Source organism: Pongo pygmaeus, chromosome 1 (genome assembly GCF_028885625.2).
Source record: "Pongo pygmaeus isolate AG05252 chromosome 1, NHGRI_mPonPyg2-v2.0_pri, whole genome shotgun sequence".
In the NCBI taxonomy this organism is placed as follows: Eukaryota; Metazoa; Chordata; class Mammalia; order Primates; family Hominidae; genus Pongo; species Pongo pygmaeus.
Genome location: NC_072373.2, coordinates 130,092,861 through 130,237,039, shown reverse-complemented (window position 1 = coordinate 130,237,039; position 144,179 = coordinate 130,092,861). Strand labels below are relative to the sequence as shown.

The following is a 144,179-nucleotide window of genomic DNA, read 5'->3' as shown; positions in this document are numbered from 1 at the left end:
CAGTAGGAGATACATATTAAGAAATTGATTGCAAGGAATTGGCTTACATGATTGTGGGGGCTAGCTGGGCGAGTCTGAAATCCACAGGGTAGGCTGTTAAGAAGCATAGGCTGAAACTCTTATGTGCAGGCTGAAGCTGCTGTCCAGAGCTGGAATTTCCTGTTCTTCAGGGAAGCCTCAGCTTTGCTCTTAACTGATTGAATCAGGCCCACAGATTACCTAGGATGATTTCCCTTTCTTGGTGCCACCTGATTATGGTCTTTGATTACCTCAACAAAATATCTTCATAGCAACACCTAGATTAGTGTCTGATTGAATAACAGGACTATAGCCCAGAGAAGTTGACAGATACAACTGACCATCACAGTATTATATTTAAAAAAGAGCTCCTTACCTTGCTTTATTTTCTTCACAGAATTTATCACTTCCTGACATCATTTTTATATGTTTATTTCTTTATTTATGTATTAGCTACCTCACCTACTATAATGTAAGATTCACCAGGAAAAGAATTTTGTCTTTTGATTGATTTAACTAATATTTGTTCTGATAATCTACTTTTGGACATAGCATTTACTTCTGCTGTTTTATTATTATGACCAACGTTAATATGAAGATCTTCACGCATACACACACATGTATCTCGGGTCACTTTTCCAATTTTTAACTTTTAAAAGTAATTTTAATTTTTCCAATCTAGTTTTTCTGTTAGATTTTGATGTCAGGCTTATAGAGATATAATTCTATGTTGAGTAAAATGTGCCCTTTTTAATGTACAGCTCTATGAATTCTGAGAGCACATGCAGACCTGTAACCACCATGATCAAGACAAAGAGCATTTCCACCTCCCTAAATATTTCCTTCGTGCCCCTTTGTAGTCAACCCTTGCTTCACCGCGTCTCTAGAAACCACTTGTATTTAGTTGGCTAGAACTGCCATAACCAAATAACACAGACTGAGTGGTTTACCTGACAGAAATTTATTGCCTCACAATTCTGATGTCTAGAAGTCCAAAATCAAGGTCTTGGCAGGGTTGGTTCCTGGTTACATACTCTGAGGAGTATGAGGGAAAGATCTTTTCCAGGCCTCTCCCCTTGCCTTGCAGATGGCTGTCTTCTTCCTATGTCTCTTTGCACCATCTTCCCTCTACGCATATCTCTGTCCAAATTTTCCTCTTTTATAAGGACATCAATCATGATGAATTACGGCCCACCCTAGTGAACTCATGTTAACCTGATTAGCTCTGTAAAGACCCTATACCCAAATAAGGTCACATTCTGAGGTACCATATGTTGAGTTAGGACTTCAACATATGAATTTTAGAGCAACACAATTTAATCCATAACACCACTGATCTGTTTTTCTCCATGTAGATGTATCCTTTCCAGACTATCCCATGAACTGAATCATTTATGTGGCCTTTTGCATCTATCTTCTTTCACTTTGCATAATGCCTAAGAGATTCATCCAAGATGCCTGTGTCAGAAGTTCATTCCTTGTTATTGCTGAGTAATATTCCATTGTAGGTATTGTAGTTTGTTTACCCATTCACCAGCTGAAGGACATTTGGGTTGTTTCCAGTTTAGAGCAGTTATGAATAAAGCCACTATAAACTTCACATACTGGTTTTGTGTGCACATATGTTTTCATTCTTTTTAAGTAAATACCTAGGAATGTGATTATAAGTTATATTTAAAATTTTAACAAACTACCAAATTATTTTCCAAAGTGCATCATTGCTCATTCCAACCAGCAATGTGTGAGGACTTAAATAGTTATGAAAATTACACTTTATGACATCATTCAATAACTTAAGGATATTACTTCCGTACTGCAGAAACAATGGAGGCAGGAGGTATGGTTTTAACAAAGAGCTTATCTCTTTAACAAAGAGCTTATCTGCCTATGCTACCTCCCAAGAAAAGCTCTTGGTAAATACACTATTCTAAGAGAAAGACAGAGACTCTTCTAACTGAAACAAGTTGTTTTTAAAATCAAATAATAAAAAAGGATATGTAATAAAAAGTAATTGTTCTGTGTTCCTCTGTCCTCTACCACCAGTCCGTGAACCTGGAGGCGAATCTTTTACATATGTCTGTTTTAGTTCTTCTGGTGGCTACTTCCATTTCTTTTAATAATATACCCTTCCTACTACTTTTTTGTATAATATCTTCAGGTATTTTTTATTAATTTCCTGCTATTCTCCCCTGCTCATCTCCACTCTTTGTATGTTCATGTCACTATTTTTAGTTCCTGAATTGGCTACTTTTTTAACTTAATATAATACTCACACTTCTTTCTTTCTGTCTTTCTTTCTTTCTTTCTTTCTTTCTTTCTTGAAACAGAGTCCTACTCTGTTGCCCAGGCTGGAGTGTAGTGGCACGATCACAGCTCACTACAGCCTTCACCTCCTGGACTCCCACCTATGCCTCCTGAGTAGCTGGGACTACAGGCGTGCACCACCACACCCAGCTAATTTTTGTATTTTTTGTAGAATTTGGGTTCGCCATATTGCCCAGGTTGGTCTCAAACTCCTTAGCTCAAGCAATCTGCTGGCCTCGGCCTCCTAGAGTGCTGGGACTACAGGCATGAGCCACCATGCCCAGCTCCAAACTTCTTTCTATTAATAATTGTCTCAAATATATATGTTATCCTTTGAATTTTTCCTATACAAGATTAGGATAATAAGACTGGTCCAAGTGCAGTGATGTTTACAATTAATTAATCACAGATTTCTTTGTCCCTTCTCCACTCCCACTGGCTCACTTGAGTAGCCTTTAAAAAATAATGAAAAAAATAATAAAATAAAGTTTAAAATAAATAAAAAGATTAGGATAATAGGACCTCCAACATTCCATTTACATTCCCTTTTTATCTTCTGTCAATAACTCCCACATGGTCCAGGTGGATAACATTTATATTCTATTCTGTAACCATAACTATATCATCTATGTTTTGCCTATAAATTGATTTCAAAGTTGAAACTACAAACAGGATTTATATTATGATTATTGACTATTTTAATATTGTTCAGTGAAGACTGCTAAGAAGACTACTAAAGGCTTGCCTGTTAAGGAATGTTTGAAGTACAAAAATAAGGAAGATATCTGCTTAAAAGAGGCAGGTGGTAAATTAAAAGATGGCAGTGGAAAATAGAACTTCTCAACACCTGTTTTCTTCTCTCTTGAACAGAATGATTTTGAAAGTGAAGAGATTAAAACAAACATGATCAGGAGAGAATAAAGGAACAAGAAAGAGGGTGAGGAGCAACCTCTGTATCCCTGGTCCCAGTTTCTTCTAGCCACTGGTGTCCTTCACCTGAAGCCTTGGTCTTCCTCAGTTTATAAAGCAGCTCTCAACGGAGACGGTGTCAAATGATAGATTCAAACAGAGGTGCCCTAAAAAGACTTTCAAAAATATGTCCTTAAAGGTAGAGAGCAAGGCCTTCGAAAGCTGTACAGAACAAATGGTGTGGTTCATTAAAATTACTTGGATTTAAACTCATTTCATTTTTTTTATGTTTATTTGTTCTTTGACTCGGTCTCCCTTACACACTATGCACCATGCCTCTATTTAAATGTGAGCTTCAGAAGAGCAGAGGCCTTGTTAGTCTTGTTTTCACTGTGCCCAGAATAGTGATCCACTAAGAGAAGTGCTTCCTTCACTTTCTCTGGCTCATTTCTATTGGCATACAAACTGCTGTTTATCTCCACAAAATTTTCCTTGATTCTATTTCCTGTACCTGCAACTGCCCCACCACCATGACTTTTTTTTCCTCTTTGTTGTGGCAAAATATAAAAATTGCTTATATTCCTGGCCAGGCGCAGTGGCTTACGCCTATAATCCCAGCACTTTGGGAGGCTGAGGCAGGTGGATCACTTGAGGTCAGGAGTTCAAAACTAGCCTGTCCAACATGGTGAAACCCTGTCTCTACTAAAAATACAAACACTAGCTGGGCATGGTGGCGCATGCCTATAATCCCAGCTACTTGTGAGGCTGAGGCAAGAGAATTGCTTGAACCGAGGAGGCGGAAGTTGCAGTGAGCCGAGATCGCACCATTGCACTCCAGCCTGGGTGACACAGAGAGACTCCATCTCAAATTAAAAAAAAAAAAGAAAGAAAAAAAGGCAAAGAATTGCTTATATTCCTTGTATTAGTCTGCTCTAGCTGCCATAACAAAAATACTATAGACTGGGTGGCTAAAACAACAGGAATTTGTTTCTCACAATACTGAAGTCTGAGAAGTCCAAGATGAAGGTGTTAATTTGATTTCTGGTGAGGTTTCTCTCTCCTGGCTTGCAGATGGCCACCTTCTTGCTGTGTCTTCATATGGCCTTTCCTCAGTGTGTGCCCTAGGAGAGATCTTTCTCTCTTTCTGTTCTTAAAAGGCCGCTAATCCCATCATGAGGACCCACACTTATGGCCAAATCTAACTCTAATTGCCTCCCAAAGTCCCCATTTCCAAATAACATCACAGAGAAGGTTAGGGCTTCAACATATGAAAGTGGGGGAGACACAAACATTCAGCCTATAACATTCCACCACTGGCCCCCCAAAATGCATGTCCTTATTTGAAGGGGTGGCCTGCCCCTCCACACCTGTGGGTATTTCTCGTCAGGTGGGACGAGAGACAGAAAAGAAATAAGACACAGAGACAAAGTATAGAGAAAGAACAGTGGGCCCAGGAGACCAGCGCTCAGCATACGGAGGACCTGCACTGGCACCGCTCTCTGAGTTCCCTCAGTATTTATTGATTGCTATTTCCACTATCTCAGCAAGGGGAATGCGGCAGGAGAACGGGGTGATAGTGGGGAGAAGGTCAGCAAGAAAACATGTGAGCAAAGGAATCTGTGTCACAAGTAAGTTCAAGAGAAGGTACTATGCCTGGATGTGCAGGTAGGCCAGATTTATGCTTCTCTCCACCCAAACATCTCAGTGCAGTAAAGAGTAACAGAGCGGCATTGCCACCAGCATATCTTGCCTCCAGCCACAGGGCAGTTTTCTCCTACCTTAGAATAGAACGAACGTACGATCGGGTTTTATACCAAGATGTTATGTTCCCAGGGGCATGCAGGAGACAGAGGCCTTCCTCTTATATCAACCGCAAGATGCCTTCCTCTTTTACTAATCCTCCTCAGCACAGACCCTTTACGGGTGTCGGGCTGGGGGATGGTCAGGTCTTTCCCTTCCCACGAGGCCATATCTCAGGCGGTCTCAGTGGGGAGAAACCTTGGACAACCCAGGCTTTCTTGGGCAGAGGTCCCTGCGGCTTTCCGCAGTGCATTGTGCCCCTGGTTAATCGAGAATGGAGAATGGCGATGACTTTTACCAAGCATACTGCCTGTAAACATATTGTTAACAAGGCACATCCTGCACAGCCCTAGATCCCTTAAACCTTGATTCCATACAACACATGTTTCTGTGAACACAAGGTTGGGGCTAAAGTTACAGATTAACAGCATCTCAAGGCAAAACAATTGTTCAGGGTACAGATCAAAATGGAGTTTCTTATGTCTTTCTTTTCTACGTAGACACAGTAACAGTCTGATCTCTCTTTCTTCTCCCTACACTTATTGTATGCAAAATAAGTCATTCTGATAGCCCCTAAAGTATTTTTATTATTATTATTATACTTTAAGTTCTGGATTACATGTGCAGAATGTGCAGTTTTGTTACATAGGTATACATGCACCATGGTGGCTTGCTGCACCCATCAACCCATCACCTACATTAGGTATTTCTCCTAATGTTATCCCTCCCCTAGCCCCCACAACCCCCACAGGCCCTGGTGTGTGATGTTCCCTTCCCTGTGTCCATGTGTTCTCATTGTTCAACTCCCACTTATGAGTAAGAACATGCAGTGTTTGGTTTTCTGATCTTGTGATAGTTTGCTGAGAATGATGGTTTCCAGTTCATCCATGTCCCTACAAAGGACATGAACTCATCCTTTTTTATGGCTGCATAGTATTCCATGGTGTATATGTGCCACATTTTCTTAATCCAGTCTATCATTGATGGACATTTGGGTTGGTTCCAAGTCTTTGCTATTGTGAATAGTGCCACAATAAACACACATGTGCATGTGTCTTTATCATAGAATGATTTATAATACTTTGGGTATATGCCCAGTAATGAGATAACTGAGTCAACTGGTATTTCTAGTTCTAGGTCCCTGAGGAATTGCCACGCTGTCTTCCATAATGGTTGAACTAATTTACACTCCCACCAACAGTGTAAAAGCGTTCCTATTTCTCCACAACCTCTCCAGCATCTGCTGTTTCCTGACTTTTTATGATCACCATTCTAACTGTCATGAGATGGTATCTCATTGTGGTTTTGATTTGCATTTCTCTAATGACCAGTGATGATAAGCATTTTTTCATGTCTGTTGGCTGTATAAATGTCTTCTTTTGAGAAGTGTCTGTTCATATCCTTTGCCCATTCTTTGATGGGGCTGTTTGCTTTTTTCTTGTAAATTTAAGTTCTTTGTAGATTCTGGATATTAGCCCTTTGTCAAAAGGATAGATTGCAAAAATTTTCTCCCATTCTGTAGGTTGCTTGTTCACTCTGATGAGAGTTTCTTTTGTTGTGCAGAAGCTCTTTAGTTTAATTAGATCCCACTTGTCAATTTTAGTTTTTGTTGCCGTTCCTTTTGGTGTTTTAGACATGAAGTCTTTGCCCATGCCTATGTCCTGAATGGTAGTGCCCAGGATTTCTTCTAGGATTTTTATGGTCCTAGGTCTTACATTTAAGTTTTTGATCCATCGTGAGTTGATTTTCGTACAAGGTATAAGGAAGGGGTCCAGTTTCAATTTTTTGCATATGGCTAGCCAGTTTTCCCAACGTCATTTATTAAATAGGGAATCTTTTCCCCATTGCTTGTGTATGTTAGGTTTGTCAAATATCAGATGGTGGTAGATGTGTGGTGTTATTTCTGAGGCCTCCGTTCTGTTCTATTCGTCTATATATATATATGTCTGTTTTAGTACCAGTACCATGCTGTTTTGGTTACTGTAGCCTTGTAGTAAAGTTTGAAGTTAGGTAGTGTGATACCTCCAGCTTTGTTCTTTTTGCCCAGGGTTTTTTTTGGTTCCATATGAAGTTTAAAGTAGTTTTTTCCAATTCTGTGAAGAAAGTCAGTGGTAGCTTGATGGGGATAGCATTGAATCTATGAATTATTTTGGGCAGTATGGACATTTTCACTATATTGATTCTTCCTATCCATGAGCATGAAATGTTTTTCCATTTGTTTGTGTCCCCTCTTATTTCCTTGAGCAGTGGTTTGTAGTTCTTCTTGAAGAGGTCCTTCACATCCCTTGTAAGTTGGATTCCTAGGTATTTTATTATCTTAGCAGCAACTGTGAATGGGAGTTCACTCATGATTTGGCTCTATTTGTCTGTTATTGGTGTATAGGAATGCTTGTGATTTTTGCACATTGATTTTGTATCCTGAGACTTTGCTGAAGTTGCTTATCAGCTTAAGATTTGGGGCTGAAACGATTGGGTTTTCTAAATATATAATCATGTCATCTGCAAACAGAAACAATTTGACTTCCTCTCTTTCTATTCAAATACTCTTTATTGCTTTCTCTTGCCTGATTGCCCTGGCCAGAACTTCCAATACTATGTTGAATAGGAGTGGTGAGAGAGGGCATCCTTGTCTTGTGCCAGTTTTCAAAGGGAATGCTTTGCCCTTTGAAAAACTTCCAGTTTTTGCCCATTCAGTATGATATTGGCTGTGGGTTTGTCATAAATAGCTCTAATTATTTTGAGATATGTTCCATCAGTACCTAGTTCATTGAGACTTTTTAGCATGAAAGGCTGTTGAATTTTGTCAAAGGCCTTTTCTGCATCGATTGAGATAATCATGTGTTTTTTGTCATTGGTTCTGTTTATGTGATGGATTACATTTATTGATTTACGTGTGTTGAACCAGCCTTCTATCCCAGGGATGAAGCTGAATTGATTGTGGTGGATAAGCTTTTGGATGTGCTGCTGGATTCGGTTTGCCAGTATTTTATTGAGGATTTTCGCATCAATGTTCATCAGGGATGTTGGCCTGAAATTCTCTTTTTTTGTTGTGTCTCTGCCAGGCTTTGGTATCAGGATAATGCTGGCTTCATAAAATGTGTTAGGGATGATTCCCTCTTTTTCTTTGATCTCAGTAGTTTCAGAAGGAATGGTACCAGCTCCTCTTTGTGCCTCTGGTAGAATGGCTGTGAATCTTTCTGGTTCTGAACTTTTTTTGGTTGGTAGGCTATTAATTATTGCCTCAATTTCAGAACCTGTTATTGGTCTATTCAGAGATTCAACTTCTTCCTTGTTTAGTCTTGGGAGGGTGTATGTATCCAGGAATTTATCCATTTCTTCTAGATTTTCTAGTTTATTTGCATAGAGGTATTTATAGCATTCTCTGATGGTAATTTGTATTTCTGTGGGATTGGTGGTGATATCCCCTTTATCATTTTTTATTGCGTCTATTTGATTCTTCTGTCTTTTCTTCTTTATTAGTCTTGCTAGTGGTCTATTTTGTTGATGTTTTCAAAAAACCAGCTCCTGGATTCATTGATTTTTTGAAGGGTTTTTTGTGTCTCTATCTCCTTCAGTTCTGCTCTGATCTTAGTTCTTGTCTTCTACTAGCTTTTGAATTTGTTTGCTTTTGTCTCTCTAGTTCTCTTAATTGTGATGTTAAGGTGTTGATTTTAGATCTCTCCTGCTTTCTCTTGTGGGCATTTAGTGCTATACATTTCCCTCTACACACTGCTTTAAATGTGTCCCAGATATGCTGGTATGTTGTGTCTTTGTTCTCACTGGTTTCAAAGAACATCTTTATATCTGCCTTCATTTTGTTATTTACCCAGTAGTCATTCAGGAGCAGGTTGTTCAGTTTCCATGTAGTTGTGCAGTCTTGAGTGAGATTATTAATCCTGAGCTCTAATTTGATTGCACTGTGGTCTGAGAGACAGTTTGTTGTGATTTCTCTTCTTTTGCATTTGCTGAGGAGTGTTTTACCTCCAATTATGTGGTCAATTTTAGAGTAAGTGTGATGTGGTGCTGAGAAGAATGTATATTCTGTTGATTTGGGGTGGAGATTTCTGTAGATGTCTATTAGGTCCACTTGGTCTAGAGCTGAGTTCAAGTTCTGAATATCCTTGTTAATTTTCTGTCTCGTTGATCTGTCTAATATTGATAGTGGGGTGTTAAAGTCTCCCATTATTATTGTGTGGGAGTCTAAGTCTCTTTGTAGGTCTCTAAGAACTTGCTTTGTGAATCTGGGTGCTCCTGTATTGGGTGCATATATATTTAGGATAGTTAGCTCTTCTTGTTCAATAGATCGCTTTACCATTATATAATGGCCTTCTTTGTCTCTTTTCATCTTTGTTGGTTTAAAGTCTGCTTTACCAGAGACCAGGATTGCAACCCCTGTTTTTGCTTTCCATTTACTTGGTAGATCTTCCTCCATCCCTTTATTTTGAGCCTATGTGTGTCTTTTCACATGATATGGGTCTCCTGAATACAGCACACTGATGGGTCTTGACTTTTATCCAATTTGCCAGTCTGTGTTTTTTAATGGGGGCATTTAGTCCATTTACATTTAAGGTTAATATTGTTATGTGTGAATTTGATCCTGTCGTTATGATGCTAGCTGGTTATTTTGCCCACTAATTGATGCAGTTTCTTCATAGCATCGATGGCCTTTACAATTTGGCATGTTTCATGATCTCAGCTTGCTGCAACCTCCCTGCCTCGGGCTGCTGTGATTCTCCTGCCTCGGCCTGCCCAGTGCCTAGGATTGCAGGCGTGCGCCGCCATGCCTGACTGGTTTTTGTATTTTTGGTGGAGACGGGGTTTCGCCTTGTTGACCGGCTGGTCTCCAGCTCCTGGCCCCGAGTGATCTGCCCGCCCTGGCCTCCCGAGGTGCTGGGATTGCAGATGGAGTCTCGCTCACTCAATGCTCAATGTTGCCCAGGCTGGAGTGCAGTGGCGTGATCTCGGCTCCCTACAACCTCCACCTCCCAGCTGCCTGCCTTGGCCTCCCAAAGTGCTAAGATTACAGCCTCGGCCCGGCCGCCACCCCATCTAGGAAGTGAGGAGCATCTCTGCCTGGCCGCCCATCATCTGGGAGGTGAGGAGCGCCTCTGCCCAGCCGCCACCCCATCTGGGAGGAAGTGAGGAGCGCCTCTGCCCGGCCACCCCGTCTGGGAAGTGAGGAGCGTCTCTGCCCAGCCACTCCGTCTGGGAGGTGAGGAGCGCCTCTGCCCAGCCGCCATCCCGTCTGGGAAGAAGTGAGGAGCACCTCTGCCCGGCCGCCCCATCTGGGAGGTGAGGAGCGCCTCTGCCCGGCCGCCCCCGTCTGGGAGGTGAGGAGCGCCTCTCCCCGGCCGCCCATCATCTGGGAGGTGAGGAGCACCTCTGCCCGGCCACCCTGTCTGGGAGGTGAGGAGCGCCTCTGCCCGGCCACCCCGTCTGGGAAGTGAGGAGCGCCTCTGCCAGGCCGCCCTGTCTGGGAGATGAGGAGCGCCTCTGCCTGGCTGCCACCCCGTCTGGGAGGAAGTGAGGAGCGCCTCTGCCTGGCCGCCCTGTCTGGGAGGTGAGGAGCGCCTCTGCCCGGCCGCCCATCATCTGGGAGGTGAGGAGCACCTCTGCCCGGCCGCCCATCGTCTGGGAGGTGAGGAGCGCCTCTGCCCAGCCACCCCATCTGGGAAGTGAGGAGCGCCCCTGCCTGGCCACCCTGTCTGGGAGATGAGGAGCGCCTCTGCCTGGCTGCCACCCCGTCTGGGAGGAAGTGAGGAGCGCCTCTGCCCGGTCGCCCCATCTGGGAGGTGAGGAGCGCCTCTGCCCGTCTGCCCCCTTCTGGGAGGTGAGGAGTGCCTCTGCCCGGCCGCCCATCGTCTGGGAGGTGAGGAGCGCCTCTGCCTGGCCACCCCGTCTGGGAAGTGAGGAGCACCTCTGCCCGGCCACCCCATCTGGGAGGTGAGGAGCGCCTCTGCCCGGCTGCCCATCATCTGGGAAGTGAGGAGCACCTCTGCCCGGCCACCCCGTCTGGGAGGTGTACCCAACAGCTCCGAAGAGACAGCAACCATCGAGAACGGGCCATGATGACGATGGCGGTTTTGTTGAAAAGAAAAGGGGGAAATGTGGGGAAAAGAAAGAGAGATCAGATTGTTACTGTGTCTGTGTAGAAAGAGGTAGGCATAGGAGACTCCATTTTGTTCTGTACTAGGAGAAATTCTTCTGCCTTGGGATGGTATTGATCTATGGCCTTGCCCCCGGCCCCGTGCTCTCTGAAACATGTGCTGTGACAACTCAGGGTTAAATGGATTAAGGGCGGTGCAAGATGTGCTTTGTTAAACAGATGCTTGAAGGCAGCATGCTCTTTAAGAGTCATCACCACTCCCTAATCTCAAGTACCCAGGGACACAAACACTGCAGAAGGCCACAGGGATCTCTACCTAGGAAAACCAGAGACCTTTGTTCATGTGTTTATCTGCTGACCTTCTCTCCACTATTATCCTATGACCCTGCCATATCCCCCTCTCCGAGAAACACCCAAGAATGATCAATAAATACTTTAAAAAAAAATTTTGGCATGTTTTCGCAGTGGCTGGTACCAGTTATTCCTTTCCATGGTTTTTTTTTAAGATGGAGTCTCGCTCTGTCACCCAGGCTGGAGTGCAGTGGTGCAATCTTGGCTCACTGCAAGCTCTGCCTCCCGGGTTCACGCCATTCTCCTGCCTCAGCCACCATCATGCCTGGCTAATTTTTTATAATTTTTAGTAGAGACAAGGTTTCACCATGTTAGCCAGGATGGTCTCGATCTGACCTTATGATCTTCCCACCTCAGCCTCCCAAAGTGCTGGGATTACAGGTGTGAGCCACCGCACCTGGCCCCTTTCCATGTTTTGTGCTTCCTTCAGGAGCTCTTGTAAGGCAGGCCTGGTGGTGACAAAATCTCTCAGTATTTGCTTGTCTGTAAAGGATTTTATTTCTCCTTCATTTATGAAGCTTTGTTTGGCCGAATATGAAATTATGGGTTGAAAATTCTTTTCTTTAAGAATGTTGAATATTGGTCCCCACTCTCTTCTGGCTTGTAGGGTTTCTGCAGAGAGATCCGCTGTTAGTCTGGTGGCCTTCCCTTTGTGGGTAACCCAACCTTTCTCTCTGGCTGCCCTTAACATTTTTTCCTTCATTTCAACCTTGGTGAATCTGACAATTGTGTGTCTTGGGGTTGCTCTTCTCAAGGAGTATCTTTGTGTTGTTCTCTGTATTTCCTGAATTTGAATGTTGGCCTGCCTTGCTAGGTTGGGGAAGTTCTCCCAGATAATATCCTGAAAAGTGTTTTCTAACTTGGTTCCATTCCCCCATCACTTTCAGGAACACCAAGCAAACATAGATTTGGTCTTTTTACATAGTCCCATATTTCTTGGAGGTTTTGTTCATTTCTTTCCACTCTTTTTTTCTCTAATCTTATCTTCTTGCTTTATTTCATTAATTTGATCTTCAATCACTGATATCCTTTCTTCCACTTGTTTGAATCGGCTATTGAAGCTTGTGTATGCTTCACGAAGTTCTCATACTGTGGTTTTCAGTTCCATCAGGTCATTTAAGGTCTTCTCTACACTAGTTATTCTAGTTAGCCATTTGTCTAACCTTTTTTCCAGGTTTTTAGCTTCCTTGCAATGAGTTAGAACATGATCCTTTAGCTCGGAGAAGTTTGTTATAACCAACCTTCTGAAGCCTGCTTCTGTCAACTCATCAAACTCATTCTCCATCCAGTTTTGTTCTCTTGTTGGTGAGAAGTTGTGTTCCTTTGAAGGAGAAGAGATGTTCTAGTTTTTGGAATTTTCAGCCTTTCTGCTCTGGTTTCTCCCCATCTTTGTGGTTTTATCTGCCTTTGGTCTTTGATGTTGGTGACCTACAGATAAGGTTTTGGTGTAGATGTCCTTTTTGTTGATGTTGATGCTATTCCTTTCTGTTTGTTAGTTTTCCTTCTAACAGACAAGCCTCTCAGTTGCAGATCTGTTGGAGTTTGCTGGAGGTCCACTCCAGACCTTGTTTGCCTGGGTATCACCAGCAGAGGCTGCAGAATAGCAAATATTGCTGCCTGATCCTTCCTCTGGAAGCTTCATCCCAGAGGGGTACCCACATTTATGAGGTGTCTGTCAGACCCTACTGGGAGGTGTCTCCCAGTCAGGCTACACAGGGGTTAGGGACCCACTTGAGGAGGCAGTCTGTCTGTTATTGGAGCTCGAACACCGTGCTGAGAGAACAACTGCTCTCTTCAGAACAGTCAGGGATGTTTAAGTATGGAGAAGCTGTCTGCTGCCTTTTGTTCAGATATGCCCTGCCCTCATAGGTGGAATCTAGAGAGGCAGTAGGCCTTGCTGAGCTCCAGTGGGCTCCACCCAGTTCAAGATTCCCTGCCGCTTTGTTTACACTGTGAACATAGAACCACCTACTCAAGCCTCAGCAATGGTGGTCAACCCTCACCCCACCAAGCTCCAGCGTCCCAGGTTGATCTCAGACTGCTGCGCTAGCAGCAAGCAAGGCTCTGTGAGCATAGGACCCGCTGAGCCAGGCACAGGAGGGGATCTCCTGGTCTACAGGTTGTGAAGACCATGGGAAAAGTGCAGTATTTGGGCAGAAGTGTGCCACTCCTCCAGGTACAGTCACTCACGGCTTCCCTTGGCTAGGAATGGGAAATCCCCCAACCCCTTGCACTTCCCCGGTGAGGCAATGCCCTGCCCTGCTTCAGCTTGCCTTCCGTAGGCTACACCCACTGTCCAACCAGTCCCAGTGAGATGAATCAGATACCTCAGTTGGAAATGCAGAAATCACCCATCTTCTCTGTCAATCTTGCTGGGAGCTATAGACTGGAGCTGTTCCTATTTGGCCATCTTGGAACTGACCAGCGCCCCTAAAGTCTTAACGCATTCCAGTTTCAACTCTAAAGTCTAACATTTAAAGTCTAATCTTTTTTCTTAACTTAATAAGGTTTTCTTTAACTTTTGTTTTAAGTTCAGAGGTACATGTGCAGGTTTGTTATTAAAGTCTCTCTAAAAATCATCTAAAGTGGATATGGCTGAGACTTGAGATGTAATTCATTATGAGGCAAAATTTTTCTCTAGCTATGAACCTTTGAAACCAAATAAGTTATTTGATTCCAAAATACAATAGTGGGACAGACATAGAATAAACATTCCCATTCCAAAAGAAGAAGTAGGAAAGAAGGAAAAGTAGTTGGTTTCAAGCCAGTTCAAAACCCAACAAGGTATTCCATGAGATCTTAAGCCCTGAGAATAATCCTCTTCAACGCTCTGCCTTCTAGGCCTGGTGGTGTGGGGGTGAGGGGGTCATCCCCCTAAGGCTGTACATGATGGTCTTGGCCCCACAGCTCTGCAGAGAGGTCCTGGCTCCCAAGCTTTGGTCAGAGGCCACCTGGCCTTTTAAAACTGAAATGGTGACTGTGATAATCTCTGAATTGCCATCAGGGCAATTTTTCTCTGTCTTTGAACAGTGCATGTTTATACTCAGATAGCTCTATCGTCCTGTCAAATATCCTTTCTTCATTTTGTCCAACCTCCATCCCTCAGTTCAAGCTGACAGTGCTTCTGCTCCTATAATCTCATAAACTCTTTGTTGAGTGAAAATCCAGCCACACACAAAAGCAGTTCCTTTCAGAACATGCTTTTGCATTTTTTGCAATATCGATAGGCTGAATTTTCCAAATATTTAAGATCTAGTTCCTTGTTGCTTAAAAATCCTTTCTTCAGTTCATCTCTGTCCTCTCACATATTACTATAAACAGTCAGGAGGAACTAAGATACTCCTTCAACACTTTGCTTAGAAATATTCTCAGGGAAATATCCAGTTTCATTGCCCACCAGTTCTACTTTCTAAAAAAACACTAGAACACAAACACAATTCAGTCAGGTTATTTCCCTCTTTATAACAAGGATTGCCTCTCCTTCAGGTTCCTACATGATCTTTGTTACCATCCGAGACTTCATAAGAATCACCCTTAATATCTATATTTATAGTATGCACCTTAAAACTCTTCCAGCCTCTACCCATTACCCAGTTCCAAAGCAACTTCCACATGTTTGAGGATTTGTTACAGCAGCACCTCACTTCCCAGTACCAAAATCTGTATTAGTCTGGGTTATCCATAGAAACAGAACTGCTAAGAGATATAAATAGATAGATATAAAGAAGCTTATAAGAAATTGGGCCAGGTGAAGTGGCTCACACCTGTAATCCCAGCACTTTGAGAGGTCGAGGTGGGCGGATCACTTGAGGTCAGGAGTTCAAGACTAGCCTGGTCAACATGGTGAAACCCCATCTCTACTAAAAATACAAAAATTAGCTGTGGCATTCATCTCTGGTCCCAGCTACTCAGGAGGCTGAGGCAGGAGAATCGCTTGAACCTGGGAGGCAGAGGTTGCAGTGAGCCAAGATCGTGCCACTGCACTCCAGCCTAGGCAACAGAGTAAGACTCAAAAAAAGAAAAAGAAATTGGATCATGTGATTATGAAGACAGATATCCCAAGATCTATAGTCAGCACAAAGGAGAGCCAATGGTATGAGTACCAGTCTGAGTATCAGTACAAAGTCTGACATCCTAGCTTGACAATCATTAGGCAGGGAGAGAATCCTGCCTTACTCAGCCCTGTGTTCCTTTCAGGCCTTCAGTGGATTTCCATGAGACCCACCCACATTGGGGAGGACAATCTGCTTTACTCAGTCTACCAATTCAAATGTTAATCTTGGCCAGGTGCGGTGGCTCCTGCCTGTAATCCCAGCACTTTGGGATTGAGGTGTGTAGAGGCCAGGAGTTCAAGACCAGCCTGGGCAATATGGCAAAACCTTGTCTCTACTAAAAAATACAAAAAAATTAGTTGGGTGTCATGGCATATGCCTGGAGTCCCAGCTACTAGGGAGGATGAGGTGGGAGGATCACCTGAGCCCTGGAAGGCGAGGCTGTAGTGAGCTGAGATCATGTGCCACTGCAGTCTAGCCTGAAAAATGAGAGTGAGACCCTTTTGCCAAAAACAACAACAACAACAACAACCGTGGCTCCTATGGTCCATTCAAGTTGACACATAAAATTAATCATCACATCCCCTGACTCCAATTCTTCTCTTCCTATACTCAGTTAAATCCACCCAAATATATGTCTATCCTCACTACTTCATGGAAACTACTTTAGTTGAAGGAGTCTTGAACTTTGATCTAGAACTTTGATCTAACAATGCCCTCCGCTTCGTTAAATTAAAATTGCTTATCTTACTTGACAAATTAGGAGGATCTGACATCATCAATTGTCTCCTCTTCCTTGACATATTTCGTTTGACTCTCAGGACACCACACTTTCAGTGTGAACCTGAAACCACACTGGTTCATCTTTTTTATCCTTTGCTGGCTCTTCAATTTTTCCATGACCTCTTAATATTGGGATAATTTTAGTTCTTGAATATCTCATCTTCTTATACTTTTTCTGTTGAAAATTATATTCAATCTCTTGACTGTAAACAAATGTGTATGTCCACAACTCTTAAAGATATCTTTAGCCCCAATTTCTCTGCTCAGCTCTCCACTCCTTTATTCTATTGCCTCTAATAGACCTCTCAACCTCAGAATGTCCAAAATTGACCTCTTAATTGCTCCTACTTCCAAATCTGCTCCACTCACAGCCTTCTTCAACTCAAGTTGTAACTTCCTTTCATCTTACTTGATTTCTTTGTGGCATTGGATACTATTGCTCACTCCAGGTTTCTTGACACTTACTTTCTCAGGTTTGGTGTATTCACTTTCTCCTAGCTTTCTTCCAATGGCTCTGACATCCTGTACTCAGGCTCCCACATGGACTTCTTCTTATACTCTTAAATTTTAGGCTTTAAACATTAATATTTCTCAGACTTCCACTCTCAACTCTATTTCTCCAACCACCCATTCTCCAAGCTACAAACCTGATATTATTCATAGTCTTCTCTTTTCACTTAGCCTCCATGTTTTATTGATCAATTCTAATCAAAAATACCTCCATAATTATTCATATTCTTTCATGATTTTCTATTCCCACTACCACTATCTTAATTTAGGTCCTCAATGCTTCTTACCTCCTGACTTGTCTCCCTGTCTCTAATCTTAACCCTCTCTGACCCATCCACAACACAACAATGGCTGTATCTTTCTTTTTTTTTTTTTTTTTTTTTTTTTTTGTATTTTTTTTTATTATTATTATTATTATTATTATTATTATTATTATACTTTAGGTTTTATGGTACATGTGCGCAATGTGCAGGTAAGTTACATATGTATACATGTGCCATGCTGGTGCGCTGCACCCACCAACCTGTCATCTAGCATTAGGTATATCTCCCAATGCTATCCCTCCCCCCTCCCCCCACCCCACAACAGTCCCCAGAGTGTGATGTTCCCCTTCCTGTGTCCATGTGTTCTCATTGTTCAATTCCCACCTATGAGTGAGAATATGCGGTGTTTGGTTTTTTGTTCTTGTGATAGTTTACTGAGAATGATGATTTCCAATTTCATCCATGTCCCTACAAAGGACGTGAACTCATCATTTTTTATGGCTGCATAGTATTCCACGGTGTATATGTGCCACATTTTCTTAATCCAGTCTATCATTGTTGGACATTTGGGTTGGTTCCAAGTCTTTGCTATTGTGAATAATGCGGCAATAAACATACGTGTGCATGTGTCTTTATAGCAGCATGATTTATAGTCCTTTGGGTATATACCCAGTAATGGAATGGCTGGGTCGAATGGAATTTCTACTTCTAGATCCCTGAGGAATCGCCACACTGACTTCCACAAGGGTTGAACTAGTTTACAGTCCCACCAACAGTGTAAAAGTGTTCCTATTTCTCCACATCCTCTCCAGCACCTGTTGTTTCCTGACTTTTTAATGATTGCCATTCTAACTGGTGTGAGATGGTATCTCATTGTGGTTTTGATTTGCATTTCTCTGATGGCCAGTGACGGTGAGCATTTTTTCATGTGTTTTTTGGCTGCATAAATGTCTTCTTTTGAGAAGTGTCTGTTCATGTCCTTCGCCCACTTTTTGATGGGGTTGTTTGTTTTTTTCTTGTAAATTTGTTGGAGTTCATTGTAGATTCTGGATATTAGCCCTTTGTCAGATGAGTAGGTTGCGAAAATTTTCTCCCATTTTGTAGGTTGCCTGCTCACTCTGATGGTAGTTTCTTTTGCTGTGCAGAAGCTCTTGAGTTTAATTAGATCCCATTTGTCAATTTTGGCTTTTGTTGCCATTGCTTTTGGTGTTTTAGACATGAAGTCCTTGCCCATGCCTATGTCCTGAATGGTAATGCCTAGGTTTTCTTCTAGGGTTTTTATGGTTTTAGGTCTAACATTTAAGTCTTTAATCCATCTTGAATTGATCTTTGTATAAGGTGTAAGGAAGGGATCCAGTTTCAGCTTTCTACATATGGCTAGCCAGTTTTCCCAGCACCATTTATTAAATAGGGAATCCTTTCCCCATTTCTTGTTTTTGTCAGGTTTGTCAAAGATCAGATACTTGTAGATATGTGGCATTATTTCTGACGGCTCTGTTCTGTTCCATTGATCTATATCTCTGTTTTGGTACCAGTACCATGCTGTTTTGGTTACTGTAGCCTTGTAGTATAGTTTGAAGTCAGGTAGTGTGATGCCTCCAGCTTTGTTCTTTTGGCTTAGGATTGACTTGGCGATGCGGGCTCTTTTTTGGTTCCATATGAACTTTAAAGTAGTTTTTTCCAATTCTGTGAAGAAAGTCATTGGTAGCTTGATGGGGATGGCATTGAATCTGTAAATTACCTTGGGAAGGATGGCCATTTTCATGATATTGATTCTTCCTACCCATGAGCATGGAATGTTCTTCCATTTGTTTGTATCCTCTTTTATTTCCTTGAGCAGTGGTTTGTAGTTCTCCTTGAAGAGGTCTTTCACATCCCTTGTAAGTTGGATTCCTAGGTATTTTATTCTCTTTGAAGCAATTGTGAATGGGAGTTCACTCATGATTTGGCTCTCTGTTTGTCTGTTATTGATGTATAAGAATGCTTGTGATTTTTGCACATTGATTTTGTATCCTGAGACTTTGCTGAAGTTGCTTATCAGCTTAAGGAGATTTTGGGCTGAGACAATGGGGTTTTCTAGATATACTATCATGTCATCTGCAAACAGGGATAATTTGACTTCCTCTTTTCCTAATTGAATACCCTTGATTTCCTTCTCCTGCCTAATTGCCCTGGCCAGAACTTCCAACACTATGTTGAATAGAAGTGGTGAGAGAGGGCATCCCTGTCTTGTGCCAGTTTTCAAAGGGAATGCTTCCAGTTTTTGCCCATTCAGTATGATATTGGCTGTGGGTTTGTCATAAATAGCTCTTATTATTTTGAGATACGTCCCATCAATTCCTAATTTATTGAGAGTTTTTAGCATGAAGGGTTGTTGAATTTTGTCAAAGGCCTTTTCTGCATCTATGGAGATAATCATGTGGTTTTTGTCTTTCGTTCTGTTTATATGCTGGATTACATTTATTGATTTGCGTATATTGAACCAGCCTTGCATCCCAGGGATGAAGCCCACTTGATCATGGTGGATAAGCTTTTTGATGTGCTGCTGGATTCTGTTTGCCAGTATTTTATTGAGGATTTTTGCATCAATGTTCATCAAGGATATTGGTCTAAAATTCTCTTTTTTTGTTGTGTCTCTGCCAGGCTTTGGTATCAGGATGATGCTGGCCTCATAAAATGAGTTAGGGAGGATTCCCTCTTTTTCTATTGATTGGAATAGTTTCAGAAGGAATGGTACCAGCTCCTCCTTGTACCTCTGGTAGAATTCGGCTGTGAATCCATCTGGACCTGGACTTTTTTTGGTTGGTAAGCTATTGATTATTGCCACAATTTCAGCTCCTGTTATTGGTCTATTCAGAGATTCAACTTCTTCCTGGTTTAGTCTTGGGAGGGTGTATGTGTCGAGGAATTTATCCATTTCTTCTAGATTTTCTAGTTTATTTGCATAGAGGTGTTTGTAATATTCTCTGATGGTAGTTTGTATTTCTGTGGGATTGGTGGTGATATCCCCTTTATCATTTTTTATTGCATCTATTTGATTCTTCTCTCTTTTTTTCTTTATTAATCTTGCTAGCGGTCTATCAATTTTGTTGATCCTTTCAAAAAACCAGCTCCTGGATTCATTTATTTTTTGAAGGGTTTTTTGTGTCTCTATTTCCTTCAGTTCTGCTCTGATTTTAGTTATTTCTTGCCTTCTGCTAGCTTTTGAATGTGTTTGCTCTTGCTTTTCTAGTTCTTTTAATTGTGATGTTAGGGTGTCAATTTTGGATCTTTCCTGCTTTCTCTTGTGGGCATTTAGTGCTATAAATTTCCCTCTACACACTGCTTTGAATGCATCCCAGAGATTCTGGTATGTTGTGTCTTGGTTCTCGTTGGTTTCAAAGAACATCTTTATTTCTGCCTTCATTTCGTTATGTACCCAGTAGTCATTCAGGAGCAGGTTGTTCAGTTTCCACGTAGTTGAGCGGTTTTGAGTGAGATTCTTAATCCTGAGTTCTAGCTTGATTGCACTGTGATCTGAGAGACAGTTTGTTACAATTTCTGTTCTTTTACATTTATTGAGGGGAGCTTTACTTCCAAGTATATGGTCAATTTTGGAATAGGTGTGGTGTGGTGCTGAAAAAAATGTATATTCTGTTGATTTGGGGTGGAGAGTTCTGTAGATGTCTATTAGGTCCGCTTGGTGCAGAGCTGAGTTCAATTCCTGGGTATCCTTGTTGACTTTCTGTCTCGTTGATCTGTCTAATGTTGATAGTGGGGTGTTAAAGTCTCCCATTATTAATGTGTGGGAGTCTAAGTCTCTTTGTAGGTCACTCAGGACTTGCTTTATGAATCTGGGTGCTCCTGTATTGGGTGCATATATATTTAGGATAGTTAGCTCTTCTTGTTGAGTTAATCCCTTTACCATTATGTAATGGCCTTCTTTGTCTCTTTTGATCTTTGTTGGTTTAAAGTCTGTTTTATCAGAGACTAGGATTGCAACCCCTGCCTTTTTTTGTTTTCCATTTGCTTGGTAGATCTTCCTCCATCCTTTTATTTTGAGCCTATGTGTGTCTCTGCACGTGAGATGGGTTTCCTGAATACAGCACACTGATGGGTCTTGAGTCTTTATCCAGTTTGCCAGTCTGTGTCTTTTAATTGGAGCATTTAGTCCATTTACATTTAAAGTTAATATTGTTATGTGTGAATTTGATCCTGTCATTATGATGTTAGCTGGATATTTTGCTCGTTAGTTGATGCAGTCTCTTCCTAGTCTCGATGTTCTTTACATTTCGGTATGATTTTGCAGTGGCTGGTACCGGTTGTGCCTTTCCATGTTTAGCGCTTCCTTCAGGAGCTCTTTTAGGGCAGGCCTGGTGGTGACAAAATCTCTCAGCATTTGCTTGTCTGTAAAGTATTTTATTTCTCCTTCACTTATGAAGCTTAGTTTGGCAGGATATGAAATTCTGGGTTGAAAATTCTTTTCTTTAAGAATGTTGAATATTGGCCCCCACTCTCTTCTGGCTTGTAGGGTTTCTGCCGAGAGATCCGCTGTTAGTCTGATGGGCTTCCCTTTGATGGTAACCCGACCTTTCTCTCTGGCTGCCCTTAACATTTTTTCCTTCATTTCAACTTTGGTGAATCTGACAATTATGTGTCTTGGAGTTGCTCTTCTCGAGGAGTATCTTTGTGGCGTTCTCTGTATTTCCTGAATCTGAATGTTGGCCTGCCTTGCTAGATTGGGGAAGTTCTCCTGGATAATATCCTGCAGAGTGTTTTCCAACTTGTTTCCATTCTCCCCGTCACTTTCAGGTACACCAATCAGACGTAGATTTGGTCTTTTCACATAGTCCCACATTTCTTGGAGGCTTTGCTCGTTTCTTTTTATTCTTTTTTCTCTAAACTTCCCTTCTCGCTTCATTTCATTCATTTCATCTTCCAGGGCTGATACCCTTTCTTCCATTTGATCGCATCGGCTCCTGAGGCTTCTGCATTCTTCACGTAGTTCTCGAGCCATGGTTTTCAGCTCCATCAGCTCCTTTAAGCACTTCTCTGTATTGGTTATTCTAGTTATACATTCTTCTAAATTTTTTTCAAAGTTTTCAACTTCTTTGCCTTTGGTTTGAATATCCTCCCATAGCTCGGAGTAATTTGATCGTCTGAAGCCTTCTTCTCTCAGCTCGTCAAAGTCATTCTCCGTCCAGCTTTGTTCCGTTGCTGGTGAGGAACTGCGTTCCTTTGGAGGAGGAGAGGTACTCTGGTTTTTAGAGTTTCCAGTTTTTCTGCTCTGTTTTTTCCCCATCTTTGTGGTTTTATCTACTTTTGGTCTTTGATGATGGTGATGTACAGATGGGTTTTTGGTGTGGATGTCCTTTCTGTTAGTTTTCCTTCTAACGGACAGAACCCTCAGCTGCAGGTCTGTTGGAGTACCTGGCCGGCCGTGTGAGGTGTCAGTCTGCCCCTGCTGGGGGGTGCCTCCCAGTTAGGCTGCTCGGGGGTCAGGGGTCAGGGACCCACTTGAGGAGGCAGTCAGCCCGTTCTCAGATCTCCAGCTGCGTGCTGGGAGAACCACTGCTCTCCTCACAGCTGTCAGACAGGGACATTTAAGTCTGCAGAGGTTCCTGCTGTCTTTTTGTTTGTCTGTGTCCTGCCCCCAGAGGTGGAGCCTACAAGAGGCAGGCAGGCCTCCTTGAGCTGTGGTGGGCTCCACCCAGTTCAAGCTTCCAGGCTGCTTTGTTTACCTAAGCGAGCCTGGGCAATGGCGGGCGCCCCTCCCCCAGCCTCGCTGCCGACTTGCTGTTTGATCTCAGACTGCTGTGCTAGCAATCAGCGAGACTCCGTGGGCGTAGGACCCTCTGAGCCAGGTGCGGGCTATACTCTCCTGGGGCACCGTTTCCTAAGCCCGTCGGAAAAGCACAGTATTCGGGTGGGAGTGGCCCGATTTTCCAGGTGCCGTCTGTCACCCCTGGAAGGGGAACTCCCTGACCCCTTGCGCTTCCCGAGTGAGGCAATGCCTCGCCCCTGCTTTGGCTGGCGCACGGTGCGCTCACCGACTGACCTGCGCCCACTGTCTGGCACTCCCTAGTGAGATGAACACGGTACCTCAGATGGAAATGCAGAAATCACCCGTCTTCTGCGTCGCTCGCGCTGGGAGCTGTAGACCGGAGCTGTTCCTATTCGGCCATCTTGGCTCCTCCCCTGTATCTTTCTAAAATACAAATCATCATATAATTTCTCTCATTAAAATATTTGCCTGCTTAAAATAGCATTCATATTTTAAATCTTCTGTTTTCATGATCAAGTCCAAGCTCTATAACACATCACTCAAAACACCGTGGAATATGAACCCTGCTTACCTCTCTGGCATCATCTGCCACTTGCATACACACATTTGCTCCCATCATTCAAAATTTTTTGCAGTGCCCCAGATGTTTCAGGCAGCTTCATGTCTCCAGACTGTCCCACCTAATGTTTCCTCTGGGTTCTCCATCATCTTCATCTAGCCAATTCCTTCCTTTCCTTCAAAACACAGCTCCATTATTATCTCATCAGTTGATGAATTAGGCTTATCTGCTTTCCACTTGAGACTATAGGATCATTGTGGGCCAGATCTATGTCTTACTAGACTTTATGACTCCTCTGTTTAGCAAACAAAAAAGTTGTTGGGTTAATTAATTAATAATCTGTTCACATCTTTGAATCTCCAACCTTAAATCCAACTACTGCTCCACATAAATTAGCACATGCTGGGTCTTCTGATACGTCAGTCTTTGCCCCTCCTTCCACCCCCCAATTTTGCCTTTTGCGTGTCTGTCTTAGTGCTCTAAGGATTTACCTGAGTCCCATCTTTCTATGAGGCTAATAAAAGATGCAGGAATATATCGGGAACTCAGCCTTTCCAGTGAGTAGGATCTAAATCTAGGTTTAATATCCAAAGTGCCCTGGGCATATGTGTTTCCATAAGTAATCTGGCTGTGCCAGCCTCTGTCCCTGCTTTGTTAACCCCGTTTGTGCACCTGGGCTTTAGCCTCAGCCTCCCTTCCTACTATACTACAGAAACATTAGAGACCTACCATGATAACTTTTGTAGCCTGTTCTAAGCTTTTTCTCTGGGATATGAGATCCTCTTTCTCACACCTCAGTCATTGGCTGGAGTTCTCATGACCAAAAGGATTTTTTGAAACCACCATGACACCTCATCTGAATTCAAATATTGCCTCTGGTCTAAAGTCTTCTACACCTCATTGAACAAAGGAGGTTTCTTTGTGCTGAGATGCCAAACCAGAGGTGGGGGAGAGGTGGGGAATAAAGACTGAAGTATCAGAAGATGGCGGCATGGGCAAGTTCATACTGAGGAATAGTCTGGTTTAGGGTCAAACACTGGAGCATACTTTACTTTGGACAGCAAGTTACCCATCAAGAGCTATTTCTATAAATTGATCGATTCTGCACAGAACTGCACAGAACTACTGTATTAGTTCATTCTCACACTGCTATGAAGAAATACCCGAGACTGGGTAATTTATAAAGGAGAGACTTTTAATTGACTCACAGTTCCACATGGCTGGGGAAGCCTCAGGAAACTTACAATCCTGGCAGAAGGCAAAGGAGAAGCAGGCACCTTCTTCAAAGGGTGGCAGGACAGAGTGAGTGCAAGCAAGCAAAATGCCAAATGCTTATAAAACCATTGTATCTGTTGATACTTACTCACTATCATGAGAACAGTATGGGTGAAACTGCCCTCATGATCCAATTACGTCCCCCGGTCCCACCTTTGACACATGGGGATTATGGGGATTATGGGGACTACAAATCAAGATGAGATTTTGGGTCAGGACACAGACAAAGCATATCAACTATCCTCCTCCCCTTACTCACTGTCTTTTTGTCGAAATTGAACATGCTTCACAACCAAACTTGCTTCAATTATGCTAAAAGGATAACATGTGAGAATTTCTCAGGATTAAATATATTTAAGTCTATAAGCCAGAGCTGAATAAATGCTGTTCCAGTTTTCAAAAAATTTTCAAAAAAATTCTACAAACAACAGAGCTTAATAGCAAGCTCAAACTCTAAAATGAATAAATTAAATAATGTTTCATGAGAAAAACAAATGGTAATTACTAGGAGCAGCTTGGTCCATAAATAATCACTCTAGGTTAACCTCTTTTATATTAACCTCCTTATTAAAACTGGTTTCTCAGAAGCATGCCATTGACATAGCACAACTGTCCATCCAATATCATTTATTGAGTTTTATGTCTTTTAAAAACTCCTGGTTTTATTTTGGGATCAAGTTGAATATCTGTGATGAGAAGAGTAAATCCCTGTCTCCACCCCTGCTTTTTGGCACCACTGTGATGCTCTTAGACAGGTGTTCCATGCAAATGAAACATTTTTTAAAATTAAGAATGCAAATTATATACGCAGGCCCCACAAAACTTTCTTTGTATGAGGAGTTAAGATGGCTCCTGAAAGAGAACTTATTTTAAAGAAATCAGGCACAAGCTGATTCAGTAACAGAGCCTTGGTGGGAGAGAAGGGACAATTCTGAACACAGAATGGTGTTTGACAATTATATTTATTGCTAAAAACAGTCTCCAAGGACTTATATTGCAGTCCTAGGAAGAGGGGAATGATGTAAGTAAAACCAAAGAACTGTGTATTAATTATTGCTGTGTAACAAATTACCACACATTTAATGGCTGAAAACAGTACACATTTACAGATGCTCCTCAACTTACAATGGGGTTACATCTCAATAAGCCCACCATAAGTTGAAAATATTGTAAGTCAAAAATGCATTAAATATATCTAACTTACCGAACATCATAGTTTAGCCTAGCCTACCTTAAACATGCTTGGAACACTTACATTAGCCCACTATCAGGCCAAATCATCTGGAAACACAGTACACTGTAGAGTACCAGTTGTTTACCCTTCTGAATGTGTGGCTGACTGGGAGCTGTGGCTTGTTGCCACTGCCCAGCATGGAGAGAGAATATCATACTATATATCACTAGCCTGTGAAAATATCGAAATTCAAAATACAGTTTCTACTGAATACTTACGTCCTTTGTCCCATCATGAAGTCACAAAAATCATAAGTTGAACCATAGTAAGTCAAGGACTGTCTGTATAAGCTCACAGAATCTGGGCATAGCTTAACTGGGTCCTCTCCTTCAAGGTCTCTCATCAGGCTGCAATCAAGGTGTTGGCCAGGGCTGTGATCTCATCTGAAAGCTCAACCGAAGAGGATGATCTGCTTCCAAGTTCATGTGGTTGTTAGCAACGTACAATTCCCTATGTTTTGTTGGACTGAGAGCCTCAATTTCTTGCAGCTGACAGCCAGCAGCCACCCTCAGTTTCTTTTCACTGAGTCTCCCTAGCATGGCTGCTTGCTTCAAGCATGCAAACCCGGAAGGTGATCAAGAGAGTCTGCTAGCATGTAAATTAGTGCAACCACTATGGAGAACAGTTTGGTGGTTCCTCAAAAAACTAAAAATTGAGTTACCATATGATCCAGCAATCCCATTGCTGGGTATACCCAAAAGAAATGAAGTCAGTATATTGAAGAGATATCTGCACCCCTATGTTTGTTGCAGCACTGTTTACAATAGCTAAGATTTGGACAACCTAAGTGTCCACCAACAGATGAATGGATAAAGTATATGTTATACATATACACAATGGAGTACTATTCAGCCATAAAAAGAATGAGATCCCATCACTTACCACAACGTGGATGGAACTGGAGATCATTTTACTAAGTGAAATAAGCCAGGCACACAAAGACAAACACTGCATGTTCTCACTTATTTGTGTGATATGAAAATTAAAACAGTTGAACTCATGGACATAGAAAGTAAAAGGACAGTTACCAGAGGTTGGGAAGGATAATGTGGGGGGCAGAGAGAAGGTGGGCATGGTTAATGGGTACAAGAAAATAGAAAGAATGAATAAGACCTATTTGATAGCACAACAGAGTAACTATAGTTAATAATAACTTAATTGCACATCTTAAAGAGTGTAAATGGATTGTTTGTTACTCAAAGAAAAAATGCTTGAGGAGATGGATACCCTATTCTCCATGATGTGGTTATATCACATTGCATGCCTGTAATCAAAACATCTCATGTACCCCATAAATATATACACCTACTATACTCACAAAAATTAAAAAATAAAACTAAAAAAGAGAGTCTGTTAGCAATACAGAAGTTACAATACTGTCCAGTGTAATTACGGTGCAACATCCCATCACCTCAGCCATATTCTGTTGGTTAAAAGCTAGTCACAGGTCTCTTCCACACTCCAGTGAAGGGATTACATAAGCCATAATATCAGGGACAGAGACATATGGAGCCCATTTTAGAATCTTTCTGCCTCAAACTGGTTCACCAAAAACTCTGAAAGTCACTGGAGTATCAGCAGCATGCTTTAGTAGAGCGTAACATAAGAGAAGAAGGAAGTATTTAGTAGTGGAATCTTGTTATCAATGTAAGAACACAGAGAACCTTGAGGGACTTGGGAACAATCTGAGGCTGAAGGATACTAAAACAAACTAGAATTCCTTGTATTTTTGCTTCGGACCAGCCTTAAAAGGGAAACACAAGATTAAAGTCAATAAACGTAAATAACCACACGGTGGCAGTAGATGCCAAGAAATGCTAAGTGTTACGTGTAACTGAGGGCACGGAAGAGCAAGTTTATCTCCCTATATGGCAACCCACGTTTTCCTTTCTGTCTGACTGCTGGAAGGAAAGGGGGAGGTAACTAGAATCTTTCCACACGCTCATCCCTGAAGCACTACCCATAAAGTATTACCACTGAAGAGTGAGGACATAGACAGTTCATTGTATTCCTCTCCCAATTCCTAGAAGAGTAGTAAGGGTCTTAAGGCGGGAGAATGAAACCTCCTGAAATACTTATGAAGACTTCCCTTACCAAGTACTCACAGCCAAATATTTCAGAGTGACATTAATTAAAACAATGTCATACTTGGTCTGCTGTGAAGCCTGTCTAGTTCAGAGTTGATACCACTGGGGAAATCCCAGGGGAAAAGAAGTGTCAGATAAAAGAAGGAATATTATTTCTACAAATGAGAGACATTAAGGATAAAGGCTTAACACCATATAGGCATGCTTCACATATATATATATACAATGCATATATTCACACATACACTGTACAGAATTCCATAGTTAGCATTACCCAGTCAGAGTCACTAGATCTGGCATTAATAAAAGAGGAGGTAACTCAACAGAATTGAGTGCTCCAAAGAAGTTTTATTACTAGAGAGGTTTTATTATCTGAGTTTATGTATAAACCGAGAAATCTTAATAAGACATTTTCTGATTCTCTCATATCTTCTTAATTAGTCCATATCCAAAGGGGTTAATAACTGGCACTGTTCGAATTTGTTTAATCCTGAGATTTTCTACAAAGGCAGTTTGGTTTTACAAAAGTGAAAGTTCCTTATATGTTTAGGTTTTCTTTTTTTCATAGACAAGGTCTCACTATGTTGCCCAGGTTGGTCTCAAACTCCTGGACTCAAGCTATCCTCCCACCTCAACCTCCCAAAGTGCTGGGATACAGGCACGACCCTCTGTGCCCAGCTAGGTTCTTTTTCTAGGTAATATAACATTCCCTTTTGCTAATAGATGGGCCAAAGAGTTTGAAAGTGCCTCATCAAATCTAAAATGGTTGTGTTTGCTTTATGTAAATGACAATGGTCCAATAGTTGGCTAGTCTCGGAGGGTTGGTAAATTTCTTTCTTTTTTTTTTTTTTCTGAGATAGGGTCTCACTCTGTCACACAGGATGGAGTGCAGTGGCATGAACACAGCTCTCTGTAGCCTCTATCTCCCAAGCTCAAGTGATTCTCCCACCTCAGCCCCACAAGTAGCTGGGACCACAGGTGCAATCCTCCCACCTCAGCCCCCCAAGTAGCTGGGACTACAGGCATGTGCCACCAAACCCAGCTAATTTTTGTATTTTTGTAGAGACCAAGTTCCATCATGTTGTCCAGGCTGGTCTCCAACTCCTAAGCTCAGGCATTCTGCCCAGCTCAGCTCCCCAAAGCACTGGGATTACAGGTGTGAGCCACCATTTCTGCCCAAGCATTGGTAAATTTTTAACATTATCTTTTGCCAACAATATACCCATACAAATCACAATAATATGTAATCACCTGAGGAGTTGATATGAGCAAAGATCTGAATCAATTGAAAAGGTGAGCTATGTAGAAATACGGGGAAAAGATTATTCCAGAATGAGAAAACAGCAAGAGCATGTTTGTTACATTCAAGGAATAGCAACATAGCCAACCTGCTTGGAGTACAGTGAGAATGGGATCATTTGCTAGACTCACAGAGAAAATTTTAAAAATAAGAAATAAAAATTTAAAAAAGAAAAAGCAAGAGTGGTGGGTGATGAGGTCAGAGGGAGAAGTATAACCAGATTGTGTAGAGCCTTGCAAACCACACCAAGGGCTCTGGATTTTATTCTGGGTGTGATGAAAATCAGTGGAGTTTTCTGAGCACAATTCGTGGTTTTAAGAGGTAACAATAAAAGACATATTCTTTTTTTTTTTTTTTTTTTTAGGTTTGATAAAGGAAAATTTATTAGAAAGGAAGAACACTGCAAAAGGGTGCAGGGGCATGCCTCAGCAAGAGAACAAAGTGTGCCCCTGACATATTCCAAGTCTTACATAAAATGTATGTGGTATCTATGATTCATACTTACTTGGAGAACTGGACAAGTGAAGAGGTCTGAATTACAATACATTTGTAGGAAGAACTGACAGAATTGGATGAATTGAATGTGAAAATAGGAGAAGGGAATATCAAGAATTACTTCAAGGTTTAGAATTGCTATGGTCTGAATATTTGTGTGCCCTCACCACCTGCCAATTCACATATTGAAACTTAATTCAACTCCCAATGTGATAGTATTGGGAGGTGAGAATTTTGGGGGGTGATTAGGTCCTTCAGGATAAGCGATTAATCCCATTTGTGCCACTTGCCAAATGGAATTAGTGTCCTTGTAAAACAGGCTGCCTTGCCCTTTCTACCGTGTGAGGACACAGGAAGAAGGTGCCATTTATGAACCAGGAAATGTGCCCTCATCAGATACAGAATCTGCTGGGGCCTTGATCTTAGACTTCCCAGCCTCCAGAACTGTGAGAAATAAATTTCTGTTGTTTATAAGCCACCCACTTTTTGGCATTTTGTTCTAGCAGCCCAAATGGACTGAGATAAGGGAGATGGGGAAGGAGTGGAACATGTCAGGGAGCATATCAAGATGTGGCTTCAGACAAGTCAAACTTAAGATACCCAGGGAGTTGAGAGTCTTTTCAGACCTAGAATCAGCAGAACTTGGTGACTAGCTAGATTGGAGTTAGCAAGGAGAAGAAGTCTCTTGAGCTTGCTATGTTTGTCTCTTAGATGAACCATTCCTAATACCTTCAGGTTTCTTCCAGGCATATAACCAATACAACTAGGATTGAAAATCTCCAGACTATGACGAACTCAGAATATTTTCCTACAATAATTGTAGTATGTTGAGTAAATGCATCTGGTTCATATTTAGCTATAACTTCTTATTTAACGAAATCAAAAATAGTCATTGGAGAGGACATTTTTCGCCTTTCAATTGATAGTCACCATGTCCTTTGGATTATGTAGCTAAAAAACAAAACTATTAAAATCACTGCCATCATAGTTACTTCAGAATTGTTGTGGCTCTGAGTGGATAATAGTAATAACTATTGAGCAATAACTATTGAATAATAACAATGAGCAATTATTTCAAGCCTCTGACTCATCATAATGAGAGGATGACCAAAAGAAAAAATGGTTTCTGCTAGATGATCTTACAGTCAAGTTCAGAGACCAAGAATAGCAGGAAACAATTAGAAAACAAAGCTGGAAATTTGTGGCATTCACTACAAGTTAAAGTACCTAGAAGGGAAATGATAGATAGCATGAGATGGAGAATTTAATAAGGGCTTCATGAAGGAAGTATGCCTTGAATTCGACATTGCAAATGGATAGACAAAGGGATAGGTAGTTTATTTTAGACAAAAGCATGCAAAAACATTAACTTGGAAGGTACTGGAGTTGTGAGGAGATGGTTCTGACTAGAAAAAGGAGTTATGTTTTTGAGGACACAGAGCAGTAAAGATAAATGGCAGAAGTACAAAAGTATAGGCAATCCCCAACTGGCAAACAGCTCACAATTATAAATGTACTCCCAGCTTCTTTAATATCATGCACACATACAAATATCTCATGCTCGGCCAGGCGTGGTGGCTCACGCCTGTAATCCCAGCACTTTGGGAGGCCAAGGCGGGTGGATCACAAGGTCAGGAGATCCAGACCATCCTGGCTAACATGGTGAAACCCCGTCTCTGCTAAAAATACAAAAAATTAGCCGGGCGTGGTGGCGGGTGCCTGTAGTCCCAGCTACTCGGGAGGCTGAGGCAGGAGAATGGCATGAACCCGGGAGGCAGAGCTTGCAGTAAGCTGAGATTGCGCCACTGCACTCCAGCCTGGGCGACAGAGTTGAGACTCCGTCTCAAAAAAAAAAAAAAAAAAAAAAAAAAACTCATGCTCAAGCTGATGACCTTGCTTTTTACCTCACTGAGAAACTCGAAGGAATTCGAAGAGAAAAACAACCTTATCCCCCAAACTACCAGCATTTGCACCTACCAGCATTTGCACTCTGGCATTCGGCCTTCTCTCCTGTCCTCAGCATGAACGGTAGGGGTCTTATCTAAGGCTAATCCCTGTACTTGTACACCAAGTTCCTTCAATCTCACCTACTCAAGGGCATTGCCCCAGCAATTCTCCCTGTGTGGATTTCTTGTATTTGCCCCTCCAGATCCATTTTCTACCCTGATGTATGCCTGAATCAACATGCTCCCTTGGTCTCTGGCTTCCAGACTGTTTTGGTCAATGAGAAGGACTGGGGAATCCCAGGAAAGGGCTGGGGATGTGTGGGGAAAAAGCGAAGTGAAGTTGGAGAGTTCATTTTTCCAGCTCCCTCCCTGTGGGCTGGCTGAGTTCATCCACCAAATGGTACAAGCAGCCCTCTCCACATAGCTATCTTATTCCAGGTTCTGGAATCCTTTCCCTTTCCTTTGTCCCTTCATGCTGAAAGGTGGTATTGATACCAAACTGTAACTAACCCCAGGGCACTGCACTAATCATTTCCTTACACTACGACCACAATTTTGTATAATAAATAGTCCTTCTTAAAACTCTCCTCGCCGGGCATGGTGGCTCACCCCTGTAATCCCAGCACTTTGGGAGGCCGAGGCAGGCGGATCACGAGGTCACGAGATCGAGACCAGCCTGACCAACATGGTGAAACCCTGTCTCTACTAAAAATACAAAAATTAGCTGGGTGTGGTGGCAAGCGCCTGTAATCCCAGCTACTCAGGAGGCTGAGGCAGGAGAATTGCTTGAACCGGGGAAGCAGAGGTTACAGTGAGCCAAGATCACGCCACTGCACTCCAGCCTGGTGATGGAGCCAGACTCCATCTCAAAAAAAAAAAAAAAAAAAATCTCAAAACTCTCCTCAATGGCTACGCGCGGTGGCTCACATCTGTAATCCTTGCATTTTGGGAGGCCAAGCCGGGTGGATAGTTTGAGCTCAAGAGTTCAAGACCAGCCTGGGCAACATGGTGAAACCCCGTCTCTACTAAAAAATACAATACAAGTGAGAGAATCACCTGAGCTTGGGAAGCTGAGGTTGCAGTGAGCCAAGATCACGTCTGTGCACTCAGCCTGGGTGACAGAGCCAAACCCTGTCTAAAAAAAATCCAAAAATAGCTCTCCCTCTCCCCTCCCCCTCCCCCTCCCCCTCCCCTTCTTTTCGGTCTCCCTCTGTTGCCGAAGCTGGACTGTGCCGCCGTAATCTCGGCTGGCTGCAACCTCCCTGCCTCGGGCTCCTGTGACTCTCCTGCCTCGGCCTGCCAAGTGCCTGGGATTGCAGGCGCGCGCGGCCATGCCTGACTGGTTTTTGTATTTTTGGTGGAGACGGGGTTTCGCCGTGTTGACCGGGCTGGTCTCCAACTCCTGGCCTCCAGTGATCTGCCTGCCTCGGCCTCCCGAGGTGCTGGGATTGCGGACGGAGTCTCGCTCACTCAATGCTCAAAGGTGCTCAGGCTGGAGTGCAGTGGCGTGATCTCGGCTCGCTACAACCTCCACCTACCAGCCTCCTGCCTTGGCCTCTTAAAGTGCTAAGATTACAGCCTCTGCCCCGCCGCCACCTCGTCTAGGAAGTGAGGAGCGTCTCTGCCTGGCCGCCCATCCTCTGGGATGTGAGGAGCCCCTCTGCCCAGCCGCCCCATCTGGGAAGTGAGGAGCGCCTCTGCCCGGCCGCCATCCCGTATAGGAAGTGAGGAACGTCTATGCCCGGCCGCCCATCGTCTGGGATGTGAGGAGCGCCTCTGCCCGGCCGCCTAGTCTGGGAAGTGAGGAGCGCCTCTGCCCCGCCGCCCCATCTGGGAGGTGAGGAGCGCCTCTGCCCGGCCGCCCCGTCTGGGAGGTGAGGAGCCCCTCTGCCTGGCTGCCACCCCGTCTGGGAGGAAGTGAGGAGCACCTCTGCCCGGCTACCCCGTCTGGGAGATGAGGAGCACCTCTGCCCGGCCGCCCCGTCTGGGATGTGAGGAGTGCCTCTGCCCGGCCACCCCGTCTGGGAGATGAGGAGCGCCTCTGCCCGGCCGCCCCGTCTGGGAGGTGAGGAGCGCCTCTGTCTGGCCACCACCCCGTCTGGGAGGAAGTGAGGAGCGCTTCCCCGGCTGCCCCATCTGGGAAGTGAGGAGCGCCTCTGCCTGGCCGGCACCCCATCTGGGAGGAAGTGAGGAGCACCTCTGCCCGGCTGCCCCGTCTTGGAGATGAGGAGCACCTCTGCCCAGCCGCCCCGTCTGGGATGTGAGGAGTGCCTCTGCCCGGCCGCCCCATCTGGGAAGTGAGGAGCGCCTCTGCCCGGCCGCCACCCCGTCTGGGAGGAAGTGAGGAGCACCTCTGCCCGGCTGCCCCGTCTGGGAGATGAGGAGCACCTCTGCCCAGCCGCCCCGTCTGGGAAGTGAGGAGCGCCTCTGTCTGGCCGCCACCCCGTCTGGGAGGAAGTGAGGAGCGCCTCTGCCCGGCTGCCCTATCTGGGAAGTGAGGAGCGCCTCTGCCCGGCCGCCACCCCGTCTGGGAGGAAGTGAGGAGCACCTCTGCCCGGCTGCCCCGTCTGGGAGATGAGGAGCACCTCTGCCCGGCCGCCCCGTCTGGGATGTGAGGAGTGCCTCTGCCCGGCTGCCCCATCTGGGAAGTGAGGAGCGCCTCTGCCCGGCCGCCACCCTGTATGGGAAGTGAGGAGCACCTCTGCCCGGCCTCCCCGACTGGGAAGTGAGGAGCGCCTCTGCCCGGCCGCCCTGTCTGGGAGGTGAGGATCGCCTCTGCCTGGCTGCCACCCCGTCTGGGAGGAAGTGAGGAGCACCTCTGCCTGGCTGCCCCGTCTGAGAGATGAGGAGCACCTCTGCCCGGCCGCCCCATCTGGGAGGTGAGGAGCGCCTCTGCCTGGCCGCCACCCCGTCTGGGAGGAAGTGAGGAGCACCTCTGCCCGGCCACCCCGTCTGGGAAGTGAGGAGTGCCTCTGCCTGGCCACCCCGTCTGGGAGGTGAGGAGCGCCTCTGCCCGGCCGCCCAGTCTGGGAAGTGAGGAGCGCCTCTGCCCAGCCGCCACACCGTCTGGGAAGTGAGGAGCGCCTCTGCCTGGCCACCCCGTCTGGGAGGTGAGGAGCGCCTCTGCCCGGCCGCCCAGTCTGGGAAGTGAGGAGCGCCTCTGCCCGGCCTCCCCATCTGGGAGGTGAGGAGCGCCTCTGCCCGGCCGCCCCGTCTGGGAGGTGAGGAGCCCCTCTGCCTGGCTGCCACCCTGTCTGGGAGGAAGTGAGGAGCACCTCTGCCCGGCTGCCCCGTCTGGGAGATGAGGAGCACCTCTGCCCGGCCTCCCCGACTGGGAAGTGAGGAGCGCCTCTGCCCGGCCGCCCCGTCTGGGAGGTGAGGATCGCCTCTGCCTGGCTGCCACCCCGTCTGGGAGGAAGTGAGGAGCACCTCTGTCTGGCTGCCCTGTCTGAGAGATGAGGAGCACCTCTGCCCGGCCGCCCCGTCTGGGAGGTGAGGAGTGCCTCTGCCTGGCCGCCACCCCATCTGGGAGGAAGTGAGGAGCGCCTCTGCCCGGCCACCCCGTCTGGGAAGTGAGGAGTGCCTCTGCCTGGCCGCCACCCCGTCTGGGAGGAAGTGAGGAGCGCCTCTGCCTGTCTGCCCCATCTGGGAAGTGAGGAGCGCCTCTGCCCAGCCGCCACACCGTCTGGGAAGTGAGGAGCGCCTCTGCCTGGCCACCCCGTCTGGGAGGTGAGGAGCGCCTCTGCCCGGCCGCCCCATCTGGGAGGTGAGGAGCGCCTCTGCCTGGCCGCCCCGTCTGGGAGGTGAGGAGCCCCTCTGCCTGGCTGCCACCCCGTCTGGGAGGAAGTGAGGAGCACCTCTGCCCGGCTGCCCAGTCTGGGAGATGAGGAGCACCTCTGCCCGGCCGCCCCGTCTGGGATGTGAGGAGTGCCTCTGCCCGGCCGCCCCGTCTGGGAGATGAGGAGCGCCTCTGCCCGGCCGCCCCGTCTGGGAGGTGAGGAGAGCCTCTGTCTGGCCACCACCCCGTCTGGGAGGAAGTGAGGAGCGCTTCCCCGGCTGCCCCATCTGGGAAGTGAGGAGCACCTCTGCCTGGCCGGCACCCCGTCTGGGAGGAAGTGAGGAGCACCTCTGCCCGGCTGCCCCGTCTGGGAGATGAGGAGCACCTCTGCCCAGCCGCCCCATCTGGGATGTGAGGAGTGCCTCTGCCCGGCCGCCCCGTCTGGGAAGTGAGGAGCGCCTCTGCCCGGCCGCCACCCCGTCTGGGAGGAAGTGAGGAGCACCTCTGCCCGGCTGCCCCGTCTGGGAGATGAGGAGCACCTCTGCCCAGCCGCCCCGTCTGGGAGGTGAGGAGCACCTCTGTCTGGCCGCCACCCCATCTGGGAGGAAGTGAGGAGCGCCTCTGCCCGGCTGCCCCGTCTGGGAGATGAGGAGCACCTCTGCCCGGCCGCCCCGTCTGGGATGTGAGGAGTGCCTCTGCCCGGCTGCCCCATCTGGGAAGTAAGGAGCGCCTCTGCCCAGCCGCCACCCTGTATGGGAAGTGAGGAGCACCTCTGCCCGGCCTCCCCGACTGGGAAGTGAGGAGCGCCTCTGCCCGGCCGCCCCGTCTGGGAGGTGAGGAGCCCCTCTGCCTGGCTGCCACCCCGTCTGGGAGGAAGTGAGGAGCACCTCTGCCTGGCTGCCCCGTCTGAGAGATGAGGAGCACCTCTGCCCGGCCGCCCCATCTGGGAGGTGAGGAGCGCCTCTGCCTGGCCGCCACCCCGTCTGGGAGGAAGTGAGGAGCGCCTCTGCCTGTCTGCCCCATCTGGGAAGTGAGGAGCGCCTCTGCCCAGCCGCCACACCGTCTGGGAAGTGAGGAGCGCCTCTGCCTGGCCACCCCGTCTGGGAGGTGAGGAGCGCCTCTGCCCGGCCGCCCCGTCTGGGAGGTGAGGAGCCCCTCTGCCTGGCTGCCACCCCGTCTGGAGGACGCCTCTTCCATACTGGGCGCCTCTGCCCGGCCGCCCAGTATGGAAGGTGAGGAGCATCTCTGCCCAGCCGCCCCGTCTGGGAAGTGAGGAGCACCTCTGCCCGGCCGCCCCGTCTGGAAGGTGAGGAGCGCCTCTGCCCGGCCGCCCTGTCTGGGAGGTGTACCCAACAGCTCCGAAGAGACAGCGACCATCGGAAGCGGGCCATGAGGACGATGGCGGTTTTGTTGAAAAGAAGGGGCGGAAGTGTGGGGAAAGGAAGGAGAGATCAGATTGTTGCTGTGTCTGTGTAGAAAGAGGTGGGCATAGGAGACTCCATTTTGTTCTGACTAGGAGAAATTCTTCTGCCTTGGGATGCTGTTGATCTATGGCCTTTCCCCCAGCCCCGTGCTCTCTGAAACATGTGCTGTGTCAACTCAGGGTTAAATGGATTAAGGGCGGTGCAAGATGTGCTTTGTTAAACAGATGCTTGAAGGCAGCATGCTCTTTAAGAGTCATCACCAATCCCTAATCTCAAGTACCCAGGGGCACAAACACTGCAGAGGGCCACAGGGATCTCTGCCTAGGAAAACCAGAGACCTTCGTTCATGTGTTTATCTCCTGACCTTCTCTCCACTATTATCCTATGACCCTGCCATATCCCCCTCTCCGAGAAACACCCAAGAATGATCAATAAATACTTCATAAATAAAAAAAAATAAAATAAAATAAAAAATCCAAAAATAAAAACTCTCCTTAAATTACCCAACTTGCATGCACCATCTGCTTCTCGCCAGGACCTAGACTGATACATTCCCCTTTCCTCTCCTACATCGTAAGTTTTCCCGCTCTACTGATGTCACTCCCATCAGTAAATAGATGTGCTGTTATTTCTCCCATGTTAAAAACAAAGATGGTCCTAACCCCATTCTCCTGCTTCAGGTGCCAGATCATTTCTCAGCTCTAACTTACAGCAAATCTCCTTTTAAGAGTTGTCTTACCTGTAGCCTTAGTAGAAACCTGTCAGGTTCTTCCTCACCTGTCCGGATTTCAGTTCTTCTTCTCCAAATCTGCTCCATCTGTAATTTTCCTCATCTCGTTTAATGGCAATCCCATATATCCAATTTCTGGGGCTAAAAATTTGGAGTCATGCTTGACTCCTCTGTCTTTCTCACTTTCAATCCACTAAGAAGTCCCGTTGGCTCTACCTTTGAAATATAACCAGAATTTGACCCCTTTTCACTACCTCTGCCGTTACCATACCAGTCAAATGCACCATGATCTCACCTGGATTCTTGCAACAGGCCCCAACTAGTCTCCCTGCTTAGGTATTTTCCTCCTATGGACTTCTGTCAACAAAGTAGCCACAATGACAGTGTTAAAATGCAAATCAGATCAGGTCACTGCTCTGTTCAAAAGGCCCTAATGGTGCCCTCTTTCACTCCTAGTAAAAGCCAAAGTCTTTCCAATTGTCTACAAAGCACTACACAATCAGACCCTTGTTTCATCTCTTACTTCTCTCTTATTCTTCTCCAGCAACAGTGGCTGCTCAGACACATTTGTTATGCTCTTGCCTTAGTACTTTGTACTGGCCCAATTCCATTTCCTGGTGCACTCCTCCCTGAGATCTTTCAAAAGCCTATGAGAGAGGTAATTTTATTATACTCATTTTATAGAGGAAGAAATGGAGGTCTACAGAGGTTAAATAGCTTTCATCTGAACCCTGGTGGTGTGATCTAGAGGTCGCTAATTCACAAGCCCTGCCTATGCATATTAATGTCTTATGAGGAGACAAAAGGAATTCAGAAGACACAGAAATATTGCAAGAAACAGAAAGAAATTTTTTTTTTAATCAAAGAAATAGGAGAAAATATTCACTAAAAAAGAATAGATTAATATGAATAAGGAATAAACAAGGACTTTTTTTATTTTTTATTTTTTTAAGATGGAGTCTCGCTCTGTCGCCAGGCTGGAGTGCAGTGGCACAATCTCCGCTCACTGCAACCTCTGCCTCCCAGGTTCAAGCGATTCCCCTGCCTCAGCCTCCCAAGTATCTGGGACTATAGGCGCATGCCACCACGCCCAGCTAATTTTTTGTATTTTTAGTAGAGACGGGTTTTCAACATATTGGCCAGGATGATCTCAATCTCTTTACCTCGTGATCCGCCCCTCTCGGCATTCCAAAGTGCTGGGGATTACAGGCGTGAGCCACCACACCCAGCCAGCAAGGACTTTTTAAAATTCTTGAAATTAAAAATAAAAGAGTCAAAAGAAAACAATTAAATAAAAACTATGAAACATAAAGTTGAAAGAAAGAAAAAAACCTTCAAATGAACAAAACAAAAAGACAAGCAGATGGAATATATGGAAAAAGCAATAAGAGATTTAGAGTACTTAAATGGAGAATCAAATACTTGATTAGTAGGAGCTGGGTGAAGGAGAGAGAAAAATGTAGATGAAAGATATTCTCAAAATAATAACACAAGAAAATTTCTCAATACCAAAATATATTAATCTCCATATTAACAGGAAAAGTTCTCAATACCAAAGTATATTAATCTCCAGATTAAAATTGGCCCACTAAGTTCCCACTACAATGACTGGTCTCCAGGTAGAAATAGAATAGAATAGATTTCTTAGATAGCATATATTTCTTAGCACAGTCTTACCAGCAACCTGTCATTGAGAACCAACTCAAATAAAGGCAGTCTTCTTTTGGCCTGTTAGACGTTGAGGACCACAACACCTCCTCCAGATTGGGTATATCATCAGTTGGTTCAGTGGCCACCGGAAGAGTTCTGAGCTCCTCCTCTTCACCTGTCTTCCATGCTTCTTCCAGAGAAGCCTCAAGAACTGGATCCTCCCCAACTGAATAGATTAAGAGATTGTCCTTTCTTCCTTTAGATATACTATGCCACAGTCACCTCAAGCCCCACAGTCCCAGGCTAACCAAGAGAGACTCTCTCAGAAATCTCTAGACTAAGAAATAGGCACAGTCTCTATATTCATATTTGCCCAAACTCCAGGGGACACAAAAGCCAAGCTCTCCCCAAAATTTCATTACCATACTTCCAGCTCCAAGGCAGACCTACTGGTTCTGTAGCTCAGCAAGAATTCATCCAAGAAATAAGATGCTCCCTCCCAATTTTTGCAGGCTTACTGATATTAACTCTTAGAACAAGCACACCTTTATCTGTGTGTGTGTGTGCACATGCACACACGCATGCACGCGCATACTTTACATTAGAGCAACTCTGCCTCCCAAGACTGCTTTCACTCCCCACTAATTTTGTCTCTGAAGAATCCCACCCCTCCAGTATCCTCAAGCCCCCAATCCCTAAAGGAAAAAAAGGACAAGCCCTTATCATATCCAGCTGGAGAGGACCCAGTTCTTGAGGCTCCCGAGGAAGGAACATGGAACACAATAAAGAGCAGGAGTCCAGGACTTCGCCTTGGCCACAGACCAACTGATGAGGCTGAGTTGGTGGGTCTCTTTAGAGTATGGAGAACTAAGTGCCTCTGGGCCTCACATCTGTACTTTATCTGTTATTCTGGGACAAGAGGAAAACTCTCACTCAGCAACCACCGTGTTACACCTTGGATCCTGTTACACTGAGTTTAACCCAGGAGACCAGCCAGGTGAAGGCCCTCATGACGGCTATGGGGCAGCCTAGAGAGTGATCTGTCCCGAGTGGAGCAGAGGAAAGAGGATTCTAGGAGAGAGGTCTCCAGGAACAAAATGGTGACAGGGGAGGGACTGGAATTACTTAAAGATAAGTTTACCGAATATGATGCAGTGTATTTGGGAAATAAATTATGTGTTTAAAACTAACTCTACAAACTTTTCAAAAATAAATTTGCCATAAGTTGGATATGATCTAGGAGAAGGTAAGTAAAGGGAGGCCCAATATACCAGTGGAACTCATGCCTTTCACTCCCCCTTCAGAGTGGTCCCACTTTTACCTAGATAAGGGAGTGCCCTGCCATCACTTGGTTTTATCATTGTTAGCATTATTCCTTTTGCTGCACTGTGCTCCCAGAATAAAAGGAAATAGAAGATAACCTTGGAATAGTTTTTTGGTGTGGGGGTGGGGTGGGGCGGGGGGGTTGTTCATTTTGTTGTTGTTTTTTGCTATGCAAAATAATACAAATCAATTTAAAACAGAATGACGCATAACTAAGAATTCATTCTCATCTTAGCAAAGTCAGCAACTCCTCTTAGTACATCTGTGGGAAGGAAAATTTTACTCAAGGGAGCTTGAGACCTTTTGCAAGGAAAGAAGTCAAGACCCTACCCCCTTTTCTCTGAGACTTGGAGTTAGGGAGCTTGGGCTGTGTGTATTTAGGCTGGTCACAGTGAAAGTCAATGGGTTTTCTGAAGTAAAGTTATTACGACAGCATAAACAGGGGACCAATGCTCAGCGCTGAGCCCCAGAACTGAGCCAAGGGGCAGAAAACTATGATTTTTTGAGTCCATGAGGCAGTGTGTGGTGGAACCTACCCTAATCCAGCCCACCTGAGGGTAAATAGGCACTCAAGAGAAGTCACTGCATGTTATTTCAAAGATTTGATTACTGAAGTCTAATCTGTAGGGACCCAGGCTTACTGCAACAGAAAGTCCATAAGTAATAAATTCCAGAATCCAAACTGAACCTGCTCTCCTGGATAGATTTGAATAGATTCAAATCCTGGAAAACTGGTTGGGGGAAGAAATAAAAAGAGCAATGAGTCTCGAGTTATGGTCAGTTTGGATAGACCCTTTTTCACTAAGAGTAACACCAAGAAAACATGGTTGCCTATCCTTAAAAATCACCTACTGTTGGTGCTCCAGCCTCCTTGACAGGGGATTTCACCCCAGTTATGCAGGAAAGACACTCCAAACTGAGGACAAGGAGTCTCCAGTGTAGACGCTTCAACAAGAAAGAATCAAAGCAGTCTAGATCAATCACACCATCACTCTTACTTGCTCCTAAGTACTGTTAATAAGTACACAGGATTCCTGGAAAAACAAAAGGAGGGCATTGAGGGAAATAGATCAGAACTGCTGCCAGTGTAGGCTTGTAGATTCCAGTGGTCTGTGTCCTGTAGCACTAAGTGGAAGTATTTCCACTTCAAACTATAAAAGTGTTCACCTCAAGTATTTTGTTTTACATATTAGGGTTTGAAAAGAGAGTTTCACAACTAAAAATAACTCAGCCAACATAGTGTTCTTCCACACCCTCAGGCAGCCTCCATCATTTGATACAGCTGTCTGTTCAAGTCTGCCAACAGGACAGTTAAAAATAGATGGCCAGTCTCCTTTAAGGGTGTTGCGTAATTGATTTATATAGTTTTCCATATTCATTTTTCTAGATTAGTTGTCTCTAAACATTTTTGCTTGTGCTCCCTTAAAAGACATTGGAAAAAATTATGTATCCTTCAACAAAAAAAGTTGACCACGTAATATTTTTAATACGTTTAGATAATTGAAAAGTTTATTTGTCCATGGGTTAATATTACCTTATGGCTAAAATCAGTCAGGATTTAGCTATTCCTGTTTTTCATTTATATCTATAGCACTAAAAAACCTTGTTCTTATACATAAGTAAATGAGATTGGAAATTTTGTTAGCAATGTCAATCAATTCTTTAAACCTTTCAAGTTAAATGCCGAATAACATATAGTGATCAATTGTCAAAGATTATTATTATTTTTTTTTTTGAGACGGAGTCTCGCTCTGTCGTCTGTCATCCAGGCTGGAGTGCACTGGCACAATCTCGGCTCACTGCAAGCTCCGCCTCCAGGGTTCACGCCATTCTCCTGCCTCAGCCTCCTGAGTAGCTGGGACTACAGGCGCCCACCACCACGCCCAGCTAATTTTTTGTATTTTTAGTAGAGATGGGGTTTCACCGTGTTAGCCAGGATGGTCTCGATCTCCTGACCTTGTGATCTGCCCGCCTTGGCCTCCCAAAGTGCTGGGATTACAGGCATGAGCCACTGCGCCCAACCGTCAAAGATTATTTTTAATGATCAATTTAGATGACAATCTATTTAGGGCCAACTTAAACTTTGATAAAAGCAATGAATTAGAAACCATCTGACTTACAAATGTGTTTATTACTCTGTCATTTGAATCATTCATTTTCAGAGTTTCTAAGAAGTATATGAGAAAGATTATATCAGGACTTACCAAATGACTATTAGTTTGTCTTTCACCTTGTTATAGCACTAAAATCAGATGAAACTGGTGTAAGTATAATATCTTGAATTAGAAATTGTATATTTTTGGTCAGGCACAGTGAGTGGCTCACACCTGTAATCCCAGCACTTTGGGTGGCCAAGGCGGGGGGATTGCTTGAGCTCGGGAGCTCAAAACCAGCCTAGGAGACATGGTGAAACCCTGTCTCTACCAAAAATACAAAAATTAGTTGGTCATGGTGGTGCACACCTGTAGTTCCAGCTACTCAGGAGGCTGAGGTGGGAGAATGGTTTGAGCCCAGGGGACAGAGGTTGTAGTGAGCCAAGATCACACCACTGCACTCCAGCCTGGGCAACAGAGCCAGACCCTATCTCAAAAATAAATAAATAAATAAAAATTAATTTTAAAAAAAAATTGTACATTTTTGTATTTTTCCTATTGAGTGTGAACAAAGACTACATACATTTTGCATCTGATAATTAATATTAATATCTGGGAGTGGGGAATTAATTTAATAAGACTGGTTTTCTAAAGTTTAGGGCACCATATCATAGGTTTTTTTTTGATGTTTCGTTCCACATCTCATATATATTAGTGTAGATCCTGTTTTTAAGAGCATGATATCATGAAAAGCAATGATAAGAGAAACAGGCCAGACTCAGTGGCTCACACACCTGTAATCCCAGCACTTTGGGAGGCCAAGGCAGGTGTATTGCTTGAGCCTAGGAGTTTGAGACCAGCCTAGGCAATATAGTAAGATCCCCATCTCTATAAAAAACAGAAAAAAATTAGCCAAGCGTGGTGGTGCACACCTGTAGTCTCAGCTACTTACATGGCTAAGGCAGGAGGATGGCTTGGGCCCAGAAAGTTGAGGCTGCAGTGAGCGGTGATGATGATGCCATCACACTCCAGCCTGAGTGACAGAGTGAGACAGAAAGGAAGAAAGGAAGAAAGAAAGAGAGAAAGACAAGAAGGAAAGAAAGAAAGAAAGACAGAAAGAAAGAGAAAGAAAGAAAGAAAGAAAAAGAAAGACAGAAAGGAAGAAAGAAAGAAAGAAAAAGAAAGACAGAAAGGAAGAAAGAAAGAAAGAAAGAAAGAAAGAAAGAAAAAAAAACAAAAAAAACAAAAAACAAACCCAGATAAAGAGAAAGAGCAACAGAGAAAAGGTATCAGACCCAGGGATGGATTTGGGTTTTTTCAGCTTGAAGCCTATATAATTTGAGGTGCAGACCTCTTACAGAAAAACAATACAACATTATGAATAAAAAATTAGGTACGTTTTCTCAGGAGAAACCAGTGGGAAAAAAGGAAAAAATTAAGTATGAAAGTAAATATTTAATAGGAGAACAAAATCTCAACAAATTACAGAATTTTAAAAGATCAATTCTACAAACATATCTCAGAAAAATGATATAACAATGATGTTCATTAATATGTCTATGCCACTTCTTTTATAGTTTTTGGCTGGATACTTTTAATCACCACTTCAAATGGTAATGACTTTCTACATCATTTTCTCTGAGAAAAATAGAAAGCTAATTGAGACTTTTCTTCTGCATAGGTGATATATTTCCATTTTATTATTGATAGTTTAGACAAGCTTCTGTTTCATCATTATTGGTAACTAGTGGTTAAGCCACATCTGTCATTTCCTCCCGGTTTCTAGTCAGGAAGTGCTCTTTGCCAGAGCAACTCTCAGAGATTCCAGCCCATTGATTGAAAAGGCTACTGTTACGGTACCTGGGCCAGCCCTGCCAAGTCTTTCCTGTCCCCCTTTCTCATCCACCTAAGTGAGTGTTGCTCTGATAAGACTCTCTTAAGTGTAACTCATGATTTGGTAATAGTGGAAGTATGACAGGTGAGGTGGTCTGGCAAAAACTATCATCACTCCAACTGTATCATACTAGTGAATTCAGTTATCCCGCAAAGTATGAAATTACCCCATTTCTAATATTATGTCTCATCCTTAACAGACATTCATATCAGTCACGAAAAGACAATGGCCTAGAAGGGTATATGTGCTATGATTAAAAGAGGCTTCTTCAACACCACTATTTTAATTTTTCTTCTGAAGTTTCTTAATTCTACAGGAGAATGCATCACAGAAAATTTCAAATGGTGGCCGGGTGCGGTGGCTCACTCCTGTAATCCCAGCACCTTGGGAGGCCAAGGCAAGAGGGTCACTTGAGGTCAGGAGTTTGAGACCAGCCTGGCAAACATGGTGAAGCCCTGTCTCTACTAAAAATACAAAAATTAGCCAGGCATGATGGTGCATGCCTGTAGTCTCAGCTACTCAGGAGGCTGAGGCAGGAGAATCACTTGAAACCGGGAGGTGGAGCTTGCAGTGAACAGAGATCATGCCACCACACTACAGCCTGGGCGACAAAGCAAGACTCCATCTCAAAGAAAATTTCAAATGGATAAGAGATATCCCTTTCATTTGATAACTAAGAGAATGGTAACTGTGAAAAGGAGGAGAAACAACATTAATGTGTGTTCTCTAGTTCTCTTGTTCTCTGAGCCAATAATACTTTTCTCTGTACTGAGCCTACATCAATACAGCTACTTGTGTTATTCAAATCTTCTATATCTTTCATACATTTCCTCTGCTTAACCTACCTTGAACTATTCCACTGTGACTGTGGATTTGTCCATTTCTCTCTGCAGTTCTATTTATATAACTTTTGGTTTGCAAATATTCAGGATATTTTATTATGTAATCAAGTTTAGAACTGTTATATATTTCTGGTGAATTGAATCTTATCATAGTACTTGTCTCATTACATTGTAATTATTAGTTTATTTGTATGTTTCACCCATTAGCGTGCAGGCTTATTGAGGAAGGGCTGATGTTTGACTCACTGGTGAATACCTTAGTACTACTAGTACAGATCAGGCTCTCATTAACTCCTGACTATTAATATAGCCCCCTAACCAGACCAGTACTAAGCTGCCAAATTCACACACTTGAAGGCCCTGTCAGATTAAATCTTCCTAGAAAGTAATTCTGATCATAGCACTCTTTTTAAAAATAGCAGGTTCCTGTTGTTCACAGAATAAAATACAAACTTCTCAGCTTATCATTCAACTTCCTCAAAGACTGGAAATCATCCTATTTTTCACTCACTTTCTTCTCACATCCTAGGAGGTCAATCAAACTGAAATCCCCACTACCACCACACGGATCTGCATTCCTTCTGCTGTCCCCATGTAATATCCAAACCCTAGTATAATTTTTCATCCCACTCTACATGTCCAAACCCTTCAGAGCTAGTCTTAAAAGTCTCCTCCTTTGAAAGCTTTTGGCATTTTCACCCAAATTAAAATATTCTCTCCTTCTTTTGAATAGTATTATGGGCTGAATGTGTCCTCTCCAAAAATGCTATGTTGACTGTATTCAGAGACAGGGCCTGTGAGGAAGTGATAAATGTTAAATGAGGTCATAAGGATGGGTCTCTAATCAGACAGGTCTGGTGTCCTTATAAGAAAAGAAAGAAACACTAGACTTATCTGTCTCTGCCATGTGATAACACAGTGAGAAAGCAGCCATCTGCAAGCCAGGAAGTCAGCCCTTACTAGGAATCAAATGGGCTGGCAGCTTGATCTTGGACTTCCCAGCCTCCAGAACCATGAGAAATAATTTTTTGTTGTTTAAGCCACAAAGTCTGTAGTACTTTGTTATGGCAGCCTTAGCTGACTAATACAAATGGTAATATAGTACTGTTTTGTCAATATTTCTTCAAGGCTTTAGATCTGGCAAGGTATTTGTCAAATTATTAATGTCAAAAAATTCTTGCAGCCAGGTGCAGTGGCTCACACCTATAATCCCAACACTTTGGGAGGCCAAAGCAGGTGGATCATTTGAGCTCAGGAGTTTGAGACCAGCCTGGGAAAATGGTGAAAATCCATCTCTACCAAAAATACAAAAATTAGCTAAGCATGGTGGTGTGTGCCTGTGGTCCCAGCTACTCAGGGCGGCTGAGGTGGAAGGATTGCTGGAGCCCCAAAAGTCAAGGTTGCAGTGAGCCATGATCATGCCACTGCACTCCAGCCTGGGTGACAGGCCAAGACCCTATCTCATAAATAAATAAATAAATAAATAAATACAAAAATAATTCTTAACAATTCAAAGAACCTAGTAACCTCAGTGCCAGAAACATATTCTTATGTGCATATTTGCAGAGTCAGGTTTTCTTGTCAGATTAATATTTATTTGGTATCATGTCATCATAAAATTGAGTTCTTGAGAGTTTACAAGATCTTTTGTAATATGTTGTTTTATTTGCTTATTTCCCCCTTAAGTATATACTCATATGATATTTTCAAACTAAAATGATTCATTGGTATATAATCCTGAACTTCCAAGAAGATGTTTGTTTTTATTGTCTGTTATGAAAAAATTGTGTCTACTTTTTATGTATTTAATTCAGGAATTTAAATTTGAATATATTCTTCCAATTTGTAATAGTTTAACTCAAAGACTCTGACTTCACTCATTCTCTTTTAATTAACTCAACCAACATAAAATATTGTTTGAATTCTCCTAGAGTTAGGAAATCTCCTATTTCCTAGCATAGTCTGTACAAATAAAAATAGTGACTATATCTACATTCAGAATGTCTGTCCTGGAAATAAATGAAATATAAGAAAAAAAACTAGTGACTATAGCAAGGTTATATAACTAAAAATAGTATAGTAGAATCATTTTTTAAATTATTTTCAAAGAGCAGAAGAAGGGAATACCAGCATTTAAATGTCAGTTGGGAGTGGATAAACCTACAAATGAAATTTTTGTAAGAGAGAGAGAGAGAACAATCCAAGAGGTAAGAGGAAAATTAAGAATATGTTGTCATTGGAGGTAAGAGAAAATGTTTCAAGAAAGAAGAGGTTGTGGGGCCAGATGCAGTGGCTCACACCTGTAATCCCAACACTTTGGGAGGCCAAAGCAGGTGGGTCATGAGGTCAAGAGATCAAGATCATCCTGGCCTACATGGTGAAACCCCGTCTCTACCAAAAATACAAAAATTAGCCAGGTGTGGTGGCAGGTGCCTGTAATCCCAGCTACTTGGGAGGCTGAGGCAGGAGGATCACTTGAATCCAGGAGGCGGAGGTTGCAGTGAGCTAAGATTGTACCACTAAACTCCAGCCTGGGCAGCATACACACTTTGTCGAAAGAAAGAGAGAGAGAGAGAGAAGGAAGGAAGGAAGGAGGCAGGAGGCAGGCAGGCAGGCAATGTCAGATGCCAATGCGATATTAAGATGAGAAATGGGATTTAACAATGTGAAAGTCATTAGTAACCTTAGCAGAAGTTGTTATAAAAGACTGAGCAATGGTTCTCCACCAGGGGTGATTTTTGCCCTGCAAGGGTCATTTGGCAATGCCTGAAGACATTATTGTTTGTCACTATTGGGAGAGAGGACTGCTACTGGCATGGAGTGGATAAAGTTCAGGGGTGCTGCTAAACACTCTAAAATGCACAGGATGGTACCCCACACAAAAATAGAATTCCCCAGCCTAAAATGCCAATACTGCTGAGGTCGAGAAATCCTGACATAGAGTGAAATAGGAAAAATTAGAGTAGAGAGAGTTTAGAAGTGTGTAGAGGCAGAAACAGAAACGGCAAGTGTAGACAACTTTTGAAAAGTTTGCCTATAAAGAGGAAGAACTCGGGCATTAGCTAGAAGGGAATGAGGGAATGAAGTGAGAATTTTCTCTTTCTTTCTTTCTCTTAATTGGAAGAAAAATTGAGCCTGTTTTTGAAAGTGGCAATTGAGGGAGAGTTTGAATATAGAGATTAAAGATAATCTATAACTTTAGGCCCCAAGGCAAAATATGAATACACCTAGTGACTGCAATCCATGTTACAAGTACGCAGACTGAAATACAGAGCAGTTAAATGAACTGTCCCAGCACTAATTAATAACAGGGTACTCAAGGTCCAAGGCAGGACAAAGCTTTGATTATCACCAGTAAAAGTGTTGTGCAAGATGGGTCTCTTTGTGATGGCCACCTGAGGTACACCAGAGCTCAAGATGAATTTTACAATATCACATTATAAAGTTTAAGAAATAGACGAACTCAAGGGGTCAGCAACAAAAGAATTCACAGGTCCTTTGATTCTCCCACTGTTCCCATGAAGCAGTATGCAGGGGCCAGGATCATCTGAAGGAGACTCAGTCTAGTAGTATTCCAGGGAAGGGGCGCCACCCCACTGCTGCTCTCCTTTCTCACAGAGCAAGTAACTTTATCAGAAGAGGTAATCAGACAAGTTGAATGTTCGGCAGTCTGGGTTGGCAGTTAGCTAGTTGGAGGAGGTGACTGAAAGCTAGCTGTCCAGCACCCAAGAACAGTGGGGACGATGGGAAGTTGCAGCTCCTGCAAGAGGGTGAAATAATGCCATCAGTTTTCTAGGAAGTTGAGTTTAAGCACAGCTTCTTCAACTAGTTGAAGAATAATTCCTGGTTCTAAGTAGTCCATTGGTACAGGTAACCAAGAGTGAGCTACAGGAGACACTTTCAGACAATGCCACTCCTTGTTATGAAATTCTATATATCATTCAATAAATGACATTTAGAATAGCTTGTGCATATATTTCAGCAGACTTCTCTCATTTTATTTCTTCATCATCCTGTGTGGTTTTTAGAGAAAATGAAGAAACAAAGGATATGGCTTCAAAGTGAAGAGGATTCTTATGAAACAAACCATAATGTTGTCGGCACTTACCAACTAAAATGGTTTAAGATTAACTTACAGAGAATATTTCTAAATGTGATTTCTGATACATAAGCAAAAATAGTATATATAAATACCTACATTCCAAAATGGTGACATGTTCCATGAGGGTTTTTTTTTGTTTTTATAACAAAGATGGGGGGGAAAATAGAAAACAAAGCTAAAAAAACAGAAAGGAGAAAATGCCCAATACAGAGTTTTTCCCCTTAATTGGCTTAGAGTTGTAGAATAAAATAACAGAAGACCTATGGCTAAGACACAGAAAATATAGCTACTGCTGGAAGAGATGAAATTTCTAAGGTCCCAACATTTCTATTATGTTGTGAAAAGTCAAACAAAACAAAAAGTTGGACTTGACAGAGAAAGCTACCAAGTAGTCTTTGTCGGTGGCATTTTTTATTTAAAAGTTACTCTAAAGCTACCTAAAAATATGCAATATTGAAATTAATGGGCAACTTGCCTTTTCTGATAGAATTCAACAATAAACGAACTTCAATATATCAATGTTCTTAAGGGAGATGCCATGGGAGGAAAAAAAAGTCATCAGGTTGATAATAGAGCAAATGTGTCCCTTGGAAGCGAAAGGTAATGCTTTGCCTCCAAAAAAATAAAAATCATCTAGGAGAAAGAGGTAAAATATACAGGGAATGCAAAAGAAAAGAAGCCCTCCTTCTCTGACATATAAGGGAGAGAGACAGCTTAGGCCACACAAAGTTATAGGTTTTAGAATGTTTAAAGTATTCAAGTGAATTGGCTATCTAATGGCTCACAGATCTGAGAAAAGTAGGAAGTAAAGAATCCCAAAAATGGAAGCACTTGAGGCACAATGGCATGACAAGTGCTTCTCAAACGTGAATGTACTTACAAATCATCCAGAGATCTTGTTAAAATGCACACTCTGATTCAGCAGGTCTAGCACTAGGCCTGAGATTCTACATTTCTAACAAGTTCCCAGATGACACCAATGCTGCTGGTCCTTGGGTCACACTTTGAATAGCAAAGTACTGATGACTCCTGACTTAACATAGCATCCATGGAACCCAAGTAGCAAGTCTCCATATATTTGTTCAGCCATAGAAATGTACAGACCTACACAAGATTAGAATACTGGTGGCATGGGAAAACAGAGTTTGCTACCTTTACCTATGAGTCATTGAATTAATTTTTGCTCATGCCAATCAAACCTATTAACATAACACTGTCATGCGAATACCTGTGCTATTTTTCAGGTAGTCCTAGAAGCTCTGATAAAACAGTACATGTTCACCTGGCAACATATCATGAAAATACATGTGGAGATTATTGTAAAATGCAGGAGCACATATTTTACATAGGTAACGTGGAAACTTCACAGTTACAAATCTGTGGACTTACTTGAGCAGAATATCTCATTTAAGTCTCAGGTAAAGTACATGCCTTGTAAGTTAAACCACGTGCTCAAGTGCCAACAGAGCAGTTTCTTGCTCCATGCTCACTTGTACTCTGTCCAGCAGGGAGAATTAAAGATATGTGATCAGCAGATGAAGTTCTGCTAATAAGAACCATGTCTAGGATATATTTTAAAATCTACAATTGGCCTGTTTTCCCTGTGTTTCACATTGGGGTAACATTCCCCAGCCTATTAAATAGCAGCAGTCTCTTTCCTAAACCCCAAACCCAATTCCCACTGTTTCTCCAGCTACTCCAGGCCTGATATTTGTTCCAATTCTGCAACTAAGGTTAGAGCCTGGTGGAAAGTCCTGGACAATACGATAGAGAATCCTAGACAATATGACTTCTGGGACCCTGATATTATGCCTGGTCCTTGTAGCCCCTTCCCAACCTCCTCACTGTAGGATCTCTTTGTATCTATGACCTTGGTCCAACTCCAACCCCAAGAACAAATATGCTGCCATTCAACTAAAAGTGGTGCCATTTAAGGCTACTACTATGTCTCACTCAATGAGATTAAATCCTGCCTACTTATGTCACCTTGGATGCAATCCATGCCATCTCTGGAATGGTGCTGTTTTATTCTACAAAAATCAGTCATATTGCCTAACCTGTCCCCTTCATCTTTATGTAATTCCCATAATACCCTGTACATATAAAAATTATAAATTGGTTCCCACAATATTCATATACCAAAACATCCCATTACTTTCCTAAATATTTCTCAGAATTGCTGAGATACTCCATTTTTCGATCCAAGCTCATGGTACCTGAAATGAAGAAATGCACACAAGATACCTGGGTGGCTAGAACTAAACATTATTGCTTTGAGAGTGGTGATGAGAATCCCTGTGGCTGAGCCTCCAATTAACGGACAGAACAGCTGTGAAGAGCATCCCTAAGCTTGCCAGAAGCACTGCCTGACCCACATAGAGGACCAGCGCATAACAGGAGTATTATGTTGCAGAAAGTACAATGCCATCCCATCCTAGCCAGAGAAATTAGACAAGAGAAGGAAATAAAGGGCAACAAAATCTGTAAGGAGGAAGTCAAACTGTCACGGTTATAGGATCATATACCTACAAAACCCTAAGGAGTCATCCAAAAAGCTTCTAGGCCGGGCACAGTGGTTCATGCCTCTAATATCACCACTTTAGGAAGCCGAGGCAGGCAGATTGCTTGAGCTCAGGAATTTGAGACCAGCTTGGGCAACATGGTGAAACCCCATCTCTACCAAAAATACAAAAAAATTCGCTGGGCATGGTGGTGCATGCCTGTAGTCCCAGTTACTCAGGAGACTGAGGTGGGAGAATCGCTTGAGCCCAGGGGGCGGAGGTTGCAGTGAGCCAAGATCACACCACTGCACTCCAGCCTGGGCAACAGAGCAAGACTCTATCTCAAAAATAAATAAATACATAATTTTTTTTTTAAAAAAAAGCTCCTAGATCTGATAAATGGATTTGGTAAAGTTTCAATATATAAAATCAATGTTCACAAATCAGTAGCACTGCTATATGCCAACAACGACCAAGCTGAGAATCAGATCAAGAACCCAATCCCTTTTATAACAGCTGCAAAATAAAATAAAATAAAATAATAAAATAAAATAAAATAAAATACTTAGGAATATACCTAATCAAGGAGATGAAAGATCTCTATGAGGAAAACTACAAAACACTACTGAAAGAAATCCATTGATGACACAAACAAGTGGAAACATATTCCATGCTTATGTATCAGGATGACCATATTGCCAAAAGCAATCTACAGATTTAATGCAATTCCCATCAAAATACCATTACCATTCTTCACAGAACTAGAAAAAACAATCCTAAATTCATATGGAACGAAAAAAGAGCCCACATAGCCATAGCAAGACTAAGCAAAAAGGACAAATCTGGAGGCATCACATTACCTGACTTCAAACTATACTACAAGGCTATAGTCACCAAAACAGCATGGTATTGTATAAAAATTGGCACATAGATCAATGCAACAGAATAGAGAACCCAGAAATAAAGTCAAATACTTACAGCCAACTGATCTTAGACAAAGCAAGCATAATATAAAGTGAGGAAAGGATATCCTTTTCAACAAATGGTGCTGGGATAATTGGCAAGCCACAGGTAGAATGAAACTGGATCTTCATCTCTCACCTTATACAAAAATCAACTCAAGGTGGATCAAGGCTTAAATCTAAGACTTGAAACCATAAAATTCTAGAAGATAATACTGGAAAAACCCTTCTAGACGTTGGCTTAGGCAAAGACTTCATGAGAAAGAACCTAAAAGCAAATGCAGCAAAAACAAAGATAAACAGATCAAACTTAATTAAACTAAAAAGCTCTACACAGCAAAAGAAACAATCAGTAGAGTAAACATACAACCCACAGAATGGGAGAAAATATTCACAAACTATGCATCCAACAAAGTACTAATATCCAGAATCTACAAGGAACTCAAACATTCAGCAAGACAAAACAAATAATCCCATCAAAAAGTGGGCAAAGAATGAGAATAGAAAATTCTCAAAAGAAGATATACAAATGGCCAAAAAAAATACAAAAATGCTCAACATCACTAATTATTAGGGAAATGCAAATTAAAACCACAATGATATACCATCTTACTTCTGCAAGATGGCCATAATTAAAAAATAAACAAATAATAGATGTTGGTGTGGATGTGGTGAAAAATAAACACTTTCACACTGCTAGTGGGAATATAAACTAGTACAACCACTGTGGAAAACAGTATGGAGATTCCTTAAAGCACTAGATGTAGAACTACCATTTGACCCAGCAATCCCACACTACTGGTTATCTACCCAGAGGAAAAGAAGTCATTATACTAAAAGGATACATGCAGGTTTATAGCAGCACAATTTGCAATTGCAAAAATATGGAACCAGTCCAAATGCCCATCAACCAATGAGTGGATAAAGAAAGTGTGATGTAGGCCAGGCATGGTGGCTTATGCCTGTAATCCCAGCACTTTGGGAGGCCGGGGAAAGCGGATCACCTGAGGTCAGGAGTTTGAGACCAGCCTGGCCAACATGGTGAAACCCCGCCTCTACTAAAAATACAAAAATTAGCTGGGCGTGGTGGCAGGCACCTGTAATCCCAGCTACTCGGGAGGCTGAGGCAGGAGAATCACTTGAACCTGGGAGGCAGAGGTTACAGTTAGCCAAGATCGTGCCATTGCACTTCGGCCTGGGCAACAGAGCAAGACTGTCTCAAAACAAACAAAACAAACAAACAAAAAAACAAAAAACAAAAGAAAGTGTGATGTAGGCTGGGCGCAGTGGTTCACGCCTGTAATCCCAGCACTTCGGGAGGCTAAGGCAGGCAGATCACCTGAGGTCGGGAGTTTGAGAACAGCCTGACCAACACGGAGAAACCCCATCTCTACAAAAAATACAAAATTAGCCGGGCGTGGTGGTGCATGCCTGTAATCCTAGCTACTCGGGAGGCTTAGGCAGGAGAATTGCTTGAACTGGGGAGGCAGAGGTTGCAGTGAGCCGAGATCGTGCCATTGCACTCCAGCTTGGGCAACAAGAGTGAAACTTCATCTCAAAAAGAAAAAAAAAAAAAGGAAGTGTGATATATATATATACACATACACACACACACATGCACACCATGGAATACTACTCAACCATAAAAAGGAACAAAATAATGGCATTCACAGCAACCTGGATGGGATTGGAGACCATTATTCTAAGTGAAGTAACTCAGGAAAGGAAAACCAAACATTATATGTTCTCACTTAGAAGTGGGAGCTAAGCTATGAGGATGCAAAGGTGCAAGAATGATACAGTGGACTTTGAGGACTTGAGGGGAAGTTTGGGAGGGCAGTGAGGGGTAAAAGACTACACACTGGGTACAGTGTACACTGCTTGGGTGACTGGTTCACCAAAATCTCAGAAATCATCACTAAAGAACTTATTCATGTAACCAAAACAACCTGTTCCTCCCAAACTATTGAAATAAAATAAAATAATATAAAATAAAATAAAAAGAAAGTACAATGCAATAATGGACTAAAGATCAGAACTCTCTCCTACATTTTTGGTTCCCATGTGGGTCCCACAGGATTCCTATAACTTCTATGGGAGAGGGAGACCTGCTGGGAGTCTCAACATCCCCAAAGCCTTTTATCATCCCATGACTACTTACATCACTGAATGAGGGAAAGTCAGTGAGGGTATTCCAGTGCTTCCTTGATATTCTGCCCAGCAAGCAGCTATCTCATGGATTAGGTTGCCCAAAAACCCTTCAAGTCTTCCTAAAATGCAGTATCATCAGCACTGTGTCTAGCACAAATTCCTCTGATTTCTGAGGTATGGCTAGTACCTCAGTGTACATTCTACTCATGATGTAGATTTTCTCTTATTTATCCATTCTCTATTAGAGATAATCGTATTGATACAAAAGTAAGGCTCTGAGAGTGGCTGACCTACACAGCTTGTCGGTGGCTCAGCAGGGTCTACAATCATCTTTCCTGATACGCACCCTAGTGATCTTTCAATGTCACCATACCTTCTAAACAGTACAGAATTATGAACACAAGAATGTTGCTTGACATTTTGATTTTAGTTTTACTATTAAGATATAACATGAGAGAACTACAAAGTATCTCAAATTTTTATGACTTTTTAAGTTTTAGTTTACAACATAAAAAAAATATTTTATAATATCAAAAGCCTTGAGAACGAAAGAGATAAGTCAAGGGCCAGATGCAGTGGCTCACCCGGCAGGCGGATCGCCTGAGGTCAGGAGTTCGAGACCAGCCTGACCAACATGGCAAAACCCCGTCTCTCCTAAAAAATACAAAAATTAGCCAGGTGCAGTGGCAGGTGCCTGTAATCCCAGCAACACAGGAAGCTGAGGCAAGAGAATTGGTTGAACCTGGGAGGTGGAGGGTGCAGTTAGCCGAGGTCACACCACTGTACTCCAGCCTGGGCAACAGAGCAAGATTCTGTCTCAAAAAAAAAAAAAAAAGGAAAGAGATAAGTCAAGATGTATCCTACAGAATAGGTTAAATAAAAATGGCATGATTTGCAAAATTAGTTCAAAGGCTAAATTTTGAACTGGTTCCGAATTTAATGTATATTTCATACATTTGTACTTCAAAATACCATTATTATCAAATTTAGGCCTCATATCTTTTTAATATGTAACCTTATTATGTTTGATTCTGTGTATAAATTATTTCCAGTAAAATGTTTTTTTAAAAATAGAAAATAAAAACATGTTAGTATTTTCCATGTAACCAATGAAGTAATTATTTACCTTGACACAACATGTATTCTATGTTCATGTGAAGGGGTGGTCTGCCCCTCCACACCTGTGGGTGTTTCTCGTCCGGTAGAGACTGAGAAAAGAGACACAGAGACAAAGTATAGAGAAAGAAAAGTGGGCCCAGGAGACAGGCGCTCTCTGAGTTCCCTCAGTATTTATTGATCATTATCTCTACCATCTCGGAGAGGGGGATGTGGCAAGACAATAGGGTAATAGTGGGGAGAGGGTCAGCAGGAAAACATGTGAACAAATGTCTCTGTGTCATAAACAAGGTTAGAAAAGGTGCTGTGTTTTGATGTGCACATACATAAACATATCTGGTATATTAAAGAGCAGTATTGCTGCCAGCATGTCTCACCTCCAGCCTTAAGGCGGTTTTCTCCTATCTCAGTAGATGGAACACACAATCAGGTACATTCCATTGCCCAGGGAGGAGCAGGAGACAGATGCCTTCCTCCTATCTCAACTGCAAAGAGGCCTTCCTCTTTTACTAATCCTCCTCAGCACAGACCCTTTACGGGTGTCGGGCTAGGGGATGGTCAGGTCTTTCCCTTCCCACGAGGCCATATCTCAGACTATCACATGGGGAGAAACCTTGGACAATACCTGGCTTTCCTAGGCAGAGGTCCCTGTGGCCTTCCGCAGTGTATTGTGTCCCTGGGTACCTGAGATTAGAGTGGTGATGACTTTTAACAAGGATACTGCCTTCAAGCACTTGTTTAACAAAGCACATCCTGCATAGCCCTACATCCATTAAACCTTTAGTCAACACAGCACATGTCTCTGCGAGCACAGGGTTGGGGGTAGGGTTACAGATTAACAGCATCTCAAGGCAGAAGAATTTTTCTTAGTACAGAACAAAATGGAGTCTCTCATGTCTACTTCTTTCTTCATAGACACAGTAACAGTCTGATCTCTCTTTCTTTTCCCCACATTCATGGAATAAGCTTTCCAAAGTGCTGATTAATTTAATTTAATGTTCTGTTGAGTTTTTACTATGTTGCATTTAAGATATACAAACCCTTTACCACTGTGTAAGCAGGAAAATGACTCCCACAGTCACTGTAAATTGAGAAGAGAGCTTTTTTTAAACCTTAGGTAGTTAAAATAGATTGGCCTTTGTAGTTACACCACTGACCTTTCCCCTAAGTTTACTTGATCAGCCGTGGAATACTTTTTTCAAGTGCTCTGGAAAGTTAGGTTGCGTTGGTCATCAAACTGAGAATCTATACAGGTATCACTCATAGATTATACTTCATCTATTTTTATTTTCACACAATGTACTGTGTGATGACTTATATGAAATAATGCCCTGCTTTGAGAGGTTGGGCAAAGTACTTTTATTTTCCAATTCAGCCTTTAATTACTGGTTAGCCATGTACCCTCGGACAATCTATCAACTTAACTCTTAAGAAGTGGATTGGCCGGGCGCAGTGGCTCACGCCTGTAATTCCAGCACTTTGGGAGGCCGAGGCGGGCGGATCACCTGAGGTCAGGAGTTCGAGACCAGCCTCAACATGGAGAAACCCCGTCTCTACTAAAAATACAAAATTAGCCGGGCGTGGTGGTGCATGCCTGTAATCCCAGCTACTCAGGAGGCTGAGGCAGGAGAATTGCTTGAACCTGGGAGGCGGAAGTTGCAGTGAGCCGAGATCATGCCATTGCACTCCAGCCTGGGCAACAAGAGCGAAACTCCATCTCAAAAAAAAAAAAAAGAAGTAGATAATACATGAGTCTATATAGCTTTGGAAAAAGAAAGCAATCAATTATGACATGGAGTACATGAGAGAGTACAGTCCTTTCTTAATACCAAACTCTAAACCTTTCAATTCAACAATACTTTGTCAAATGTCATAACTGCTCACTTTTGCACTATTTGTAGAACTTGAATGTTTTCATATTTATACTTCACAGTAAATTAACTATATGGAAGTTACTGAGTTTGATGTACTCTGTCTTGGGGAAAGGAGAGGGAAGAAAGGGCAAGAGATACACTGTTCTTGGATTCTTCTCAAGATGTTATTGAATGTTTTCTGTACAACAGGCAATGTTTTAGGTGCTGGGGATTCCGGAGAAAAGATATTTTCTCCTCTCAATAAGCTCACCCTCTAGTAGGACAGACATTTAATTGTTAGGTCAGGATACCTGATGCATTCTTAGGAATTCTGCCACTCTGAGAGCTTTGTTCTGACAGGTTTGTTTTCCATCCTTCTGAGCTGGGCAAAGGACACACAAAATCAGCTGTCAAATCAATTCCCATTCAAAACTGAGGAAAAAAAAAAAAACCTAACCAAAGTTAATGAGAAGAAGGCTGCTTTTGAAAAGACAGTAAATGCATCATGGTTAGCACTACACTAACCATAAATTTACCATGCTGCCATAAGATATAGCAAAATCAAGCCCTTTAGCCTTTCCTGTGATACTTTAAAAAGGAAAAGAAAATGTGCATTCTTTAAAAAAATAAAGAGGCCGGGCACTGTAGCTCACACCTGTATTCCCAGCACTTTGGGAGGCTGAGGCGGGTGGATCATTTGAGGTCACAAGTTCAAGACCAACCTGGCCAACATGGTGAAACCCTGTCTCTACTAAAAATACAAAAATTAGCCAGGCGTAGTGGCACACACCTGTAGTCCCAGCTACTTCAGAGGCTGAAGCAGGATAATCACTTGAACCCGGGAGGCAGAGGTCGCAGTGAGCCAAGATCATGCCACTGCACTCCAGCCTGGGCAACAGAGTGAGAACTCTGTCTCAAAAAAAAAAAAAAATTAAACATAAAAAACAAAGAATCATCTCAATTGATGCAGAAAAAGCTTTTGACAAAATTCAACATCCTTTCATGATAAAAACACTCAGCAAACTAGAAGAAAACTACCTCAACATAATAAAAGCCATATGTAAAAAAATCTATAGTAAACATCATACTCAATAGTGAAAAGACTGAAAACTTTTCTTCTAAGGTCAGGAACAAAGCAAGGATAACCACTTCCACCACTTCTATTCAACATACTGAAAGTCCTAGACAGACCAATTGATCAAGACAAATAAATAAAAGGTTCATCCAAATTGAAAGGGAACAAGTAAAATTATCTCTGTTCACAGATGTGATATGTAGGAAACTCTAAAGATACCACACACACACACACACAGTTAGAATAAATGAATTCAGCAAAGCAGCAGGATACAAAGTCAATGCACAAAAATCAGTTGCATTTTGATACACTAACAATGAACAATCTGAAAGGAAATTAAGAAAACAATTCTATTTAAAATAGCATTTAAAAACTTAGGAATTAACTAAACCAAGAAGAGACCTGTACACTGAAAACTATAAAACATTGCTAGAAGAAATTAAGAAAGACGTAAATAAATGGAAAACCATTCCATGGTTCATGGATTAGAAGATTCATATTTTCAAAATGTCAGTACTACCCAAAGTGATCTACAGATTGACTTTTTTTTTTAACAGAAATAGAAAAATCAGTTTTAATATTCTTAAGGGAATCTTAACAGACCCCGAATAGCCAAAACAGTCTTGAAAAAGAAGAACAAAATTGGAGGACTCACATTTCCTGATTTTAAAACTTACTACAAAACTTTGGTAATTGAAACAGTGTGGTACTGGCATGAAGACAGATATATAGATAGACAAATGAAATAGAATAGAGAGCCCAGAAATAAACCCCAGTATATATAGTCAAATGTTTTCCAACAACAGTACCAAGACCATTCAGTGGGAAAAGGACAGTCTTTTCAACAAATAGTGCTGGGAAAACTGAATAGCCACATGCAAAACAATGAAAATGGACTATTACCTAACCCCATATACAAAAATTAATTCAAAATGAATCATAGACCTAACAAAAGAGCTAAAACTATATAATTCTTAGAAGAAAATATAGGACAAAACTTCATGATATTGAATTTGGCAATGAATATGACACCAAAGACACAGGCAAAAAGCAAATAGATTAATTGGATTTCATTAAAATGTAAAACTTTTGTGCTTTAAAGGACACTATAAATAGCATGAAAAGACAGCCTACAGAATGGAAGAAAATATTTTAAAATCATACATCTGATAAGGGATTAATATCTAGAATATGTAATGAACTAATCTAAAACTCAACAACAACAACAAAAATTCAAAAGTGGGCAGAGGACTTAAATAGACATGTCTCCAAAAGATTTACAAATGGCCAGTAAGCACATAAAAAAAAGTTCAACATCACTACCCATTAGGGAAATGAAAATCAAAAACACAACAAGATACCATCTCACAACTACCAGGATGGCTACTATAAAAAAAACAAAAAATAGAAAGTAAGTGTTGGTAAGGATGCGGAGAAACTGAAATCTTTGTGCACTGTTGATGGGAAGATGAAATGTTACAGCCACTGTTGAACACATTATGGTGGTTACTCAAAAAGTTAAAAACAGAATTACTATATGATCCAGCAATTCTACTTCTGGGCATGTACTCAAAAGAATTGAAAGTATGATCTCAAAGAGATCATTGTATACCCACTGATAAGGTTTGGCTGTGTCCCCACCCAAATCTCATCTTGAATTTCCACATGTTGTGAGAGAGACCCGGTGGGCAGTAATTGAATCACGGGGGCAGGTCTTTCCCTGCTGTTCGCATGTTGGTGAATAAGTCTCACGAGATCTGATGGTTCTATAGGGGAAGTCTCTCTGCACAAGCTCTTTCTTTGCCTACTGCCATCCATGTAAGATGTGACTTGCTCCTCCTTGCCTTCCACCATGATTGTGAGACCTCCCCAGCCACATGGAACTGCAAGTCCATTAAACCTCTTTCCTGTATAAATTACCCAGTCTTGGGTATGTCTTTATCAGCAGTGTGAAAACAAACTAATACACTCACGTTCCTAATAGCATTATTCATAAGAGCCAAGAGCAAACCACATGTCCATTAACGGATGACTAAATGTGGTGTGTACACAAAATGGAATACTAGACAGCCTTAAAAAAGTAATCCTAGGCCAGGCATGGTGGCTCATGCCTGTAATCCCTGCACTTTGAGAGGCCCAGGTAGGTGGGAGGATTGCTTGAGTCCAGGAGTTCGAGACAGTCCTGGGCAACATTATAAGAACTCATCTCAACAAGATAAATAAATAAAAATAAACAAAATTAGCTAGGCATGGTGGCATGAGCCTATAGTCCCAGCTGTTCGGGAGGCTGAGGTGGGAGCCTGGAAGGATGAGGCTTCAGTGAGTTAAGATCATGCCACTGCACTCTACCCTAGGCAACAGAGTGAGATCCTGTCAAAAAAAAAAAAAGAAAGAAAGAGAAAAGAAATACTATCACATGCTACAACATGGATGAACCTCAATATTTTGCTAAGTGAAATAAATCAGTAACAAAAACTACTGTATGGTTTTGTTGTATGAGGTACCTAGAGTCATCAACATCATAGAGACAGAAAGGAGTAGTTGCCAGGAGTTTGGAAGGGGGGAATGCTGCATTATTGTTTCTGATATAATGAAGTTAGTATTTCTAAAGATATTAATGCACTTTCTTATTTGCCTTTGCAATATGCAAGACTTTCTCCATTCAGCCTAAGACACCCATCTGCCTCTGTAGGAGATTTGGATTGTTATAGAATAAATGCATAGAGGAAGGAGAGTTAATGTTTAACACCTGACATTCAAAATAGGATTTTGCAGCAAGACTATGGGTGTTTTTGAGAAACAAAAAAATTTCTAAGGGAAACCCATTCTCTTAAGAAAGGGCTTGAAAGATTGTAAAGATGAGAAAACCTAAAGAAAACAGGAGCCGAAGGAAACGGTCTGATGTGTCATGATAGAAGCAAGTCAGATAGGTTGAGGGGATTACTAGATTATAAATTCCATGCAGGCAAGGATTTTTGTGTGTTTTGTTCATTACTGTATCCCCAATGCATAGAACAGTGCTCAGTACACAGCAAACACAGTGTTTACTGAATACACACAGGGCTTTTTGTTTTGCTCCCTGTTCTGAACTCTGGTTGTAGAATGCTATACTAGGCAAAAAGGGTGCGGGAGTCGGTGGGGGAGTCCAAAAAGAGGGATCCTAGAATGATTAAGAAGGTAAAGCAAGGAGATCAGTTACAGACAGGACCTGGGTTTCAGCTCCAGTACACATTTTATAGATCCACCATGACAGAGTTGAGGTAATTCCAGCAAAGGCTTATCAAATGGATGTTTTGGGCCTTGGACCAGGCAGAGAACATTTTAGGTACTCAGAGAGGGGTCTGCAGTGAAAGTAGGATCAAGAAAGGCTGAGACAGTAGGGGAGGAGGATGCCTTTAGACTCTGGCCAAGCCAAGAAAGAATGACCAGGAAGTTATCAGCTACAGACATCAATAGTTTGTGCCAACAAGATAACCAGGAACAGACTAGACAGATATACATTAGGTGATGCCAGCCCCTGCACAATGACCAGTTTAAGGTCACAGAGTTCAACTCCCCCAGTGCAACCAGTTCATGTGAGATCCTGCTCCTTGTACTAGACATCTCTTAGAACAAAGCAGAGAGAGAAAGGGGTGTCGAAACAATAGAACAATGATTTCAAAGAGACTGGGTTAAAGAGATTATTTAAATAATTGGCTCAGAATTAGTCTCCAACCAGATTAGACTAAAATTATTTTTGTTTTCCCACACCTGCCTAGCAGTTAGGAAATGGTAAAGGAAATTGGAGAAGCTTTTAAGAATAAAATACACTCTCCTCCTTTCTCTGCCATCGAGGCGTGTGCTTAACTCTGCTTCTTGCCATGTCTTCTCACAAGACTTTCAGGATTAAGCATTTCCTGGTCGAGAAACAAAAGCAAAATCATCGCATCCTCCAGTAGATCCAGATGAAAACTGGTAATAAAATCAGGTAGAACTCCAAAAGGAGACATTGGAGAAGAATCAAGCTGGGTCTGTAAGGAATTACACATGAGATGGCACACATATTTATGCTGTGTCAAGGTCACAACCATCTTACCATATCAAGCTGAAAATGTCACCACTATCTGGACAGTTGGATATGTTTTATTGTGAATATATATTTTTTTCTCTGTGTATGTGCTGTTTGTGCACTGATAGGCCGGATTCAGTAATAAACATGTGAGACCTTTCATTTCAAACAAACAAAAAGAATAAAATATACGTGTTTCTTAGTATATCTAAGTAGTGTAAATAATTTTATAATTCTGTTTTCCAGAGACAGAAAACACAGCCCTGTGTTAAGAAATCTAGTGGGATAATGAGTTATTACACAACATGGCACAACATATCCACAGCAAAGGAGCTCCAGGGAGCACCTAACCTAGACCCACGGGAGGGAGGGCACGGCAGGCAGAGACTTCCTGAAGGAGATATCTAAGATGATAGAGTCTTAGATTAGCGAGAATATCCTAGAATCAAGAAAACAGACTCACTGTTGGCATAGCCATATATGAAGTCAACAACATTCCAATTCAATTTATAAAACCTTACTGATTACCAGGCCATGGACGTAGCATCAGTGCCTCAGATGTAGGGTTTACCGAACAGAATCACTGAGCATGCGATTGAAGTCACATTCCTTCACTTGCTCACTACGTGATCTTAAACAAGTTACTTAACTTTGGGGACTCAGTTTCCTTATCTTTATAGTGGGGGTAATAATAGTGTTGTTCTGGAAATTGAGTTAACTTAGAACAGTACCTGGCACCTCTTAAAAGCTCATTAATTTTTTTTTTTTTTTTTTTTTGAGACGGAGTCTTGCTCTGTCGCCCAGACGGGAGTGCAGTGGTGCAATCTCGGCTCACTGCAAGCTCCACCTCCCGGGTTAACGCCATTCTCTTGCCTCAGCCTCCCGAGTAGCTGGGACTACAGGCGCCTGCCACCGCGCCCGGCTAATTTTTTGTATTTTTAGTAGAGACGGAGTTTCACCGTGTTAGCCAGGATGGTCTCGATCTCCTGACCTCGTGATCCACCTGCCCCGGCCTCCCAAAGTGCTGGGATTACAGGCGTGAGCCACCGCGCCCAGCCAAAAGCTCATTAATATTAGTTGTTACCATTTATAGAGCATGTATTATTTTCAAAACATTTCAGACATTTTATTTTTGTGATCCTTGGTAGACAAATAACAGCTGAGGAATTAGTGCCTAAAAGAGGTTAAATGACTTATATTATGTTTGATGAAAATACTTTTCCCTAATTCCTGTTTTCTTTGAAGAGAGAGTGTCCCAAAACAATATCTTGGATTTTCTTTGCTCTTTAACTTGCTCCATTCCTGAGGAGGAAAAGTGATTTCTCTGGTTGGGAAATTGGGGAAGAATAACTGTGAGCTTGGCTCATCTCTATCCCTCTTCCTTTTTAGGAGTGACCATGAAGTGGCCAAGCACGATTCTTCCAGTCCTTCTGTGACTGGGAGGAAGTTGGCCCAGTTCTAGAGTTTAGTTTTAGCAAACTCATTTGTCTGACAGATCTAAAGCTTCATTCTCCAACAGGACTTTTTTTTTTTTTCCAATGTGGTCAAGCTCATTAAATAATCAGTCTTTCCCCCGCCCCCATCCCTTGGAGGCATTCCTCCAAGAGCCTTCCATTCTCCTGCTGCAAACTGTGTCACTTTGATAACAATTAAATTTTAAAATAAAATACCACGCAAACCGTGTCAGAGACTACTAGTTGTCTACCAAAATTATTCTTTCTTTCCTGAACAACAAAACCTGGGTTTTAGCTAGTCTCACTGCTGCCTACATAAAGATTACATTTGTATGTACATTGGGATTAAGTTTTAATTAACATGAGACAAGCAGAAATGTACAGTATTTTCAATAATTATCCTTAAAGGAAGAAGGTTCGCCCTTCTTTTTCTCTTCTTACATCCTGATGCCTGAATTTGGATATGACAGCTGGAGTTCTGGCAGCCTTATTGTACAATGAAGATGAGATCCACAACACAAAAGGGAGGGAGCTATGGGCTGAAAGGAGCCTGGGTTCCTGATGACTTTACAGAGCTGCCTCACCAGCTTTGAAGAGCTTACCTCTAGCCTTTTTTTTTTTTTTCAAGACGGAGTCTCGCCCTGCCTGTCGCCCAGGCTGGAGTGCAGTAGCATGATCTCAGCTCACTGCAGCCTCTGCCTCCTGGGTTCAAGGAATTCTCCTGCCTCAGCCTCCCGAGTAGCTGAGATTACAGGGGCACACACCAGCAGGCCCGGCTAATTTTTGTATTTTTAGTACAGACAAAGTTTTGCCATGTGGGCCAGGCTGGTCTCAAATTCCTAACCTCCAGTGATTTTCCCGCCTGGGCCTTCCAAAGTGCTGGGATTACAGGTGTGAGCCACCGGGCCCAGCATCCTCTACACTTTTATGTGAGAGAAAATATGTGAGAGTAGCTCTTGTTTAAGCCACTTTTCGTGTGTGTGTGTGTGTGTGTGTGTGTGTGTGTGTGTGTGTGTGTGTTCCTGCCATCTGCAGCTGAGGTGATACTAACAAATACAGCAAATCAGCTTGAAGTCCCCCTTTCCTGGTCCTTTCTCTTCAACTAGACTGCCAACCCTAAGCCCTCATTTATGGAAACTCTGGAGCTCACAATTTTAACAAGCTGCCGAGACCAGCTCGGTAGGGGAGACCCTAACCCAGCGGTACTAGAGGAATTAAAGACACACACACAGAAATATAGAGGTGTGGAGTGGGAAATCAGGGGTCTCACAGCCTTCAGAGCTGAGAGCCTCAAACAGAGATTTACCCACATATTTATTAACAGCAAATCAGTCATTAGCATTGTTTCTATAGATATTAAATTAACTAAAGTATCCCTTAAGGGAAACGAAGAGATGGGCCGAATTAATTGAATAGGTTGGGCTAGTTAACTGCAGCAGGAACACGCCCTTAAGACACAGATCGCTCAGGCTTTTGTTTATGGCTTAAGAATGCCTTTAAGCAGTTTTCCGCCCTGGGCGGGCCAGGTATTCCTTGCCCTCATTCCCGTAAACCCACAACCTTCCAGCTTGGGCGTTATGGCCTTTATGGACATGTTACATTGCTGCAGAGATTTTATTTATGGCCAGTTTTGGGGCCAGTTTATGGCCAGACTTTGGGAGGCTTGCTCCCAACAACAAGCAGCTAAATTTATTTGCAAGAGTAAATGATTTCGTTTTTAAATTGGGGCCAAACAACATTTTAAAAGATCTACTCTAAGAAAAAAGGAAAGATCACCACCAAAAAAAGCCTCTTGCGTGTCCTCCTGTCATGCATTCAAAGCATTCCATACATTGTTTTTGACTAATTTATTATATCAATGATTAGGAATTTTTAAAGGACTTTCCCTATGCAAACTCTAAGAGTTCAAGTTTTGTTTTGAATAGAAATACAACTATATTTACCACTATTTATGTACATCTCAATACATTTCCTAATAAATATTTATTGTATACTGACTAATCCTCATTTCATTCTTAGATTCTGCCTTTTCTTTGTTTTCTAATTTGGGCTGAAACATTAGGCTCTGATTTTGCTCTCTGAATTCACTCTTATATCCCCTCTTCACAAAGTAAGAAACTTTCTGGAACCTTTGGCCTCTGCCATGCACTGGGAACCTCCTCTTCATCTGATTTGTCTGACTACCATCTTGAATCCAGCAAGGACAACTAGATGTAACCCCTTCTTTTTTAAAAAAACTATTATTAAAAGTCTACCATATGCTAAGTGCTAGAATAGATGCTTCAAATGCTTTCTTTTTTTCTTCTAATCTTCATGCCAAACTTGCAAGTGAGGTCTTGTTCTCTCCATTTTATGGGTGAATCAATTGTGATTCAGAGTGATTAAAATGAATCCAAGGTTTGTTTGCCTCTAAAATCTGCTTTCTATCTCATTTTAAAAAAATCTCTCTCCGATTTTCCCTACCTCTGTATCATTACATTCAAGTCTTCACTTCTCCAACTTCAACTCTATTTCTTTTCCCAGCTTCCCTTTTGCTTCTCACTGGCTGTATCTGGATATTTCAAAAGTACAGAATAAGTTGTTCAATTTAGAAGGGATTCTGAAAACACAACTCCAAATTTTACAAAGTAAAATTATGACATGATAATAGTGGTGCACTATGAAATAAAGTGCACAGAAAATGCCAAAGAATATAAAAACCAAATATAAGGCAGCCCCATCCATTTCAGATCCACAAGCACAGGATTAGGACCTAATTATAAATAATAACCCAAATAACTCTTTTCCTTTCAGAAAGCATACACACATACACACAACCCTGGAGAAAGTCTTTTCCAACTATAGTCCTCCTCCCACTCCCCAAATGCATTAACATCAATGTTTTAGAAAGCACCGGAGTCACCGCCAAATAGTTGAGGTTCAGATGTTCCTCAAGGCGAGCCTTCTCCTGACAACTACAGCATGAGATTATTGTGTATATATAGATCACTGTCATGCACAGGACAGGCACATGACAAATGTGCGTTAAAATGAAGGCTGCACATGGCATCACTGCAGCCCTAGACTGCAAATTCATTGGCATTCCAAGAACTTCACAAATAGCACAATAATGTGACTTTTCTTTTTTAAAAAGGACACTATGTAGCTTGTAAAATTAATCTTAGAGGCACATCATATTAATCATGGTTCCATTACTTAACAGTCTTCATTTTCATTCAAAATATGAAATTTCCAAGATTAAGATGATTTGGATTTACAAATCTTGTAAAATTCAAGCATTTGTATGAGAATAAATCACTACTAAAGGAATTAATGTCATCAATCTCTTTTACTCCTTATATCTAATTGCAACACTAGGCACTAAAGTGAGAGTTTTACTGGAGGAAGGACAGCAAGAAAGGCTAATTTTGGAGCCCTGGAGAACAGTGATTAACAGGAGGGCAGTGTAATGAGATAGTCATAGGACAGACTGAAAGTGGGAGGGGGCATGGAAAGGGAGAACTTGAAGACAAACATAAATGTGATCTGTTTTCACAACATGGTGAGGGCCTCACTCTGCTAACATTTGTATGTACACTAGTACTTAGTCTCTATCAGGCACAGTTCTAAGCCCTCATTTACTTAACAGTAGATACGACTTTCATCCCCATTTTACAGTTGGAAAAACCAAGGCCCAAAGAGGTTGAGTACCATCCAAAGCTTCACAGCTAGTTAGTGGCAGAGCTGGGATTCAACACCAGGCACCACTTCATAATCATGAATTATCATTTTACACAGCATGCAATCTAGAACAATCACTTTCAATCTTGTTTTTAACAATAATCCTTCCAGTAAGAATACATGACTCAGTACACCAAAACATAAGTAACAGAAATAGAAGTTTTGTGAAATAATACTTTTACCAAATGTAATGCATTTGGTAGTCCCAGCTACTGGGAATGGATGAGGAAGACTGAGGGAGGAGGTTGAGGCTGCAGTGAGCCATGATTGCACCACTGCACTTCAGCCTGGGTGACAACGAGACCCTGTCTCAAAAAGTAAAATAAAATAAAATAAAGTAACTTTTTCTATTGGTTATATGTTGAAATGATGTCTTGGAAATATTGTTAAGTAAATTATATTGCTAAAATTAATTTTACCTTTTTCAAAACTTTCTTTTCTTTTTTTTTTTTTTTTTTGAGACAGTCTCGCTCTGTCACCCAGGCTGAAGTGCAGTGACATGATCTGGGTTCACTGCAACTTCCACCTCCCAGGTTGAAGCGATTCTCCTGCCTCAGCCTCCACAGTAGTTGGGACTACAGGCATGTGCCACCACACCTGGCTAATTTTTGTATTTAAAAAAGTTTTTTTAATGTGGCTACTTGAAAATTTTAAATGACCTATGTGCCACTTAATAATTCTATTGGACAGTGCTTTGTGCTCATTCAGGCCAAAAACCTTGGAGTCATCCTTGACTCCTTTCTCCACTAGCCAATCCTGTAGGTTCTACCTTCAAAATAGTCCAGAATTCAGCAACTACACCACCTGCTATACCACCTCTCCCCCATCACCCCCAACCCCCCGACACACACAGAACACACACAAGTCACTTTCTCTTGCTTGGATAACTAAAATAGCTTTCTAACTGGTCTCCTTGCTTCCTTCCTTGCTACACTCTACAGTTGATTCAACTACTTCCCATAAAGTTGCGGAGCGATCCTTTTAAAAGGTCAATCAGATTATGTCACTCCTCTGTTCAAAATCTCCATGGCTTTTTTTCCAAAGTTTAAAAGCCCAAGTCCTTGCAATGGCCTACAAAGCCTTAAAAGATCTGGTCACCCGTCTGTGCTCCTGACCCCTTCTCCTGCCCCATCTGTCTGTCCTAATCTCTTACCACTCTCTTCTTCACTCAGCTATGGTGACCTTCTTCGGTTCACCAAGTATGCTCCTGCCTCATGGCCTTTGTACTTCCTATACCTCTACATGTAACCCTCTACCTTAGACTTCTTCTTTCTCGCAGTTTGGCATCACTTTACTGAACGTTATATTTAGAAATGCAAACGTCTCTCTGCTTACTCTTCCACACTTCCCCCTTCCTATTATATATAGAATTGTATCCTGTATAATTTATTTAATTTATCTGTCTCCCACCAATAAAATGTAGGAGTTCCTTGAGGGCAGTGACTGTTTTATTGGTGCATTCCCAGCACCTTGTGTACCTAGCAAATAGTAGGGGCCAGAAAATGAGCTGTGGGTTCCCAAAGTCAGTTACAGACCATTTGCAACTAGCCATTCTCAGAAATCTACAGAAACAAATACTTCAGTATGGGTTTTTTTTAACCTATATCCTCTTCGGACCTACAGTCATTCCACAATAAAGAATGCAAGAATCTTCTCCACACGCCACAAGTCTTAGTTAACCAAATCTTCTGTCCATTTTCTCATGACCATTAGGAGCCCTCCAAAAGCCCTGGAAGATGGGTTTTCCTTTACCCTCAGGCACTAAATCTCCTTAAGCATCTGCAAAAAGTTCTTAGTTACTGGCCTAACATAAGTGCAGCTTAATCTCAGACGATCTCCGGGTCTATCTAGTGTACATTAGGTACACCCGGACACCGTTAAGTATCAGTGGTGTTTGCACTCTCGATGGTTTGCAGACTGGCCACACCTTACCTACTGGGTCTGCATTCAGGAACATGTGTCCTGTCAGCACTAGAAATGATGGACACGTGTTGGATGGAATGTCAAGGCTGTAGCCAGGCCCCTTATTTTAGACACTTAGAAATCAGGGCTCTGAGAATTTAGGCCAAGTAAAAATTATCAACACAAAGAAACAAAACACGTAGTGGTACAAAAGACACCAGAAGCTAGGTCGTTTGCCCCTCACCATTCAGCCCTTCCCAGCAAAAGATCCTACTGTGCAGCTCAACCTGGCTCGCAGCCGGTACCACGGCATTTTAATGTGCAACCGTGAGCTCGCAGGCTGTTAAAGGAAGGCCACGCCTTGGGCGCTGCACCTTCCCCATAGCGAGGAGAAAGCGCGGCTCCCGGCCTCGGCCGCAGCAGGCTCCAGGTCCCCCGGCCAGGAGCCGACTGAGACGGTGCGGTGCCCACGCTCTCGCGAGACTAGCGGTCGGGGCGGGCGGGTCGAGCCTCCCGGAAGTGGGCCAGTGGTACGGCCCGCTCCCACCTGGGGCGAGTGCGCGCACGGCCAGGTGGGGTCCCGGGTGCGCCCAGGAACCTGCGCGAGGCGGAGTCGCTGAGACTCTGCCGGCTCCTCACCCAGCTGCCTCGGCCCTGCTCTGGTCGCCCGCCGCCCCTCCCTTTGCCCTTCACGGCGCCCGGCCCTCCTTGGGCTGAGGCTTCTGTGCGCGGCTGGGCAGCCAGCCTTTCCCCTTCTGTTTCTCCCCGTCCCCTCCCCCCGACCGTAGCACCAGAGTCGCGGGTCCTGCAATGCCCCAGAAGCCGCACGTATAACTCGCTCGGCGTAAGTGCTAGGAATGCCGCTGGCCTCGCGGGGAAACGCATTCTTTCTATCTATAGCTCGCTCTGTACATCTTCTGTCTACGGCAGCTATTCCAGAGGCAACAACTGCTTTCCTCTGTTCTCATCTCCCCATTGGTGGCTGGCGACCCGAATTTGGGAATGGGGAGATCGCCCACCTGTTATCTTTGAGCAGACTAATCTCTTGAAAGCAGAAGTGCCATTCGGAGTCTCCAGAGCCCTGTGGCTTGGGGCTGGGAATGTCCCCCTGACTTCAGGCTTTCCTAAGTGTATTGCTTTTCTCTGAGAATGCTCTAGGTTTTTTATTTTTTAATTGTAAGAATCTATAATACAGCATTTTTATTTCGGTCTTATTCGTTGTGCTCAAAGGCAGGAAACAACTATTAATTTGTCTTCTCGAATCTTAATAGTTACAAGATTCATTCTCTTTCATTGCTCTGCTAGGCATAAAACACACTTCGAACATGTAAGTGCCGCTGTCAGCTCTGGAGAGTTTAAGGCAATAGTTATTTTCGACATTTTAACTCCTTTTTGTTTCATAGGGGTAACTCATTCGACTGTGGAGTTCTTTTAGTACTTATGAAAGATTTCAGATCCTCTAGAAGCCAAAATGGGGCACAGTAAACAGATTCGAATTTTACTTCTGAACGAAATGGAGAAGCTGGAAAAGACCCTCTTCAGACTTGAACAAGGTCAGTAGCAAGTTGTTTGATTTGCTCATTTGCGTCTTTTAAACTTTTAATTCATTGGCAGTCCTGTTAAATTTTTTAAAGCTTTAAGATAAATATTATTTCCAAGGATCTAAAACTTGATTTGTGCAAAGATGGTGCTGTGTTCTCCATATATCACTAATTAATGTTGATTTGAATTAAAAATATTTTATATCCCTCATGTTAGGATAAGGATAAAATAGTTCACTTTTCTCTGTATACTAATTCCCACTTAAGATTGAAGTTAAATATATGATCAGAAGATTGGCCATATTATTTCTCATAACATTTACTATTAAAACTTGGTAAATTACTTCATATGTAATTTTGCTTTGGGTATGCATGTGGTTTTGCCTTTGTGTAACTGTCTCTTTTCCTTTGTTGAACCTTTGAATTGACAAAATAGATTGCAGCAAAAAGTATAGTAAACTATTGTTTATGTACATCAAAAACCTCTCAAATATGGAGTAGGTAAAAGCTGAAAATATTTTCTTACCAAATAAAAAGTGCAATAACTCATCTGGTTGTGTTGAAATATAGTTCATCTGTATTTAAAAGATCAAATTACTTTTCTACAAGGCTAGTTAATAGATGTTTTATTTTCTTAGCCTTTGTAATTTTTCAACATTGAAGAAGTGTAATATATGAAAAATGCAGTCCCCCTTATTAATGTACCAAATGGATGTTGATAGTCATAAACATTTCAAAGGAAGTTTTAAATTTCCCTAATGTTTTAAGAGTTAAATTTTTGAAAAAAAAATTTCACACATACAATGTGTTATCTTCATGCCAAATCCGTGTCTTTTTCCAACTTTGGCATTTAAAATCACTGAGTACCTACTCCATTTTTGGCTTTCCTGACTCTGCACTTTCCTGGTTTTGATTTTTTCCCCCCTACCCTGTTGCATATTCTTGTCAACTTGGTGTCTCTTACTGGGCTCTCTTCCTTTCACTTTTTAATTAATTATGGGTATCTGCTAGGAATTCTTTCTTTTTCTGTTCTCCTTCAAAGAATTAGTTACACAGTCTCATGGCCTCAACTGTTGCCTCTGTGCTGATGACTACTTTTGGAGGAAAGGCCTTGAGCTTTCTTCTTCTTGGAAGCTTTCAGCGTTTGATGACAAGGGTAGATGTAGAGCCAGAATTCTCCTGACTCTGCTGCTAACAAGCTGACTTGGGGCAAGTTACATTAACTCTGAGCATTCATTTCTTTCTTTTTTTTTTCTTCCCTTTTCTCTTTTTCTGAGACGGGCCCAGGGTCTTACTCTGTTGCCCAGGCTGAGTGCTGTGGCATGATCATGGCTCAGTGCTGCGGCATGATCATGGCTCAGTGCTGCCTCAACTTCCTGGGCTCAAGCAATTCTCCTGCCTCAGCCTCCCGAGTAGCTGGGACTACAGGCATGCATCACTGTGCCCCGCTAATTTTTTTTTTTTTTTTTTTTTGTAGAAACTGTGTCTGACTATGTTGCCCAGGTTGATTTTGAACTCCTGGACTCAAGCAACCCTCCCTCTTTGGCCTCTCAAAGTACTGGGATTACAAGCATAAGCCACGGGGCATGGCCCCAATTCTGAGCATTAATTTCTTTATTGGTGAGATGAAAGTGGTAATTTCTGTTCTTCTACCTTTCTAGGTTTTGAGACTCAAAATTAATAATACATGAATTTTTAGTCATAAAGCCCTAAATAAATGTAAGGCATTGATATGAATCACTCCATGTATTCCCACCCTGGACCTTGGCTTCAACCTGATATTATGCAATAGAATAGTATTAGGATAGCTCAACTTGGATATGCTTAAATCTAGCATGTCCAAAAATATCCCCTGCCCATTCTCAATCCTTTATTTCTCAGCTTCCCTGTTTATTTCGTGGCATGATGATTTCTTCTCTTTTCCTGAAGTCTCTTTTTAAGCTTGCAGTTTCTTTCCAAATATCTCTGATTGCCTGTCTATTCTGTATGGCTGAATATAGATGCCAGAATAATCTTATGCAGTCTCTTCCCTTTTTTATTAAGTGGTATGTATAAAATCAAATTTAAATACCTCTGTCTGACTTCCAAGACATTCTGTAATGAGACTACACCTTCCTTAGCCAAGATTGTATCTCATTATTCTCCATCATTAATGTCATAGATCTTTACAGTTACCCAAGTCATTCCTGTTAATTCCCTTCTCAGCAGTTTTTCTCATGCCTGTCCTTATACCCGTACTCCCATCAGATTCCTTTATATCTGTTAAATCCCATTTACTGCCAGTCTGTGTGTTGCCTAAGTTTCAACTTTCAGCTAGAATATCACCTCCTTTGTGAAGTCGTTCCCTAATTTTTTACTGTCTCCTTCCTTTGATTTCCAATTACACAATGAGCACAGAACTATTAAGTGCTGAATAATGAAGCAGTGTCTAAAGGCTTGTTAGTCTTACAGTGTCAGACTAGGGTTTAAAATCTGTGAGAATTGATGAGGGCAGGTGACTCACACTTGTAATCTCAGTGCTTTGGGAGGCTGAGGCTGCAGGACCACTTGAGGCCAGGAGTTCATGGTCAGCCTGGACAACATAGTAAGACTTTATCTCTGCAAAAAAGAAACAAAATTAGCTGGGCATGATGGTGCTTGCCTGTGGTCCCCAGCTACCTAGGAGGGTGAGGCAGGAGGATCTCTTTAGCCCAGGAGTTAAACGCTGTAGTGAACTATGATCCCACCATTGCACTCCAGCCTGGGTGACAGAGTGAGACCTTGTCTTTAAAAAACAAAAATAAAGGGCCGGGCGCAGTGGCTCACACCTATAATCCCAGCACTTTGGGAGGCCGAGGCAGGTGGGTCACCCGAGGTCAGGATTTCGAGATCATCCAGCTGATCAACATGGTGAAACCCCTTCTCTACTAAAATTACAAAAATTAGCTGGGCATGGTGGCACATGCCTGTAATCCCAGCTACCTGGGAGGCTGAGGCAGGAGAATCACTCGAACCTGGGACGCAGAGGTTGCAGTGAGCTGAGATCACACCATTGCACTCCAGCCTGGGCAACAAGAGCAAAACTCTTAAAAAAAAAAATAAAAAATAAAATAAAATAAAATCTGTGAGGATAGGGACAGCCTTACAAACCTAGTGCAGTGTACTGCTGATTGATTACTAAAACTCTAGTTAAAACTAGCAAAAATTGTAAAAGCTAACCCATTTGAAGAGGGAAATTGAAGGATTTATGAAAAAAGAATGATGTGGTTGACTTTATAACTCTGGTTAAAACCGGTAAATATATCCAAATGTTATACATGAGAATATGCCACCTTTTTTTTGCAGTAATAGTGTGATCATTTTATTTTAGAAGATAATTTGAAGCCGGGCGCAGTGGCTCACGCCTGTAATCCCAGCACTTTGGGAGGCCGAGGCGGGCAGATCACGAGGTCAGGAGATCGACACCATCCTGGCTAACACAGTGAAACCCCGTCTCTATTAAAAATACAAAAAATTAGCCGGGCGTGGTGGCGGGCGCCTGTAGTCCCAGCTACTCGGGAGGCTGAGGCAGGAGAATGGCGTGAACAACCTGGGAGGTGGAGCTTGCAGTGAGCTGAGATGGCTCCACTGCACTCCAGCCTGGGTGACAGAGCAAGACGCCGTCTCAAAAAAAAAAAAAAAAAAAAGATAATTTGAAATGTGAAAGATGAGTGGAAGACAAGGGACATTGGAGACAAGAAGCATTGAGAAGACTATTTTAAAAACACATCTGATTAAAGAAAAGGATTGAACAGCCTGAGTTGAAAAAGAGAAGACAAGGCCAGGCGCGGTGGCTCACACCTGTAATCTTGGCACTTTGGGAGGCCAAGGCAGGCGGATCACCTGAGTTCAGGAGTTTGAGACCTGCCTGGCCAACATGGTGAAACCCTGTCTCTCCTAAAAATACAAAAATTAGCCAGGCGTGCTGGCGGGTGCCTGTAATCCCAGCTACTTGGGAGGCTGAGGCAGGAGAATTGCTTGAATCCAGGATGCGGAGGTTTCAGTAAGCCGAGATCGTGCCACTGCACTCCAGCCTGGTCAACAGAGCAAGACTCTGACTCAAAACAAGAAAGAAAAAGAGAGGACAAAGTATGAGTTATTTTCAAGTTCAGAGGACTTGGTAACCAATCAAATCTGGCAGTTTTTGGCTGTTTCATATTTAATTGGTCATCAAAGCCCTCATATTTCTTTCCTTCTCTCTTTTCTACAAGAAGGAATTCCTCCTCGTTTTTAAGACTGATATTTCTATAGATTCTTCCTGTTCAACAAGTACAAGACTAAATAATGATCTTTTCTAGACAAATCATAGCTTTTTCGCTTATTTCCTGTCTCATTTAGTGGTAGAATAATGAATAAAATCAGGCCGAGCATGGTGGCTTACTTCTGTAATCCTGGCACTTTGGGAGGCCGAGGCAGGTAGTTGACCTGAGATCAGGAGTTCAAGACCAGTCTGGCCAACATGATGAAACCCCATCTCTACCAAGAATACAAAAATTAGCCAGATGTAGTGACATGCACCTGTAGTCCCAGCTATTCAGGAGGCTAAGGCAGGAGAATCGCTTGAACTCAGGAGGCAGAGGTTGCAGTGAGCCAAGATCACACCACTGTACTCCAGCCTGGGCAACAGAGCGAGACTCGGTCTCAGGAAAAAAAAAAGAATAATGAACAAAATAAGTACTTCCCAAATCTGAAATTCTTCCATCTTTTAAATAGGTTGATGAAATTTACAATTTTTACTATTTTTTAAAGAAAATATTTAGACATAAAGGTTCTTTGATTAGAAGACTGAGTTTCTATAAATTGAGTGGAGGGGAAAAGATAGAACATATTTATTTACAATAATAGTTTAATCACTCATTATGCTAGTTGCCTACAAGAGAGACATGGCTAATGCAAGTTAAGTATCCTAGCATTAGTATGAGGAATAAGATAGCCACACCATGTACTGCTATGACCTCAGCTAATTTTAGCAAACTGAGTCATGGAATCTGACCTACTCTAGGCTCTCTGATGTTTCATTTACTGTATATAAAAATTTTAGTTTCAGTGATTTGCATTAGAGGTCTACAGAGTGGCTATGTATCCCTTGGGGTATGCGCTGATATATCTATTGGGCTACAGAAAGAAAATACAATATCCCTTCCTTCCTTCCTCCCTCCTTCCCTCCCTCCCTCCTTCCTTCCTTCTTTCCTTCCTTCTTCCCTTTCTTTTCTTTTCTCTCTACCTATTTTAGTTTTTTAAGTCTGTTATATGTTAGCAACATTGAATTATGTTAATATATGAATTATGCTCTCAGTTTGTATGTCAGGTAAGTTATAAACAAAAAAGCCATACTCAGAAGAAAAGGTAGAGGTTGTAGGTCTGGAAGGGGCTGACAATCACACCCTCATTTGTTTGCAGTATGTTGCCATGCATTGCACTTTTACTTAAGCTAGGTTAAGTAGCTTTACAGGTTATATTATCTTAAATAACAGAGTCTGTATATTACTTTGTAAGGAGAGTTAGAGTAACCAAGAATAGTTCTTTTACCTCACAGAAGTGATCAAACTTAAAAGATGAGTTAGAAAGTGTTTGAGATTCGTCCTTTTCAGAAATAACAAATAGTGTTAGATAGTATGATACTTAGAAAATATTTTCAGAAAAAATAAAAACTTAACTCTTTGATGTAAACATGAGTGAGAAAGTTAAGTGCTTTTTTGAAGGAAATTGATGCTTGGAGCAGAGTTTGGCACATATTTTCCTGCAAAAGTTCAGATTGCAAATCTTTGCAGCTTTTCAGGCAATGCACTCCCTATTGCAGCGACTCGACTCCCATTGTAGCAGGAAAGCAGCCATAGGCAAACATACATGAATGGATGTGGCTGTGTTCCAGTAAAACTTCATTTACAGAAATGGGGATTGGGTTGGATATATTTTGCCAACCCTTGCTATAGTGAAAGCATTTTGAATATATATTTTTAGAAATGCTTCTTCCATCATTATATGATTTTACCCAAAATAAATAGAACTTGAAATCTTTGAATCACTTTATTACAAAATATTAAAACCAAGACTTTTTAAAATAATGAAATTTATTTAGTTACATTGTTTTCACTGAGAGATATTATCAATATTAATTTTTAGTGAGAGCTAAAGGTTTTTTTCTACCCACTAATAAATAAAATGTATTATTTAAATATTATTTATTTCATTTATATCTTATCCCATTAAGTTAACTTTTGTGTTTTATAATTTACATAATCTATTAGAACATCATAGATATATATTATATAAATAAATGACTTAGTTTGGGAATTATTGGGGTTTTTTCCTGAAGGTAGAGCACTGATCCAAATACTGTTTTGGAGATTTTAGATGAGTTTTAACCTTTGCTCTGCAAGTTCTCTGAATCCTTGTGTAATTACAAAAACAGTATTTGTATAAACTTAACCAGGGACAGGTTGTACACATATACCCAGACAGCTAATCTCTGCTATTTGTACTTGTTCAAAATGACACTATTTCTCCTAATGATAAATTTAGTCATTCTTGTGAGATGTAAATATTTATGCTTCTCAGTCACTAAATATTTTACTTCATGTTTTAATTCTTTCTGTAATTATTTCTTAGTCTATCCCTTCATAATTGTAGCTCTAATTTTAAAATGATTTCCCTAATTATAAAATTGTGCAAATGTATAAAAAGCATTTTTTTCTGTTTTTTTTAAAAAATTAGGATTATACTATCTGAACAATTTTGTAACCTGCCTTTTTCCCCTATTTGTAGTAGTATTATGGTGTATGTACTCTACCTCTCTGCCTACTGCCATGTTTCAGCCATACTTTTTTCCAGAAGATATTTTAAAAGCTCTACATAAATGTGTACAATGTAACAAAATAGAATAAATTAAAAGTGGTTATTAAATTTTTTTTTTTTAACGGAGTCTTGCTCTGTCACCCATGCTGGAGTGCAGTGGTGCGATCCTAGCTCACTGCAACCTCTGCCTCCTGGGTTGAAGCAATTCTACTGCCCCAGCCTCCTGAGTAGTTGGGATTACAGGTGCATACCACCACACCAAGCTCTTTTTGCATTTAGTAGAGATGGGGTTTCACCATGTTGGTCAGGCTGGTCTCAAACTTCTGACCTCAGGTGATCCTCCTGCCTCGGCCTCCCAGAGTGTTGGGATTACAGGCGTGAGCTACTGTGCCTCGCCAAATATCTTTTGATAACATAATTTATAATGGCTTTATAATATGCCAGCTTGTAGATTTACCATAATTTATTTAATCATTGCCAATCATTAGATATTTAGGTTGTTGTCAGTTTATTTAATTTCAATAAATGAGGCTGTGATAAATATCCTTATACATAATCTCTGTTTACATCACTGACACTTTTCTCAAAAAATCTATATAAAATTCCTAGATCAAAAAATATAAGCATTCTTAGTATATTAATGCCAAATTGTATTATAGAAAAAGTATATTTAGTTGCTTAGAGAAGAAATTCTTAGTTTCACTATACAGCATTCTCTTAGTGTCTTTTACTGAAATCTTTTGTTCACAGAAAATATCCCTGTTAGTATATCCTCTTTTATTACTTTGTTGGATGTCTAATAAATCAAGGATTATAAATTATAAATAATATATCTTAAATAGTTAAATATTAGTTTTTTTCCTCTCAAGAAATTCCTTAGATATTAAAGATTTTACTCAGTGGAACTAAACTTTCCTGCCTCATCAGTTATTATTGCCCATTATTAATTGAAAGTTATATTCATGTTTAAGATTTATATGTATTATATTTCTAATACACTTGACCATAGTCAGTATTTCAGTATTTTCATATTCTAATAATTATAAAGAAGGTTTAAAGTCTGCTTTAAACCAACCAAAATGTTTCTTTCACAGTACAGTTTTAACTATAATGTGCTTATTTGTTTTCTCTTATGGCAAAATATTTGTAACACAATGCACAAGTCTAAGGTATGTTTTTTTAAAAATAACCTAACTTGGGCAAAAGTAGAAATGCATTGGCTCTCAGGATTACAAGACAGCTTTAGTAACTAAACCATGAAGCAAAGGGATATAGGCAGTAGTGTGTTGGAGGTGCTTTTGCTGGCTCACAAGAGCTGATTGTGCACATCCTTTCCCACTTCCACATTCAATGTTGTTGTGTTGGTAGCTTAAGATTGTCCATGGCGGGATTATTTCCACCAGAAAGTCAGCAAACACTCCAAGTCAGAGGTTCCCACCACCCTAGTCAGTTGTTAAATCTTTATTAGCACATCACTCGACTTGAGCAGATATCAGTCGGGTTCAGTTGCCTTCAGAACCCCTGTTAGAATCCTGAATTCTGCCTCTATAGAGGTTGACTTCTGTCAGTGAAGACTAGCTTTCTCAGTATGGTGAAATAATAGTCCCATGGTAGCTCCCAAGTTTTACAGACTGTCACATACTTTCTGTCACCATAGAGAAACTAGCTTTCTCTGTTGCAGTTAGAAAAATACTAGAGAAGGTCTCTCCTCAGATGCCCGCCATTGGGTACTTAATTCAGGGGTGAGGATGGGGAATCATGGTAAATGGGGTTGTATAAGAATTTGCACATCCCAGAGTTGCTATGTGAATAGGAATGCGTTTCCAGGGAAAGGAGAAAGAGACATTACAGAGCAGACAGCTCTATGATGTTTACTATACTTGCTAAAATACAAAATTCAGCCAAGTTGGAATACAAAGTAGTGCCAAAACAGCATTAGGTTTGTGGAGTTATTTTAAACATAATTGAAAAATCAAGGTTTTTTAATACTTTAAATAAAACATCTATTTTTCAATGTGGTAATTTAAGTCCTACAATGAGTTTATTAAAATGTGCTTTTTATTTAGGGTATGAACTACAGTTCCGATTAGGCCCAACTTTACAGGGAAAAGCAGTTACCGTGTATACAAATTACCCATTTCCTGGAGAAACATTTAATAGAGAAAAATTCCGTTCTCTGGATTGGGAAAATCCAACAGAAAGAGAAGATGATTCTGATAAATACTGCAAACTTAATCTGCAACAATCTGGTTCATTTCAGTATTATTTCCTTCAAGGGTAAGTCAGGTGTTTTGTTTGTGAGAAAAAAAGTTAATCTGTAATTTGAAGTCACCTAACTTGTAAATGTTACTGTATGAACCATGGCAGTGCAATTTTTACAGTGCTTCCTTGAGATGCAAATAGAATATTCTTGGATTTCTAAGAGGTAATTGTATGGCCCATTGCAGAGCTAAAGTATCATGTAAATATATTTTAAGTAACATCTTAAAATGTAGTAATTTCATGCAACCTGATTATAGGTTGCTGTTTATTTGCATGCCCTTGTTATTACTGATAGGTTTTAGTATACTTATTTTTCATTAAACCAACATTCTTGGATATTTTGTGTATTATACATGTAATTATGTAGATTGTGAAAGGGTAAAAGTAGCTTTTCCATTAAGTTTTGTTGCAACTTTTAAAATGATTTTGTGTGCTTAGAAATACATGTATTTTATGTGGGACAATTAACCTTTTAGTTAGAGTCAGACTATATTATATGAGGATTTTTTTTTTCCTGTCACTGACTGAAAAGTTTTTGTTTTGTTTTTTCCCTTAGAAATGAGAAAAGTGGTGGAGGTTACATAGTTGTGGACCCCATTTTACGTGTTGGTGCCGATAATCATGTGCTACCCTTGGACTGTGTTACTCTTCAGACATTTTTAGCTAAGTGTTTGGGACCTTTTGATGAATGGGAAAGCAGACTTAGGGTTGCAAAAGAATCAGGTAATGTCAGCTTGCTTTTTTTTTCTTATTTAAAAAAATAAATGTAATTATGCTCTGTGATATAGATTTCAAAAGTTTTGTATATGAGTCCATTCTCTCATTGCAATAAATAACTACCTGAGACTGGGTAATTTATAAAGAAAAGAGGTTTGACTCACAGTTCCGCAGGCTGTACAGGAAGCATGGTTGGGGAGGCCTCAAGAAACTTACAGTCATGGCAGAAGGCAAAGCGGAAGCAGGCCTGTTTTACGTGGCCAGAGAAGGAGGAAGAGAACAAAGTGGGAGGCGCTACATGCTTTTAAACAACCAGATCTCGTGAAAACTCAGTCACTATCATGAGAACAAGGGGGAAATCCACCTCCGTGATCAGTCATCTCTCACCAGGTCCCTCTTCCAACATTGGGGATTACAATTTGAAATGAGATTTGTGCAGGGACACAAATCCAAACCATATCTTTTTACCTCTATGTTTAATTTTGTTTCTTATTATATTTAGTAATATAAGTAGATAGAACCATATTAAAAAAATTTTTTTTTTTTGAGACGGAGTATCACCTTATCCACCTAGGCTGCAATGGTGCGATCTCAGCTCACTGCAACCTCCACCTCCCGGGTTCAAACAATTTTCCTGCCTCAGCCTCCTGAGTAGCTGGGATTATAGGCACCTGCCACCATGCCTAACTAATTTTTGTATTTTTAGTAGAGACGGGGTTTCAGCATGTTGGCCAGGCTGGTCTCAAACTTCTGACCTCATGATCCACCCGCCTCGGCCTCCCAAAGTTCTGGGATTATATGCGTGAGCCTCTGCGCCTGGCCCATATTACATTTTTGATACTTAACCATTTTTAACCTATAAAAATGGCAAATTTTGTGGTTCAGCATAAGAAATGAAGGAACTCCATAATGAAACAATTATCATTTCTAAGACTTTACCATATAAAAATCAGAAATAAGCTATTGAAAAGTGAAGGAAAATGTATTATCATTATGTATCATTTTAATTCAACAAACATTGGTTAACCATCTTTTGTGTAGAAGACATGTGCTACCATAAATACCAAGAGCAAAATGAAACTTAAGTTGTATTTTACTCTTAAACAAAGGGCAATATTAATTTTTTCTTTTCTTTTCTTTTTTTTTTTTTTTTTTTTTTTAAAGACAGGGTCTCACTCTGTCACCCAGGCTGGAGTGCAGTGGTGCAATCTCAGCTCATTGTAGCCTCCTGCGTTCAAGCAATTCCTGTGTTGCAGCCTCCCTAGTAGCTGGGATTACAGGCATGCACCACCACACCTGGCTACTTTTTGTATTTTTAGTAGAGATGGGGTTTCACCATGTTGCCCAGGCTGGTCTCGAACTCCTGACCTCAAGTGATATGCCCAACTCAGCTTCCCAAAGTGCTGGGATTACAGGCATGAACCACTGTGCCCAGCCATATATATATAAAATATGATATGGCATATATATATATATGATATGGTGTATATATATATATATATATATTTTTTTTTTTTTTTAAGACAGTGTCTCACTCTGTCACCCAGACTGGAGTGCAGTGGCCTGATCTATTTTTTGTAGAGACAAAAGTCTCACTGTGTTGCCCAGGCTAGTCTTGAACTCCTGGGATCAAGCAGTCCTCTTGCCTTGGCCTCCCAAAGTGCTGGGATTACAGGTGCAAACCACTGCACCTGATCTCAATATTAATTTTCTGCTTTTAAGTTGGATAATATATGAAGAATAAGAAGTTCACTGACATAACTAAAGCAGAATGCAAGTACTATGGAACATTAAAAGTAGTAGAAAGACGTGTTGATATACTTGTAGAGGATAAATTTACTACATATAAGTATAGAAATTTTCTAATAATTAGGCAGTGTGTGTGAATTTTTTCAAATATTATCTCATTATCTCTGTCTTGTATATGAGGACACATATCTTGAAAGATTTAAATAAACTTGCTTAAAGTCTCTGTGGTACAGTTAGGATTTGAACCCAAGTGTTTGACCTCTTTTCCAGTAGCATGCTTGCCTTGCTATTTATAATCACTTAAGAAAGTTTAAATTTATATTTTCTTCATTTTAGGCTGGTTTTGTTTGTTTTTACAGTGGTCTTTCCTTTATTTGCTTTGCAGGCTACAACATGATTCATTTTACCCCACTGCAGACTCTTGGACTATCTAGGTCATGCTACTCCCTTGCCAATCAGTTAGAATTAAATCCTGACTTTTCAAGACCTAATAGAAAGTATACCTGGAATGATGTTGGACAGCTAGTGGAAAAATTAAAAAAGGAATGGAATGTTATTTGTATTACTGATGTTGTCTACAATCATACTGGTATGAGCTTCATTGACTACCTTCATTAATTTTGATGAGAATTTATACACACACACATACACACACAAACAGGAGAAGGGAAGAAAGAAAGGCAAAGGAAAGGGGCTAACATAAATTTTAAAAACACAAATGATGATTAGGTGTCCTTCCATTTAAAAAATTAATATTTTTCCTTTCAAAGAAAACATTCTTAATTGAGGATTAAGTCAATATATAAGTATCTTGCATCTGATGCTTATAAATACGGGAGAGTGATCATAGAAGGAACATAATGATCACGTATTTCAACTTACAGTACAGTAGTCCCCCCTTATTCGCAGTTTTGCTTTCTGAGGTTTCAGTTACCTGCAGTCAATCACATTTCAAAAATATTGAGTAATTCCAGAAATCAGCAATTCATAAGTTTTAATTTTCATGCTGTTTTAAGTAACATGACAAACTCTCATGCCATCCTGCTCTATCCCACCTGGAATGTGACTCATCGCTTTGTCCGGTGCCTCCATGCTGTAAACACTACCTGTCCACTAGTTACTTAATAGCCTGCTCAGTTATCAGATAAAAAAACCAAAATATCAAAATATATATATATAGGGTTTGATACTATCTATAGTTTTACACATCCACTTGGGGCCTTGGAAGGTATCCCTAAGGATAAGAGGGGACTACTCTATTAATACTTTCCCAAGTAACACATGGATCCTATATTAGCAGGAGCTCTGGTACTGTAGTACTATAGCATATATGAAAAAACTGAATGACTTATATTATTTGGAGAGAAACTTATTAGTAAACTCTCAGAAGTTGTATCTGGAAATTATGTCTTCTACATGTTAAAAGAGCTTATTAAAGTTAGTCTGTTTTGGTTCCTAAGATTCCTTAGTGATATATAATTCTATTAAAATATATCAGATTTTTCCAGCTAGCGATCCTTGAGGAAATGGTTGCTCCCCGCACCTGTCAGAGGAGCTGAGCCTGGCCTGGCCTAGCCTGACAAAGCCTGGCCATCAGCAGCTTTGGGTTTAACCCAGTTTACCTTACAAATGTTATCTTGTGTGTATGCTACAATGTAGAAAAGTTTGGAAACCACTGATTTGCATATGTAAAGAACAAGAATTCTAGTTGGTATAAACATTTAAAAGATATAATCTGCTGTTTCATAAAACAGTTCTCCAAGTAACCATAGAAACTATGAAGATATTTAAAAGCTCACAGATCTGGTTCATCAATATAAATAAAAATCTCTAAATCATAATGGCAAAGTTAGGTAAAGAAATAGGTACATTCCAAAATTTGATGTGTCTGCATGTACCTAGAAACCAAGCCTCCAGTTCTACAGTGAAAACTTCGTAGTACCCAAGAACTCAGTATTCTTCATTTGAAAATTTGACATTATTAAGCCAGGTGCTGTGGCTTGCACCTGTAATCCCAGCTGTTTGAGAGGCTGAAGTGGGAGGATGACTTGAGGCCAGGAGTTTGAAACCAGCCTCGGCAACATAATGAGACCCCATCTCTTACAAAATAATGTAAAAAAATTATATTTAAAGGAAAATTTGACAGTCTTGATAATCACTTTGAGATCTATATTATTGAAGTCAAATTTATCAAACCACATAATGGCATTTTATGAGTTATAAATTGTGTGAGTTAGGATATGGCTTAAGCAGCTATAACAGAAAAACATAGGGACTAAAGGCTAAAATTGCATTTATTTCTTACAAAAGATTAGATAGGCATTCCTGGACTAGAATGGTAGTTCAGTGGTGATAGGGAACTAGTTTCTCTCATGTTGCTCTGCAGCCTCCAACACTTTGCTTCAAATTCTTAGTCAGATATGGCTATTCCAGCTCCTGCTACCACGTTCTCCCCAGTGGAAATGAGGAAAGGGCAAGCATGTCTTTTTGGGTATGATATGATATATATAACTGTGTTCACATTGCATCACATTAATTTGTCTCTTGCCATACCTACCTTAAAGGAGACCTGCAGTGTAGTCTTGAGTTTGTCAGCTATGTGTAAATTTGAACCTTGGGAATTTTATTACTAATGAAAGAAATGGAGGATAAAATTGAGTACAGCAGCAGTCTCTACCACAGACTATATTTCTGAGACATTTGAGAGATTCTGTGCAATGTAAAAGAAGTGAACCTTGCCACAGCCTTACTTGAAAAGTGTTGCAAATCGTAATATCCTTCCTGTGAAACAAGTTTTCTTTTATTTATTTATTTTTTTTTCTTTTTGAGACGGAGTTTCACTCTTGTTGCCCAGGCTGGAGTGCAATGGCACGATCTCGGCTCACCGCAACCTCCGCCTTCCAGGTTCAAGTGATTCTCCTGCCTCAGCTTCCCAAGTAGCTGGGATTACAGGCATGCGCCCACACGCCCAGCTAATTTTTGTATTTTTAGTAGAGACGGGGTTTCTTCATGTTGGTCAGGCTGTTCTTGAACTCCCGACCTCAAGTGATCCACCCGCCTCGGCCTCCCAAAGTGCTGGGATTACAGGCGTGAGCCACCGTGCCTGGCCAGTTTTCTTTTAAAAAAGTATCCAGCAGAATTCAACCTCCAGAATGGTTATGTGAAGGCTTCACACACTCTTTACACAGTGAAACAACCCTAACTGGTGAAAATTATTTTAAGACAATCACTTAAATCCCCTGGAAATTGTCCTACGGATATTTAGCATATGGAGAAACATATGAAAATCTACTACATCTTAGTAAGAACAAGAGTCCTTGGTGATTGAACCAAGACCTGCTCCATTATCTTACACAAATGCCTCTGTTATGGAAGCTGTATCACAGGTGCTCCACTCCTGGTAGTTGTGGCCAAGAGGGAGACATTCTCTCCTCCCAACTCCCAGCCTGGGGTTATAGTTTCATGCTAAGAGGCGCAGTCTGTGAGTGTTTTTAATTCTCCCTGCCGGCCCTGTCTTGCAGAAGTTCTTTTTTTATTATTTTTTTTTCTCTTTTTTTTTTTTGAGACAGAGTCTCCTTCTGTCGCCCAGGCTAGAGTGCAGTGGCGCAGTCTCGGCTCACTGCAGCCTCCACCTCCCGGGTTCAAGCGATTCTTATGCCTCAGCCTCCCGAGTAGTTGGGATTACAGGTATGAGCCACCACGCCTGGCTAATTTTTATATTTTTAGTAGAGATGGAGTCCCGCCATATTGGCCAGGTTTGTCTCAAACTCCTGACCTCAGGTGATCCACCCAGCCTTGGCCTCCCAAAGAGTGAGCCACCGCGCCCGGCCGTGTTGCAGAAGTTCTATTCCAAATAGGCAGGTGGAGAAAAATCTCCCTTTCTCCACCCAGCCCCTACTTGCAGAGCTGACATCCTTTCCCACAAGTAGCAGGCCAAGAACACTGGGAACCTAATTGCCCTGGAAAAGGTCTTGGTTCACATGCCAAGACTTGCTGTTCTTATCTTAAATAAATGTTTCTCCTTATGCTGAATGCCCTAGGATAATTTCCAGGGACTAAATGATTGTTTTTAAAATTATTTTCACCAGTTAAATTGTTTTGCTAGGGACGTGTTTGTTGAATTTCTTACTGTATCACTCCAGAAGTCCATATTTATTTTTTAATGTTGATGTGTGTTAAAACATAGTTTGGAGTTTGACTCTTCTTTCATGTAGAATTAGAAAAAAAATATTTTCACTACCTATTGTTTAGAATTCTTTCATTTTTACAGTTGATTTTTGTTTCAAAATATTGAAAAAAGAAACAGTTTTAGGATTTTGCTATTTTAAAAATTGGTGATGGGTGGAGTGGCTCACACCTGTAATCCCAGCACTTTGGGAGGCCGTGGCGGATGGGTCACCTGAGGTCAGGAGTTCGAGACCAGCCTGGGCATCATGGTGAAACCCCATCTCTACTAAAAATACAAAAATTAGCCAGGCATGGTGGTGGGCGCCTGTAATCCCAGCTACTCCAGAGGCTGAGGCAGGAGAATCACTTGAACCCAGGAGGTGGAGGTTACAGTGAGCCGAGACCATGCCACTGTACTCCAGCCTGGGTGACAAAGCAAGACTCTGTCTCAAAAAAAAAAGAAAAATTTAAATTAGCTGTGTGTGTTGGCATACACTTGTCGTCCTGACTACTTGGGAGGCTGAGGCAGGAGGATCACTTGAGCTCTAGAGTTCAAGGCTGCAGTGAGCTATGATTGCACCACTGCACTCCTGCACTCCTGCACTCCTGGGTGACAGAGAAAGACCCTGTCTCAAAAATAAATGGATGAATGAGGGCAGCATTGGTATTTATTCTTTTTTTTTTTTTTTTTGAAACAGGGTCTCATTCTGTCACCCAGGCTGTAGTGTAGTGGCACAATCTCAATTCACTGCAACCTCCACTTATTGGGCTCAAGCAGCCCTCCCACCTTAGCCTCCTGAGTAGCTGGGACTTTAGGCACATGCCACCATGCTCAGCTAATTTTTAAAAAATTTTGTAGAGACGAGGTCTCACTATGTTGCCCAGGCTGTCTCTAGCTCCTGGGCTCAAGTGATACTCCCTCCTTGGCCTCCCAAAGTGCTGGGATTACAGGCGTGAGCCACTGCACCTAGCCCCAATATTTATTCTGTATAAGTGAAAATCCTATTTGGACATAAGTTATTACTACCTTTTGTCTTTTTGAAAAATACCTTGAATTTCAGTGATTGTGTTGATGAATCTCGGAAGAACTACTTGATGCAAGTTTTGAGAATTACCAATTTAACTTTTATTAGAACTTCTCTGCTCCTTACATAGCCTTTCTTCATCTGAGTGTTTATTATGGGTATGAATAAATACTAAGTAAATAAATGACTTACTAAATAAATGACTGAAACTGGAAATAATAATGATTCTAAAATTATATAAAGGTGCTCAGCTGAGTAAATGAAGCACAAACAATTCATTTCAGCAGCAGAGCAATGTGGTTAAGATTGCATATTCTGAAGAGGGACTTGCCCAAGTTAATTCCTGACTGTATGACTTGGGCTGAATTACTTAACTTTCTGTGCTTCAGTTTCTCTTTTGTTAAGGGAACATAACAGTATGTCCTAATTTGTGTGGTAGGAAGTGAGGAATAATAAATTAGCGTATTTAACTGCTTAGAACAATTTCTGGTATGTGGTAAATATTCAGTAATTGTTACTACTTTTTATTTTATATACATTAATCACTCATGCTCTTCAATATGAATTCAGGGATAATTAGTCCATTTTAAAGATCAAACAAATTCCATGTAACTTTCATTTGTTTATTTTAAAATTAAAACAAATTATTATTTTTTAAATAAGTAGATATAAGGTTTCACTGTGTTGCCCAAGCTGGTCTTGAACTCTTGCAGGCTATCCTACCTCCACTCCCACAAAGTGCTGGGGTTGAGCCACCGTGCCTGGCCAAAATAAATTATCTTCAATGTTGCAAATATTTGGAATACTTTGCCAAACTCCTGATTCTGATTCTGAACTATAAGCTACATTCGTATTCCTTGAGTGTATTTCTTTTAGCACTTTCTCAACCTCGCTTTTATCCAACTTATCAAAACAACGTATTTCATTAACGCTTTAGGATTAGCCATACAAAAGTGTTACCTATGAGAGAGTTGCTTTTTGTTTCATCGGATTTTCTAAGCAGAATTAAAGTTAGAAAAAAAAAAAGTATGGTGAAGCGAATGATAGGATACCATAACCAAAGAAAAAATTTTTCCTATAACAGTATCGTTGTAAAATTGATGTCCAATATAGAAAAAAATGAGTGGTAGATGTTTATATTTTATTTCACCTCTGAACTTAACATAGATACAGTTTCAATTTAATTATGAGATACTCCTTTGTGTCTCCTTTTTCCTTCAGCTGCTAATAGTAAATGGATCCAGGAACATCCAGAATGTGCCTATAATCTTGTGAATTCTCCACACTTAAAACCTGCCTGGGTCTTAGACAGAGCACTTTGGCGTTTCTCCTGTGATGTTGCAGAAGGGAAATACAAAGAAAAGGGAATACCTGCTTTGATTGAAAATGATCACCATATGAATGTCAGTATGTACAGAGGAGTATCACACTAAAACAGAAAAAATTTCTAAAGTACACATTAAATATGTATTAAAGTACACAAAAAAAAATTACTTAGAACCTGTATTTTAATATGATAAACAGTATTTGGTTAAATGATTTTAAACAAATATATGTATATATGTATTTTTTAACTATTGACATTTTTCAGTCCATCCGAAAAATAATTTGGGAGGATATTTTTCCAAAGCTTAAACTCTGGGAATTTTTCAAAGTAGATGTCAACAAAGCGGTTGAGCAATTTAGAAGACTTCTTACACAAGGTAAAGGATATATACTAGAATGTTCCTATTGATTTTAAGAAATTTAATATTATAAAGGGAAAACTCTCTTTTGGGTAACGTCGTTATTAAATATGTCATTGTATGATATTTGTGTTATTGTTGATATTATAAAACTGATTCTGTAAGCTGAGAGTTAGCAGAAACATCTAAAGGGCACGTCATAATAATACATAACACAATTATTTCCCCTGGGTACTGTATCTTACTGTTAGTTCCATAGAATGCTCAGAATATTGTGGAACCCAGTATATAGTTGTTAAATGTATGAATGGGAAGTAGGTAGAACAGGTTATTTCAGCTGAGAAAGGCTTGAAACAAGTTTTGAAATTGAGAGATGTGATAGTCTCCTGTTGTCTAGAGTAAGAATCTTAACTGACGTAGAGGGGCTCCCAGCTGATTTTGCCCACTATTAAGGCCACCTAACCACTAGTGATACTGAAGCCAGATATTGGCGAGATAACAAAAGGTAACGAAGTGAGTCTTCTGTTAAGGACATAACTAATCAAGCAGTTAATGTGCCCCCCCCAACAAAACAGGGTAGGAAAAAATAGGTGAAATGAGAAAGTAGGGTTTGTAGGAGACAAATTAGAAAGGATTATTAAGAGTCTATCTGCATTTCATATAGGACAACCTAGCAGTGAGGATTTGGGGAAAGTCTTAAAATAAAGACTTTTTTTTCTTTTGCAGAAAACAGAACTAGAGTAGGACTCAGAAATAGTACCTTTGAAGTAGAAGTCAATATGGCTTGAGCTCTAGGATGCTCAGTCAGCTTCATGCATCAACTTTTGCAACTGTGTAACACCTTAATACAGGAATTTTTAATATTAACTTTTCTCCCTGTTTCATTTTACTAAAGGCCCTCTATCTTCCCTTCCCCCAATAAGCTGTATTATTTACATGAAATAATATGTGCTCATTGTAAAGAGAAATAGCCCAATAGTTTAAATGTGTAAGAAAATAGAATGTATGACCTCTTCTTTCCCAAAACCCACATCTCAGCTACTACATATTGTTTCTTGTATTTAAGACTCTTTTTGAAAAAAAATTCAACTTTATATATAATTTTATATAATTCTATATGTGGTATGTACGTTTTATATTTTTATTTTTTACACATGCAAATAAGACAAGAACATAAATTGTCAACAACTTGTTCTTTTAGTTGACAATATGAATTTATTATAGCTAATTATTTCTTTTAACCTCTGTATAGCAATATGCTATTTTTAAAGTACTTGAATTTATTTAGCCTTTTTGATAGGTTGTTTCCAGTTTTTTCATTTTTCATTCATTCATTCAATGCATATTCATTGAACCACCTACTACTGTGTGCTAGACATGAGGATTCACTGGTAAACAGAACAAAGTCCTTTCCCTGGATAAACTTCCAGTCTCATAAGCTGTACTGCAGAAAATACAGCCTCATACACCTTATGTTTACTTGCTTATGTGAGTCAGTCTGAAGGATAAATTGTTAAACATGGAATTATTGAGTCAAAGGGTATAGATTTCAAATATAATAAATTTATTTTCACAGCAAGTTATACCAACTTAATATTATCACTAACATTAGATATCATTAACCTTTATCATATTTGTCAATTAGGCAAAACATACCTTATTTTAATTTACATTTCTTTTTTTTTGTTTTTTGTTTTTTTTTTGAGACTGAGTCTCACTCTGTCACCAGGCTAGAGTGCAGTGGTGTGATCTTGGCTCACTGCAACCTCCGCCTCCCAGGTTAAAGTGATTTTCCTGCCTCAGCCTCCCAAGTAGCTGAAACTACAGGCATGCACCACCACACCCAGCTAATTTTTGTATTTTTAGTAGAGACGGGGTTTCACCATGTTGGCCAGGGATGGTCTCGATCTCTTGACCTCATGATCCGCCTGCCTCGGCCTCCCAAAGTGCTGGGATTACAGGCGTGAGCCCCCACGCCCAGCCTTTTAAGTTACATTTCTTTACTTATTAATGAAGTATATTTTTACACCTTGATTAGCTATTTATATTTCTTCCATTAATTGCCTGTTAATGTTTCTTCTCATTTTTCTATTGAGTTGTCTCTTTTTTTTATATTGACATTGATTATTACACAGGCCTCAAATATATCCCCTAGTATGCTCTTGATCTTTTAACTCTTGTTTATGGTGACTTTTTTTTTCAATGTAGTCAAACTTTTCAATCTCTGATGGCTTCCAATTTCATATCATGCTTAGAAAAGACCTTCCATCTACATTCTCTTTTCTTCTAATTTGTATTTTTACATTTGAATATTTAATATACCTGAAATTTATTTTTGTATATTATATAAAGAAGATATTTAACTTGATTTGTATTTTAAAAATTATATTGAGTTGAAAATCCATCCTTTTATACTGATTTGAAGTACCACCATAATACTTCATAGTGTATGGTAATATACAAAATATACATCTGTTATCTGTGCTCTTCCACTGATCCATCTCTTTTATTCTATCAGTACTAAAGATTATTAGTTTATACTGATGGCATAGCTTTTTCTCTTTTTCAAACATTTCTTGGCAGTGTTCTTTTTTTTTTTTTTTTTTTGAGACAGAGTTTCACTCTTGTTGCCTAGGCTGAAATGCAGTGGCGTGATCTCCGCCCACCACAACCTCCGCTTCCTGGGTTCAAGCGATTCTCCTGCCTCAGCCTCCCGAGTAGCTGGGATTACAGGCATGTGCCACCACACCCAGCTAATTCTGTATTTTTAGTAGAGATGGGGTTTCTCCATGTTGGTCAGGCTGGTCTCAATCTCTTGACCTCAGGTGATCCGCCCGCCTCAGCCTCCCGAAATGCTGGGAATACAGGTGCAAGCCCCCATGCCCGGCGGCAGTTTTCATATATTTACTCTTCCAGATGAACCTTAGAAACTGGATTTTAAGAATCGATTTGTATTTTATGCTGTTTTGTGAGGCTAACGTGAATAACCGCTACACTATGGAAACCCATTATTTTATGTTTTTTTGTTCGTGTTTTTATAAGCCATTTCAAAGTCTCTTTAGAATAAGCCAGACACAAATTAATTAGTTAATATAAAATCAAGTTCAATGGAGGCAATCCTGTACCAGTTCTTAATTTTATTACAATCAAGTTCCAGAAAAAGAGTGAAAATTTCCCCAAAAACCATTTATTTCCTTTTTAATTTTTAAGTTATTATCTAAGGAATATGATTGATGAAAAGGGAAAAAAAGTATTAAACCTGTGTGCTTCTTTTAGAGAATTCAAAGAAAGTCAGGTTGTTAATAAGACTTTAGGAAGCAAACTTTGAAAGCAATCTTGAAAAAGAACTCCTGAGGTTAGACTATTTGGTAGCACCTGGGAGGAAAACGGGTTCCACTAAAGTCCTTAAAGTGCTTAAAAAAAAAAATGGTACATGTGTACATATGTAACAAACCTGCAAGTTGTGCACATGTATCCTAGAACTTAAAGTATAATAAAAAATATATATAAAAAAAAGTAAAAAAAGAATAGAATAAGTGAATGCTGATGTAGGCAGAAAAGTGGGAGCTGAGATTGAATTGATAGGAATCCTTGTGTCTTTCTTTTATGTTATTTTTGTCTCTGTTTCTTTCTCCCCCACACCCCTCGTGTGTGTGTGTGTGCGCGCGCACGTGCACACAGCAAGATGAGAAGGGGAGGATGTAGGAAGATACTTGTGAAATAAATATTTGTTTTATTTTCAGTGAAAAAATTATAGGCCAAAAATTAGAAAATAGTGACAGTTATAACCTCTTTGTGGATATTTGCATTTAAGGTATCATCTTTTCTTTCTTTTAGAAAATAGGCGAGTAACCAAGTCTGATCCAAACCAACATCTTAGGATTATTCAGGATCCTGAATACAGACGGTTTGGCTGTACTGTAGATATGAACATTGCACTAACGACTTTCATACCACATGAGTATGTAATGTGTTTTTTTCTGTGAAATAATAATATTACTTACAAACCTTTATGGCTAGTATGATTTTCATACTACTTATTAAAAACGCTTAATAGAAAATGAAATAAAGTAATTTACTGTAATTCTACTATTTCAGCACATGACATTTTCCCACTTTTTCTGTGTGTGGGCCATGTTTCTATATGTGTATATAAATATTTTTACAATTGGAAAACATCATCAGCCATAATTGAAATCCTGATGAATATATTTAAGGTTTCTGTGATCTTTGTTAGAAAGTTTTTAAATGTAGAATCTGTAAAGCCATTAAATACTGTATCTGCATTTCTCCATCTGCTCTAGCAATGGGCCAGCAGCAATTGAAGAATGCTGTAACTGGTTTCGTAAGAGAATTGAGGAATTAAATTCAGAGAAGCATCAACTCATTAACTATCATCAGGAACAGGTTTTACTTATTTTTGAACTGCTGCTTTTCCTTGCATCTTACTACTATTTTTTTGTTGTCTTGACGATGATGATGATCTAACACAATTTAATGTTTTTCAGGCAGTGAATTGCCTTTTGGGAAATGTGTTTTATGAACGACTGGCTGGCCATGGTCCAAAACTAGGACCTGTCACTAGAAAGCATCCTTTAGTTACCAGGTGTTGCATTTTTGTTTTTTTTCTTATTGATGGTTGAAAATTGAAAATTGTATTTAACTTTTGAAATTAACCTAAATGTTTTCTTTAACATGTGAGTTCAGTACATTTCTTAAATTGAAATAGAAGTTTTGATTTGGACATAGGCTTAATATTAACTAATTTTGTTAGGCAAACATTTTGTTAGAGAAACTGTCATCAGTATGAACCAATTTATAGTTATTATTTACTTTAATGTTTCTGGAGGACTGCATACTTAGTAATAAATTCAATATTAATCAAATTAAGCAAGCATCTGGCTCCTTACTTTGTAAGTGACATAAAGCATAGGTTGGGCAACTAGAGTGCAGTAAATGCCTTTGCATATCTTTACTTAGAGTCTTTTTTAAAAATATCTTTGCAAAGTAACATCAATGCCTCAATTATGTATTTATTTTTTTTCTTTGAGATGGAGTCTCGTTCTGTCACCCAGGCTGGAGTGCAGTGGCACGATCTCAGCTCACTGCAACCTCCGCCTCCAGGGTTCAAGCGATTCTCCTGCCTCAGCCTCCCAAGTAGCCGGGACTACAGAGGTGCGCCACCATGCCCAGCTAATTTTTGTAGTTTTAGTAGAGACGGGGTTTCCCCATGTTGGCCAGGCTGGTCTCAAACTCCTGATCTCAGGTAATCCCCGGCCTCGGCCTCCCAAAGTTCTAGGATTGCAGGCGTGAGCCACCATGCCCAGCCGCCTCAATGATTTTTAAAAATAATTTTATGAAGTTTTAAAAATTATTTAAACTGTTAGCCAGATATGCTGTCGTGTTAACTCCCTATTTCTCACATCCTGCTAGATTTACTCAAAAAGCCTAATGAAGATTTTTGACCTATATTGAAGTTTTTTTCCTATAAATAGCATCAAACTTATTTTATTCTATTCATTAGAAAAGAAGTTTAGTTTTAATGTTGCAAATTTATATTCTCTCCAAGGAGTTTCTTTGTATGGATTTAATATTTAATTATATTCTCATAGGTATTTTACTTTCCCATTTGAAGAGATGGACTTCTCCATGGAAGAATCTATGATTCATCTCCCAAATAAAGCTTGTTTACTGATGGCACACAATGGATGGGTAATGGGAGATGATCCTCTTCGAAACTTTGCTGAACCGGGTATGTAATTTTTAACTTCTCTATGGATAGGGAAAGAATAGTTCATGGCAAGGTGAAAATAAAATCTGCTTTATTGATTTTCTTCCCCTTTAGTCTATTGGTTTTTAAATATTTCACCATAAAGGTACTAGAGGTACATACAATTTGAGAAAGAAAACATGGAGCCAACAAAAAAAGAAGTTCATCTTCTGTCCTCTCCTTTGCCTTCCTACCTTTTATCTTCTCAAACAGAATAACTTTTATGTATCTCTTTTCTATATTGTGGGTCTACATAAGATTTTATTTGGACAAAATATTATTGCGTTTTTACAAACAAGTTTGAAACCACTGCTATTACAATTACATTGCCATAAGAGATATTTTCACTCATTGGCCAGAGGTATTAAGAATTTCGGTGGCAATTAAACCAGAACCTAATGGTTTTAGGTCCCCCCTCACTCTTAGTGTCTTGTGTTTCTATAGCTATTTCATTACCAGGAAGAATGTTGCAGGAGCCCATTGATATATTTATTTTTTAACATTTCAAAACTAGGAATCTATATTAGTGACATTAAAATTTATTCAGAAATCTTAATGCCTTTTTTAAAGAGTATAAATTTGGGTGTAAGTATCTCTGCCCTCTTTTTTCTAGCCATTCTAAACGAAATCAAGCCATTCTGCTGTATGCCATGGATCTAATACAACCTGTTGCCGAAAATAAGTAGGAGGGTGGAGATGGAGTTTTAAATGTTTTTGGTAGAACTATGGTTTTAAAAGGCCTATGATATTAACATTTCTGTTTTCCCTTATGACGTGACTTGGGTTTTTGAAATTGAGGACAAATTTTTAGAAGAGAGTGTAAGCTAGAGTTTTTTCAGAATAGCTATGAGAAATAAATAATTATTAATTTTTTAAAACATTATCTCATACCACTTTAGATATAATTTAACCAATATCATTTGTGGCAGAAATGATCAAAGCAATTTAAAAACCAGTGTTTCCTAGAAGTAATTGTTTTCATTTTATTTCTTGAACCATTGAAAGCAATCTCTTTTCTGAACAGGTTCAGAAGTTTACCTAAGGAGAGAACTTATTTGCTGGGGAGACAGTGTTAAATTACGCTATGGGAATAAACCAGAGGACTGTCCTTATCTCTGGGCACACATGAAAAAATACACTGAAATAACTGCAACTTATTTCCAGGGAGTACGTCTTGATAACTGCCACTCAACACCTCTTCACGTAGCTGAGGTACAGAAAAACAATTTATCTACATTAAGAAAAGAAATTCAGTGTTCCTTCCTTAGCTTTCCTTAAGTAAACTATGCAGGTAAATGTTTCCTTTTGCTAGTTGGACACAAGCATTGATTTGGTGGTAGTATTTATCACTATTGCATAATTAGCATAATTCTAACAATCTTTTGCAGTTGTTATGGAATACTGGGCTTTAAAATATTTAACTAGTTAATTTGAAAATTTTAATTCACGGAAGTTGATCATGTTACTGATAATATGGAGCGCAATCATATTGGCTACTGTGAATACGTAAAATGTTAATTTTTCTTATTTTTAGGTTGCTTTCAATATATTTTAGAAGTGACTGTGAAGGTGAATAGCTTATTACACATTATAGTGGTGTGTGCCTGTAGTCCCAGCTACTCAGGCGGCTGAGGCAGGAGAATCACTTGAACCCGGGAGGCGGAGGTTGCAGTAAGCCGAGATCACACCACTGTACTCCAGCCTGGCGACAGAGTGAGACTCTGTCTAAAAAATAAATAAATAAATAAAATAAAATAAAAAATAAACATTAACATTAACATTATAGCATATTGAAGCCAGTCTAGCCTCATCGATTTAATTTTTATATTTATAAAAATATAAGTGTAAACATAAACATTGTCTATTCCTCTTTGAGCTCTTTACAATAACTTCTGAACAATGCCAATACTTATAGTATTACCTTCTATCTAATACAACTTTGTAATTAAACTCATAATTTTCATCCTGCTTATAAGATTTTTTTTATTTGTTATTTTTAGAAACCCTACACTGGCACTGCTTATAAGATTTTTGATACCTTCCTAGTGACCAGTGTTACTAAGGTGTTCTTTGGAAATGTGTGCTTACCTGAAAAATGTCTATTTCTATAATATTAAAGTAGTATTATAATGTATATGTTTCAAGTCCTATGATGAAAAATTGATTTGATTTGGAGGGATTTAGTGAATATTAGTTAAGCTGGTAGAACATTGTTTAGTTCCAAAAAATGACGGCTTTATTTTATTGTGCTTTTAGCAACAGCAAAAAAAAATATGCTTCTAAGATTGTTACATGGCAGAAAAGAATGTTCAAACTTAATTTACTTAATTTTAAATTACAAAATCTAGGATTCTACTTATTAGCTAATAGAGTTTCAAGTATTTTATTAATCTTTGTGTAAATGTTGTGTTTAACAGTTTGAAACCAATCTGATTTTTTATTATAAACCAGTGTTTATAATAAACAGCTAGATAGATAGCACCAGTGTTAAACGTAAATCACACAAGTGGAAATTGTAAGGTGTAAGAGTTTTTAAGAGTTATTTATCATCATCTGTAGGAGAAACTGGCTTCAGTCTGGTCAGACAAATCTAATCTTTCCAACAGCTAAGTAATTCACCAGCAGGGAATTTATGAATAATTATTTAGTCAACCACCTGGAAATTAAGTCTGATTAAAGTTTTAAAAATAAGCAAGCAGGCCCAGGCACGGTGGCTCACGCCTGTAATCCCAACACTTTTAGGCCAAGGCAGGCAGATCACCTGAGGTTGGGAGTTTGCAACCAGCCTGACCAACATGGAGAAACCCCGTCTCTACTAAAAATACAAAATTAGCTGGGTGTGGTGGTGCATGCCTGTAATCCCAGCTACTCGGGAGGCTGAGGCTGGAGAATTGCTTGAACCCGGGAGGCGGAGGTTGTGGTGAGCTCACATCATGTCATTGCACTCCAGCCTGGGCAACAAGAGCGAAACTTGGTCTCAAAAAATAAATAAATAAATAAGCAAACAAAAAACAGGGAGAAAACCTAACAGAATTGTAGTGTTATGACTTATATTTAGTAATATGAAACTAACATTTTTCTTCTTCTTTTCCTCTCTCATGTCTCAATATCTTTGCAAAATCTAATCTTCCTTTTTAACTGTTTTCTTCTCTTGATAAATTCTCTTGTTTCTATGTGTTTTGGTATGTTTGATATCTTGCTGCATATTTTTCTATGTCAAATCCATGCCTCCTTTTGTCTCCTTCCTTCCTCCTATCTTGCTTTTCTCTTTCTGTTACATTTATTTGTTACATTTGTCACTGTGCTTTTTACAGTACATGTTGGATGCTGCTAGGAATTTGCAACCCAATTTATATGTAGTAGCTGAACTGTTCACAGGAAGTGAAGATCTGGACAATGTCTTTGTTACTAGACTGGGCATTAGCTCCTTAATAAGAGGTAGGCTTGTTGGAGTGTATTTCCCTCTAAAACTTTAGCTTTTGTTTAAGTAGATTAAAGGATTTAATAGCTTCATATGCAATGCTTAATAATTTTTTAACACAGTTAATGTTCTTCTAAATACTTTATATGACATATTCTAATATAACTCAGTCTATTTTTATCAGTATAAATTTCTACTTTGGGGTAAGACACGTCATTTCAAATTGAAAGACCAGTAGGATGAACTGAAGACTCACTAACAAAACCATTTTTTGTTGTTGAAAATATGCAAACCTGTCTTTCATCTTCTACTGGGAGGTATGATGTAATGTTTAGATGTTTTATAATCAATTTTGTATAGCTTACATCCCAGTAAACAACATATGTTCCCTTTTCCTTACATGAGCCATTTCTCCAGTTAAGTTATGGGGAAAACTTTTTTGTCACTTAAACTAGTAGACATTTGTTTAAATCCTTAAAGCAGTTTTATTTTTTATAATATTGATGTGGTCTTTATTTTGAAAATCATTTATGAGAAGAAATCTAACCTCTTCCTGGACATAAATAATGAAGATTGTTAAAATATTCTGTAATGCTCTGCAGAGGCAATGAGTGCATATGATAGTCATGAAGAGGGCAGATTAGTTTACCGATATGGAGGAGAACCTGTTGGATCCTTTGTTCAGCCCTGTTTGAGGCCTTTAATGCCAGCTATTGCACATGCCCTGTTTATGGATATTACACATGATAATGAGTGTCCTATTGTGGTAAGCACCTAATTTTTTTCATGTACTTATTTTGTTAAACGCTTTGATATTTAACTCTCTGACACTTGGTCACAATCATATCCATATACTTCAAAATAGTGTCTTAGATTTATAACTGATTTATAATACATAGTTTTCCGAATGTTTTACTTGTTTAAAAGCAAATTAATTTACCTTATGAATTTATTTATGTAATTATCCTTTTACTTCATTATGCTATAGAACAGCACTTTGCATTTGAAAGAAAGCAAACTTTTGCTTTGTTGTTGTCTTCTAGCATAGATCAGCGTATGATGCTCTTCCAAGTACTACAATTGTTTCTATGGCGTGTTGTGCTAGTGGAAGTACAAGAGGCTATGATGAATTAGTGCCTCATCAGGTTTGTTTATATGTTGTTTCTTAAAACCTACATGGCCAACGACTTTGGGCATTTTTATTAAAAAAAATTCATTGTAATTAAGATGTATCCATGCTAAATTTTACCTTTGTCCAGATTTCGGTGGTTTCTGAAGAACGGTTTTACACTAAGTGGAATCCTGAAGCATTGCCTTCAAATACAGGTGAAGTTAATTTCCAAAGCGGCATTATTGCAGCCAGGTGTGCTATCAATAAACTTCATCAGGAGCTTGGAGCCAAGGGTTTTATTCAGGCAAGAAATAATTCAATTTGTTTCTTCAGGTTCAATTTCAGAGTAAGTCTTTCCAGTTTGAGAGCTAATCTAGTTGTTCTTTCTGCTTCTCAGGTGTATGTTGATCAAGTTGATGAAGACATAGTGGCAGTAACAAGACACTCACCTAGCATCCATCAGTCTGTTGTGGCTGTATCTAGAACTGCTTTCAGGAATCCCAAGACTTCATTTTACAGCAAGGAAGTGCCTCAAATGTGCATCCCTGGTAATGCAATCTAAAAATTGTTATTGTATTTGTATTATATCATTATATTAAATTATACTGTAATGTTATGGTTATATATCATGTATATATCATATATATTATAACACAGTGCTACTGTGGACGTACTTGAGAAAAAGAATTTAAACTTTTTGGTAACTTGGCCAGGCATGATGGCTCACACCTGTAATCCCAACACCTCAGGAGGCTGAGGCAGGCAGATCACTTGAGCTCAGGAGTTCAAAACCAGCCTCAGCATTATGGTAAAACCCTGTCTCTATCAAAAAAAAAGTACAAAAAATTAGGTGGGCATGGTGGCACATGCCTGTAGTCTTAGCTACTCCTGAAGCTGAGGTGGAAGGATTGCTTGAGCCCAGCAGGCAGTGGTTGCACTGAGTCCAGATCCCACCACTGCACTCTACTGGGTGATAGAGTGAGACCCTATCTCAAAAAAAAAAAGAAATTTTTGGCAACTTTTATTTTTACTGCATGGAACAAAACCTAGACAGAAATACTTTCAAATGTTAACATTTTTTGAGTTGTGAAATATTTTTATTTATATTTTATTTCCTAATTTGTGTAAATGAACATTTATTTCTCTTCTAGCAGAACAATATGTATATTTGTGTTAGTGTATATGTATATACGTGTATAAGTATGTGTTTGTGTGTGTATATGCACAAACATACATACAAACATACAAACTAAAATGGAAAATAATATAACCTTATGTTTAAGGCTTTTCATAATCCATTCTCATCCACCATCCTAGCCCTATGTCAGTCTACTATTTCAGCCAAATAGATATTTTTACTTCTCCCCAAATACTATGTGAATTGTCTGGATCTTTCAAGGTCTGAAGTTGCACCTCCTTTGTTCAGTGATTCTTCTGAACATGTAGCAATTATAGTTTCTATGTACTCCTCTGTCATAGAGAGTCAAAAATTATAAAATACATCCCTGAGATATGTCCTTAATGTTACTTGATTTTTTTCTGGATATGTGTATTTTATTGTCTTTCTTACTATTATATGTGGCATATTACAGCGTAGCATGCTCCTGTTCATGCAGCAGCTGGCAAAGTTTGTTGATTGACCAAATGAAAATTCCTATAAAAATCATCATATTCTATATTGGTTGCTAGTTGCTGAATATGCAGTTCCTGTTTTTAAAAATTATCAACCTGAATACCTAAAAGTTTATTTAATTGTTCACAAATGTATATTCACTATCCTTATCTGATCTTTGCTAATATACGTATTCAGTTTTATAGGACAACAATCACTGTGTACAATATTATCTCAGGTTTTGTTTTGGTCACAGATCATTCTTAAAACATTTCCACTTCAGTCCACAAAATTGTGATATTTATTTTGTTAAATGTTCATACGTTATGTTATTTTGCCCTTTTAAATATTCTTTAGTATGTTTAGTAGTGTTACTAAGTTTTAAATATACACTAAGGATAATTGTTTTTTCTTTTAAACAATTTTCTTAGTGTATTATTTACAGAGGTAGAATTTCTAGATCAACAGGTTCTGTTACCTGTTGCCAGATTAATGACTTAAAGCTTAAGTTATTTAAAGTAAGGTTGAAATTTTATATAATCCATTGACCCTGCAGTTCTATCCCTAGGTATATATCTGGGAAATTTTCATGTATTTCCATTTGAAGATATGCACAAGAATATTTATTGCAACATTGTTTATAATAGAGAAAAATTAGAGACAACCTTAATAGAACAGATATATTTTGGTATATTCATACAGTAGAATATTATTTGGCATTTGAAGTAAATGTGCTACAGCTGATGCGGCAGTGTGAATGAATCTAAAAAATACATTGTTGACCAATAAAAAGCAAGTTGTAAATATATATAACTTCAATTCATTTTAATAAAACTTGGAAATAGGGAAAATAATATATGTTGTTTAAGGAAACAGGCGTGTGTAGTGAAAATGCCAGGGGTAGTGAGCACCAAACTGAATTGAGGTTACCTCTGAAAGTGAAGAATGGGTACACAGAGGCTTTATTGTGTTTGTAAAATTTTCTTTAAGTGAGGAAGTAGAACTTGGGTTTTTAATGGTTTTTTTTGTATCTGAAATATTCCAAGTTTTAAAAAAATGTAAGCCTTTCAAGTGATTTGTTTTTCTCTGCTCAAAATTAGGAAGTTGTTCCCTAGAGCTAAGCTATTATTTTGATACGTTTCTACTTCAAAAAAAGCTTTGTTAACTAAGGTGTAATTTTTTTTTACAAATGTGAAAATACATCTTGGGTAGAATCATCTACTTTCAGACTTCTAAAAAAAATTAACTGATGATTTATTTTCAACTTTAAGTTAAATGATTTGAAACCACTTTAGCCTTCCTAATTTTGGATGATTCCATATGAAATTTTGTTAAAATGTTTTTCTGTATTCCTAGGCAAAATTGAAGAAGTAGTTCTTGAAGCTAGAACTATTGAGAGAAACACGAAACCTTATAGGAAGGATGAGAATTCAATCAATGGAACGCCAGATATCACAGTAGAAATTAGAGAACATATTCAGGTATTTGGGACTCTCATCTCTACTGTGTTTAGGATTTTAAGAACATTAGAACTATTTGTTGAATGGATTTTTTTAATGTACTTTTTTTCAAGCTTAATGAAAGTAAAATTGTTAAACAAGCTGGAGTTGCCACAAAAGGGCCCAATGAATTTATTCAAGAAATAGAATTTGAAAACTTGTCTCCAGGAAGTGTTATTATATTCAGGTATGTTAATTGAGCTCAAACTGTTGACTTTACTTATATATAAAATAATTTGCTTATCCTGTTAAATTTGAATAAATTATTCCTAAAAATTAACCACTTTTTAATTAACATTTTCAGAGTTAGTCTTGATCCACATGCACAAGTCGCTGTTGGAATTCTTCGAAATCATCTGACACAATTCAGTCCTCACTTTAAATCTGGCAGCCTAGCTGTTGACAATGCAGATCCTATATTAAAAATTCCTTTTGCTTCGTAAGTATGCCTTGTTTGGTAGAGATTTGCCACCTTAATAAGTAAGTTACCACTAGACTGAATTAAGCAGTTTTAAGGGTCCTCTATATCCTTGCTACTCAAAGTACGGTCCAAGGACCAGCAGTGTCAGCATCACCTGTTGTTAACATTTTACCCTATTGTTTTATAATTTGTGTGTGTACCTGCATGTGTATTCTCTCTATAGATATAGATACACACATGCCTCCATGCATACATACACACATGCATGCATCTCTCTATACACACACATACAATTTCTCCGAAGTATTTGAGACTAAGTTGCATACCTCATACCCTTTACGACATCAGTTTTAAAAAATGTCGACATATTATTCTACTTTATGGCTTTACCATAATTTATTTAAGCAATTTCCATTTTTGGACATCTAGATTGCTTCTAATTATTCCCTATTATTTATGTCTTTGTACATTCATCTTTACATGAATGCTTAGTTATTCCCTTTCTAGATGTTTCTGCATATTACAGAAGAATATAGGTTTTGAGGTTTAGACCTAGGTTTAAGTTTAGCTTCATTACTGTCAGTATGATCTTGGATCTATTGTTTAGAACTTCCATCATCTCAGTCTCCCATCTGGAAAATTTTGTAAGAATTAAATAGGATAACACTTATAAAGCACTTAACACAATGCCTGGCACATAGTAAATGCTCATAGTTTGCCATCATTAGTACTAGTATAAATTTTCAGAAATGGAATTTTTGGGTTAGACAAGGGGTCCCCAACCTCTGGGCCACAGACTGGTACTGGTCCATGGCCTGTTAGGAACCAGGCTGCACAGCAGGAGGTGAGTGGCAGGTGAGCTTTATCTGTATTTACAGTTGCACCCCATCACTCGCATTACCACCTGAACTCTGCCTCCTGTCAGATCAGTGGCTGCATTAGATTCTCATAGGGGCATGAACCCTATTGTGAACTGTCCCTGCGAGAGATTTAGATTGCATGCTGCCTATGAGAATCTAATGCCTGATGATCTGTCACTGTTTGCCATCACCCCCATATGGGACTGTCTAGTTGCAGGAAAACAAGCTTAGGGGTCCCACTGATTCCACATTATGGTGAGTTGTATAATTATTTCACTATATATTACAATGTAATAATAGTAGAAATAAAGTACACAATAAATGTAATGCACTTGAATCATCCCAAAACCACACCCCTCACCCCCAGTCTGTGAAAAAGTGTCTTCTGTGAAACCAGTCCCTGGTGCCAAAAAGGACCATTGGGTTAGACTATATCCATATATTTGAGGCTGTTAATACATACTGCCTAATTTTCTCCAGAAAGATTATAATAATTAATACTTTCAGCTCTATCCAAGAGTTTCCATCATTACCAATACTGAGTATATATTATTATAATGTAGTGTTTAAGGGCATGGAGTATAGAACCAGACTAACTGGGTTTGAATTCCATTGCAGACTCTGATTAGCTATAAGAAGTAAGACCTGGCTGAGTGCAGTGGCTCACTCCTATAATCTCAGCACTTTGGTAGGCCACGGTGGGAGGATTGCTTGAGCCCAGGAGTCCAAGACCAGCCTGGGCAACATAGTGAGACCCTATCTCTACAAAACGTTTTTAAAAAATTAGCTGGGAGTTGTGGCATGCACCTGTGGTCACACCTGTTCAGGAAGCTGAGGTAGGAGCATCAGCATCAGTTGAGCCCAGGAGGTCTAGGCTGCAATGAGCCATGATTGTGCCACTGCTCTCCAGCCCGGGCAACAGAGCAAGACCCTGTCTCTAGAAAAAAAAAGAGATCTTTGAGAATTTATAATAGACATAATTATAGCACCTTTCTTACAGATTACTTGAGTAAAACAATAGTTTTTGACACATAGTGATTGATAAGTGTTAGCTGTTACTAATCAAACTGGTAAATATAAAATAGTTAAAAATAACATCTCATGTAATTTAAATATTAGTTAAGCTAAATTATTTTGTTCATTGGCCATTTGTATTTATTTGTTGAAGTGTTGTTTTATGTATTACCCCATTTTGCTGTTGTGTTCAACTTTCTTTGTTGTTTTGTAAGACTTTTTATTGTTAAGGATATTAACTCCTAATTCAAACTATTCTTAATAAAGTAGTTGCATTCGTAACCAAAAAATCTGTGATGAAGCAGCTTTGTGTTTGGATGAATTGCTTGTAAAATGCATGTTCCTCCTCAGACCTGCTCAGATTATTTTGGAGCAAGGCCAAGAAATTTGCAGTTTTATAAGATCCCCAGGTAATTTTTAGGCAAGGAGTCCACTGGCTATTGAAAAATATTGCCCTAGAATGGAGTTGATACTGAGGCTTCTGAGTGATTTGACTCAGGCTTGACTCACAAACTAGCTCTGGGGAGGGAGGCTGATATGGAGAGAACAAAGCACAGATGACAATGATTTTCTAAATTGAGCCAGAACTAAATGAGAAAGAAAGATACACATTCAAGAGGATGTGTGTTCACATAAAATGGCAGTCATGTCAAATGAAATTACCTGAGCATCTATTATAGAAGCACAAGAAAATAAAGTTTCAGCTGTATTCAGGTGTGGTCAGTTATACAGTCTTACTGCTAACCAAACAAAGAGAAATCAAGGCCATGATAGTCTTCCCTCTGACAGTTATCAGGAGGCATCTTAATCTGAGAAAAATCCTGGTTTCTTGAATAAACAAGCTGAGGGGCAGTGCAACCTTAGAGAAGAGAAAGGAAGGGACTTGGAGAGAAATATGAAGGCAGAGAGCATGCGATTTCCTAGGCAGTTAACTTACTGACTTTTTATTATTCCTTTAGTGATCCTCTGATAAGTATTTTTAATATACAATAACTAGCATAAAAAGTTCTTGATGTCTCACTTAGGGGAATATAAAGGAGGGAAATCAGATGAGAACACATAAATAAATGAAGGAAGGAAGGAAAACACTTAAGTCCAAACTAGAAAGGTTAAAAGAACAGATTTATAAGATAAAGGATATAGAAGCCAAAATATTTTCCCAACATACTTCTAATCAATACAATTTGGTACTTGATTATTTCCTTGGTTTGGGAGTAATGTTGCTTCTAATAGAATTTTTTTGCATAATTTGTCCTTTAATAATTACTTATAATGTGTGAGTATAATGTTTATTTGAATGCTGAGTTCCTAAAACATACACTGCTAAGACATTTTATGATTGTAATTCAGATTTTCTTCTTTTGTTTCTATTGACGACAAGCGAAACTTCAATGTATGGTTATCTTTATTTTCCAATTCTTAGTATTGCCTCCAAATTAACTTTGGCTGAGCTAAATCAGATCCTTTACCGATGTGAATCAGAAGAAAAGGAAGATGGTGGAGGGTGCTATGACATACCAAACTGGTCAGCCCTTAAATATGCAGGTCTTCAAGGTAAGCAAATAGAAGGATAGCTGAGCTTTGTGTTTTTCTTTTAGGGTCATCTGGTGTCTTCTTTACAGACATAGAATATAGGCTCAAAGTATGCCTGCTTGGGTTGCAATTATGGCTCTGCTTCTGCTCATTGATTGACCTTTGGCAAGTAATATAACCTCTTTGTGTGCCAATTTCTGCCTCTATAAAATTGGAATAATATTATCTAATTTAGAAGGTTTTTGTGAGGATTAATGAGATCATTCACATAAAACACTGAAAACAGGATGTAACACAAAGTAATTACCCAGTAAATCTTACCTAGAAATACTAGTTCTATCTCTTTCCTTAAGGTCTGTATAGCTCTTTATGTATACTTGGACCTTGATTAATGTTTCTTGACCTGGTTTATTATATAATAAACAGAATATTCTTGTTTGGGCCCCAAGTGGGATTAGGTTGTAAATATAATCCATTCACCTTTTTTTAAATCTAATTGGAAATATATTTTATTGCATATTTGTTTTATCCTGTAAAGAGAACTTACAGTAGAACATAGAGTAGTTGTAAGATGAGTTAAAGGAATTAAATATTTATCAGTTTTATTCATCTAGTTGGTAATATTTCCTTAGATGTTTATCTAAGAAATTTGCTTTATCACACCTGTATTCCTGGTTCATATAGTTTTCCACTTATGCCTTTTGTTCAACTCTTTATTTCTTTCTCCATCTAACCTGTCTTTAAGGACTAATTTAATTCTTGCATCTTTCATAAAACCTTCTTTAACTATTGCTTTTTACAGTAATTTCTTTGTCCTCCAGACACCCATTGCATTTATTTTCTGTACCTCTTACTTGGCCCTTGAAATATATTGCCTTATTTTGGTAATTAGTATAATGATTTTTGTGAATCTTTACCATTGTGTTTAAGAAACAGGCTTTAAAACCAGATTTCCTGGGTTACATTGACTAGTTTTATAACCTGAAGTAAATGCTCTATGGCTTACTTTTCTCATCTGCAAAATGGTACCTACCACAGGGATTATGGTTAGGATTAATGAATTAATACATGTGAACAGCTCATTAGACGACACCTAATTCATACTAAGTAATTGGAAATTGTTAGCCTTAAAACCACACTAAGTAGGCTGCACACTTTCAGAAAGAAGAATTAAGTTTTATCTTTTTTATGCTTCTTGTTTTTTAGCTTTTATACTTTTGCAAAACCAAGCACATAAGCAGTTCTCAATAAACTTTTTTGAGACTTTTTGGACTTAACGATATTTTTTTCTAAAATATTCTCATTTTTAACACAAAATGTTTTGTGCTATGAGTAAGAAAGAAGTGTATGTGAGCCAGACATGGTGGCTTCCGCCTGTAATCTCATGCTTTAGGAGGCCAGAGCAGGAGGATCACTTGAGCCCAAGAGAGGTTTGAGGCTGCAGTGAACTATGATCATGCCACTGCCCTCCAGCCTGGGTGACAGAGTGAGACTGTGTCTCAAAAAATAAATAAATTTATTTATTTAATTAATTTTAAAAAGATGTATATATGTTATCAGATTTAAGTAATTATCTACTTCATTTTCACTCTGAGTTGTTAAACTACTTCTAGTTCACTACAAAGACCAAACTTGTGTGTGCTCTTTTTCTAGCCTTTGTCTTTCTTATAGTTAAAGTTTGCTTCTTTGCTAATTCTCCTTATCTTTCTAATGAAATGATTCTTCTTATCTTTTCTAAATAGAATCGCCTTTACCTGTTTATTTTTTGCTGCTTTATACCAATCCCTTTTCCCTCTGATTGTTTAATATTTTCAGCAGCCCACATATATCCAGCAGGCTGCTAATAGGAGCCTCAGATTAAATCAGATTTAACTACTTTGTTGACCTGTCTTTCCCCTAAACAAAATGTATTTCCCTCCTTATAATATGGTATATCTAGTCATGTTGGAATCCAGGAGTCCATTTTGGATCTGCTCCTTTCATCCTCAGTATCCAATCAGTCATTATGATTTGTGGATTCTTTTCCATATTCTGTTGTGTACACCATATCCTTTTTATTGCCACAGTTTTCACTCTATTCTAGGACTAAGTCCTATATACAAAACCAACTAACCAATTTTCCAAATCTTGTTACCTCATCTACAAATCATTCCATTCCATTGGTCATCATCAGATCTGTTTCTAAAACACTGTTTTCCTTATGTCCTTCCGTTATTCAACAGTGAGACCAACATTACCGAGCATTATCTGCTGTCCATGAAAATGCTAGGGAATATGTAGAATATTATATTATAGTCTTGTTTCCCAACATCTTTATGTTTTAAGCTTTCTTCCCCAAGGAAGATTGTGAGCCCCTTGAGGGAAAGAACTTTATCTTAAATTTATATAGTTTTTAGTTTCTCAAAACATGCTACATACCTAGTAAAATTCGTGCAATTCTAAATAGATAAATTTAGTCTAAATGAAGTCAGTGATGCCAATATAATTTTTAAGGTAGCATCATTGAAATAATAAAATCTGGGAAATTCTAATGCTTCTAATTGAAGACTAGAAGGATTAAGAAAAAAATATATATATATATACCTCATTTTGTTACTTCACTTAGTTCTAAGTACCTCCTGTTAAATTTCAACGATTCCTTCCAAAGCATGCTTTATTCTTATTATCTCCATAGGTGTTCTTGCTCTTTCTGAAACCAGTTCTATGATTTCCTTAAATCTAGCCTGAATATTGATGAACCCACTGCTTTTCAACATGAAAAAATACAGGCTTATTGCTTTTCTTTCTTGAGATGCTTTTGGGCAGGGAAGCCATGCCAGTTACCCTTGAATATTATAACATTAAAATCCAAAAGAATAAGACCAGTCCCAGAAGTTATGAATCCTGAAAAGCTCTTTATATCTCTTATGACAGTAGTCCCCTTCAGTATGCCTTTGTAACTTGGCTCAAGCCAGTATTGTCACACTTATCTCCAACTGTATTAAGTGCTGTTGTGGACTGGGCAGCCCTTGTGTGTGCCTCTAATACGTATTCACCCCAAATCACTAGAATAGAGACTAGCAGAATAGGGACTAGAGGTTATAGGAACAAATTGATGCTACCAATAATACAGCATGACATGTCTCTGAATTTTCAGGTTTAATGTCTGTATTGGCAGAAATAAGACCAAAGAATGACTTGGGGCATCCTTTTTGTAATAATTTGAGATCTGGAGATTGGATGATTGACTATGTCAGTAACCGGCTTATTTCACGATCAGGAACTATTGCTGAAGTAAGTAGAGCTATGTTATCGTCCCAAAAAATCAAGGACATAATAATATTACCATGTTATATATAATATTTACATTGTTTTCTAACCTGAACCATTTTCCTCCTTTCTTCATCATCTTTCAGTTGTAATAAATGGAAATCGGGTTTATAGATTACTAAAGTTGCACATTTAGATTTACCTCTAAAAACACACCTAGTCTGTACACATACCAAATTAACTTTCAAATTTATTTTTATTACAGGTTGGTAAATGGTTGCAGGCTATGTTCTTCTACCTGAAGCAGATCCCACGTTACCTTATCCCATGTTACTTTGATGCTATATTAATTGGTGCATATACCACTCTTCTGGATACAGCATGGAAGCAGATGTCAAGGTATATCCAACAAAGCTTAAATAAATGGGCATATCTGTGTAGAAACTATATACAGAGTCACTTCATACATGTTCTTAAAAAACCAAACCATGAAGAATTGTCATAGAGCTGAAAAGGCTTGTAGGTGGATAGTAAATTTATTAGCATCCTTTAGTCTGTGTAGCATACAAAAACAAACTTGAATATTATAAAATCTGTTCTAAAAGCTAATAAAACATATTGATAAGAATATTGTTTTTTATTGTTTCTATGTATTCACTGACTTATTGAGTTAATTGATAAAGTTTCTGAAATCTACATGTACAATTTTTCTAATTTTTCATCAATTAAGAGAAAAAAATTCCACTATTATTATGAATGAAATTTGCCTTTAATGATGAATTTCCCTAAAATGAAACCACAAATTTAAGTGTACTCGTGAGAGCCACCAAATTGATTAGGACATAATTTCAGAAGAACAAACTTTCATTTCTACCATTTGTTTTACAACCATCTGTGGACTGTAAGTCAGCTAAAATAATGGGTGAAATGAAAGCAGTTTTGAAATCTAACCAAATTTTTAAAAATTTTAAGTAATATTACTATTGTTACAGATTTGTATAGAAAAATCATTTGAAGGAAGGAAACCAAGTAAAATAAAACTGCTAAAAATTGTTGTATTTCTACAAGTAATAAATTCAATCACTTTTGTTACAGCTTTGTTCAGAATGGTTCAACCTTTGTGAAACACCTTTCATTGGGTTCAGTTCAACTGTGTGGAGTAGGAAAATTCCCTTCCCTGCCAATTCTTTCACCTGCCCTAATGGATGTACCTTATAGGTTAAATGAGATCACAAAAGAAAAGGAGCAATGTTGTGGTTCTCTAGCTGCAGGTAAGGAATTATGTACAAGGTTAAAATATGTAAATCAATAGTATTCGCAGAAGAAAAGTTATAGGAAAATGATTATTTTTTAAAAGCTTGTAATGTTACTCAAGATTTTATTTTACCACTTAATACATTTCATAGATATTCACTTATAAAAATAATAACCATGCTTACTGTTTAATTATAACTGTGCACCAGGCATTTATGTGTGTTTTTTATGGCTAGCTGATTCTTTTCTTCATGTTTCTATTTTTTCCAACTCTTGATATTCTGTGTTTTTTAAAATCATTTATTTTACTATCCTCTTTTCTATATTTCCCCCCAATTTTAAAAAATAAACCCAACCTTGTAATTATCAAGAGATCATGTAAAGGTCCCTATAAATTATAAAATAAAACAGATGTTAATTTTTATCGTGTGTCTAATTGCAATCAAATGCTTTCAACATTTGAATAAATATTCTTTATTCCAAGTAGATTTAAAACCTGAATCAAATAACAAATTCAAGTAAGCAAAATAGGCTAAAGGACAGGCTTTTGTTTTCTTTTTAATACATTTCAAGCATATTTCTAGAAAGTACTTAGTATTTGAGGCGACTGAAGTTTAGAACTTTCCAAACTAAACTGAAAAATATCAAGTTACAGGAAGAAAGAAATAGTATTATCTGTGTAATTCCCTCTTTTACCCTTAAATTTGCAGCTACTTAGACCAGATAAAAAGACTTAGTGATACCCAACAACTAAAAGGAAAATTACCTTTCCATTAAAAATGTTCATAAAACATTCATAAAACGATGTTTAAGTTCTATAATTGTGTTTTTAGATTTTCACTAGACTGTTTGATCTCCTGGTACCCGTTTGTTCCCTCATGAATCCATGCAGATGCTCATGAAACTGACCTTAGCCATAGGGGCAAAGGAAACATTGATGTAAATAACTTGGTTTTAAAGCCTACTTTTTAGAAGCCTATTACAAAAAACAATAATTTCAACCTTTTTGATTGTGTACTGCTGTTGTTAAACATCTTCAAAATATACACTTTAAACGATATACTGATATAAACTGTTACATCTGACATACTTCTCAGGTACAATATAAAACAAATAAAAACTAAAAAATTAAGTTGATAAACAAGTACAAATAGAAGTGTGATATTTGCTCCTAGCATCCCAAAGGAGTGTTTTGCCTATTCCATACTTGCAAAAAATAGGACTGTATTCAGATTTGCAGATAGGTTTTTTGGGGTTCATTTTAAACTGATTGAGGATGTCTTCCTTTGGTTATAGTATTGCAACAACAGCAATTAAAAACAATGGCTCATACTTATAATCCCAACACTTTGGAAGGCTGAGGCAGGAGGATCGTTTGGGGCAGGGAGTTCAAGACCAGCCTGAACAACATAGCAAGACCCCATCTTTACCAAAAAAAAAAATTAAAAATTAGCCAGGCATGGTGGTATGTACCTGTAGTCCTAGCTGCTCCAGGAGGCTGGGGCAGGAGGATCCCTTGAGCCAAGGAGTTTGAGGCTGCAGTGAGCTATGATCACACCACTGCACTGCAGCCTGGGTGACAGAGGAGACCCCGTCTCAAAAAAAAAAAAAAAAAAAAATTTGTAGCCTGTTCTAATAATTGACAAATTAGAAATCACTTAGAAGATATGGAATCTATTAATTGTGTACTCTCAGAGGTCAAAAAGTTAATACAAACATTTCCATACATAGTGCTAGAGATTTTGTAGTTTTGACTTTTTCACAAAGACAGACTGCATATATTTTTGGATATACCGATTCAGACTCACCTTTGAATCTACCTATATTCATGTTTCATACAAGGAATTAAATGGGTCAGAGTACTAGGAAGTGTGTATGGCACAGAGTGCTATATATATGTTAGCTGCTGTCATTACTATCATCAAAATTAATATCATGTATATATCAACCATATATAAACCATATTAATCATAAATAAATAATACACAGTGTATTTGGGGAAATTTTGTACCATCATTTTGGAGACAACATAGGTAGGAAAAAGGTCTAATTCTTACCTTTCTTAATGGAAGAAGCTAACATCTAATTCCCAATAAACAGAAACTTAAATTGTGAAGTACACTCAGGAATTGCCAAAACTTTCTTTTATCTTAGTCAAATTCTTTCACTTTTCGATGTACATTTTAATATTTGTTTTTTAATTCAGTCATCAAATATTTATAGGGATATATTATATACAGTTATAATTTTCAATGAATACATACTTGTTGGTGAACAAGGTAGATGAGGTTTCTACTCATAGCCCTTATTTCCTACTGGGAAGATATATTCATTCAACAGATAGCAAACAAGATAATTTTCAGATAGCGTTAAGTGCTTTTAAGATAGTTATAAGTGAATGCTGTGTATATTTTATTTGTCCTCAGTTTCCCCTAACCAAAATGTGTGTTATATTTATGCTTTAGCATAATTTTTTTTTCTTTTGAGACAGAGTTTCGCTCTTTTTGCCCAGGCTGGAGTACAATAGCGTGATCTCGGCTCACTGCAACCTCCGCCTCCTGGGTTCAAGCAATTCTCCTGCCTCAGCCACCCAAGCAGCTGGGACTACAGGCACCCACTACCACGCCTGGCTAATTTTTTGTATTTTTAGTAGAGATGGGGTTTCACCATGTTGGCCAGGATGGTCTCGAACTCCTGACCTTAGTGTTTTATAAGAAACCAAACTCAATCTTTAAGTAAAATTTTAGATTGCACCATTAATCATACTATTTTATCTTGTATGTAAAACCTCCAGTTACCTAGAATGAAGGATTTAATGTGCCAAATAACTTGAAGTGACAAGTAAAATTGTACATATTGTGTACAGAATATAACACTTTTAAGTTGTTTTAAATTAGTGGGAAATTTGATAATGTTGACTCAAGTGCTAGATCAATAAATATACTTAATTAGGTATCATTAAGGTAATAATTTCATGTTTAGATTTATTTATTGTCCTTAAGTTCAAGGTAGAGTCTTTTTAAATATATAATTAATATTTAGTGTTTATGTGTTAAATATTTGATCTCTGATTTTACTCTTTAAATTTAATTTATAAAAGAAAGTTTGGCCAGGTACAGTGGCTCCTGCCTGTAATCCTAGCACTTTGGGAAAGCAAGTTGGGCAGATCACTTGAGCTCAGGAGTTCAAGACCAGCCTAGGCAACCTGGCAAAACCTCATTCTCTACAAAAAATACAAAAACTAGCCAGGCAAGGTGGTGTCTACCTGTAGTCTCAGCTACTTGGGAGGCTGAGGTGGGAGGATGGCTTGAGCCTGGGAGGTGGAGGTTACAGTGACCCAAGACTGCACCACTGCACTCCAGCCTGGACAACAGAGCCAGACCCTCTCTCAGAAAGAAGAAAAGTTTATCTGTGTATTCATACCTCAATTTAGATAAGTATCCCTCTATAGCTCTGGTTCTTAATCTTCTTTAGGTCATAGGTTCCTTTAGGAATCTGACAAGACGATGGAATCTCATTTGACAAAAGTTAACATAAGTATAGACATACATTTTGCAAATAATTTTAGAGGGTTTTAGAGGATTTGCAGGTGCCTGCCTTGTACCCCAGGTTTAGAGTAACTGTTCTATAGTAATGGAGTTCATAGGTTTGTGTGTATTATTATGATTAACATATTACTTTGTTGTGTTTTTTTGTTAGGCTTACCTCATTTTTCTTCTGGTATTTTCCGCTGCTGGGGAAGGGATACTTTTATTGCACTTAGAGGTATGCTGCTGATTACTGGACGCTATGTAGAAGCCAGGTAGGAGATCTTCTAAAGTGTTGTACTGCGAGTTTATGTCTGAATGTCTTTTACATGCTCTTCAAACTTTCCTTCTTGTCCATCTTTTCTTAACATTTGGGAGCTGTATTTTCTTTAGGTAGTTTTTATTTTATTTTTGTATGTTCACTTAATAGGATCATAAAATTTCAAAGGGGTGAAAATCTTTGAAGTCACTAAGTTCTAGTCCTTCATATTACAAGTCAGGTTATCTTTAGCATTAGCTAATTTATTTCAACAAAACTAAAAATGTTATAACCTTTTTATGCCTTGCATAGTGAAGGCATTGCTAGTTCTTTGTCTGAGTCTTGTAGAAGTCTTGATGTTTTCCTGTATTTGTTGTCAAGCCTTGTAACCTCCAGTTTTATGTTTTCTAGACTTAAAATGGTTTTTTTGTTTTTGTTTTTTGTTTTTTGTTTTTGAGACAGAGTCTCGCACTGTCGTCCGGGCTGGAGTGCAGCGGCACAATCTCGGCTCACTGCAACCTCCGACTCCACCGCCCGGGTTGAAGCCATTCTGCTGCCTCAGCCTCCTGAGTAGCTGAGATTACAGGCGCCTGCCACCACGCCCAGCTAATTTTTGTATTTCTAGTAGAGACGGGGTTTCACCGTTGTTGGTCAGGCTGGTCTTGAACTCCCGACCTCGTGATTCGCCTGCCTCGGCCTCCCGAAGTGCTGGGATTACAGGCGTGAGCCACCGTGCCCAGCCGTAAAATGGTATTTTTTTAATGTCACAATAATATGAATGAACTTATTGGAGGTCGAAAGGAAAGCACTACAGCAGTGCCACTCAAAATGCATTCCACACATCAGTAGTGTCACCCTCACCTGAGAGCTTGTTAGAAATGCAGATTCTTGGACCCTATGCCAAACCTCCCAAATCCAAACCTGGACATAGAGAGAGTAGGGTTGGTGGGCGGAAATCTGTGTTTTCACAAGGTCTCTGGATGATTATCAACAATCTAAGGCTGAAGTTTGAAAGCACTGCTCTAAAAGTTAAGACTTTTAGCAAAAGGGCATTTATACGATACCTTGCTTTGATGCCATCAGGAAAATAACTGAAGTTTGCATCTTTACATGCCAGAATTTTATTTTTGATACTTTTAAAACGGAAGTTTTTAGGTGGGCATCTGAAATGAATTGCATTTTTGCTAATCTGATATATAGTAAGACCTTTTCATGTTATCATTATGGAGCTATAGAAATTTAGGAAGCTGTTTGCTTCTTCCCTAAATGCCCCTGAATTACTGATTTAGAAGAAGGAAATGGAACATCAGCATTCAGCTTAGTATAGTGGTTAAGAACTTCAGCTTTACATCAGACTGCCAGCTTCTAATCCTGGTTCCAAACTACCAACTGACAAATTACCTTACTGGGTACTTGGGAGGATCAAATGAACACATACAGTTAAGGTGTCTAGAGTAATATCTGCCACATGCTAAACAGTTCATAAATGTTAGTTTTTATCATTATTAATGTTTAGGCTCCCAATTATCACCTCTATGCAGTATCACAAATTTGTGCTGCTTAATTTTACATAGAACTGTCTAGATTATTGGTTAGCAAACTATGGCCTGTCATCTGTTTTGTATGGCCTATGAGCAAAGAATAGCTTTTACCTTTTTTTTTTTTTTTTTTTTTTTTTTTTTTTTTTTTTTTTTTTTTTTTTTTTTGAGACAGAGTCTTGCTCTGTCACTCAGGCTGGAGTGCAGTGCGCGATCTCCGCTCACTGCAAGCTCCGCCTCCTGGGTTCACGCCATTCTTCTGCCTCAGCCTCTCGAGTAGCTGGGACTACAGGCGCCCGCCACCACGCCCGGCTAATTTTTTGTATTTTTAGTAGAGACCGAGTTTCACCATGTTAGCCAGGATGGTCTCGATCTCCTCACCTTGTGATCCGCCTGCCTCATCCTCCCAAAGTGCTGGGATTACAGGCGTGAGCCACAGCGCCCGACCAGAATAGCTTTTATCTTTTTCTTTTTAAAGGGTCATTTAAAAGAAGAAAGCATGTACAATAGAATTCATATATGTCCCACAAAGCCTAAAATAATTACTATATGGCCCTTTATAGAAAAGGTTTGCCTACCCCTGATCTAGAGGTGATTCCCAGAGAATAATATATTATCCCAGAGGGTATTTGTTAGGGTAGTGCTAGCTACCATATATTATAAACACTTAAAATCTTAATGGCTTTTCACAAATAAAATTTATTTCTTGCTTGTAGTCGTAGATGCATGCTCAGTAAGCAGCCTTCCACATACTGATTCAGGGAAGCAGGTTTCTTCCAGCTTGAGAATCTATCAGTTTCCATGGCTTCTGGGGCCTCTCCAGGAGGCAAGCAGAGAGGGAAAGAGAGCTGGGGGAACACACCTATTCTCCGTACACTTAACATGCATCAGTTCTGGCCACAACCAACTGTTAAGATTGGTTGCGAATTGTAGGAAATTCGTTTTAGTGGACACATACCTCTACCACAGATGGTTCTATTTCCTCCCTCTATAGAGGTAATCATGAATCAGAGGTCGTTTTATTAAAATGTACAAGATTGTTCCAGATGGTTAAGATTGCTAGCACTATGGCCAGGCGTGGTGGCTCACAACTGTAATCAGCACTTTGGGAGGCTGAGGCGGGCAGATTGCTTGAGGCCACAAGTTCAAGACCAGCCTGGGCAACAGAGTCTCTTAAAAAAACAAATATATATGTATATAGAGAGAGCTAGTATTCTAACCTTTTCTTAATTGAAAGTGTCACTGTCTATACTAACATTTTTATACTTTATAAATAAAAAGTTTCCCATTGCATTACTGTTGAAAAGATGGGCATTAAACTTAGACATAGAATTAATAAAAATTTGAGTGGTTTTAGCCAAAAAGCAGTAAGGCCTAGACATTTTAAATAACATTTCCAAGGCTACACAGATGGCAAAGCTAGGATTTAGACTTCAGCCTTCTTATTTCTTAATTTCATGCTGTTTCTAGAGTGCCATTGCTGTCTTACAAACAAAATTTTCGTTTGGTATATAATAGTAAAATAACGCTTTAAAAAATAAACTGTCTTCTACCAGTTTTTAAACTGGTTGAATTATGTTTTTCAAGGTCAGCTTCCACCAGTTTGTTTTCTTTCTCTCTCTCTCTCTCTCTTTCTCTCTCTCCTTCCCTCCTTCCCTCCCTCCCTCCCTCTCTCCTTCCCTCTCTCCTTCCTTCCTTCCTTCCTTTCTTTCTTTCCTTCTTTCTTTCTTTTCTTTCTTTTTTTTGAGATGGAGTCTCGCTCTGTCATCCAGGCTGGAGTGCTGTGGCGCAGTCTCTGCTCACTGCAAGCTCCGCCTCCCTGGTTCATGCCGTTCTCCTGCCTCAGCCTCCCGAGTAGCTGGGATTACAGGTGCCCGCCACTACGCCCGGCTAATTTTTTGTATTTTTAGTAGAGACGGGGTTTCACTGTGTTAGTCAGGATGGTCTTGATCTCCTGACCTCGTGATCCACCCGACTCAGCCTCTCAAAGTGCTAGGATTACAGTCGTGAGCCACCACGCCCGGCCTTCTTTCTTTTCTTTCTTCTTTTTTTTTTTTTTTTGATAGAGTCTTGCTCTGTTGTCCAGACTGGAGTACACTGGCACATTCTCAGCTCACTGCAACCTCTGCCTCCTGGGTTCAGGCAATTCTCTTGCCTCCGCCTTCTCAGTAGCTGGGACTACAGGCACGCACCACCATTCCCGGCTAATTTTTGTATTTTTAGTAGAGACAGGGTTTCACCATGTTGACCAGGCTGGTCTCAAACTCCTGACCTCAGGTGTTCCGCCCGCCTCGGCCTCCCAAAGTGCTGAGATTACAGGTGTGAGCCACCATGCCCGGCCAGTTTGTTTTCTTATATGTATGTTTTAGTCTTGGTTTCTGCTATTTAAAATAATAAAGTTCATGTTTAATAGTTACTTTGATTTTGAAATACCGTAGACTTCAAAAGTAGAATCTGGAGCTGTGAGGGACCTTAAAAATCACCCACTCCAATCTCAAATGAAAAAACTGTATCAAAGAGGGAGTCACACAGATTGTTAGCATAAAATTCTAGTCTAGAATCAAGGTTCCTGACTTTAATTCAGTACTTACTGTATCGTACTATGACTACTTTCTACATGAAAATATAAAGAAATAGGGCAAGAGAGAAAACGCATTCAAAATATAGTCACCAAAAGTGACTGGTTTTTGTCTTCAATTTTTAAGTGTTTGTTTTCATTTCTGACCCACTTAATTCTGTTGTTTTAGGAATATTATTTTAGCATTTGCTGGTACGCTGAGGCATGGTCTCATTCCTAATCTACTGGGTGAAGGAACTTATGCCAGATATAATTGTCGGGACGCTGTGTGGTGGTGGCTGCAGTGTATCCAGGATTACTGTAAAATGGTTCCAAATGGTCTAGACATTCTCAAGTGCCCAGTTTCCAGAATGTATCCTACAGATGATTCTGCTCCTTTGCCTGCTGGCGCACTGGTAAAGATATTTCTTAAAATATTTTTTTTTCTGAAAAATGACTTTTAGTTTCTAATGTAAAAATAAGGGTAATTAAGAATCCAAATCTTACGAATTATTCAAATATCAGTATTGATTTGGCACCTGCTGGTACTATAAGTGATTGGTCTTTGCCTGAAGTACTTTGCAACGTGGTAGAAGAGATGATGATGTGTACATAAATATGGCCATTGCAATAGAGTGTAGAGGAAGTGTTGTGTAGTCTCTTAAAAGAAAGAGAGAGAAGGTCCAGTAGGTAGGTCTCAGGGAGAACTTTAGAAAGTAGCTAAAGTTTCACCTAAATGAGCCATAAAAGGTGAGTAGGACTTTAGGAGAGGTGGAGAAAGTTGTTGGGAGACATTAGAGTTGAAAAGAATCCAGGTGTATGGCACACACCTGTAATCTCAGCTTCTCAGGGGACTGAGACAGAAGGATCACTTGAGGCGAGGAGTATGAGTCCAGCCTAGGTAACATAGCAAAACTCAGTCTCTTTATTAAAAAAAAAAAAAAAAAAAAAGAGGAAAGGAATAATAGGGTTGCATAGTAGATTAAAGCACAGTTTAGGGGACATAGTACTTAATAGTGTTTTTGTAAGAGCCTAGGCTCTTATAAAATACGTTTTGTGAAAAAGTCAATATGGTTTGGCTTTTTGTGTAGGATACCTGCAGAGTAGTAAGAGATTATGGAAAGGGTGAGCCAGGTTATGGAGAGCCTTGACTACCATTCCAGGGAGCTTAAAGATTATCTTACGAACAGTGAAGAATGGATAGACATTTTTGAGTGTTTTTTTCCCCTAATCAAGAATGGACAATAATACTATACTTTTGCCACTTCTGATCTGCCTTTATGTTAATAGTTTGGTATATATGACTGGGGGGACGGGGAGGGGATAGTAGCTGTGTAAGCTACTTCAAGGCTAGCATATGTTTGTGTCCTCATGATATTTATTTATATCATGAAGTACTCAACATTTGTCCAAAATTTTTTTATTTGTCCTCTGTTATCAACTGACATTTCTGTTACAATGAATATAGGTTCATGCTATCAGGCAGGTAATTATTTTACACATAACTATTTGTTTTCTCACAGTTTATCCAAAAATATTTATTCACAGCATTATAATTTTAATAATTACTAGTAGAATTTTTATATTATAGAGTTTTGGTTTTATTCAGAGTCTTTAAAATGAAACATAATAAACATGTAAGGACTCTAAACATTTTGCTTCTATTTAACATTCTTCACCTTATTTTTAAAAATATAATTATATATTTCCCCAAATGTCATCCTGAGCATCACATTTATTATTTATATGGGTAAAGAAAATGACTTATGAATTCTTTACATTCACTGGGGTATTTTCTAAAGTCATTATGGATCCTCAAATTTGAGAGTTTCCCTTTAGCTCATAATTTACCCCCATTACCTGTGTATGCAGATGAGTAAGAATAGCAATGCCAATTTAAAATTCAGATGCTGGATAACAAGCTAGGTTCGTTTATTAGCTGAAGAGATCACTCTAATAGAAACTGTAGAAGCTCACTAGATTCGTTTTTGTGTATCAGCAGATTATTTTATGTCACAGACATGAATAGTCAAAACTGCTGATGTTAAATATTTGTATGCTCGTCTGTATTATTTGGTATATAGGAGCTGCTTCTTCCCTGGCCTCACCCCAATTCCTATTTCTCACTCCAAAGGAAAGTATATATTTTCACATTACTTCAGTTGTCGGATTTGGGGGAAAATAAGAAAAATGTAATTTCTAACAGAGGTGACACCCATTATGTCTCAAACAGGATCAGCCATTGTTTGAAGTCATACAGGAAGCAATGCAAAAACACATGCAGGGCATACAGTTCCGAGAAAGGAATGCTGGTCCCCAGATAGATCGAAACATGAAGGACGAAGGTACAGAACTTTAACTGCAATAGTACAAATTCATCGAGGTGATGAAATTAAACCTTGCAATTGTTCACTTACTTAGTAAATATTTGTGTGCCAAACCTCACGATATAATGATGAAAAAGATTAACATAGTTCCTGATCTCACCAAGTTTTTAGTTTCTAGCAGAAAAATAAAATTTTATATCTTTTGTCAGCCAGTTTGAAAGATAATTTTGGTGGTTTCATTTATAACTGTAATAATCGCCATGAACTGCATGCTTACTATGTGCTAGGCATTGTGGTAACACTTTACCTATGTTATTACCATTTAACACTCCCCAAAACATTGGGAATGAGTGATATTGTGTCCATTTTTTTTTATTACTATACTTTAAGTTCTAGGGTACATGTGCACTATGTGCAGGTGTGTTACATATGTATACGTGTGCCATGTTGGTGTGCTGCACCCGTTAACTCATCATTTACATTAGGTATATCTCCTAATGCTATCCCTCCCCCCTCCCCCCACTCCACAACAGGCCCCAGTATGTGATGTTCCCCTTCCTGTGTCCAAGTGTTCTCATTGTTCAGTTCCCATCTATGAATGAGAACATGCGGGTCTGGTTTTTTGTCCCTGCGATAGTTTGCTGAGAATGATGGTTTCCAGCTTCATCCTGTCCCTACAAAGGACATGAACTCATCATTTTTTATGGCTGCATAGTATTCCATGGTATATGTGCCACATTTTCTTAATCCAGTCTATCATTGATGGACATTTGGGTTGGTTCCAAGTCTTTGCTATTGTGAATACTGCCGCAATGAACATACGTGTGCATGTGTCTTTATAGCAGCATGATTTATAATCCTTTGAGTATATACCCAGTAATGGGATGGCTGGGTCAAATGGTATTTCTAGTTCTAGATCCTTGAGGAATCGCCACACTGTCTTCCACAATGGTTGAACTAGCTTACAGTCCCACCAACAGTGTAAAAGTGTTCCTATTTCTCCACATCCTCTCCAGCACCTGTTGTTTCCTGACTTTTTAATGATCGCCATTCTAACTGGTGTGAGATGGTATCTCATTGTGGTTTTGATTTGCATTTCTCTGATGGCCAGTGATGATGAACATTTTTTCATGTGTCTGTTGGCTGCATAAATGTCTTTGCCCACTTTTTGATGGGGTTGTTTGTTTTTTTCTTGTAAACTTGCTTGAGTTTTTTGTAGATTCTGGATAACTGAAGCAGAGTAGCTTGCCCAGAGTCACATAGCTACTAAGTGGTAGAGGTAGACTTTACTCATGGTCTATCTCGAGAGCCTAGGCACTTATAAAATACTTTTTGTAGAAAGGTTTATTTGTATATGGTATTAAAATAAATGTGCTTTTCTAACTTCTCTTGAGTTCATCATATTCGTTATCTCATGGCACACTATCATTGCCGCCAATGCAAGGCTAGTAGTAATTTATTTCATTTTATTCCCCATTCCCCTTAGTCATTCCAATGTGTTTATTGTGTATTTATTTTGTAAAACATGCATTGTTTTATGTTCATGTGCATTTTTTAAACTTTGTAATTTTGAAAGATTAGACTCACAAGAAGTTGAAAAAATGATACATAGTATGCCATGAACTCTTCACCCAGTACAGCATCAGAATCAGGAGATTGACATTAGTATGTTTTCAACTTTTACCAGTTTTTACATTCACGTGTGTGTGTATGTGTATGTGTAGATCCGTGCAATTTGACCCCATGTATAGCTTCATGTAGCCACTGCCATAATCAAGATACAGAACTGGTCCATCACCATAAAGATCTTTGTGTACCCTTTTAGGGTCACACCTAACACTCCACCCCCAGCCTTGGTCTCTGGCAGCTACTAATCTGTTCTGCAACTCTATAGTTTTGTCATTTTAAGAATGTTATATGAATGAAACCATATACTATATAACCTTTTGAGATTGATTTTTTCACTGTGCATAACGCCCTTAAGATCCATCCAAGTTGTTGCATTTATCAATAGTTTATTCCTTTTTATTGCTGAGTAGTATTCCCTTTTATGCATATACCAGTATTTATTTAACCATTCATCCAAACCATTCATCCATTGAAGGACATTTGGGTTGTTTTCATGTTTTGGCTAATACGAATAAAGCTACTATGAACATTCATGTACAAGTTTTTGCATGACACGTAAGTTTTCATTTTTTCTGGGATAAATGTCCAAGAATGGGATTGGTTCATATAGTAAGTATATGTTTTGTTTTAGAAGAAACTGCCAAACTATTTACCACAGTGTTTTACCATTTTAATAAATTCCCGCCAGCAAACTGGAGAGATCCAGTTTTGCTACATCTTGCCAGCATTTGGTGGTACCCTTTCTTTTAAGCTGTTCAGATAGCTTTATAGACCACTACAAACTGTGTGTGGTCGGGGGTGGGTCTGAGATGGAGTCTCGCTCTGTCCCCCAGCTGGAGTGCAGTGGCGCAATCTCAGCTCACTGCAATCTCCGCCTCCTGGGTTCAAACGATTCTTGTACCTCAGCCTCCCAAGTAGCTGGACTACAGGCGCATGCCACCACACCTGGCTAATTTTTTGTAATTTTTGTTGTTGTTGTTGTTTTAGTAGAGATGAGGCTTCACCATGTTTTGGCCAGGCTGGACATTGTGGTTTTAATTTGCATTAAATTGCATTTAATGGCTAATGGTGTGGAATATCTTTTCATGTGCTCATTTGCCATCCATCTTCCCTCTTTGCTGAAATGTCGGTTCATGTATTTTGCATATTGTCTCTTTCTTTATTATTTTTTAGAGACAGGGTCCTACTCTGTCACCGAGACTGGATGGCAGTGGTGCATCATAGCTCACTCAACCTCTAATTCCTGGGTTTAAGCAGTCCTCCTGCCTCAGACTGTCAAGTAGCTGAAACTACACGTGTGCACCACTGGACCAGGCTAATTTCTTTTTTTAATTTTTTTGTAGAGATGGGAGTCTCCCTATGTTCCCCAGGCTTGTCTTGAATTCCTGACCTCAAGCAATCCTCCAGCCTCGGCTTCCTAAAGTGCTGGGATTACAGGGATGAGCCACTGAGCCCAATCTCTTTTGTCCATTTTATAATTGTATAATTGGAGTGCTGTTTTTTGCTTTGTTTTGTTTTTAGTATTGGGTTTTTTTTATTGTGGTAAAATAGACATAATGTATATTTACCATTTTACCATAAAAGTTACAATTTTAGCCATTTTAAGTGTACAATTCAGTGGCTTTAAGTACAATCACATTGTTGTGCAACCATCATCACTGTCCATCTCCAGAACTTTGTCATCATTCCTAATTGAAGCAGTAACTCCTCATTATCTCCTTCCCCAGCCCCTGGAACCACTATCCTACTTTCTGTCTATAAATTCAGTTATCCTAGGGACCTCATATAAGCGGAATCATACAGTCTTTGCCCTTTTGTACCTAGCTTATTTCACTTAGCATAATTATTTTTTATCAATACATAAGAGTTGTACATACTTAGCATAATTCTTTTGAAGTTCAGCCATGTTGTAGCAGGTGTCATAATTTTATTCCTTTTTTTGTTTTTTTTTTTGTGATAAAAAGCACGTAACATTAAATTTACCTTAGCCATTTTCAAGTGTACAGTTCAGTAGTGTTAAGTATATTAACATTGTTGTGGAACAGATCTCTAGAACTTTTTTACCTTGCAAAACAAACTCTATACTCGTGAAACACTAGTTCTTCCTCCTCTATCCCCACTCTTCCCAGGCCTTAGTAACCACCTTTCTACTTTCTGTCCCTGTGATTTTGACTACTTTACATACTTCATATGAGTGAAATCATGCAGTATTTGTTCTTTTGTGACTGATTTTTTCCACTTATCATAATGCCAAGGTTCATCCATCTCATAGCATGTGACAGGATTCCCTTCTTTTTCAAGGCTGCATAATATTCCATTGTATGCATACATTTTCTTTATTCATTCATTGCCAGTGGGCATTTTATTGCTTCCATCTCTTGGCTCTTGTGCATAATGCTGCAGTTAACATGTGTATGCAAATATCTCTTCAGGATCCTGCTTTCATTTTTATGTATATATACCCAAAGTCAAATGCTAGATTGTATTTTAATTCTATTTCTAATTTTTTGAGAAACTTCTATAATATTCTCCATAATGGCTGCAACATTTACATTCCCACAACTATTCGAATTTCTCTGCATCCTTGCTAACACCTGGTATTTTCTGTTCTTTTGATAGTTACCATCCTAATGGGTGTGAGGTGATATCTCATTCTGGTTTTGATTTGCATTTCCCTAATGATTAGAAGTGTTCACCATCTTTTTATATGTTTCTTTGCCAATTATGGGTCTTCTTTGGAGAATTGTCTATTGAAGCCCTTTGCCCATTTTTTAATTGGTTTTTGGGTTTTTGGTTATTGACTTGTAGAAGTTTCTTATATATTCTGGATATTAACCCCTTATCATACATATGAGAATTTCATTTCTTTTTAAGGCTGAATAATATTCCATTGTATGTATATACCACATTTTGTGTTTCCATTCATTTGTCAATGGACATTTGGGTTATTCCCACCTTTTGGCTATTGGGAATAATGCTGCTGTGAACATTGGTGTACAAATATCAGTTTGAGTCCCTGCTTTCAATTCTTTTGGGTATCTACCTGGAAGAGAACTTGCTGGATCATATGATAATTGTTTGTTGACCTTTTCGAGGAACTACCATACTGTCTTCCACAGTGGCTGTGCCATTTTACACTCTTACTAATAGTAAACAGGCTTCCATTCATCTATATCCTCACCAATACTTGTTTTTTTCTGTTTTTGTTTTTTTGGTTTTTGTTTTTGTTTTTTTGTTTGTTTGTTTTTGTTTTTTTGTGTGTGTGGTTTTTTTTGCTAGTAGCCATCCTAATGGCTATGAGGTGGTATCTCATGGTTTTGATTTGCATTTCCTTAATGATTTCTTAGTGATGTTGAGCATCTCTTCATGTGCTTGTAGGCATACATATATCTTCTTTGGAGAAATGTCTATTCACATCCTTTGAATTTAGGGAATGAATTGAGTTCTTTTGTTATTGAGGTGCAGGGTGCTTTATATATTCTGGATACGAAACACTTACTAGATATGGTTTGCAAATATTTTCTCCCATATTGTGGGTTGTCTATTCGCTATCTTAAAAGTATCCTTTGATAAACAAAAGTTTCTGATTTTGATTAATTCCAGTTTATCTACTTTTGTACCTGTGCCTATTGTATCCTATGCAAAAAAGCCTCATCAAATTCAATGTCATGAAGCTTTTGCCATACATTTTTGTCTAAGAATTTTATAGTTTTAGGTCTTTGATCCATATTGAGTTAATTTTTGCATATGATATTAAGTCCAAGTCCATTTTTTTTGCATGTGAATATCCAGTTTACTCAGCTCCATTTGCCAAAAAATAATAAACTGTCCCTTCCCCAATGAATGGTCTTGGCACCCTTGTCAAAAAAACATTTGACTATATATACAGGGTTTATTTCTGGGTTCTCTGTTCATAGGCCTCTGTGTCTGTCTTTATGACAGAACCACACTGTTTTGGTAAGTGTAGCTTTGTAGTAAGTCTTGAAATGAGGAAGCATGAGTCTTCTAACTTTGTTCTTTTTCTAGATTGTTTTGGCTATTCAAGGTCCCTGGAGATTCCATATTTATTTTAAGATGGAGTTTTCTATTTCTACAAAACATCATTCTCTTTGGAGCATTTTTATGATACCTCCCTTAAGCTTTTCTGTCAGATATTTCCAACATCTGAGTCACCTCAGTGTTGTCACCTGTTAATTGCCTTTTCTCATTCAGGTTGCGATTTTCCTGGTTCTTGGCCTGACAAGTAGTTTTTCGTGTTTTCCTAGACCTTTGGATGTTATAGGACACTGGATCCTATGAAATCTTTCATTTTACCAAGTACCCGTTATTTAAGTTTAGTATGCAACTTCTGGCCTAGTCTTGTGGGCTGTGGTTTCAGTAACAATTTAATATTTAGCAAGGTTATTCTGGTCTACTTCATTCACGGGCTATCAGGAGGCCACTCAGGAAACCTGAGTGGAATTCCACACTGTGTAATTTACTTCTCAAACCTTTGGGTGTGTTAATGCTCATCTGTTTCACATGTAGATTGGTCAGAGCCTCCCCAGGACTTCCTATACAGCTTTAAAGCATCGTTTTTGCAGCTTCCTCCTCTTCAGATCTTCCCTGAAATCTCTAGTTGGGAGTGTGAGGGGCACCCCATCACTGCTGGGCAAGGCATGGAAATCCGGACTCTCCACTCAGTCTCTGCTGACAGCATGCTGTCAGGAGAGGGTAGCACTGTCCCTAATGACCTGCTTCCACTGGGGGTGGAAGTCCATACTCCCCACCCAGTTTGTGCTAACATCATGCAGCAGCGGTGGGAAACACCCTGGGCTGCCTGCTGCCGCCCCAAGGCCACCTACTACTGCCAGGTTGGGCATGGAGTTCAGACTCCCCAGATTCCCCTCGTGGTGTCCGCGGGTACCAAGCTGCTGAGGAAGGGGAGCACTGCCTTAAGCTATCTGCTACCCCCAGGTAGGGGATAGGAGTCCAGGCTTCCACTCAGTCTCCACTGACATTCCAGGGAGAAAGGACATCCATGGTGTTTGCTGGCATAGGGCGGATGTTGTCATAAAAGTTTCTGTCTGGTTAGGGTCCCTCTTTCCTTTTCCTTTGGCTGGAGTCAATTGGTTTTTCTTGGAACTCTTTGTCATTACCTGTTGGAGGTTGCAGGTTGCTTTTCCAAGTTTACATCTCACCCAGACTGGTATATATGGAGACTTAAAAAAAAAGAAAAAAAAAACCAGGGAACTCACCACTATGACATTCTTCAAGTCTTGAGGTTCCTAGCCAATCTGCCTTCCTCTTTACACTTTTAGAGTCCTCTTATGATAGTCCACTGTATTACGCTCAGGGATTTTCATTGTACTTAAGAGAGGAGGATCAGCGAAAAATGAGTCTTCTCCTCTTTTTCATACCAGAAGTTTTTGAACTTTCTGTACTTATGTGTGTTTGAGTATGTGTAAATTACTTATGCTATATATTACATAGCATATATTCAGTGTACTATAATATATACTATAATCAATAATTTATGTTTTGAGATTATACATAGATATTAGATATACCAGTATTATCTATGATTAAACTTTTGCAAAAAAGTTACCTTACTATATATGTCCTTTTGCAACTTGTTTTATTCAATCATTTTGTTTTGGAGATTTATCTTTTTAATATAAATTTAAGGGGTACAAGGGCAGTTTTGTTGCATGGATATATTGGGTAAGGGTGAAGTCTGGGCTTTTAGTGTAACCATCACCAAAATAATGTACATTGTACCCATTAAGTAATTTCTCATCTGTCCCTCTCATCTCACCCTTCTGAGTCTGGTATCTATTATTCCACACTCTGTCCATGTGCATACATTATTTAGCTCCATTTTGATACATGTAGATCCAGTTCATTAATTTCAAATGGTATAGAGGGTTTCCCATTGTATGAATAAACTACAGTGTTTATCCATTCCTCTATTGAGCAGTTATTGGTTGTGAATTCAAGCAATGTGGCAGTGAATATCCTCGTACACATCTCCATGTGCACATGAGTAAGGGTTTCTCTGGAATATATAGAGAGATGAAATTCCTATGTGGTAGAATATACACATCTCCAACTTTGTGCTTGTATATTCTGGATACAAAATAATAAGATACCACCAAACTGAGCTTCAGAGTAGTTGTCCTAGTTTATTATATTTAAAATTTTGTAAATGTTTTAAAATATTTGTATATACTATATATAATACTTATAAAATTTTATTTTATACATATTTTGTTTTTTAGGTTTTAATATAACTGCAGGAGTTGATGAAGAAACAGGATTTGTTTATGGAGGAAATCGTTTCAATTGTGGCACATGGATGGATAAAATGGGAGAAAGTGACAGAGCTAGAAACAGAGGAATCCCAGCCACACCAAGGTAGTGTAAATTTTATAGTGCTGTGTAATTATACCCTTCTTTTAAAAAGCACATACTTGTGGAATCTTTTATTCTGTTAACTATGAACTCTTTACATTAAGTCAATCAAAATTTCCCTGCCTTCCTCCCTTCATCTCCCCATTATACATGCGCACAATCCTGTTGATATAAGTTATCAAGTAACACTATCTGTTCTTTTCTGTAAGTGCTCGTGGGTTGATTCTCTACAAACACCTCAAAGGAAACATTTATGATTCATTATCCCAGTGGTTAAGACATTTTCGTAACCTGAACTGCTTATTGATGTAAACATTTCATTATGCCCATCTTTTGCAAACATAGAAAACAACCAATTGTTCTGTCTTTTATGAAATTCTTTCACTTTCTGAACCTTTTCTCCTCCTAATTTTTTAAATCTTTTTTCCTAGTGTTTGTCATTTAAGTTTTTATCATTTCAAATGCTAAATACATTATCATAAGCTATTAAAATCACTTTTAATATTACTATCACCCAAATAACGTACTTTGTACCCATTAAGTAATGTCTATTAAAATAGCTTCTGATACTGTATTAAGCTGAGAAGTTATTTTCTTATTCTAATTTTTTTTTTTTTTTTGAGAGAGCGTCACTCTGTTGCCCAGGCTGTAGTGCAGTAGCACAATCATGGCTCACTGCAGCCTCTGTCTCCCAGGTTCAAGCAATTCTCCTGTCTCAGCCTCCCAAGTACCTGGGACTACAGGCGCACACTACCACACAGGCTAATTTTTGTATTTTTAGTGGAGACGAGGTTTCACCATGTTGACCAGGCTGATCTCAAACTTTTGGCCTTAAATGATCCACCTGCCTCAGCCTCCCAAAGTGCTGGGATTACAGAAATGAGCCACCGCACTCGGCCTCTTATTCTAAATTTTATCTTCAGTAAGAATTGTCCAAAAAATTTAATAGTTGTGTACTGAGTGTGGTAGCTGACGCCCGTAATCTCAACACTTTGGGAGGTTGGGAGGTTTGGAGGTTGAGGTGGGAGGATAGCTTGAACCCAGGAGTTCGAAACCAGCTTGGGCAACATAGTGAAGCCCCATCTCTACAAAAAATAATTAATAAATAAGTTGCCATCTTTACATGCTTTACCAATTTTTTAAAAATCTATTTGGTACATTAGATCCTTGTACTTCCCTTTTATTTTTCTTAAAAATGAGCTTTCAAATTAATGTGTCTGCCTTCCCTCACTTTCTCCAGCCCTATTTTTCATGTTTGCTATCTTTTCTCTAGTACCTTATCCCAATATTCAGATTCCTTACTCCTACCTTTTCCAACTGCCATCTTCTTTTATTCCACAATTCCCATTCTACATCATAGAATTTTTAAAAAATATGTGAAGATGATAGACAATGGCAAAACCATGAGAGGAAAAAATCTTTACATGATATAGTACACATTCCTATAGAGTAAGGATTTTTTAATAGTTTTCATAATATGTTATATGATTCATTACAATTGTTTACTGAATGCCCTTTAAATAGTACTTAAAGGACTCCAACTTAGAGAATAAAAATACGTTTTTTAATTTTAGAGATGGGTCTGCTGTGGAAATTGTGGGCCTGAGTAAATCTGCTGTTCGCTGGTTGCTGGAATTATCCAAAAAAAATATTTTCCCTTATCATGAAGTCACAGTAAAAAGACATGGTAAGCTGGTTATTTTGTTTACAAAGAACCTTCAAATGTACTATGTATATATTCTCAACGTATGTAATCATTTGATTCTATCAGCTAATATCGGAAAACCCTTAAAATTAAGAAGAAAGAAAATTCATTAATTTACTAGTGTGAAAATTGTAACAATTCTAGTTGAACCATATTTTTAGCAACTTTGAACTGAGATAAGAAAGCAGCATAGCTATTGCCTTTATTGTGCTTGTCTTTTTCCTCAGTGTGACTGAGCAAGTTGCATTTCTGTGAGCAATTTTGCAATCTTTACGTGTCTTTTTCTAGAATAGTGCTGTCCAGAATAATGTGAACCACATACATAATTTTAAATTTTATAGTACCCACATTTTAAAAAGTAAAAAGAAACAGGTGAAATTGATTACAAGATATTTTATTAAATCAGCCAGGTGCAGTGGCTCATGCCTGTAATCTCCACACTTTGGGGGGGCCAAGGCAGGCAGATCACTTGAGCTCAGGAGTTTGAGACCATCCTGGGCAACATGAAACCCCATGTCTACAAGAAATACAAAAATTAGTAGGGTGTGGTTATGTGAGCCTGTAGTCCCAGCTACTTGAGAGGCTGAGGTGGGAGGATGGCTTGAGCCCAGGAAGCGGAGGTTGCAGTGAGCCAAGTTCATACTACTGCACTCCAGCTTGGGTGGACAATACCAGATGCTGTCTTAAAAAAAAATAAAAAAAGACATTTTATTTAACTCAGTGTATGTATATAAGATATTGTTTCAACATGTAATCAATGTAAAATTATTCATGAGCTATTTTTCATTCTTTTTGGGTGGTGCTGCATCTTCATAATACAGCTTATATTTTACATTTATAACACATCTCAATTCAGACTGGCCACATTTTCCAAAAGTGGATAATTTATTGCCTTGTAGTAGATAAAAATAAACTAAATATTACTATTTGTCTGTAACTAGATGTGTGAATTGTTTTGAATGATTAAAACTACCGTGTCTTATGTCATTTTTCAGGAAAGGCTATAAATATAAAGGTCTCATATGATGAGTGGAACAGAAAAATACAGGATAACTTTGAAAAGCTGTTTCATGTTTCAGAAGACCCTTCAGATTTAAATGAAAAGCATCCAAATCTGGTTCACAAACGTGGCATATACAAAGATAGTTATGGAGCTTCAAGTCCTTGGTGTGACTATCAGCTCAGGCCTAATTTTACCATAGCAATGGTTGTGGTAGGTGATTCGTTTGTAAAAACATTTCAAAAAATGATGTGCTAGAGTTTGCTTAGTTCCTTATTCCCATTTGTTTTCAAATTCACTTCATTGCTAAAAAGTAGTATATTGCTTACTAGCTAGTTTTAAATAGTCTTTCCTAATTAATCAAGTATTATGCATATCACTTTTAACCTGTAACATTCAGTATCCAAAAACAGAAAATAATAGATGATGACTAATGAAGTGCTTCCTAGAGTTTTTCACATTCAGAGCACACATAGAAGATGTTATTTGTGGCCAGATGCCGTGGCTCACACACTTTGCGGACTGAGGCAGGAGGATCACTTCAGCCCAGAAGTTTGAGACCAGCCTGGATATCATAATGAAGACCCACCTCCATATTTTAAAAAAAAGAAAAGAAAATGATATTTGTATAGCACAGTAGGTTACATGGAGTAGGCTGCTTGTGCTATATCCAACTACTTCAGTTAGCCCCAGGCCCCACCCAGCTACCCTGAAAGCTGAGGGTCTCTGTATCCTACACACCTGTGCTATAACCAGTGCCTCAGCACACTAGTTGGAAAGCCCTGAACTAGTGAACTAAAGTGGATAGCTTCAATTAACATTCTGTTTTCATTGTTGCATTGCTGCAATTAGTTTTGTCCAGCAAAGAATTTTAGACTCTGCTTTTTTAAATCTATACTTTAGTCTAAAAATAAACTACAAGGAAGTAAAATAGAGAAGGTATGTGTTCTTCTATGCCTGGCTAGCTGTTTTCACATTGTCAAAAAGAGTACCAAACCTACTACTATAAATTATAGTAGAATGAAAAGTGTAAAAGTACACAAAGGTAGCTTTGGTTCAGTGTGGACCATTAAAATTAATGCATATTCTTCGTCAACAATGCTTTTCTCTTCTTTCTCTGTATCTCAGATAAATTAACTCATGCTATTGGAGTAAAAGTTCTGTATTTATTTATGGCCCCAGAAGCAAAAAATGGATATCAGATGTACTTAAAGAAAGCTATTATAAATCTGCTGAAGAATGAATTACATAAATTTAAGTGTGTGCTGTCTGGGTTCAGTGGCTCACACCTGTAATTCCAACACTTTGGGAGGCTGAGGTTGGAGGATTGTTTGAGCTCAGGAGTTCAAGATCAGCCTGGGCAACATAGTGAGACTTCATCTCCACAAAAATTTTACAAAAATATTAGCCATTTGTGGTGGTACACACCTGTAGTCCCAGCTGCTCAAGAGGCTAAGGCAGGATGATCGCTTGAGCCCAGGAGATTGAGGCTGCACTGAGCTCTGATCTCGCCACTGCACCCCAGCCTGGTGACTGAGCGAGACCCTGTCTCCAAAGGGGTTAAAATAAAAGTATGTTCTGCCTTCAGTGTAGCTGTGGCAACTTCCTTTTGGAGCTGAGTAACTTTCTTGAGGTGACACAGAGAAATAATCACCTTTAAAGGCTTTCCTAACTTCTACGGCCAAAAACAGTCCTTCTAAGTCAGCGTCATAGGATTAGATCTGTTTAGGCATCTACACTCAAATTCTGACCCTCATGGTATTTTAAGTAATTTTTTTCAAGTTTATGAATAGTTTCTGTGGGTAGGAACTAATTCTGTGATCTTAAAAATTTGTATATTTGTTTTTGGCATTCACTAGGCCCCTGAGCTCTTTACTACAGAAAAAGCATGGAAAGCTTTGGAGATTGCAGAAAAAAAATTGCTTGGTCCCCTTGGCATGAAAACTTTAGATCCAGAGTAAGTTGGAATATAAGTATTAAGAATGTTGTTATTATATTTAATCCAAATACATTGACATCAACCATAATTTTTTTTTTTTTTTGCCAGGGCAACAAAAGGAGATGCCATCTCTACAAAAATAAAAGTTAAAAAAAAAATTAGCTGGGAGACATTGTGTACACCTGTAGTCCTAGCTACTCAGGAGGCTAAGGCAGGAGTATCACTTGAGCCCAGGAGATCAAGGCTGTAGTGAGCTATGATGGCACCACTGCACTCCAGGCTGCTTGACAGAATGAGACACTGTATTAAAACACACACACACACACGCACACACACCCCAAAACCCACAATTAAAGCTTACTCTTGTGACCAGCTCTCCAAAAAAAAGAAAAGTAACAAATGTAGTATAGATAACTGTGTTATAAGTTCCATGTATTATAATAAAGCAATATGTATATTCAGTTGCTATTTGTAATCTGATAATAGGCCAATTTTAATTTTAAAATTGGAGAAGCTTAAAAATCAACTTTCCAATCTATAATTAATAAAACCATGTCTTTAATTTTTATTAATTCAAATTATTCTATGTATATTTCAATTATTAGATAGGCTTCAATATATTAGAGGCCTAGGAAATAGTTGACTTTAAACCAAACCATATTTAGTGCCAGGCTAACTTCTTTAAGGCAAGATACCAGAATATTTTACATTTTTTATATTAACCAGTATTTGTTAATCATTTTTAACACATAATTAAAGTCCTGTGAACTCAGTATGTACTAATTTAAGGTTAGATGGATGATGTACTAATGCCAAGCTTATTCTGTAGATTAGAAGACAAAATAATTGATTATTTCTCTTACTTTTGTTATTGAAATTTTTCTAATGCTTTTTACATAATATCTGATCATCTTTTATTTAACTTAAGTTTCAATCATTTTGCAGTGATATGGTTTACTGTGGAATTTATGACAATGCATTAGACAATGACAACTACAATCTTGCTAAAGGTTTCAATTATCACCAAGGACCTGTAAGAATTTCATTTATCTTCTGAGTTTCAGTTTAAATTATTTTTCAAGTAATTTTTAGATATTTATGGGGTTTTTTTTGTCTTTACTTTTAAATAATCTTTTTTAGGAGTGGCTGTGGCCTATTGGGTATTTTCTTCGTGCAAAATTATATTTTTCCAGATTGATGGGCCCGGAGACTACTGCAAAGACTATAGTTTTGGTTAAAAATGTTCTTTCCCGACATTATGTTCATCTTGAGAGGTAAGTCATCAGGAGCATGTAATTTCCATAACTAGTGTTTAGTCGGTTTATTAGCTATTAGGTAAATTACAGTTTCTTAGAATTGATTTCTGTATGCCCTAGGTATCCCAATGAAAAGTGAAGCCTTTATTCTTTAACATGACAAATTCTGTTATATAATTTTCACTTTCTCTTATTTTGGGTTGTTACTTATTTTAAGTTGAGGTCTTGATATTGTGTGATTTATACATGTGGAATAGTCTTTGATTTTTAAAATTTCCCTGATGTTTTTGGATATGGTTAGCACAGGATAAATATAAAAACTGAAGGTACTCAGCCTGGGCCTTTTGAGTTAATTGATTTAAAGATGTATCAAGAAGTAGTTTTCAGAAATGCTTTCATTATAGTTAAAATACCAGAGTTGGTCTTTTGCCTGTTATTTCAAAAAACACTTTTCACTTCCTTGTCCTAATTATTAGCAAATAGACAGTGTCAGAGTTACATATCTTTATAAGAGTATAAATTCAGAGGGTATCTTAATTTCTCAAATTTTAGATTATACCTAAGTATATCTATATTCTATTCCTCAGATTATGAATAAACAGCACAAATTTTATCTCCTTTCTTACAAGCACATAAGGGACTTCTGCGTGTTTCATATTAATAGAGCCACTCCTGGTTTGTTTTGTTTGGTTGTCACCATGGTACAGATTTTACCATCCTTTTAACCTATTTATGTCTTTGTATTTAAAGTGGATTTCTTGTACATAGTAGCATGTAATCAGGCCTTGCTCTTGTGTAGCACGACAGTTTCTGCTTTTGGAATATTTAGACCATTTACACTTAGGGTGATTACTGAAATTGTGAAATTTAAATGTTTGTTGTCTGTTTATCCTGTCTGTTCTTTGTTAGCTTTTTCCTCTTTTTGTGCTTCTTTTGCATTGAATATTTATTATTTAATTTTAATCTCCTTTGTTGGCTAATTAGATGTAATTCTTGTTTATTTAAAATGGTTGCTTTAGGTTTATAGTATATGTCTTTATAGTTTACCTTCCAGTGATATACCACTTCAAGTAAGGTATAAAGAACTTTAAAATAGTATAGTTTTATTTTTCCCCTCCCGGCCTGTGTGCTATTATCATCATCCATTTTGCTTTTACCTATGTTATAACCCCCGACACTACATGGTTACTACATTTGTTTAGGCAGTCAGTTATGTTTTAATGATCTTTAAATAATATATTAAAAAGTCTAATTACTCTTATAGTTGCCTTTTTCAGTGCTCTTCATATGTTTGTGATGTTCTGTATCTCCATCTTGTATCATTTTCCTTCTACCCAAAGGACTTTCTCCATCATGTCTTGTAGTGTTTGCCTCCTCATGATGAATTTTTTCAATTCTTATAAGTGTAAAACATCTGTGTTTTGCCTTTATTTTAAAGATATTTTCACTATGTATAGAATTCAAAGTTAAGCTTTTTTCTCTTTCATACTTTAAGGTGGTTACATTGTTTTGATAAGAAATCTGCTATCATTTTTATATCTAACCTACCATCACATCCATGCTGGTATTTTTCATTTCAACATTGTAGTTTTCATTTCTCAAAGTTTTATCTGGGTCTTTTTATATCTTCCATGTCTCTGCTTAATGTTTTGAACATGTGGAATATGATTACAGTGACTTTTTTAATATCCTTGTCTGCTAATTCATTTCTGGGTTGCTTTTGCTTGTGATTTTTCTCTTTATTATGGGTCATATCACCCTGCTTCTTTGCTTGGTAGTTTTTGTTTTTTGATTTTTGGAGAGACAGGGGTCTTGCTATCTTGCCCAGGCTGGTCTTGAACTCCTAGGCTCAAGCAGTCCTCCCACCTCGGCCTCCTGAAGTGCTGAGATTACAGGCATGAGCCACCACACCCAGCCATTTGCCTGGTTATTTTTTATTAGATACCAGATGTGAATTTTACCTTGTTGGGTGCTAGATTTTTGGTGTTTCTGTAAATGTTTTTGACCTTTGTTTTGGAATGCAGTGAAATTACTTGGAAACAGTTTGATCCTTTCTGGTCTTGATTTTAAGCTTGTTAGACCTGACCAGAATAGCATTTGGTCTAGGAATAATTATTCTCCATTAGTGAATCAAGACCCATCTGTGTTCTCTACCCTGATTTCAAAAATTATGACGTTTTCAAATCTGGCTGGTGGGAACAAGCAAGTGTTCCCGACGCTGTATGTGTGCCACGTACTGCTGCTTCTCATCCTTTTGGATGGTTCTTTCCTTGTTCTTTGGTAGTTTCCTCTTGTGAATTTGCTGGTTGGTACACTACAGATACTTGAGTGGGACCCTCTGCATATCTTCAGAGTTCTCTCTTTGTACAGCTCCTTCCTCTGTAGTACTCTATCCTGCAAATTGTAGCTGCTTTGTAGTGTTCCTGGATTCTCAGTTCAACTCAAGGAAGTCTGCCAGGCTCCACCTGTGTTCCCCCTCTCTGTGCCAAATCCTGGAAACTCTCAAGGCAGTAAGGTATGGTAATCATAGGGTTTGCTTCATTTGTTTCTCATTCCTCAAGGATCACTATTTGTTGCCTAATGTCTAATGTCTTAATGTCCAGTTCTTTAGTTGTATCAGACAGGAGGGAAATTCCGTCCATACTACTTCCTGTTTGTCACATATGGAAGTCCTTCCTTGCTTTCTGGCCCAGCAAGGTTTTCAACACTCATCTTTTGCTTTCACTACCCCAGCCTGGAATTGGGCAATTCTCTAAGGAGCCCTTGTTCTTTATAGTGAAAAATGTTATTTAGAAGCCAGATCTGAGCACATGGTGTATTGATTATTACTATGACCCCCAGCAGATAGGGCTAGGGAATATATAATAATACATAAACATAGGTAAATACATACACACTTATCTTCATCTCAATGTATCCTGTCTATGTGTATTGAAAACCTGAGTTTATACCAGTTCCAATCTATTGCTCCGTGTTTAATTCTATTTTTCTCCCTTTCTATATTTGTAATTCCCTTTTCCAACAATGAATAACCTACTTCCCACATTGGGCTATCACCACCACATAGAGTCTGCTCACCCAGCTTGGGCCTGATACCCCACACTAAGCAACCTCTATGTGTGGAACCCTCCTGGCACCACTTCGGTTCTAACTACCCACTCTGGACCACTCTCACCCTTGGTGGACTCCCTCTTCATACCTCTTGGACTCTAACATCCTGCTCCATACTACCTATTACCGTTTCCCCTCCATTTCTGGTCACCTACCTTGCTCTGTCCCACCTAATGACTTCAGGATGAATTTTTCAGGAAAGCAAGGGAAAGGGGACTTCCTTATATTTGTATGGATACATTCCATGTCCTAGTGTCCAAGTCTAATTATGGGCAGCATATTCATGGTTTTGTAACCTCATTTTGTTTTTTAATTTTGGTATCTGTTAGTTTGCTAGAGCTGCAATAACAGAGCACTACAAACTGAGCGACTTAAATAATAGAAATTGTTAAACAGCAGAATATTGACTCACAGTTCTGGAGGCCAGAAATCTGAAAAATCAAGGCATGGGCAGAGCCATGCTCCCTCTGAAGGCATTAGGGAAAGGTCTCTTCCAGCCCTCTCTCCTAGCTGCTGATAATCCTGTGGCTTGTGGCAGCAAACTCCAATCTTCATGTGGCATTATCTTAACTAATTACATCTGCAGTGACCCAATTTCCAAACAGGTTCACATTCTGAGGTACTAGGGGCTAGGACTTCAACATACAAATTCTGTGGAGATATAATTCAACATATTACAGATGCCCAAGTATCCAAATTCAGTCATTTGGCATTTTACTCTGATGTAGCTTGAATACTTGGAAACATACATTTTCTATATTTTCCATGTTTCTATGACAGTTTTTTAAATATGGTACCTAGCTGATATTAGTTATTATCCAAAATACCCTGTTTTACCTAATGGGATTATTTTTTCCCATTTTTACTATGAAATATTTGATGCCCACTGAAACATGTATGTAATATAGCCCTGAGTTACAAACCATAGTAATGAAACAAATATGTTCCCACAACCCAACTTAAAAATGAAACATTACAGATATCTGTACTTTTTTAAATTTGTGTTTCATTTTTAAGAGATTACATTGAAATTAACAATAAATGTGATGTGCTAACATCACTGTGTTCTGATGAGGGCTGGAACAAGTTATTTAACCTCTATAAATCTCTCTTACCTCTCTATAGATAGGAATACTTATGGTACCTTCCTTATAGGGTTACTGTGAACATTAAATCAGATAATATACATAAAAGCAGTTAGTATTAGAACATAAATGCATAATAAATACTAAGTTTATTATTCAGTAGCAAGAGAAATTAAGTGGCATTTTTTTCTTTAAGTAGAAAGTACTCTGGAATGCCATTTTTCCCCCCAATCATAGTTCTTAGTGTTTCTTCATTACTTTTAGTTTTACAGTTTATCAAGATCATACATAACACATCTGCATAATTACAATTTGAGTCTCATAAACAAAATTATGCCTGAGAGAATATTTATCTCTATATTTATATGTAGCTTGTAATGGTAGTTTCTTCTATGTTTTTAATACATAAAGGGATTCCTTGTATTTAAAAGTCTCCAATTCCAAAGATGGAATGTCAAAGAATAATTTCAGTCTAAATTCATTTGTATGTCTTTAGGATATTGTTTTATTTTGTAGCAAATGACTACATGTGATTATTTTCTACACTAGAAGGCAAAAATCACCAGGTCTTGCCTATTTTGTTAATATGTATTAAATTACGTCTTTGTAAAATGTCTTTTCTTTCATTCAGATCCCCTTGGAAAGGACTTCCAGAACTGACCAATGAGAATGCCCAGTACTGTCCTTTCAGCTGTGAAACACAAGCCTGGTCAGTTGCTACTATTCTTGAGACACTTTATGATTTATAGTTGATTACAGATATTAAGTATGCAATTACTTCTATTATAGGATGCAAGGTCATCATATGTAAATGCCTTATATGCACAGGCTCAAGTTGTTTTAAAAATCTCATTTATTATAATATTGATGCTCAATTAGGTATGATTGTAAAAGCATTGATTTTTTCTTAATGTACAGAGGTAGATTTCAATTTGAATCAGAAAGAAATATCATTACCAATGAAATGTGTTTGAGTTCAGTAAGAATTATTCAAATGCCTAGAAATCCAGAGTTTGGAAAAGAAAAATCATGTCATCTTCTATTTGTACAGAAACGAAAATAAAATATGAAAATATAATAATGAAAGAAATGAAAAGATAGCTTTTAATTGTGGTATATATAATCTTCAGTAACAATACATACTGAATACGCTGTGGTTCATTAATATTATCACCACTTACTATAGTATTCTTAATACAATGCTCACTGCATTTAATAAATATTTAATAAATGGTGAATGATAGAAGTTTCCATCTACAATATATGTTCCTAAATGGAGCACAGATGTTCAAACTATGCTTTCATTTTTTCACTGATACATTAATTTTTGTGTAATGAATGCCAACAGTATATTTTATATGATTTACTTATGTGAGGAAACATGCAAAGCATTAGGAAATTTATTTCCTAAAAACAGTTTTGTAAAATTAGTATTGAGTTCTAGTTTACTATTATAAGATAGCTTACATTTTCAAAATGGAAATTGTTGGTCATATTTCTAGAACTTTAAAGAAAAAAGAGTGTTATATTAGTTTTCTAAAACTCAACTATCTTTAGTCATGTTCAAAAATCTATTGCTAGATCATAGTAGACACTGGTTTTCTATTAACTCAAAATCTACATTGACAGGTTTAACATTGAGAAGAATCTTAATAAAAATATGGATATGAATTCAGTAGATATCTGAAATTCAGTAAAACCACTGGAAGTTTTTCATGATAACTTATTTTAAGATACCTTAAAAATCTTAAAGTCACAAAAGGAAAAAGGTTTTTAACATTTATATGAGTTAACATTTTTTCATAGAACTTATTACCTAGACAGAATTTACTGTTTTTTACTGTTTTCTTAAGAAAACAGTTAAATCATTATGCATTCAGTTGGAAGAAAGTAGTGGCAAGAATTCTTTCATTGCTATATAATATTCAGTGGCTTATTTATACCTAATAAAATAATGGTATTTTAAAATAATGCTACTTTTAAAGTAGCATTTTTTTTAGTTAGTTTACAGGTTACATACTCAAAACCTTAACTATGACTAAGAAATTAAAGAAGAAAACCAGCAAACTAAAACTTCTGGGCAGCAAAAATATATAAATGCTTCAGATGTCAAATACCCATGCTTGAAAGCTCGTGTAATTTACTTTAAGATTATCTGCCTGCTCTTCTTCAAAGCTGACCTTGCTTTAGAAATAGTTTTAACTAGCTTAGTTTTCTGGTTTCCAAAACTAAAACAGATTAAATCCTACAAATTTAAGGACAGTTGTGACAGTAATCTGACCACTATCTATAAACACATTGGACATTGGTTTCCAAATCTCCCTTTCTTCTTCAGTTCCTTCCTTGTTCAATATATAACCTCTCTAAACTGTGCAGGTAAAAGGAATGACTGTCCTTGAGAGAACCATTAGTTTATCAAAGGTTTATGTAGTTTTGTTGCTGTACCCTAACTTTGATATTAAGGGAGGTAAGAAAGGTAACAGAAAACCAGCATATTTAATCAAAGCAAGAAGTAATCGCTGACAGTTAAATGTGACCAAAAAAATTAAAAGTTCACAATTTTTTAAATGTAGCCATTTGGGGTTATCTCTAGTAAGGCAGATACCCACGTTGGTAAATTTTTAGGATATTGTGTTGCACTAGAAAACTAAGTGGTTCATATTTCTAATGAGGAAGATTAATGAAAGAACATTGTTATATTCTGCATGGTATATTTTAAAGTTTAAGAAGGCATGTTAAACATTATTTCCTCTATGGTAGTTAAAATACAGGATTAGATTTTTAACAGGTGTCATTTGACTAAAGAATGTTTAGGTAGAATGCTTCATACTTGAGTGATGCTGGATAGGGTAGTATTATATTATATTTCAACAATGGACTATGCCTTGGTTTTTCACTAATCAAAATCAAAATTACTCTTTAACATGATAAATGAATTTACCAGTTTGGTATGCTGTGGTATTTTAATAAGTTTTCAAAGATAATTGGGAAAACAGACTGGTCATATTTATGAATATTGTAACATATGTGAATTGTGATCCATTTCTGATATGTCTTGAACTACTCTGTCTAGTGGGCAAATGTCATTGTTACCTCTGTGTGTTAAGAAAATAAAAATATTTTCTAAAGGTCTATATTTTGCTTTCATTCGTAGTCATTGCGCCCAGCTAATTTTTTATTTTTTACTTACTTTTTATTTTGTAGAGACAGGATTCTACACTATGTTCCCTAGGTTGGTCTCAGCCTCCTGGCCTCAAGTGATCCTCCTGCCTCAGCCTCCTAGAGGCAATTAATTTGTCAGTGCTGACCAGAGCCATTTATTCAGTGCTTGCCTACTTTAGGTGCTTACCTTTTTGCAGAAGGCAGAGAGGAGGAAGAATTTTAGACTGTTTTGATTATTTATTTCATTAGGCATGTTGAAATTAGGAGCAAAATCAACTTCCAATGTATAAATCTGTTAGAAACTATACACTTCTTTTTTGGTAACAATGGGCCTCCTGGAAAAATAAAAATAATTTTTTTTAATAAATAAAAATAAGCTGCGCACTTTCCTGGTACTTCTTGAAACCTTTTACTCAAGTGTGAATTTTTTATTTACCTTTGATCAACTTACAGTAAACACTACAGGCCAGAAGACATATATACGGGCCTCCTAAAGTAGCCAAAATTTTTTTACTTTTCATCATATTACTGAATAATATACATATTTATAGAAAAGCATCTAATGACCAAAGTTGATGAATCTGGTCTTTGCCTTAGTTTCTGTTGGTTTCTTT

General features: G+C 39.3%; 1 protein-coding gene and 1 pseudogene across 3 annotated transcripts; both read left to right on the top strand.

Annotated features, from left to right (window-relative positions):
• The first annotated feature begins 63,110 nt into the window (after positions 1-63,110).
• LOC129016845 (large ribosomal subunit protein eL39-like) lies at positions 63,111-63,266 on the top strand (annotated as a pseudogene).
• Positions 63,267-70,848: 7,582 nt separating this feature from the next.
• On the top strand, positions 70,849-143,535 carry AGL (amylo-alpha-1, 6-glucosidase, 4-alpha-glucanotransferase). 3 transcript variants are annotated; one of them, XM_054475086.1, is made up of 34 exons: positions 70,851-71,218; positions 71,778-71,927; positions 80,795-81,005; positions 81,547-81,713; positions 83,842-84,045; positions 89,870-90,051; positions 90,240-90,351; positions 94,171-94,294; positions 94,638-94,740; positions 94,842-94,939; positions 95,946-96,085; positions 97,128-97,315; positions 99,418-99,541; positions 100,127-100,290; positions 100,568-100,669; positions 100,784-100,939; positions 101,033-101,183; positions 103,604-103,728; positions 103,821-103,933; positions 104,051-104,185; positions 107,465-107,595; positions 110,711-110,847; positions 111,089-111,222; positions 111,919-112,094; positions 115,777-115,879; positions 120,149-120,374; positions 122,192-122,303; positions 130,175-130,310; positions 131,882-131,994; positions 133,008-133,225; positions 134,872-134,969; positions 135,897-135,984; positions 136,092-136,225; positions 141,035-143,535. In XM_054475086.1, the coding sequence occupies exons 2-34, from the start codon at positions 71,846-71,848 to the stop codon at positions 141,150-141,152; spliced, it is 4,605 nt and encodes a 1,534-aa protein (XP_054331061.1). In that variant the 5' UTR covers positions 70,851-71,218; positions 71,778-71,845; the 3' UTR covers positions 141,153-143,535. The 3 variants fall into 3 exon arrangements, with proteins under 3 accessions (XP_054331070.1, XP_054331061.1, XP_063508723.1); XM_063652653.1 differs by lacking the exons at positions 136,092-136,225; positions 141,035-143,535 and adding an exon at positions 135,060-135,096 and having other exon boundaries at positions 135,897-135,946; XM_054475095.2 differs by lacking the exons at positions 135,897-135,984; positions 136,092-136,225; positions 141,035-143,535 and adding an exon at positions 135,060-135,343 and having other exon boundaries at positions 70,849-71,218.
• Positions 143,536-144,179: the final 644 nt, after the last annotated feature.

Bases quoted from the DNA above. Each gene is read 5' to 3' on its own strand.
- AGL (XM_054475086.1), top strand. From the start codon at position 71,846: ATGGGGCACAGTAAACAGATTCGAATTTTACTTCTGAACGAAATGGAG. The intron at 97,316-99,417 runs GTACAGAAAAAC...TGCTTTTTACAG, and splicing joins CACCTCTTCACGTAGCTGAG to TACATGTTGGATGCTGCTAG. The intron at 100,291-100,567 runs GTAAGCACCTAA...GTTGTCTTCTAG, and splicing joins ATAATGAGTGTCCTATTGTG to CATAGATCAGCGTATGATGC.